This window comes from Gracilinanus agilis, chromosome 3 (assembly GCF_016433145.1).
Source record: "Gracilinanus agilis isolate LMUSP501 chromosome 3, AgileGrace, whole genome shotgun sequence".
Classification (NCBI taxonomy): Eukaryota; Metazoa; Chordata; class Mammalia; order Didelphimorphia; family Didelphidae; genus Gracilinanus; species Gracilinanus agilis.
In genome coordinates this window covers 170,748,470-170,854,261 of record NC_058132.1, presented here as the reverse complement: position 1 = coordinate 170,854,261, position 105,792 = coordinate 170,748,470, and the positions used below count along the sequence as shown (strand labels likewise).

At 35.8% G+C, this 105,792-nt stretch overlaps 1 protein-coding gene and 1 non-coding gene across 2 annotated transcripts; both read right to left on the bottom strand.

The window, feature by feature from the left end:
- Window positions 1-1,639: 1,639 nt before the first annotated feature.
- On the bottom strand, window positions 1,640-86,026 carry CEP295 (centrosomal protein 295). The gene is given in 35 exon segments (XM_044668372.1): window positions 1,640-1,815; window positions 9,706-9,805; window positions 13,797-13,896; window positions 14,695-14,883; window positions 17,765-17,867; window positions 24,077-24,214; window positions 24,875-25,012; window positions 27,713-28,296; window positions 29,259-29,442; window positions 29,788-29,906; window positions 33,813-33,957; window positions 34,515-34,621; window positions 37,562-37,768; window positions 40,818-40,961; window positions 41,101-41,281; window positions 45,666-45,712; window positions 45,715-47,807; window positions 48,025-48,122; window positions 48,761-48,988; window positions 50,913-51,027; window positions 51,285-51,423; window positions 53,602-53,826; window positions 56,598-56,768; window positions 57,009-57,192; window positions 62,500-62,640; window positions 66,265-66,360; window positions 66,556-66,663; window positions 67,155-67,262; window positions 67,458-67,565; window positions 67,761-67,868; window positions 69,881-69,974; window positions 76,349-76,473; window positions 80,912-81,112; window positions 84,256-84,391; window positions 86,013-86,026. Coding segments are annotated over 35 exon segments (7,017 nt in total). The 3' UTR covers window positions 1,640-1,776.
- LOC123243489 lies at window positions 34,304-34,383 on the bottom strand. The gene has a single exon (XR_006506011.1). It is a non-coding gene; the product is annotated as a small nucleolar RNA U2-19 (small nucleolar RNA).
- Window positions 86,027-105,792: the final 19,766 nt, after the last annotated feature.

Genomic DNA, 105,792 nt, shown 5'->3' with positions numbered 1-105,792 from the left:
ATATATATATATATATATATATATATATATATAAACATTTAGGAGTTTATTTTCAATTACCATATTATTATCAATATATATATATATATATATATACACACATATATATACATGTACACACATAACTCCTAAATGTTTATTTTCATTTAAACCCAGTAAACTGAGCTATATCCTTATTTCCCTTTATGTTCTACTACTTCCTCAAACTAAACATATATCCCAAACCAAATATTGTCATCTCCCAAATCTGTCCCTTCAAAAACCCCTATTTATTAAAGATAGTATCACCTTCCTAGTTACCTGGAAATATAACTTCAGAATCATCTTTGGTTCTTCCTTTCCTCCTAAATATCACTTTTAATCAGTCATCATACCCTATTCATTTTACTTCCCAAAACTCCTATTCTCTCCTTTCCATTCTTTATATAAGAATGATAGTTTACTCCTTCATCTCTTCACACATGTTCCTGTTTTTAACCTCTTTAACCTCTAGTGCACAAGTGGATTCTTCCTAATGCACTCTTCCAGTCATATCATTCCTCAGCTCCAAATCCTTTGGTGGTTCTCCATTGCCTGTTAAACATAAACTCCTTATCTTGACAATCAAAGGCTTTAAACAATTTGATTTAAATTTAAAATGTAAACAATTTGACTTCTAATGTACCTTTCTATCTCTATCTCTTCCTATTTTTTTGGCAGTCTCTACATTCAAGTCTGACTGGAAAACTTTCTATCTCTCATTCTCATCTTGCTCTCTCTTCCTTTGCTATCCAGTGCATAATTTTGATACTACCCTCTGCCCCTGCATCTACTTTTTGAAGTCCTTATCTTTCAACAATGTTCTACTCTGGTGCCAACTAACCAGGCTTCTTTGCCCTTCTTTCCTCTCCCAGCCTAAAAAAGATCTAAAATTTCTTAACCCTTTTTAGCTAGATTTTTTTTTTTGCATTAGTTACATTATCTCTGATGTTGTCATTTATGTCTTTTCTCTTCTCATTCCCATACTATCTTATTTTTGGCTACATTATCACAAAATATTAGAGATCCTCAGAAACCATCCAATCCAAATGCAATTTACAGATAATTAAACTGAGGTCCAGACATTTTGAGCGACTTGCCTAAACTTTGTAGTATTTGGGACATGAAATCTCAGTACTATACTTTCTTCACACTCTATTGTTTTAATTTTTTTGAGAGCAAGGTCTACATTATATTTTATTTTACCTAGTGTTTTAGGCTTAGTAGGGGATTATTGTTTAAAACTATCAAGAACTTTCCTCTTATTTTTTAATTCTTTCTCTCTGGTCCAGCATGTCATTTTATGACTAATATTATTGAAAAGTTAAATTATATAATACATGGATATTTGTGGATTTTTAGATATTTGTGTGTGGTCCCTGCTGAACTGGAAGCTCTAACAGGAAATGTGTCCTATTTTATCTTTGTATTATTCTTGCCTACACTTGGTACAGTTCTTTATAAATACTAAATTTAATGACTGGTGAATGAATTTAAGAGGATTTAATAAGTATGCTCAAAAATGGAATCTACAATGACCAAAGAAGAAAAGGAGACTTATTAAGGCAAAGTCTTTGCAACCTACTTTTCTCTATGGCTCAATAAAAACATTACCAAAAAATTCACTTGTGATAAAAATTTATTGAATTATATTTTTTTAGGGAATATTTACAAGTTAGGGGAATTAATTAAAAGAATCAAGTATGCATTCTGTAGTATTGGATAAAATCCTGAAATAACATCCAAAGTCCTTTTGTCCTAGAAGAAGGTGTTTGCTCGTAGTTTCTCCAGTGTTTTCTGCAGGTAAAACAAAACTGGTCAAAGACGAATTTCTTTACCTCTATGCAAATAAATCACATCTCAGTCTGACCTAGCAGTCCCATAGCAACTTAACTTCTGTTTACACTCACCCCAGATAATTGAAATCTATTCTATTTGAAGGATTCATCTAATGTTCAAATGACAAAGGGAAAACAGGCACAAAGATATAAGGTTACTTACCCTAGGTCATACAGCCAGTTAATAGTAGAGCTTAGAAAAAAATTCTTCATCTACTGAATCAATCTAGCTCTTTCCATTATATCATATTTCATCTCTAAATAACCTGCAATAACAGGATAGCACTACCACAAGAGGCAGGTTGATTAAGTTGTCAAAATACTTAACATCTATTGCCATCTTGCTCTAAATCTAGGCAGCATTCCTAAAATTAGATCTCACTGAAAGAAAAAAAATTACATGCCAAAAAAAGTAATCACTCAAAATTCCATGCTACACTTAAAAATTACCCTATTAAAAAAAAATCTGTTGTCTTTTCTTAAAAGCAAAAACTTCATACTGATAGAGGTAGAGGTCATACACTTTGCTAGTTATTATTCTGAAAATCCTATCTTTCAGGCCAAAAAAATCCTATTTCCACCACAGGAACACTCCCAATCAAATTAAGTAAAAAAAAAAAAAAAATCCCAAGGGGTATCTAGGAACTTTGGGAAATCAATGTCTTGCTAGCTCTTTTCAATGCTTTCCCAAAATAATGATTAAAAAGCTGGTACTTCTCATTTTCCCTTTCTTCCATTTTTCTGGAAGCCATATTGTATTCCACTACTCTTGTCCCCATTCTCTCCAATACAGGCCAAGCAGCTATGTCAGATCTGAAAATAAGCATAAACTTCTCTCTTCTCTTTCAAATAGTTCTCATCATATAACTGTCTCTAATTTTCCTCCTGCATCATTTGGGCTATACATTTTCTGGCAAAGGTACACTAATGTTGTTTTCTCCTAAATCCAGAGTATTTAAAAGCCTCCCAATATGTGACAGTATGTTTAGGCCCTCAAATTTCAACTAGTAACCTAAATGCTCACAAATTACTTTGCATATAATTTATATTTGCTTATTTGTGTACTTGTTTTCCCCTGGGAGAATTCTCAAGGGCAGGAAATATTTAATTTTTGTCTTTATAGCCCTATGCAGTACGTGGCATATAGTAGATGTTTAATACAATGCTTACTGATTAGAAATGAATTGTCGGCTAAAAAGGCTAACACTGCATTGCAGATAGGGCAGTTAAGTTTGGAATCAGGAAGATCTGATTCAAATCCCACTTAAGACATTTACTAGCCCTGTAAAAACCCCTAAGCGTCATCTATTCCAACCCTCTCATTTTACAGTTGAGGAAACTAAAGTCTAGAGGTTTCAAATGATTTGCCCAATGTGACAGAAGTAAGAAATGTCAAAGCTGGGATTCAAAGTAGGGACCTGTGACTATAGATTAATCACTTTTGCTGTGGTGTCACAGTGAGATCCCTGTGCTTAAGAACCAGGGATGGGATACACAGTTATTTGTAAGTGGGAGGTATATATGTTATCTTGTAGCACCCAGAAACAGGGAGAACTACAAAAAGTTTTCTCCAAATGTGTGTGGATTGGTGGGAAAGTTCTTATTGCTGAAGCTTCTGTGATAACTAGTAAGGTTTATAAGTAGACTTTATCATACTAATTATGGAGCATTCAAGTTACACAAGGAAATTTGGATGTGGGAAAGGGAGCAGGAAAGAGTATAGTATATATATATGAACTAATGTACTAATTCAGTCTGGCCCTTGTAAATGATTTCCCAATCTAGTCCAATCCATACCTAAACATGAATATACGCTACAGAAAACCCAACTAGGCTTTGAAGAACTCAGTAAGAAGGAATTTAACTATCTCTAACTTTTCTTCTGGATACCTCTAATTGTTAAGAAACCTATATTCGGCTTTTTGCAATTTCTAATACTTCTAGTCCTGGTCTTAATAGCCAAGTAGAATAAATTGTCTTTTACATGACAGGCCTCCAACTCCTTGATGGCAGTTATAGTAACCTCAAGTCTTCTCTTTTCTAGACAAAACATCCCCAGTAATATCAAGTCCCTAACATCTTGGAAGCTGTTTTCTGTATTTTCATCAGCTCATCTATGTTCTTTGCAAACAAAAGGCAATACTACGAATGAAGTGTGACTAGGGCAAAGAAGAACAGCACTATCATTTCCTAATTTTGGACATTATGCTTCTAATGAACCTAAGATTTCATTAGAATTTCTGACTGTTATATCAAACTGTGGTTCATATTCAACTTGGAGTACACCGAAACTCCTGATGTTTTATGATGAATTGCCATTTGATGACTAGCTTGTACTCACTGATTTTTAAACTTGAGTGTAAGACTTTACATTTACCCCTAGAAATATCTTAAATTTGTTTCAATATTCTAGATTGTCCAGATGAATTTAGGTTCTGATTCTGTCATGCAATGTAGTAGACATCAATCCTATTAACTTTGTGTCCTCTGCATCTTTGTGATAAGCATGCCCTTTCTGACAATGTAGTAATTTTCTTGAGGGAAAAAAATTAAGATCTGCATGATTTGTGTGTATGTGTGTGAGAGTGAGAGAGAGAGAGAAGATTGGTACTTCCTTTTCTAGATACTAAATATTTTTTTACTGTTACATTACTGTGACCATAGTCAAAAGCAGGCTGGCTTTCTTGTAGTTCTCAAATACATCCAGGAGAGTAAGTGTGACTCCTCGATGGACAGAAGTACTGCTATAAATATTTTTATACATGACAGTTCTCTTTTTTATATTTACCTTTAACCCAATATGTAACATGTTTTCCCTATTTTTCATTAAGTCTAGTCACTTCCCCCCCCCCCCCCATAAAACACCTTAAGGAACATTGCATTCTATATTTCTTATACTACAATCTGCAGTGGAAAGGCTAGGATGCTTTCCTCTAATTTTTTCCTTTTTTCCATTAGAAATGGAAAAGTTTTTACAGAGAAAAGAATTGAAAAAAAAGCTGCTGTGATGGAGGACTTTCTGGTCTACTGGAATCCTTGTACGTTTCCTTCTTTCTTTCTTTCAGGTAAAACAAAGGTTGCCCTTTTTCTTTCCAAAGGAACCTCATTAGTTTTTGTCATGTTCGTTTTTGTAATTTCTTTTTCTTGAATGGATACAACCAATCTATTTTTTTGTGCATTTGGAGAAAAATTCCAAATTCAATGAAATATCAGTAAAATATTCTTGTGTGCCTCTCAAGAGGTTTCCATTAATAAGACAGTTTATCTTTTGTTTTTTAGGATTATATCTGCCCATTTTTTATTATTTTCTCTTAGCATGAAAGAAATGCCTGGCAACCATTGTCTCTCTATGAAGCTCAACATACTGAAATGGCTATAAAATTGGTAGTCAGAATAAGCCTCCTTACGCTCTCATTTGTCAGATTCTTGTAACTTTTCTTGCAAGATGGATCTCTAAATTAAACATGTTTGTAATTTCTATTAATAGAGAATCAGCCACGAACACTGAACATTTATAATTGTCCTTATTGCTTACTAGTCCAAGTCACTAGCTAAGTAGGTTTCTGAAGGTTTTAATTGTGATTGCGTTGAGACTTCTTTTATTGTTTTCTTGATCTTTTTTATTGCTAAAGAAATCAAATTATTTTGGTATATTAATTTTGTATCCTATGAGATCAGGATAAACTTATTTGTTATCTCCATTACTTTTTTCAATGCTCTTGAGATTTTCTAGATGCACAATCATGTTCTCTGCACATAATAATTTGGTATGTTCATTTTCAATATTAATATTAACTATTTACTGTTTTGCTTATCTTTTTATAATTGCTAGAAAGGAAATGTGACATGAATGAGGTTCACATTTCAACTCTCTGTGCATTGGCTAGGGCAGGTAGCTTACCCGCTCAAAGTCCCAGTTACAGAACAGTGGCCGATATGTATTATTAGAGAAAATTCCTCTCTCCTGAAGCTGATGAAATCACAAATCAGGATCCAAAAAAAGAAGAGAAAAAAGTATTTGCTACCATTTTCAATAATGTAAAAAAAAGTGAATACCTTGTTTTGTACCTGCTTTTAGTGGATATTATTTAAGGGAAATACTTCTAATGTTTCTCCATTGTTCTGGGCTTAAGTTAGATATTTCTTATTGTATAGGCATGGGTTTTATTTCTCTTCTCTTAGTTATGCCTTGAAATATGACTTCAGGCTTCAAAATCATGTCCCCTTTGTGTGGCTGGTTCATTCTTGAATCTCCCTCAGAGCTTAAGGACTCCTTCCCCAAAACAGCCTACTATGGCTCCACAGCAAGGCTCACTTTCTTTCTCCTATTGATCAGTTTCTTTGGTGGAGAATCTCATGCTAGCTTGCTTCATTCTGCTACTGGCTCTGCTCTTGACTTCTGATTTGCTTTTGACTATTAAGTTTTCTTTACCTTACTTTGTGTTGTTTACAGTTTGTTTACAAGAGAATATAAAGTCCTTGAGGGCAAGAACAGTCTTTCACATAGTAAGCACTTTATAAATGATTCCTTCCATGGTTCCTTCCTTTCCTTCTTTTGCTGGGCAGGTTGTTTAGCTGAATTTTCTGGGCCTGCTCCTCTCTCTCTGATTCATCTTCTAATCATTAGGGTGAATTCTTTAATTCATAGTTGGTTCTTTTCTCTGTTTCCAAGGGGTCAGTCCTCATGGCAGCGTCCTGTCTCAACTCTCACGTGCCCTGCTCCTTGCTACATGTGGCATGTATCAATGCAGTAGGAAGAGAAATTCCTTCCCCTGCTTAAGGTGAAGAATGATTTCTTCCCCAAACCTGGGTTCTTACATGTCTCTTAAAAACCCAAGTTTGTGTCCTTTATGTTCACATTATAATTCTTACAATTCCCAAGAAAACTTAATGGAGAAGTGTAAGTGTAATCGATTGCAACACATTATCAATATAGAACTAACAAGAAGAGTATTTAATTGAAGAAAAGTATCATCAACAAAAGAGATGGGATGATCCTGAGGTGAAAGCAAGAAATGACTGATGGACATTTCATCTCTTGTAATGTCAAGACAAAAAAAGAGAAAGGTGTCTAAAAATGAAAATCATCTCATGGGATGTGAAGACTTGTGAGATTTGCAATCTCTATCACTACAGGGATCAACCACATCAATGACATCACAGATCTAATTAAGTATCTGAGGCTTTCAGAATGTCATTTATGAGATCTTTCTATACTTCCTGGGTTGAATTGGTCTTATAGCTGAAAAGTTACTGTCTTTCCTCTGAATTCTCATGAATTTACTTTTCCCAAATCTAGAGTCTTAGTTCTTAGTATAAGAATAAATTTCTAATTCCTAACTACCACAGATTCTAAGATGAAAAGGTCATTTCCCTGCAATGTAATCATCTTAGCAACATTTTTCTTGTTCAGGACTTGTCTAGATCCTTGCTGAGATCCAGAACAGATATTTCCATCATTGGTTGCTCCATCTTTTGAAAGAGGAAGTAATGATTAATACAAGTGGAGAAATTATGCTATTTTGGTCTTATTTCCAGCAGATATCCCAATAATTGAAGTCTCCTGCTCCTAGTATGTCATTTTTCCATGTCAGGCTCTTAATGTTTCTTAAATTCATTTATTTTCTTTCTGCCCTAATTGTGATTTGTTATCCTCCTACGAAAATATAACTTTTTTTCTGCCTCTACTGATCTTCAAGTATTTTCACCCTCTAGTCCTTAAATTTTCCCACCTTGATCCATTCTTTTCCCCTATTTTATGCCTCCTGAATAAGCTGTATCCTTCTAGTCACATTCATCATGGATTTCATGCATGTCCAGTAAACATCTATATTCAATGGGTTTAAAAAACCAAATTCATTATTTTCCCCCCACTAACTGTACTCCCAACCCCCTAATTTCCCTATTGTGGTTGAGGGCAACACCACCCTCCCATTCCTCAAGCTCATAACCCAAGGGCATTCTGACTCTGTACTATCCCCCTAGGTGATGAATAAGACATTCCATTTCTCAGCTCTGGGCATTTCCGGCTGTCCCACATGCCTAGAATGCTTGCCTTCTTTATCACTACTTACTGACTTCCCTGGCTTCCTTTAATTCCCAACTAAAATCTCATCTTCTACTAGAAGCCTTTCTCAAGTCCTTTTAATTCTAGTACTTTCCTTCTCTGTTAATTATTTCCTATTTACCCTATGTGTACAAATGTGTTTGCTTGTTGTTTCCCCACCTCAGACTGTGAGCTTATTGAGGACTTTTCTTTTAAACTTCAGTCATGTTCAACTCTTCATAACCTCTTTTTGGGGTTTTCTTTGCAAAGATACTAGAGTAATTTTCCATTTCCTTCTCCAGCTCATTTTACAGATAAGAAACTGAGGCAAATAAAGTTAAGTAACTCACCCAAGGTCACACAGCTAATAAGTGTCTGAGGCCAGATTTGAACTCGGAAAGATGAGTTTTCTTGACTCTAGGCCCAGCACTTTAATTAATAGGCCACCCTAGATGCCCTTCTTGAGGACAGGGATTATCTTTTGCCTCTTTCTGTATCACTAGTAATTCACACAGTGCCTGACACTTAGTAGGCTTTTAATAAATGTTTATTAATTGGAGATCCCATGTATTGAGAATTCTAGTTTATTATACTTAGGATTTCTACTAGTTACAATAATGTACACTCTGAAGCAGGGATTTTCATTACTGCTTCTATGTTATAAAAGGGAATTCTTTGTTCTGAGTTTACTCTAGTGAAAGGGAATACTTTATTCTCTTTGCCTAGTTGGAGCTAATACTTTGATTAAGGATAACTTAAGTACCTCCCTAGATTATGAAGATAGGATTAATTCTCCTTTGTCTATCTTTTGACTGAATCAACACAAGCTTGAACTAGGTAAAGGAGATCTCTAACCACTTAGTGAATTCATACCTTACTTAGTGCTAGGTGAGAAGCCAACAAGATACTTGCAGAGCTCCACCCTTTTTTCTAACTCAAAGGGTCAGAAACTTGTGAATTCTTTTAAGAGTTCACTCTCTCAGAAACTGTAAACCCTTTCAATGAGTATTCACACCTCCAGATTTAAAACTAGGACCTCCTATCTCTAGACCTGGCACCTAATCCACTGCCTCACCATGCAGGCCCTCACAGTATACTCTTAAGAAGTAGGTAAAGAACTAGGGATATTAAACTAGAAGAAGAGAAGGTACAAGAAATGAAGGCAGACAGTACAGATATAATATTTGTTATCAAATATTTTGAAACGGTATTATGTAGAGAAGAGAAGATTTGAACTTGATGTGATTGTTCTAGATAGAAAATTATGTATGTGTAGATGCTAAAATGGAGGAAATTCCAACTTGATAAAAGGGAAAAGTTTTCTAATGATTAGATTCTAAAAAAGAGGAATGGCCTACCGTGTCAATTTCTTATCACTAGGTATTCAGACAGAGGCTAGATGACAATTTATTGGAGATTCTTGAGAGGCAATTCATCATGCTTAAGGTGAAGACTGTTTTAGATGACTTCTGAGGTACTTTCAAACTTACATTTGAGAAGAACTGACAAGGAACTGGAAAATACTTATTTGTCTACACCTAAGCTTAAGATGCTGGGAAGAGCTATGGCTCTTTTTCTTCCTGTTTCTTATACTTAGACAAATAAGAAAAAACACATACCATTATATAAATTTTCCTTAGTAAATTTAATTTGTCAGGAAATAGAGGAATGTGAGATTAATTTGTTTTAATGGGATGTTAAGAGAATAGAATTGGCTTTGCCTTATAGAATGCTATATAAAAGGATTTAACCAAACTATTCTTATTGAGGTACTGCAAAAAGGAGAAATTTTCATGAACATACCCTCTGAAACTCTTTTGCTCTTTCTCTATTTCTCACATAGGCTTCCTGTCTTGCTTTCTCTTCCCTTTGTTGTCTTGCTTCAGTTATTTGATTATATAATCTGGAAAAAAAAAGATGAGATTTAGATAGACTGTACCTTGTCATCAACTACGAATAAGTTAGTCAGTTATTTTAAAATTAGCAAAGGTAACAAATATAAACTCAGAAGAAATCTGACTATGAGTATCCTTATATTCTTATTTTAAGTTGTACAACTGATAATTGCTGATTTTATCTAAGGATTGGACATAATTAATCATAGTTGACATAAAATCATATATAAGATCTGTGAGATGCCTGTATCTTATCAACACATTAAAAAAATCTATCCACATGCCACTTCAAATCTTTGGGAGGCTTTAGCATCAACTTGGATATTGATACTACATATGTTAATTAGTAGACATGACCAGTTTTCAATCTCTCAGATAAAATAAGGGTGTTCAGATGTGATCTTAGTTTGGCCAAACTACCTGAAGACTTGGCCCAGGTCTTAATAGTGGAAAAGGGGTACATTTCATTTACACAACACATAAGAAAATCTGTTTTACTGTCAAGTTATTACAGCAAATTCAAATTCAAAAGTAGAAGAACTATCTCTTCAGTTTTTACATTAAGTTTTAGCTGGACAAACAGAAGAGTAGAGGATGATATTAATCAGAAAACACTATCTGTGGTCAAACTAAGAATTTCTTTGAAAGGATCATTTAACTACCCTTCCCCACAGCTGTGTGGGCTAAGAATACGAATAGAAGGAGTACACAAAGAGTAAAGAGGTCAGTCTCCTTATGACAAAAAGCAGTAGGATTCATATGAGAACAAAAAGCCATTGAATCTCTTTGGCATCTTCAAATAGCACTGTAAAATTTCTGAGTGTCTAGGGATGTGATGGGAGAATATATTAAAGAGATGTCTTTGCTGATATAAGAACCCATCATAATTTTGGTGGTTGGTGGGGAAATATTCAATACCTTTTTCTTTAATTCTGAATAACGGAGCAAAAAGTTCAAGCTCCAGAGTTCTGGCTAAAACCTCTAGGTATGTGACTGAACAATTTGGAAACCTCATCTTCCCAACTTTAATGCCTATCCCTCCCACAGTTTATTTCTAGGCTCCAGTAAAAGAATGCTCATGTAAAAGCATCTTGAAAACCATAAAACACTTTCATTTACTCTTATAAACACAAGTATTGTTTTAATTTATTTTGGTCCAAGAACATTTTTAGTTAGAAAACTTGGAGTAAAAGGCATTGTTCATGATCAATTAGAGAACAGGGAACGCTGCAAAAGATTTTGCCTTAAGAAGCAACTTCAAGAAGATATGGATGGAGGGGGCAGCTGGGTAGCTCAGTGGATTGAGAGCCAGGCCTAGAGATGGGAGGTCCTAGGTTCGAATCCGGCCTCAGACACTTCCCAGCTGTGTGACCCTGGGAAAGTCACTTGACCCCCATTGCCCACCCTTACCACTCTTCTGCCTTGGAACCAATACACAGTATTGACTCTAAGACGGAAGGTAAGGGTTTAAAAAAAAAAAAAAAAAGAAGATACAGATGGGGATTACTGGAAAGCCTTTCCTACCTAATGGGACCAGTAATAGTTGAACCAGAATTTAACCTCTTGAAAACAAAAAAGAATGTGTTGAAAATTGTAGGGAGGTGGGAGCACACTAGGTTGCTGTCTTTTGAGGGTGACTGTAGTCCCAGGATAGCTGGATGTGTGTTTTGCTGCCTCATCCCTGCGAAGAATAGTTTATCTAGTCAGCTGAAAGTGAAAGAATGGCAAAGGGAGTTATTTTCTCTATCTCCCATCTTTAAACATTCTATCAGCCATGAAAGAAAAGTCTAAACTACATAGTGTTGTGAGGAAGATTAGTTAGTAATTAAGTATTAAGGTTGACCTAGCAGGAAGGCTGGAGCATTACAAGATGGAGTGAAGGAGCAGAAGTGTGTGTGCCCTGAGAGGGACTCCATTAGTGGTTGGGACAAACTGTTGTTAGCCCTGGGAGATCTCAGAGTAAAGGACACCCTGCATCCTGATTTCCCTGGGATCCTGAGTGGTGGCTATTTCTAACAAGTGGACAAGACCTACAAAGCAGTAACAAGTGGAGGAGGAGTTTGGGACCTGGTGGACAGCATCTCAAGCACACTTGCTCTACTTGGATACGTTGGACCACATTGGCTTTTGGCATCCTGATCATCCTTGGATAACCGTGAGCCCCAAAGCCACCCTCAGCCCTTAGCTGTGCTAATCAAATCTGGCTGGAACCAGGTCTGATGCAGCACTGCTCCTCTGGCCTTGTCTGCTTAGATTACTAAGATTAGTGTAGTGAAGTCCTCCTCTTGCTCCTGTGGTTTTGCCCTTTCGGTTTTAAGTATAGAAATCCCTATCCTTCCTCTATTTAAGTTAAATATAATTAAAACTGTTAAAATCTTTTGCCTTGCCTGTTGGTTTCTAGATTCTGGCCTAGTGGTGAAATGGGTGACAGTTGAGGCCAACTGCCATTCCTGTGTTAAACCAGTGAACTCTGGTCTCATTATCCTGGTCCAATCTCTCCTTCAACCCAGTGTGTGTACCCATAACCATTTAGATTTTGTTGTAACATCCCTGGTACCCTCCATTATCTTTTCCACTATAGATAGACCCAATTTACATATCCCTAGAGCAGTGATTCCCAAAGTGGGTGCTACCACCCCCTGGTGGGTGCTGCAGCAATCCAGGGAGGAGGTGATGGCCACAGGTGCATTTATCTTTCCTATTAATTGCTATTAAAATTTAAAAAAAAAAATTAATTACCAGGGGGCTAAGTAACATTTTTTCTGGAAAGTGGGCGGTAGGCCAAAAACGTTTGGGAACCACTGCTCTAGGGCATCACTTTGTATGTGATGATCTGTCTTTGGAGGGTTATTTGTCTAAATCTAACATCTACTAATTAAGGTTTTTTTGGACAGGATTCAAGATTTCATAGTTGTCAGGAGTCCCAGGAAATCTTAAGTAGTCAACTAATTCAGATTGGCAGCTTCTCTGAAATTTAAAGTCTTAGAAATTTGTCTGAGAGACTGAGAAATTAAATAGATTACATAGTCAGAATTTGTTGGGAGGCAAGTTCAGGTCTTCTTGAATCCAAGGCCAGCTTTTTATTCCCAAGGCCACATGGCCTCTCAATGAAGACAGACGGACATTCATTCATTCATTCATTCATTCATTCATTCATTCATTCAAGCAAGCCCTTACCTTCCATCTTGGAGTCAATACTGTGTACTGGCTCCAAGGCAGAAGGGTGGTAAGGGTAGGCAATGGGAGGGTCAAGTGACTTGTCCAGGGTCACACAGCTGGGAAGTGTCTGAGGTCGGATTTGAACCTAGGAACTCCTGTCTCTAGGGCTGACTCTCAATCCACTGAGCTACCCAGCTGCCCCCTCAATGAAGACATTTAATGGTAAGTATTAAAATCTTTTAGGATATTAAAAACTCAAGTCACATATCCCTATTAAGGGATAGCTTATGAAGGATTTAATATATTCACAATAAATTACTAGTCACACTCTCTCTCAAACATTCATTCTTGTAGAATAGCCCTTTCTTTAGGAACAGTACACCACTCCTTTGACAGGAAGACCCATATTTTTGCTTGAGTTCTTCCTAAAAGGCATATTTGTGCTCTGATATGGATTTCCCCCCCCCCGAAAGAGAATTATTAGAATTTATTAAAAGAAAATCTTAAACCCTTACCTCCTGCCTTAGTATCAATTCTAAGACAGTAGAGTAGAGCAAGGGGCAGGCAAATGGGGTTAAGTGATTTGCTCAGGATCACACAGCTAGGAAGTGTCTGAGGCCAGATTTGAACCTACAATCCCCTCCTGACTTCAAGCCTGGTGCTCCAAACACTGTACTACCTAGTTGCCTCGGCTATATTTAATTTGAGAAAGAGACTTACAATGTAACTAAGTTAAATCTAAAATGAAGCATATAAAACTTAAGAAATCCCAACTCATTAACGTGGAATAAATTTTAGGAATTAAGTTATAATTATTTTCTTTTCTACTAAAAAGGATACCTCAAGGCCTGTTGATGCCTAAGTGTTTCTGCAGTCTTCCTGTCTTCAGGGGAACACACTTTAACTTCATTCACTTTCTTTAACTGATTCAAAGTTGGCTCTATGTGAAAATAAACAAAAAACATTGTAGGTAAGAAGAGCATGTAATATAAGTCTATATATATCAGTTATTGTTTTGAATGACAGAATTCCAAAAGAGGTATTGATGAACTGACACTATTATAGATAAAAGTTATTAGGAATATATTACACAAAATGTCAACTGTACAAATAAAAGGATGGAAGAGGTCTGGTTAAAGAGTAATTCATTTGAAAAACTTTTCTAAAGGATTTAAATAGCTCAAAATTTCATAAGGTAATAGAATGATATGGCAGATAAAGAGGTAATGTAATCTTAGGTTGCATTAATAAATGTTCACTACTGAGGATATGCTAGTCTTGCCACATTCTACTCAGATCAGAATACATTTGGATTGTAATGTTGAGTTGTGTGTGTGTTATATTTTTGTAAGGTATATTCCATGTGAGGCAACCAAATCAGTGAGCAGACTGATGACCATGCTATCTGAAGCCTGGATAAAGAAACTAGAAATGTTTAGTATGAGAAAAGAAGGCTCTGGGAGCATGGTACAGAATTAAATCAGAGTTTCTCCATAGGTTATCAATTAGAAGATGTATTATAGTTGTTCTGATTGGCTCCAGAGAAAAATTTAGGAGTTATGCATTGAGGTTTCAGATAGATAGATTTCAACTTGTAGATTCTGTCTTCCATGGGCATCCAGAGTTTCTCACAGCTGCAGAGAGGCAGGTAGAAATCAAATGTATTTTTCTACCTAACCTAAGAATAGTTCTAAAATAAAAAGATCCAAACCTGCCTGTAACAATCAAGGGTACATACCAGTAAGCTTTCTCTCTGATGGGTAGTTTTTTCCTTTAATTTCTGAGGCTGATTTAGACTGAGATTTTCCATTAGTTTGAGCTTTATTTTTAATTTCAGTCTGTTTTTGTGAAGATAGTTCATTGAAACTCTTCTTTACAAATGCTTCTTGTAAGCATCCTGGTGCAGAAGTAGATTTTTGGAATGTACCTGTCAACCAATCAATCAACATTTATTAAACATCTACTCTGTGCTAGGAACTGTGCTAGGAACTCATGATATAAGTACAAAGAATGGAATAATCTTTAACTTACTAGGTGAGTATGTTCTACTGAAGGAGACAAGTATCATTTTAATTTAATACAACATAAATGTAAGATGGCATGTTGTGTCCATAAGAAACAGAAAGAAAATCAATTTGGCAAGAATGTAGTTGCAGCAAAAAATAGAAGAAATTTCAGTACAGATATTTAAAATTCTCATTAGAGGAACATGCTCTTTACCTATTGCACCTCAGAACTTTCTAAAACTTTGAAGACAGGATAACTCCTGCTCACTTCTTATGATTCATGTGGGCACAAATGATCTTGCCAGAAGGAACCTAGACATCACTGCTAATTATGAAACTCCTCAAAATGCTGAAATTTCAGTGGTAAAACAATGTCCTCTTTGCTGCTGTCCACTATGGCAAGGGTTTCTGCTAATACAGGTAGATTTAGCAAGTGAAGAACTGGTAAGAAGACTACTTAAATATGGGGTTCAGATTTCTGAACTAGGGCTTAAAATACAAAAACGAAAGGCACTTGATCAAAGATAAGACTACATATAACTTATGAGAATATATTTGTACAGTCTTACAAATCTAAATGAAAAGAAATGGGAAGAAGATAGTAACCTGACTACATTTATCTTCAAGTAAGTTATGACAGAGAGCAGTTAAAATACGGGAAATAACAATTAGGGTAATTGACTCAGAGTAAGGAAGATGCGAGTTCAAATTCAGCCTCAATGACTTAGTAGCCGTGTAACCCTGGGCAAGTCACTTAACATTTGCCTCAGTTCCCTCATCTGTAAAATGACTGAGAAGGAAATGGTAAAGCACTCCTGTATCTTTGCCAGGAAAACACCCAAGAGTTAGATAAGGTGGAAAGCAAGAGTTTTAAAAAATAAAATAAAAGAGGAGATGCTATTTAAGTTGGGACTTAAAAGGAAGTCAATAGGTAAAGAGGGAGAAGATTCCAGACATGAGGATTGCCAGAGAAAGTGTTTGAAGTTGAGAGATAGAGGGTCTTATTTATGGAACAATCGGGAGGCCAGTGTTACTAGATTGAAGAATACATGGTGGGAAGTAAGACGTAAAAAGACTGGAAAGATTAGAGATAGGGGCTAGGTTATGAAGGGCTTTGAATGCCCAAAAGATTTTGTATTTAATTCTGGAGGTGACAGAGAACTACTGGAGTTTGGGGGAGGGGAGGTAGCTTGGCATGCTTGAACTTGTAATTTAGGAAAAATGTTCTGGTAGTCAAAAGGAGGATGGGTTGGAGTGGAGAGACTTGAAGTAGGAAGATCTACCAGAAAGTTACTGTAGTAGTACAAGAATGAGAGCTGGTCCTAAGGTGGTGAAAGTATCAAAGAAGAGAAGGGGAGTATTTAAGGGCTGTTGCAAAGCTGAAATCAGGAGGCCTTGGCAACAGATTGGATTGAGGGGGAAAGGGGAGGAATGAGAGATAGGGAGGAGCTGAGAATACGAGTTAGACTTTATGTGAGTAGCCCCAAAAGGCAGAATTAGGGGCAATGAGTGGAAATTACAAAGAAGTAAATTTAGGTACTATGTAAGGAAACATTTCTTAAAAGATTAAAACTGTCTAAAATTGTAACAATTGACTGCCTTAGGAAGTAATAATCTCTAAACAAAGTCAGATGACTTTCTGTCAACTTATGATGTAGAAATGTTTTTTCAGCGAGGGTTTAAATGAATCTCTTTCAACCCTGATATTTGGTGAAAACTTCTTTAGAAAAATCCAAGTAAAGCTATTAATTTTTTAATTTTAAAAAGTAGTTCCCATAATAACTAAAATTGTATTTAATGATTTTATTTTACTAAACTGAACTCTACATAGTATCCTTGGTGCAAATGCTCAATGAAAACCACTGAATAGAAAGATACATAGTTTTTAGTAAAGGGAAAATGAAGTGAGAGTGACAAAAAGGAAGAAAGCAACATGGTTGTTCCCTAATTACAGAAAATATAAAATTCATTAAAGTCTAGGTCTATCTACTTAAGAGTTCTTTTTCTGCAACTATTCAACATGATAAATTAAGCAGTAAGAACATGAAGTGTATAGTAAATTTAAAAAGTAGCTTTATTAATCCAATCTCACTCTCCTCTCCCCACCATCAATGCATTTATATCATCCAGGTAAATCTGGAAATCAGTAAGGCAAATTCTTGGATTTCCAAAAGGAAAGCCTTCAAAGCAGAGAGGCAATGTGGTGAAATAGAAAACATGAAATTTGAAGCCAGAAAAAAATATAATTGCTGTTTAATCTTGGCCAGATTTTTAAATTTCTCTAAGACTTACTTGCCTCATCTTTAGAATAGGAATAGTATCTATTCTACTTATTTCATGAGGTTGTCACAAGGATCAAATAAAGATAATTTATGTAAAACATTTTACAAACCTTAAAATTACATAAATGTTAGTTGCTGTCATGATTATTAAAGTACTTTCCCCAATACACCTTTTCAATAAGACAGCTTTAATAACCTAAAATTGCCATATAAACTACTACTTGATTCTAGATGCTCCTTCATTTCTATTTTATTCAGAAATTGGGAATTTTATATGATTCTTTTATTGGCCACATGGCTTTGTGATTGTCATCAGAAGAATGTTTGCAGTATATGAGATTAAATGGCATTATGAATAAAGTGCTGGATTTGACCTGGGTTCAAATCTTGTTTTTGCCACTTATTAGCTATGTGATCATGGGCAAAAATTGACCTGCTGTTTCACTTGTAAAATGAACGGGGTAGAATTAGAAGAACTATACAGTTCTTTCCTCCTCTAGATCTATGGTCCTCTAATTACCTGGAGGCTGAAAGGAGGAAGATGGTCTCTCCTCAGGAGGTTCTGTAACAGTTAAATCTGATTTCCAAAATAAGTCATCTTCCAACTCTGCATCTTGTTCCACCTAGTACAAGAATGAGTAATGTTTTTTAGACCTACAAAAAGGATACATCACTTTCTCTTGTCAAGAACAGGTGAGGATAGCTGTTATTAGCATACAAAATGAATATTTAAAACAAGCAACTAAAGGCAATACCAAATATTTGTGGTTGAAATATCAATAATAATAGCTAACACTTTACATTTATTATTTCAATGGATACTCACAACAACCCTGTGAGGTAGATTTTAATGTTATCTTTAGTTTACTAATGAAGAAACTGAGGTGGAGAAAGAGTAGGAGAGTGAATTATTTGGGGTCACATAGCTAGTAAGTCTCAGAGACAAAACCTGGAATTACATGTTGCAAGTTTATGCATTACACTGTTGGTGTCAAACTCAAATAGAAAAAGGTTCCTGTGGACCTTTTGACTATACTGGTGTAAAAATTAAAGCCATGTCCTCTGGCCCACGTTACGGGGGCTGCTTCTCTCCCCTTCTCCACATGTACCTGAAGACATTTCTCTCATCACCTCCCCCCTCTGCCCAGCAGCCTAATGGGAGTGCTTCCTCTCTCTTTTGTCTGGGGTAAGGCAGAAGGCTCATATGAGGTGTGAGAGTTGTAGTTTGGGAACCCAGTCTCTAAAAGTTTTGCCATCATTGGGCTAGAGCAGAGGGCACTTAGTCTGGGAGACCCGAGTTCAAATTCAGTCTCTGAAACTTAGTTGTATGCCCTGGGAAAATTACTTAATCTTTGTCTTCCATAGTTTTCTCATCTGTAAAATGGGGATAATAATAACACCTACTTTCCAGGACTGTTGTAGGGATCAAATAAGATACCTGTAAATTTCTTGGCACATAGTAAGCACTACATAAATTTTAGCAGCTATTATTATTATGAAAGCCACAAATATTATCTGTTTTATTTTATTTTTAATTATTCTGTTAAATTTTTTTCCAATTACTTTATAATCTGGTTCTGGCTACACTTTGCTGGCAGGCATTGAGTTTGACACATCTGCACTACACCACCTTGTTGACTAACAGAGGCCGTTTATATTACACGTATCTCCAGAAAAAATGATCACCAGATCTGTTCCCTATTCCCAGATATACATAGATCAAGATCTACCTATATCTATTTATCCATATCTATCCATATATATCTATGTATGTCTCACTCTTATCTACTTTGATATAAGAGGGCACGGCAGGGTAGATTGGCTATTTTATAATCACAAGTTCACAGCCAAAGAAAGTACTTTTTTCTGCCCTAGATTTGGAACCTATCAACTCTGATATCAGAGAGTGTATAAGATAGAAAATTTTTTCTTTTTATATTTCTTTATGATATCTTTTCTATTTCTTTATGATATTACTGAAACCTGAAGCAGGGATGACTGTGGAAGGGAAGGAAGTTAGTTCACCTATCTGTCTATACTTAAACACAATGCATTAAAAAAAGGAATTTTCCAAGGCAGCATTCCCATTTCATGGCAAAAAAATGTCAACCAAAGTATAAAAATCTGATATAAAGGGGAGGGCAAAAATTTCCAATATATCCTCACCAAGTGAAATACCAGAAACAGGGCAACATGGTACCACATAAAAAGATGAATACTCAATATTACTATTCCTTTTGGAAAGAACACATTTAATGATTGCCCATGGACTGACTTACTATGGTAATTGACTTCAAAGAATAAGTTGCCTTTATATGGCCCATTCTCCTTTGTATGCTATTATGAAATTGGAATCCACCTTCCTTTGTTTATTTTAACTTAATCAAGCACATGGGGTACCCCTCCTTTCACACTTAGATAACCTTTTACTAGAAAAGGAAGTTCACTCACATCCTCAAAGACCAGAACTGGATCCCATAAGCACTGCTCCCCCCGGGCAGTGTCAGGTAAATTAAGAAACTATAATTGGTTTCTGAGATGTGATAGACCAGCCCACAGTGAAAGGAAGTAGAAACCAGAGAGGCAGGAAGTGATGTGAGAAAAAGGCTTATAAAAGGTGAGACTGAAGAGCTGAGCATTCATCCAGCATTGGATTCTTTCTGGGTTGGAGTCTTGCATTGGAGGGATTCTGCGTTGGCGATTCTGTGTTGGACTCTGCTGCATTGGTGGTCTTGCTGAAGAGACTACCATGACTCCTGGTTGGAGATTGGGACCTGAGGGAGCCTTTGTTGGAGTTGAGCTGGATTTCTTCAGATCCAGACTTAGGTTATTTGGCTAGGCAATATTTTCTACCTCCTTCCTATATTTCCCCCTTTACTATCTCTACCTTGCTGTAATAAAGCTACTAAAGCTACTTACACTCTTGTGACTTGAGTTAATTTTTATAAACGAGGACCACAACAACTTTTTTTAAACTATTATAATTTGACCAACACCCATTTTAACTCTTACACTATTTTCACCTATTAAAAATAATTAACATTTATGGAAAGCTTAAGTGTGTGCTAGGTAATGTGCTAAATGCTTTGTAATTATTATCTCAATTGATCTTCACAACAACCATGAGTGTTAAGTACTTTCATCAACCCCATTTTATAGATAAGGAAACTGAGGTAAATAGAGGTTAAATGACTTGCACAGGGTTACAGTTAGCTGTCTGAGGCTAGATTTGAATTTAGGTATTCCTGATTCCAGGGCCAGTGTTCTATTCATTATATCATCTATCAGCCCCTAATTTAATAGAAAGAAAGCTCCTTTTGAGAATCTGTCATTTCCTAAACATACACACATACTCAGAATATATAGTCAGAAAATGACAATCTATTCTCAAAAAGGATATATATTTCATGCTTAGTTCACATATAAAGGCACATTCAATGCTTATTAACATAGCATCTGGTACACTAAGCTCTAAATAAATTTATTTATACAAGGCAATATGAACTTTACACTGTAGGTCACTAGGAGAGTTTTAAAATATCAGAATAATAAAAGATTGATGATCAATTTGAACTAAATTCATCCAACTGTGCTTTACTGTGGTATGAAAAGTACACAGAGTTCCTATATGTTATGCTGGTGCAACTCGGACTCTAACAGTTATGAACAATCCAGAAATTCTTCTCTTCCAGGCCTGATATTAGCTTATTTCTCAGTCATTGGTGAAGCTCTCTATCTGGAATTCTCTCAACCTTTATATCCTGACTTCCTTCAAGACTGAGAAAAACTCCCATTTCTGCAAGAAGTCTTTCTCAATTTCTCTTTATTCTAGTACCTCTCCTCTGCCAATTATCTCCCATTTATCCTTTCTAAAGCTTGTTTGTAGTTATTTTCATGACATCCTTCTTATTAGACTGTGAGGCTCCTTGAAGGCAAGGATTATCTATTGTTTGACTTTCGTTGTATATATGGCAAAGGGCACAGTGACTGGCACAAACTAAGTGCTTTTTAATAAATGCCTGGTGACTTAGTTGGCTATCTATTGTGTGGATAGAATTTGCTCCTCAGGACTCTCTTGCCCAGCATCCCATCTGTATGTTTATGCTACATGCTAATGTAGGGAGGATATAATTTTGGTGTCACCCTGCTTCTTTCTTTTTCTCTTTCCCTGAATGTGGCTACTGAAGCTGGCTTCAGTCAGGCAGGAGAATGTACACACATGGTCTTACTTTAGTTAGAAAATTAGGCTTTGAACTTCTATTTCTTCTACTTCAAGTGTTTAATAAACTTTATAAAATTAATACTTGGAGTTATTGATATTAATTTAAATCTTACACTATCCTACCCAATTGGGAAATAAGAGGGTAAGAGGATTAGATATGGGAGATCAAAGAGCATCTGGATTAAGGGGGACAGTGGCCAGAAACAAAACACTTTTAGGGGGGGAATAAGATCAAATGAGAGAATGATAAACAGAAGAAAATAAGATGGAAGAAAATACATGGTAATCATAACTATGAATGTGAATGAGATGAACTTGCCCACGAAACAGAAATGGATAGTAGGATGGATTAGAAACCAGAATACAATATGCTGTTTATAAGAGACATATTTCAAACAGAAAAACACAAACAGAACTAAAGCTATATGCAACTTTACTTTTAAAAAAAGCAGAGGTAACAATTATAATCATGGAAATTATATTTTGCTAAAAAGTGCCATAGAAAATGAATTAAAAAAAATTTTTTTACATTAAGTTTCTGTAATAAAGGCCTTACTTCTCAAAGATATAGGGAATGGAGTCAAATTATAAAAATACACGTCTTTCCTCAATTGATAAATGACCAAAGAATATGAACAGGCAATTTTCAAAGAAGAGATCAAAAGTATTTATAGTCATATGAAAAAATGCTTTAAATCACTACTGACTAAAGAAATGCAAATTAAAACAACTCTGTGGTACATCACACCTAATCAGAAATGATGAATACTAGAAAAATAAGGAAAAATAGGTATACTAACAAATTGAACTGGTTCAATCATTCTGAGATACAATTTGGAACCATGCCCAAAGGATTATACCCCTTTCACCTAGCAATACCATTGCTAGGTCTGTATCTCAAAGAGATTGAAGAAAAAAAGAAAAGACCCTATATGTACAAATTTTTTTATAGTAGCTCTTTTGGTAGTGTTGGAATTGAAATTTGAGGGATGCTCATTAACTGGAGAATGGTTGAACCAGTTTGTGGCATCATTGTGATGGAATTCTACTGTGTTTGTGGGAAAAGATGAGTAGTGTGGTTTCAGAAAATAAACATGTAAAACCTATATGATGCAAAGTGAAGTGAGAAGATCCTGAGAGATCATCGTGTATAGTAAAATAATGTTATAGTGATGATCAACTGTGGAAGCCTTGATCAAAACTGATCCAAGGCAATTTGAAAGGTCTTAGGATAAAAAAACAAACAAAAAGAAACTGCTAACCTCCTCCTAAGAAAATTGATCAACTCTGAGTGCAAACTGAAATATAGTTTTGCTTAATATTTTTGCCCCCTTTTTGGTGATATGATTAATATGGAAATGTTTTGCATGACTTCACATGTATAACTGATATAATTTTATTTGTTTTCTCAGTGGTTGGGGAGGAAAAGAGAGAATTTAGAACTCAGAATTTAAAAGGAGAGAATGCCAAAAGTAAATAATATATGCTAAAAAAAAACCCTTTGATAATCAAATAATCAATGAGTTTCTACAAATTGTACTTTCTGTTCTTACTGTTATATTTTAGAAACTAAAATTAAATGAACTACAACATTCTGATGGCTCAATAGTTTGGTTAATTACAACTTGATGTTTACATGTGCCTGCTGAGCATTATGTTGATGTGTAAGAGTTTGGGTACTTTAGAGGAAGGAGACTCCATCTGTGAGGAAGACTGCCTGTGGAGGGGTATTACACTGATAGTAAAGATAACCCATAATATTATACCTGTAGCATCCATCTGTTTTACTTTATGAGCCAAATGTGGTAACAAAGGTAGTATATACCTTCTCGTTAAAAAGTATTAATATTTTCCTTAAAAACAGCCTTAATTTTCAACATGTTAAATAGTCATAAAACATATTCCAAATAAATGTCTTAATTGGCTTAAATATAGAATACATTTTGGAAAAGTTTTCACTAAGATGACCAAAATCTAAGTTTTAGCCTTAACATTTTAATCATTTTAAATATAATCTTTCTTAAAATATTTCACAGGGGCAACTAGGTGGCTCAGTGGATTGAGAGACAGGCCCAGAGACAGGAGGCCCTGGATTCAAATCTGACCTCATATACTTCTATAGGTGTGTGATCCTGGGCAAGTCACTTAACCCTCATTGCTTAGCCCTTAATGCTTTTCTGCCTTGGAACCAATACATAGTACTGATTCTAAGGTGGAAGGTAAGGGTTTAAACTAATATATATTTCACATATTTTCCTTTTTTAAACACAATGAACACCGATGATCACATTATGCTTTATTAGCAAACCACTGGTATTTTCCTAGCAGAAAAGTACATCAAAGAATGTGTATAAAATAAGGGCAAATTAATTCTGACTTAGGGCTTTTCTTATGTGCAAAACACACTCCAGAAATTTATAAAACCTCAGAAATAACCTAGTTCAATTTCTTAACTAAAGGCTACATTCCTCCTTCAATGTCTGCCAATGTGACATCTATTTTAGTTGCTCACATTTATTTTTGGCTAATTTTCTGGTCCTCCAATGTATTTCAGATAGCTGTGCTTGTTATATAAATGAAATGTTTTTAAATTCACTTCATAAAACTTACCTGAAAAGAGCAGTTTGATTCACTCTCTTTGTTTTCTTCTTGGAACAAATTTTCCTCTGACTCTATAATACTATTACTACAGCAACTGATTAAAGTAAGTTCAGCCTCTTCCATGATGCCCTGTCCAGACTCAATCTCCTAAAAAGCAATCATAAAAAAGTAGCTTTTATAAATCATTATTTCTCAAAGTAAACCTGGACTCTAATTAGCAACTGAAGACCACTACTAGCCTTGAGTGGTTTCCCTATATAGCCATTTATAGAGAGGAATGTCAGTAAGAAAGCACTGTCCAACTCAAGTAAAGTTTCCAGTGTATCCTGGTCCTATATCTTGATCCCTCCCTCCAATGGTCTTGGCCAGTGCCAGTCATGCCACTGATTGTAACCTCTACTCTTAGCATGGAAGTACTGCAAGCTGTGATGATTGAGCAGAGGTCAACATAAAAATAGGCTATTGTGGATAGCTATGAGTCAGAAACCTATGGATTAAAACTAAGTTTCTGGCTCACAGAGTAGATGAGAAGGATGCATAGCTTAGCCAGGTAGCATGGGAAGGTGGTGAGGAGACAATAGCAGTATAAAATAGCTATAAAGTATTATAAAACTATAAAAAATATATAGTATTTCAGAATTATTGAATGAATATATATGTTAAAAAATACAATATCAAAATCATAAGGGGTATGGGATTTCATATTCAAATTTATTTTTGGCTAATTTCCTGGTCCCCCAATATATTTCAAATAGCTGTGCTTGTTATATAAATGAAATGTTTTTAAATTCACTTTATAAAACTTACCTGAAAACAGCTGTTCAATTCATTCTCTTTATTTTCTTCTTGGATCAAATTTTCCTCTGGCTCTATAATACTATTACCACAGGAACTGATTAAAGTAAGTTCAGGCTCTTCCATGATACCCTGTCCAGACTCAGTCTCCTAAAAAGCAATGGTAAGTAGATAGTTTTTATAAATCATTATTTCTCAAAGTAAAATAAAAGCAATTTTAGTACCTATTTATGTCCAAAGAGAAAATAAACAGAGAAGTTGCCAAGGAATAGATGTTTTAAAAAATATTTAAAGGGGAGTTAAAAAACAAAACAAAACCTTGTACCTACTAAAAAACAAAAAAAAATCCATAGAAACCATAACCCTTGGGATTCCATTAACACCACCAAAATAGTTAGTGCCAATGTTTTAAAAAAAAACCAAACCAGAGATTAAAAAGCAATTCAGGCAGCCAGGTGGCTCAGTGGATTGAAAACCAGGCCTAGAACTGAAGATATTGGGTTAAAATCTAGCCTCATATACTTCCTATCTGTGTGACCCTGGGCAGTCTCATTGCCTACCCTTTACCACTCTTCTCCCTTTGAACCAAGAGCTTTCAAAAAAAAAAAAAAAAAAGCAATTCAATGCCTGATTTGGTATGTCTGCCAGACAGGAAATGACTTTTTTGGCTAATGAAAAATAGTTGTTTAATAACCATATTATCACATCAAGGTATATATTCCAGTAGCAGCGAAAAGTTAAAGGAACAATAAAAGTGACATAATTCAGGAAAATAATTTAATTAAACAGGGTATTAGTGTCAGGAGTTTTCAGGATACAGTAGAACAACACAGCAGTTAAGATGATAGTAAATATTTGGACTGTGGGAACATATCTTCCCTGCAGATAGCACAAAGTGTTTGTCAGGCCAGAAGTAAAATCATGCAAGACAGACTTGTCAAACTTCCAAAAGACTGACTTGCTTCAATACTTAGAATTCACAGTTTCATCAGTGAGGATACTCCCTCTAATCAATGTAATTTGTCATCCTTTAGGCCTTAGGAAAATGATCATTGAGTGGCCAATCCTCAGATATAGATTCTCTTGGGAGAAATGTACGTACACTCACACTTTGGGCTACACCTCAAAACTTTCTACCTTAGCAAAACCTAGAGGACCTTGAACAAAAGCTTTTGTGAACAGTCACTTCCACCTCACCTAGAAGTTTTATCAAAATGAAACTTTGGTTATAGCCACTTGCTCTTACTCCTCAAGCCTAGTCCTATGATAAAGAGTTAAGAAAACATGAGTCAGAATCTCATCTTTGCTGCTTATCATCTATGTGATCCCAGCACCTTGACATTGACTATATAACCATAGCCTCAGCTTCCTTATTTGTAAGCTGGAGATAAAAATACATGAATTACATATAATAGTAATATTGTTGAGAGTATCAAATGAAGTAGTATATGGAAACTACTTTCTTTGCACAACCTTAAAGTACTATATAAATGTCAACTACAACTTGGCATAAATTTTCAAGTCAAAACCTATGATTTCATCCATATAGTGAACTGACATTAGTGATACAGGCTGGCAACTCATTTGTAAATGGTAGTTTTAGACAAGAGCCTGGGGCAACGAGAAGATGACTTACACATAATCCTAAAACTAATATGTGTTAAAGGCAGGACTTGAACAGAAGTCTTTTTGACATCAAGAACGGCCTTCTAAAAACACTGTATTGAACTGCTGTCATGTCTTCCACTATTGCTACTGTTCAGTTGTTTCATCTACGTATGACTCTTCATGACCCCTTTAGGGGTTTTCTTGGCACAGATACTAGCATGGATTTGCCATTTCCTTGTCCAGTTCGTTTTACTCAGGAAACTGAAGTAACCAAAATTTAATGACTTGCCCAGGGTCACACAGCTAATAAGTATCTAAGGGTGAATTTGAACTCGGGTCTTTCTGATTCTAAGCCCAAAACACTATACACTCTGCCTCTTAGGTGTCCTAGATTACCATTAATAAATAGTAAATAAGAAGGGTGCTTCTTATAAGGAGGGTTCATATCCTGATGTTCTACTGCTTTGACACTAAGGACAAAGCTCCACTTATTGAGAAGCATTGAATAAGACAATGTTAAAGTTCAGATGGATCCTAGAGAACATCTAGTTCATAAGTCAAACTCAACTGAGGGAAATGTTCAACAAAATAAAACTAGAAGATAGTTAATTTGTAGTTTTCTATCCAATTTGACACCACTGACCCAATCCTTGAAGAAAATAATAATGTATGCTTTAATTTCTAAGTATTTGGAAGTCTAAATCAGATGGCTCCCTCCCTTGGTTAACAATCTTCTGGCTCCAAAAGTGCTATTGATTGGGTGCCTAATTAAGTTCTAAATCAATGTGGGAAGCCCCTAGGAAATAATAACTATAAAATTACATTAATAATTCATAAGTCTAAAAAATTGACATTGTTACCTAAAAACTACAAAGAAAAATGACTAGTTCCGAGTCAGATGGCAAGTCAAGCAGAACATAAGTAATGAAACCTATAACAATGAGGTTAGAATTCACTACCATAGATTCTATTTAACAGCTTACAAATAATGAAAAATGTTAACATGTAATCTCTGCTAAATTACATCAATGTGGAGAATTATCTTAGCCAGAAGACAAGCCCACCATCTGAATAGGGCTGATGTCTTAGACATAAAATACTTTGGACATAAAATACCCTTGGAGCTGTTAAGTACATCTTTCATATCAAGACAGACTTATAATCAGGCTCATCTGAATAATTCCTTTCCAGAATCAGGAGATAAAATAATAACTACTTTGAGGATTCATTTACCTCACTTACCCAAATTGGTATAGAGCTCTGGAAAGAACATGATCTGAGATTTATTAAGAATGATGATGGTGGTGGTTGAGGTGTATTTCTAAAGATCTCCACATTTTCTTCAATGGATATGGTTCTACTTGAACTTTCTGAAACTGTCTTTGGATCTCTGACCAAACATCTACTATTTGTTTCACTCTGAGCACCTGCAATAATTTCGGTTTGACTCCTTTTCATTTCATCAGATAATTCTTCAAAACCCAAATTCTCCTTCTTGGATTCCATTGGGTCTTTTGTTGAACTCTTGCTTGAAGAAGAATCATAAGGTGTGCTATGTGGCATCTTCATTTTACCAAAAAGATCTGGATCATCAGATGAACTAAAAGTAGGACTTTGCAGATTTTCCCCTGATGGAGAGAAACAACCACTTCCCTTTTGTGTCAGTAATTCCTCATACTGCTTTCTAGGAGGAATATTTTCATTTCTAAAGTCTTGTGAAGGTCCTTCAGCTTCAATGCTGATAATGCTTGGTAAATCAACAGAGTGGCTTCTGTCACCTGGGGTAGATTCAGGCTGAAGTGGCTGGAATGATTCTTCAGACATTGCTTTAAAAATAGTTTTCAAAAACCAATTAATTACATATATGTGGAATTTGGAAATAGACCAAAACAATAGTATTTGTATAACTAAGTACTACATAGCAAGGAAATCACAGTGCTTTAATTTCCTTACAATTATCAATAATATCCATATATAAGCTGCATAAATAGAAAGACAAGTAAACTTTTCTGAGTACTAAACAAAAGGTGAAAAAATTTAGAGAGGAATATTTAGTTTTTAATACCCTAAACCAGTGATCTTCAACCTTTTAGAGACAGAATGCCCATCCCATTAGGTTCCTGGGCAGAGGAGTGGGTAATGTCCTAAGGCATGGTGGAGAGAGGGAAGGGAGCAGCTCCCTCCAACATGGGTGCCATAGGTTTGTCAACATGGCCCTAAACTAACTATTCTTATTCAAAGAGACTGAATCACAGTATTATAAAATTCTATTAGCTTTTCTCTACTAAAATTAATTTTTCAAGTACTACATCCAAAATATCATGTTTATTAACCTTGATATCTCTTTTGAAAAAAACAAAAATTTTGTTTTTGTCACATCAGCATAAACCAAATCATAAAATGTCCTAAAGAAACCTACACTTAGAAATATTCATTGTGAAACTATGGGAACAATTTCCAGATGGCAAAGATAGGAAAAGATCCTTATCAGCCTATGATATTTCTTTTTTCCCCCCTCAGTCAACAGGTAGTTATTAGTGGCTTATCTATTCCAGGCCATGTAGTAAACACTGGGGATGCAAATTAAAGGAAAAACAATCCTTCCTTTGAGAAGCTTGTATTAGGTAACCTGAGCCTAGAAGCCCACTAGTATGGTACTCTCTCCACATTGCTTGCATAATGGGCAGAACAAACATCCTGTGATATTTCATTTGATCTTTGGATAACCAAGAAATCTTATCAATTATGATTTCACTGAAGCCAATTTAATTACCTAAGAAATACATACCCAAAGTAGTTTTTTCCTTAGGAAAATCTTCAGTTTGGGAGAAACCAAGAGTCATTCTATTCAAAGCAGAATGCAAATCTATGTCAAGAAAGGAATGAAGGCTGGTCTTCATAGCTGTGGTGGAGGTTGTGCTTTCACGAGATCCAAATGCATCTTGGCTTTCAGGGGTTGAAGGATATGTGCTCTGACAGAAAGGCACACAAAAGTTTATAAGAAAAATATTAACATGACAGCCAATGTGTTTATTGCTATGATGCTTTCACACTAACACTACACTGACAAATATTATATTAACATGGGCTAATAAAGTACTCTAATAAGAGGAATAAGTTCCATGTTCAAACTCAATTCCAACCTAAAAAACACTACTGGAAAATGACATTTTTTCGATATTCTGCATTCTGTAGTCCTGAGTTTATATTTTTTAATTTTTCTTCCCGATTTTTATTTGCCTTTATTATTATGGGTCAAATTCCACTATAACAACAACTTATTTTTTTAAGTTCTATTAATATATAATATTAAATACCCTATTCAAATCTTGAGAAAGTCCAGATGGAGAAAGAGATGATGAAAAATCCAAGTCACACTTTGGTTCCAGATGATAAAAGATCTGATGATGTAAATGTGGAAAAGTTTGTTCAAATTCTGTAAAGTTGGGAACAACTATTAGAATTTTAGGAAAAAGAAAAACAATAATTCTGAACTATTCAATATAAGCCCTAAATAAATATTGTGAACAAGATTGTTATTGTACTTTGGAGCAATTCAAATAAAAAATGTTCTGGTCCCCTCTCACCCCAATATTATCAACAAAGTGATTTGATAAGCTCAGACCTTCATTATCTGAGGTATTTAAGCCTAGAAACACATTCAATGACTAAAGACATGAAGCTCCAATGCTACAAACCCCAAACCTGAGGATAATCAGAATATGGAGAAGCCTTTATATATACTTTGGTTTTAAAGAGCTCATGTTAGAATCAGTTACAAAACTAACAATAATGAAGAAACGAACAATAAGACTAAAAGAAGAGGGGAAGCAGGTTTGTTTTTCTTCCCTTAGTCACATCATCTAGCTCCAGATTGCTCTTTCTCACTAAATCCCTTAATTCACCACTCTTGTATACCTAAAGCTCCAAACTCTGAAGCTAAGAGCTCTATACAGTGATTCAAACAGCACTGAAGTACAAGATACATGTAATATAACCAGAGAAAACTTCCTTTTTTTATAGATGTTTTTCAGCTGCTCACAGTTGTACAACAGGAAGGCTGATGTCCACAAGATAAAGTCTGAGATTCTCTTTTCATGAAAAATGTATAGTAAGAATCTGTAGTGAATCAGGGAGCAAAAACTTGAGGAGAAAGAATGTATTTTAGCCACAAGAGAAGAAAATGGAAATGAAGAGAGCTGAGAAAAGCCTTATGTAAACAAACGCAAAAGAAAATGAGGCTATGAGAGCTACATGAGTGAAGTGGGAGAGTGAAACAAGAGCAGTGAGTAAGATTATAACACAGATGACTACAACCTCAACTCCATAAATGAAGTGATAATTGTTTGTCTTTTTCTTCCTTTCTCTGAAAATATTGGGTAAGACACTTTAAAAATGCAGATGATATCATACTCTAATGCATACTGATAGGCGTACAAGTTTCTGAAGTGACTGTGTCCTTCACCCACTCGGAATGTTTTGCTAATTGAATATTTTCCCTGATGTTTGCATTGTTTCATGTCTTTTTTTAAAACCTGTATCTTCTTAGAATCAATACTATGCATTGTTTCCAAAGCAGAAGAAGGGCTAGGCAACTGGGACTGGGAAGTGCTTGAGGTCATATTTGAGCCCAGCATCCTCTGACTCCAGGCCTTGCTCTCTAACTACTCAGCCAGCCCTAGCTGCCCTGCTTCATGTCTTAATGAATGCATTTGTTATTGGATTTTACATGTATTTTGTATGGGTAAGAACAAGAGTAAATATGCAAAGGATTGAGAGGTTTAGGAAAGGACCTTAATGGTTAGCTATCAAAAATTAGTAAGAAATTATGGGGAGAGTGAAGGGGCATGCACTTATATGTAAAATACAGATGAATAGTATCTGAAAAGACTGTCCTAAAATATTTCTATCTTGAAAGCTTATATTTCTCAAGTAACTTTTTTCTATCTCTTCCATTTTATATTTCTCTCAGGTAACTTTTTTCTATCTTTTTCATTTTTATCTATGATCTGCTGAAAAAGCATAATCTCTACTGTACTTAAAACACTTCTACATGCAACAGAGACTTATGTTTAGAAGATTCCTCCTGTCTTTAGTAGTGTGTGGGATGAGATTCTGTGTTTATTTCTCATAGTAGTATTTAGCTTGTAACTTCAATTTTCAAGACCACTTAGTATTACTATTCCTTAGACTACAGCTCCTGCTCCTCCACCCCCAACTCCCCACCAGTTTCCCTGACATACTTTCAAAAACCTAGAGAAGAGTTTATCTGTTGTCTGGAAAGAAAGTCAAAGGAGCCAAAGGAGTAAGGAACAGTGAGTTTCTATGGTCCTAGGCTGGGAATCCCATGATAGTCATGGATTTTTCTTGATCACAGGGGCCTTTTGGAGTATATAATGCTGAAAATCACGTGATCAAGACTTGAAATGTCACAGCCCTCCCATGCTGTGGGGTTGGACAGAGGGAAGGAGAAGAATCTTGTGTCAGGATTATTATAAGTCTGTGATTGTAACTAGAAGAGAGGACATTTTTACTTCAAGCAAGCTGCTTATGTGGACAGAATCGAATCCCTTTTCCTCCCTCCACTCGTCCTTGCTGCCTGCCATTTTATCCAAATAAAGCCACTTTTCTCTGCCAGCATCTTATAAAGTCTCCTGTCTGCTCATTAGAGTGATTTCTGGGGGTACTAGCTCCCCTCCAAATTCCACTCCACACAGTAGTATAAGCATATACCTCAAGAGTTTTTCCATCTCTCTTCAAACAAAAGTCTTATCTTGTTTTTACACTACTGGAAAAGGACTATGAAAAATTTTTATTTAATTAAAATACACAAGCATTTTATACTGTACCATATTCATACCTACACCACTTAACCTCTATGATAGGTTTTGTGAAGAGGCATAACAGTAATGTCCATTGTATACTGTTTTGATATTCCTCCCAATGGGAAAGGTACCATCAGAAAGAAAAGAAGATAATGCTATTCTGTATTTATTAAGAAACAGTGAAGGCTTATTTATTATAGTACTAATGGATATAATATGACTGAAACTCTACCTAGTATGCATCAGTAATTTACTTAAAAAAAATTCTTACCTTCTGTCTTAGAATCTCTAGTAAGTATCAGTTGCAAGGCAGAAGAGTGGTAAGGGCTAGGCCATTGGGGTTAAGTCCAGGGACAAAGCTAGGAAGTATCTGAATGAAGACTTGAACCTAGTTCCTTCCATCTCCAGATTTGGCTCTCTTATCTACTACTAAGCCACCTTGCAGTTCCCAGTAACTTAAGATTTAGTTTAAAAATAAATGTAACTTTATTGGTATCAGATTAATGATAATGTTTAAACACCTTCCTAATTTTGTTGCTAGGTGAACTAGTTGGGCATCTAGAAAAACTTTCTGGGGGAAGAGGCATAAACTCCCAAAATAATAATCTCTATTATTCAGTTGAATTAGGAATTTATTATTGAAAGCAAGTTTTATTGATCTCTTTTCACTGATACGGTATGGAAAGGTGACTGTGGTTATTTCCACAGAAAAAGCCCTTGTTACTATTCAATGATAGCTTTGCATATAGATAGTACTGGCCTTAGATACATGGAAGATATAAAAGTAGCCTGTAAGAAAACAATTTACCTGGGGTGGGATGGGGCAGATTTACATGAAATAAACACCAAACAAAAAATTAGTTATATACAATCAAGTATAAGATTGTGCTATAGCAATTTATTATTTCATTCATTCATTCATTTATTTAGTTTTAAAACCCTTACCTTCCATCTTGAAATCAATACCATGTATTGGTTCCAAGGCAGAAGAGTAGTAAGGGCTAGGCAATGAGGGTTAAGTGACTTGCCCAGGGTCACACAGCTGGGAAGTGTCTGAGGCCAGATTTGACCTAGGACCTCCCATCTCTAAGCTTAGCCTCAATCCAGCTGCCCCCTGCTATAGCAATTTGGAAAATGGAAAGATCATTGTAGTCTAGGTTTAAATGTGACTTGACCTGGGCCCTAATACAAATAAAGGAATATAGTGGCAAAGATGAGTAAGAACATCAAAGAGAAGGGAAGAACATAACAAATAAAAGAAAGGAATATGCATGTCTAATCAGAGTGAAAGTTTGTGTTAGGAAATACTGAAAGGTAAAGGTTCAAAAGAAAAGATAGGACAGTTAATAAAAGCTCTTGAAGGCCAGAATGAGAATGCTGTAGTTTAACTGATAGATTCTTAAGAAAAGAGTAAGCAATAACATATAAGATGGATTTGGGTAATGTGTATAACTTACAAAACAGACATCTATGCTAGCATTTTCATTTTATTTGGGTTTACATGAACGCATCATTACCTGAATTTGTAAGGTTTAAATGAAACTTTTCATTACTTAAGAAGCTCCCACTAGATACTGTTAATGAAGACTGGTCATGTTGTAGCTCCTGTGCATGAGACTGGGAACCAAAGTCATTAATTGACCATGGTACATATTGCATTATCTAAGAAACAAAACAAACAAAAAAACAAGAAATCACTTGTCAGCTCCCATATCATGAAGAAATCACTGACAGTATTGATATCAATTCTGGGCTCAGTTCAAGTGTAGAAAACTTCATAATTAAAGTCAGCAAAAAAGGCATCTTTCATCACTGCACAGAATTGAGGAACCTTATTTACAACCCCCCACACACACACACGCACACACACACACTCTTTCTCTCTCTATATATCCCACTTACTCCTCACTCAATAAAACTCACATTCTCTCTTATCCTCCTTTATCTACATTCTTACTTGCATTTCCCACCCCCATACACTTTTCACGAATCATTCTAATGTATTGCTTCTCAGAAACACATACAAATCATGCACCACAAAGACCAGGTCTCCTGATGCTCATATTTGGCTATTTTTCATCATTGATCTACGTCAAAAGAGTAGACCTCAGATGACACCATATTGATGGTTTACATTTATTTAAACTTAACAAGATTATTTAGGGGGGAAAAAAGGATATATCTTCAAAAGTTACATTGTAATCTTCCTTATTACCAACCTTTTTTGGCTTAAAACCTGAACCAGAATACATAGGCAATTCCTGCCCCAAATCAGCAGCGTAACTGAATAATCCATGATTCTCAGCAACCACATTCTTGGCCTGACCTAAATATGGAAATTAAAAATGGAATTTTAAGTTGAAATTTAAGCTAATTCATTTCAATTTAAATAACAAAACATTAAGTCCCCACTATATTTTAAGACACTATATAAAATGTGTCCTATATATTACGTAGGAAGTGAAACCAGGCCTCCTCCCTTCAAGGTTAGATCTCTATCTATTAATGTCATGCAGCCTTTCAGAGAACATAAAATAAAAAATAACACAGTTCTTACCCTCAATGAACTTACAAGCTAAAAAGGGAAAGAATATACATGAAAATAAATTATTCTAACATGAAACATGACATAGGTTAAAGAAATCTCAATAAGGTATTCTGAAAAAAAATCTAAGAAGAAAGCTGTTACTTCCAATAAGAAGACTTCTTGGAGAAGGTAGCAGCCAAATTGGGTTTGAAGGAAGAGAAATAAAGCAAATATTGCAATAAAGCAAGTCGCAAGAATTTGTTTCCCAATGCATATAAAAGTTATGTATATATCATACAGCAGTCAATTAAGTGTGCAACAGTACTATGTCCAAAAACCCCCACCAAGTACATACCTGAATAAATAATACTTTATTGCTAAAAAAAAGGTAACCATCATCTGAGTCTTCATTTAATTATAATCTTTTTTGCTGGTGGAAGGTCTTACCTCAGTGCTGATGGCTGCTGACTGATCAGGATTGTAGTCTAGCTTTCCACCTACCATGGCTTTTGACATGCCTTCCTCACTAAGCTTAATCATTTCTACCTTTTGCTATAAAATGAGAGACATGCACTTGAACACTCTGAGGCCACTATACAACTTTGTGAGAATCCATTTTTTATATACAGTTATTCAAAGAATTCCTATATATTAAGAGAGAATTCCTGAGTCAGGGTTCTGGATCAGAGGCTCCAACCATTCTCCTCATTTTTATATTTCCTTTATTCTTAACAATTCCAAGGAATGTTTTCCTTTTAACAAACCTGGTTAATAGGTAAACAACAATGATTCTTTTCCTGACTATTTAATCCCCATCACCTATGGGTGTGAGAAGCGGTTGAGAGTTTGATGGAACACCTCCTAAATAGCTATTTACCCACTAAAGGAGTCTTGGAATATTGAAGGGAGAGGCAGAATAAAAAACTCCTAAAACTGTATTTATATAGATCTGCCTAGGGGATCTTTGGAGTTTTTGGTTAATAAAATGATATTCTTACCCCAAAACCAGTCTTTCAAACTGAACTAATCTGATTTTGATATTGTTGGGTGTCAAAAAATAGGGAGGCCCAAAGAGACAAGTAAATGGCAGGTTGGTGGAGAAATTGGAACACTCAAGATTTATCAATTAAGTTTGCTGTTTTATCTGGCCATGGTTCACATGGCCTACCTCCTACCTATTATAATAGTAACATCAAAGATCACTGATCACAGATAACATAACAGACATAATAATTAAAAATTTTAAACATTGCTAGAATTACTAATTATGACACAAGAGACATGACATGAACACATGCTGTTGGAAAAATGGCACCAGGTAGTCTTGCTTGATGTAGGGTTGCCACAAACCTTCAATATGTAAAAAAAAAATCAATGTTTCCCAAGTACAATAAAATAAGATATGCCTGTAATATCTTATAGTGCCTCAGTGTTCTCACAAACATCAATAATCATAAAGTACTGAAGAATTCATTTTTGTTGATTGTTTGCAATCTGAATAAACATATATTTAGTTTTTGAAGAAGATTTATAGATGGGACTCTATGCAATGGATCAAATGGATAGCAAATAATTTTCTGTGTTCTATTTACAAACATATGCCTAAAGTATAATGAGTAGTAATTGTTATTTAAAAGCAGTTTTGTGATTACAGATTTAAAACTGGAGTAAGAAAAAATGAATTCGCAGAGCTAATAATGTACAAAAGATAGCATATAAAAGAAAGAACACCTATTTAGGAGTCAAGAAAAATGAGTAAATGTTTCAGCCCAACCACATACAAGCTATGTGACTTTAAGCAAGGTTCTTTAAACTAAAACTCATTTTAAAATTTGTTTTTATAGGCATGAACAAAGGCAATATTATAACTTTCATGTGTAAAACATTCTAATATTTATCAATTTATAGTATTTTAAAATGGCATTTTTAGTTAATATTTTATTTAACCAAACTATTCTTGTTATCAAACAGACAGTAAATTGAAATTAGTATGGTTTAAGGCCCTCTTTTTAGGCAAATCAGTCACTTCACAAATACTCCATGTCTAGGTCATATAAATCTTTAGAGGACTGAGAGAACCAGGTTGTATCATACAACTATACACCTGTCTACCCTTCTAAGTTGGGTATTCTTTAAATTATGTATAGCTCTACTCCTTACTATGATAAAACTATTCATCTAGTTCAAGCTTACCTAAATCATGAGATTTGGAACCAAAATGGAGTTGAGAACATCAAATCCAAAGCATTCATTTTATACAGAAGAGAACTGAAGTCCATAGAATGATATGCCCAGGTTCACACAGGTAGTATTTACAGAGATTTTAATCCAGGTCTTCTCATTCCAAATACAAAGTTTGATCCAATATACCCTGCATTTATATTGCCACTTACTGATACTATATCATCTTCCTAAGCTGTTAATCATCAAGAAATATGTATACATCAAACACTCAACATGTGGTCAGAACATTAGGCGATATAATGAAGATAAAACAATGATCCCTACCCTCTAAACTGTGAATCTGGCTGGTGAGTAAGACCGGCAAACACAAAGCAATGCAACAATATTACAGTTTGGTGCTAAGTGATATGATTAAAAAACAAAAACAAACCAAAAACTACTTTGAGAAGGGAAGACTATGACTGTGTTTGCTGTGAAGGTGAGACTTCAACTGAACCTTGAAGGATAACAAATCTATTAATCAACTTATTTATCTCTTACCTGATTGATACATACCATCATTTCTACCACTATGAACTGGCTTTGCAGTCTGCAGGGTACTGGACTGATTACTATCTTGTGATATATTCTCCAAACTTGGGATTCGGTTTATTGAAATCCTGATAGGATCTCTACCTTGATCAACAGTTTCTTCAAAATTGCTAGAATCTGAGTCACTTAAAGCTGATTTGGAAGCCACCTCTCCATAACATTCTCTCTTCTCTGAAATAAAAAATGAATAAATCAGTATACATATAGACATATATCAACTGATCTATTCAGGACAAGATGAAGGTAGGAAGGCTAGATAAAAATTTCTGGGAAAAAGTTCTGGGAATTTTGGCATAGTGTATATTTAATATGAATCATCTGTGAGATATGAAGACTATTTCCACATTAAGTTGATCTCAGGTTTAGAGAAGCATAATGTTCAAAATGAGGAAATGAAGAAAGTCCCATGATATTTTGCCCTGTTCAGATCACATCTCTTTAGTTCAGGGAACTGCATTTTGTAAAGGCATGGATCAAATCTATGTCCAGAGAAGGAACTATAGCAAAGTGAAAAGATTCAAGATTATGCTATACAAGGATTAGCTGAAGAAATTGTGGATTTCTTAAGAAGAAACTCTTAAGTTACTTTGATCTTAAAGCAAAAGATATTCTCATATACTTGTAGATGTTGCTAAGACTAATATATCTTATTAGTTTATAGGAATAAATGAAGCTCTCAAAGACTTTTTTAACCTAAGCACCCTCAAATGCTTAATTTAAACAAGTCTCTTTAAATGACCATAATCCGATTATGATTCTAACTTGTTTTATTGCATTTCAATCCAAAGCAAGATTTATTGAGCACCTATTATATAGAAGTCACTGTGTTATATGCAAAGACAAAAACAACTGTCCTTGACCTCAAGGAGCTTATATTTTATTGGGGGAAACATACAGTATACATGGTATACAAAATAAGTGAAAACTGAATTTGGGGGCAAGGGCACCAGGAGTTGAGAGCATCAGGAAAGTTTTCATGCAGTTGTATGAACTCAATTTTGAAGAATTATAAGCTGCAGTCAGTCTAAGGAGGTAGTCCAGTTCAGCTACGGGAGACAGCCTGGAGCAATGGCATAGGAGACATAATGTTTTATGTGAGTAACAGCAAGAAGGTTTGACTGGCTAGGCTGTAGAGTGTGGAAAGGAGGATAACATAAAACAAGACTGGAAAGACAGGTTGGGGTTAGGTTATGAAGGGTTTTAAATTTCAAATAGGGACACTGGTCCTCTAAGCAAGAGGGAGCTTACTGAGTAAGATGAGTAAAAATTTACTGAATAGGGGAATAATATAGTCAGAGAACAGAAAAAAAAATCAATAAAATATAGTTTCAAAAGGGTGAGAAAACTAACAACTGGGAGAAATAGGGGAACATTTCTTTACAAAGTAGTTCTGGAGTTTAGTCTTAAAGGAAACTATGGATTCTAAGTGGTAAAGACAAGGAAACTGTTGTATAGTTAGAAATATCTTGAACCCCTAAAACTACGTTATCCAAAATTCCTTTCTGTATTACCTAGAATGCTTTTCCCTTTGTGTACATTTGCATCTTCATGTATTGGTTTATACGTTCTGAAACTCCTTCTTCCTCTCTTCTTCATGAGCATGGTTGAAGTTAGTTTAGCACCTTTTCGCTCTAGTTTTTTTATGTTAGTTTATTATTAATAAAACTTTATAAAATATAATATTTAGTTATAGTAAATAAATTTTAATCTCTACACTATACATTCTAAGAATGAGGGACAGCTTGTACAAAAGAACAGAAATGGGAGTGGAATACTGAGTTATGGTAAAAGCTAGTTTGGGTGGCAACTAGGTGTCTCAGTGGATTTAGAGCCAGGCCTTGAGATAGGAGGTCCTAGGTTCAAATTTTGTCTCAAGACACTTCCAACTGTGTGACCCTGGGCAAGACATTTAAACCCAACTGCCTAGTCTTTATTGCTCTTCTGCTTAGATACCCACATCAATTATAAGACATCAAAAAAGGAAAAGCTAGTTTGGCTTAAACAGAGTACATAAAAGGAAGGAATATGGGAGCCAGATAGTATGGATGGATTGTGAATGCTAGATTGGATGGATGCTAGACTAGAAGTTTGTATTATATCTTATATAAATAGATAAATGAGAAACAAAGATTTCTGAGTAGAATATGGTCAGGTCTATCTTGTCTAAATATTAAATTGGAAGGTATATGGAAGAAGGTCTAGAGAGGGAAAAAAATGGAAATTTAGAAGGCTTTTGATAATTAAAGGAAGGTGGTATAGTGTTTAGAGTACCTGGCCTTGAGCCAGGAAGACTTGAGTCAGGAAGTTCACACCTGGCCTCAGACACTTACTCTAGCTTTGTGACCTTGGACAAGATATTTAACTCTGCTTGTTTCAATTTTCTCATCTGTAAAATGAGATGAAGAAAGAAATGGAAAACTACTCCAGTATCTTTGCCAAGAAAACCCCAAACGGAGTCACAAAGATATGGACAGAACTGAAACAACTGAACAATTATAATAATCCAGATGAGAGGTAAGGAAATGAACTATGGGGGTGGCTATATGACCGGAGAGAAAGGAATAAATGAGATGGACAGAGGCAGAGTCAACTGACTAGGCATCTGAATAAATATAGGAGAGAGAAGAAAATTCAGTTATCAAATTTGCTCTCATCTGCATGATTTTGTTCTTTTTGATTAATTCTTACATCTTGTGGACAGAGATGATAACTGTGTGAATTGCTGTCCTTTGTATTTTCTTTCCACGTTTTGGGGTATGGATTTAGTTGCCTTTAAAAAAACAGGAGAGGGAGTAGAAGAAATCATTTGAATGAACCTGTAAGTGGCAAACTTTGAAGACTGAAAGAATGGTGTACCCTCAAGAGAAATAGATAAATTGAATGAAAGATGACTAAACAGCAAGAAGAATGGTAATATCAATTTTAACCTGTCCTATGCAAAATAAACTACATATTTAAATAGCAAGGTTACTGTGGCCCAAATTCCTAACTGTTGTCAGAGGAACTGATTTAACTTTTTTCATTATAAAGAAGTTGACTTTCTTTAAACTAATCCAATGTTTGTTTGGAGAAGGAAGAGAAAATGGGATGGGATGGGACATGACACCTTCACTTCAACAACCATGGTAAGTAAATATTGCGTGGAAATATTTTAAACCTGTATATGGTATTCTAAACTTAGCAAATTATAAAAATGTAGTATTAGTAGATGCTTCCTTACCTTTAATATAAACTCTGCCACTTTTTGGTGATTCTACTTCTTGAATAGTACTAAGTTCATGTTGATTTAAATCTAGCCGTGATCTGATTTTTGCTACAGGTGGTTTTGAAAGTCTCTGCCTCTGCTCTCTGTTTTGCAGTTCATCTGTTAAATAAAAATACACATCTACACTTTAAACAGCAAATAATATCAATGTTATACATCTTCCAATTAATATGAGACAGGAAAATACTAAAATTGAGTCAAAGTCTGTAAGATAAAAATAACAAATCATTTTTCTTACCAGTGTGCTCATCTGGATTGATATTTTCTGAGAGCAATTCACTGGCATCAAATTTGCTCTTATCTGCATTATTTAGTTCTTCCTGATAATTACTTCTTACATCTTGTGACAGAGATGATAACTCTGTGAATTGCTCTGTACTTTGTGTTTCTTTCACATTTTGGGGTGTGGACTTATTTGCCTTTAAAAAAACAGGAGGGGCAGTAGAAGAAATCATTTGAATTAACCTGTAAGTTTTTTCCCTACTTCAGAAGGAAACAATCTACTTTCCAGTCCTTTCCTTCCCTCCCCTAAAAAAAACCTCCACAGCCATTATCAGAGAGGACTTAAGATCCCGGGGACCAGATGACTCAAAGAGGATTGTACTCCAGTTCCTTTCTCTTTTGCCAATGGGAAACCCAAAGGCTATTACTATCATAGAAGAACCAGAAGCTCCTGGGAGCAGATGATCTGTGAGGGTCCAGACCCTTTTTTGCCTCTCCCAATGGGAAACTCTAATGCCTCCATCAGAGAAAGAACACCCAGGAGTGGTCTGTGGAGACACATCCCAAGATGCCAACATTCTAACTCACAAACATTGTGATTGGAACTTTGGAATCTGTTAATTCTTTAAGTTATTCTGACTAAATTCTACCAGTTTAACATTTCTACTCCCATACCACTTAAAGGTCACTGTCACCTACCTCTTAATTTATCATTTCCCTAATCCTTACCAATTACTTTTAATTATTTTAATGATTAAAAATAACTGCCACAATTTTAAAAACTAGATCTGATAATACTACAGCCTATGTCATTTCTAGATGTTATATCAACAAATTGTGAAGTTTTGTTAAACATTTGGTCTCTCTTATTTTCCTGGACTGTTTAATCCATTCACAATTAAGGTTATGATTATACGAATTTATTTGTTTTATTTTTATTTTAATCTTCTTCAAAGCCAGCAAAGTTAATCCTATGATGAGTTTTGATTATACTGCTCTTGTCTTATCCCAAGTGCCTTAGCAACTTAAAATTTGTATCTACAGCACCTAGCACAGTGCCTGACACAGAGTAAGCATTTTATGAATGTTTGTTGACTTGCTTTTTGCCACTGTAATTTCAAAATGTAGCACTATACCACATATATAGGAGCCATTTAAAAATATTTTATTTCTTGAAAATCAGTTCAGAAATCATTACAATAAGGAGATCAGGCCCTGAATAAGGATGAGGATAATACAAGCATAATGACAACTGAGACAGAGGGGCTTCAATGGACAGAAGTGTCAAAGTTCCCTATTCAACAAACATGGGAGATTATCTTCCAGAGATAGGAACTGTCATAACAAAGGGGAAGGAATTATTCAAATAAGAAAAGGGACTCTGAGGAGCAGGGAAGAGAACAGTGAATGATGAAAAGGCAGTGAAGTTAGAGAGGTCCATTTCCTTAAAAGAGCAAGAGGAAATATTCTGTATACAGTGACATATCCCTATGATGACAAGAAGCCACAGGGTACAGGCACATCAATATATTAGCTGGCCAACAACAGTTAGTTCTAATTTCCAGCTCAATTCATAAAAAGTAGGGTAACATAGAACAGTATCAGAGTACTGGTTTGATACTTGTGATCTTGTGAGCAACCCAATAGACTCTATGTAAGTTAGAATGGATACATATAAGTGACCCTAGTATTTGATACATTAGGAAATGAAGTCAAGAAGCCAGGGATGCTTCCACATTGACAATGATGTTGGGGTCCTATTCTTATTCTTTTTCATGTCAGTCAGTGTACTTAAGACTTCCTGTTGTAGAGTTGAGAGTCTAGGAACTTAAATCCAAATGTCTCTTTTGGAGGAAATAAAGATCCAGGGTGGAATATGGTTTTGTCTTGTCTTTTTATGGGTTGTAGGAAGACAACAGTCTGAAGCCAATCTATACTTGATATCAAAGAAAAACTTCCTAATAATAATAGCTGTTTAAAAGTGGAATAATCTACTTCAAAAGATAGATCTCCCTTCTTTAGAGATCTTCAAGGAAAGACTAAATGATCCCATGTTGCATACTGTAAAAACTAAATTAAATTTAAACATTCTCTGGTCCTTAATTTCCATAGAGTTTATTAATATTTACTTGAATAGAGAAAGCAGATAGACTGAAGACTATTTCTAATCTTACCATGTGTCTCTCCACACGGCTCTTGCTCAACCTTAGTCCTCCACCACTGCTATCCAAGGGAACAGAGAGAGCCAACTTCTTTGAATCCCCTCTTTTAATTTCTCCTTTACCCCTGGACCCATAACCTTTATTTTCCAGGTCCTGTCCTTAGGTCTCTGTTCCTCATGACCTATGTGTAAGGCATTCTCACATGACATCCAGTCATGTGATATAATGCTAACAGTCCAGGGACACAGGTAAGACCTCAGGAGATTCCCTTCACATGATATATTACAATGGGGGTTCCTTTTGCATACGAGTTAAGACTAGATAGTTGCAGAGGTGACTCTGAGACTCCAAGTTCAAGTGATAACTGAAGCAATGAAGCTGCCAAAGGAAAGAGTGTAAAGAAAAGAGCCAAGAAAGAACTCTGGAGAATACCCACACATCACTCAATGAAGGAACTGTCAAGAGAGATGGGGAATCATAAAAGAATAGTGTCAAGAAGGTGGTCATCAGTGTCAGAAGTTTCATAGATTGAGGAAAAGGAAAAGTGAAAAAAAAATTCTGACAAAACTACTTCTATTAGAAAGGTGAGGGGGAAAAGACAGATTACATGACTTGAGAACAAGTTGAGGCAGTGAGTGAAGCCTGATTTTTTTACAAGTTAAATAGTGAAGTAGAAGGAAAAAAAGAAAACATCTTGAGAGAGAAACCTTTTTTTGGCTAGAGAAGACCTCAATGTGTTTGTTTTATAAAAAGGAAGAGTCAGTAAAGAGGGTAAATCTAAATATAAGAGAGCAATGGGATAGACAAGAACTATAAAGCACTATGAGATGCAAAATGAATAATTTTGAACGTACTAAATTTAACAGGTTTTGTAAAAATAAAACTAATATAGCCAGGATATGAAGGAAAGCAATACAATGGGGGGAAATTTTTGCAGACAGTTTCTCAAATAGTAGTCTTATACCTAAAATATATAGAGAACTTTGTCAAATTTATAATATGAGCCATTTTCCAACTGATAAATTGGTCAAAAGATATGTACAAAAAGTATTTGAAAAATACTCTAAAATCATTAAATTCAAATCAAAACAACTGAGATATCATCTAATACCTATGAGATTGTTTAAAATGATAAAAGGACCAAATGACAAATGTTGGACAAAATGTGGAAAAATGAGGACACTAATACACTATTGGTGGAACTGTGAACTGATCTAACCATTTGGGAGAGTGATCTGGAATTATGCCCAAAGAGTTATAAAATTAAGTATAGGGGGCAGCTGGGTGACTCAGTGGATTGAGTCAGGTCCAGAGACAGGAGGTCCTAAGTTCAAATCTGGTCTCAGACACTTCCTAGGTATGTGACCCTGGGCAAATCCCTTAACCCCTATTGCCTAGCCTTTACAACTCTTCTGCCTTGGAACCAATATACAGTATTGATTCTAAGATGGAAGGTAAGGGTTATTTAAAAAACAAAACAAAAACTGAGTATATCTTTTGACTCAGAAATACCACCATTAGATTTATTTCCCAAAGTGATCAAGGGAAAAGGAAAAGAAACAATCTAAAATATTTATAGCAGTTCTTTTTGTGTGGCAAAGAACTAGAAACTGAGGGGATGCCCATCAATTAGGGAATGGCTAGATAAACTGTGAGAGACTGATGGAATACTACTGTGTCATAAGAAATGATAAGCAAGCTAATTTTTTAAAAACCTGGAAAAACCTACATGAAATTATGAAGAGTAAAATGAGAAGAATCAAGAGAATAATCTAGACAGCAAAAAAAAAAAATGTTTGAGGCATGACTTGTGAATGAGGACTCCCAGAGAAAGAACTATAAATAGAAATTAGTAAGACAGAGTTTTATATCTATCTATCAATCTTTTTGTTAAATGATGTTGTCTTTAATGGGAGAGAAGAGAAAGATGGAGGGAGTTACCTGGGAATTTTAATATAACAAATAAATATAAAAAATAAAGGAGGAGGGGGCAGCTGGGTAGCTCAGTGGATTGAGAGCCAGGAGGTTGTAGGTTCAAATCTAGCCTCAGACACTTCCCAGTTGTGTGACCCTGGGCAAGTCACTTGACCCCCATTGCCTACCCTTACTACTCTCTTCTGCTTTGGAGCCAATACACAGTAATGACTCCAAGACAGAAGGTAAGGGTTTAAAAAAAAAATAAAGGAAGAAACAAAGATTGCCAAAAAAAAAAAAAAGTATCGTTGTTCTTCATATACAAACAAGAAGCCTAGAGTACATTCAAGGTTATATTATTTGGTCAAGATTATTAATTCAGAAGGAACTTGCTCAAGAGCCAGGATTTAAATCTTTTAACTATGTTCACAATGTCAAATTGACATCTACTAAAATAAATTAGATTTCAAATAATTTAACTTAAAAATAAAATATATATTAATACCTGATTCTCATGAAGAGAATTCTTTATTGAGTCTTCATACTTCTTACCTGTTCTTGCAGCCTATTCTTTCTTCGAAAAAGCCATTCTTCATGGGCTTTTTGTTTCCTCTCCAAAATTTCCTTTTGTATACTGAATGGTTTCTGAAACTCCTTTGAATTCTCTTGAGCAGCTGAAAAATGCTTCGAAGAAGCCGAAAGTTTATCTTGAAATGTGTGGATTGAAGACTGGTGTGAGGGAAGTATGTTCTGATTAGTTAAAAAAGGTTCTTGTATTCCTCCAGTATCAGATTTAGACTCAGTTTCAGGTGAAGGCAATGAACTACTAATTGAGTACGGAGAAAACTGTGGTATTAAAGGAGAGAAATCAGTCTGACTAGAAGATGTACTTTCCTCCAATGCACCATGTTTGTAATTAAGGTACCTTAATAGGGATCTCTGGTCAAAGTGAAAGGTTTCCTTCTGTCTATTCAACTGTTCCTGTATTGCTTTCAAATTATCTTGCGGACATTGGCTGTCATCTAAACCAGAAACTCTATCTTGAAATACCAGGATTGTGGAATACCCTGAAGGAAGTGTGCTATCACTCTTGGCTATAAAAGAGTTTTGGATTTCTTCAGATTTAGAAGATGGTGGAGTAGATGAATGCTGAGGTAAGGATGGCACAGAAATTTCATTGGTCTGACCAGAAAATAATCTTTCATTCAATATTGTCTGTTGCTGGGCACTTTCACTAAACTGAAGAGCTTTCTTCTTTCCAGCCAACTGTTCTTGGTGAAGGTTCAAATCACCCTCTTGAGAAAGAATGTGCTCTGAAGAATCCAAAAGCTTTTCCTGACACTTTTGCATTATGTTAGGGATTGAAGGACATGAACTGGCTATCTGGATGCCTCCAGACTCAGTAGAAGGTAGTGAAGTAAATGAATGCTGTTGTAGGAAAGAAGAGTCAGTCTGATCAGGAAATAATTTTTCTTGTAAAGCTCTCTTAGGTTGTACCAATGTCTCTTCCTGGTCCCTTTGCCTATCTTCAATTACCTTCCAATTATCTTGCTGAGCTAGCATGGATTTTGAAGAAGTCCAATATCTATCCTGAGTTGTGGAATGTCTTGAAGGAGATGTAGTCTCACTCCCTGTTATAAGGGATTCAGATGCAGCAGAAACTGATGAACTAAGTGAATGCTGAGGAAGCAGTGGCACTAAAGGAGTACTAATGGACACATTAGAACTAGAAGGTACTTTTTCCTTTCCTGAAGCTGATCTATGTAAACCCAGGCTTGCCTGGGCTTTTAGGCACAAGTACAGAGCTTTCTTTTGTTTATTCAACTGTTCTTGGACTGTGTTCAGATTATATTGCTGATGCAGGGTATCCTCAGAAGAAAATAAAAGCTTATCTGGAAATATTTGCGATAGGGAATGGCTTGAGGGAACTATGCTCTCATTCTTGATTGCAAAGGGTTCTTGGATTCTTCCAGATTCAGCTTCAGCAGAAGGTGATGAAGTGAGTGAGTGATGAGGGGATAATGCTACTAAAGAAGAGGACCCAGTTTGATCAGAAAGGATTCTTTCTTCCAGTTCAGGCTGCTGTCTATATATAAGCAATTCTTCTGGGATTTTCTCACTAATATGAAGAGTTTCCTTTTGTACATCTAACTGCTTTTGCATTGTCTTCAAACGATCCTTTTGAGCCAGGCTATGATCTGAAGAAACGAAATGGCTATCCTCTGAACTTATGAAATGACTTGAGGGTTGTAGGCTTTGATTCTTAGCTGAAAAAAGATCTTGGATACTTCCAAATTTAGACTCAGGTTCAGCAGAAAGTACTGAAGGTTGAATTAATAGAGACCCTGAATAAGAAAGAGTACCCTGTTCAGAGAATAGCTGTTTACTGCTCTCTAATGAAAACAAGTGGGAGTCACCCATTATTGCAGGATAATTTGGTAGTGAATGTAGACTTGGCAATTCTGGTACTCTTGGATGGTAAGAGAGAGATTGGAATGTTATTGGTTTTCTATCAAGTGGTTCACTCTTCAGCTTAACAAAATCAGATGAAAAGGACTTGGTTGATATGGATGGGTATTTTTGTTTTAACATATTCTGAAACTCATGCAAACGTTTTCTGGCTGCATCAATGGATTGTCTGTGAAACCTGCAAAGAAATAAAATTTCTTTTGATGAGAAAAATGACCAGTATTCTAATGGACTAACCTTAACTTAAATTTTCTGGAAAATAAGAAATCTGCTATCAGTTACTATAGCTAGAAGAAAGGACAATCATAATCCTTTGGGAAATTTCCATGAAAGAGTGATAAACAAATCCAAATATCTAAACAAAAAAATTTAGATTGTGAATTGATTAATAATACCTCTTTTGCTGTATAAGTTGTTGTTGGTAGTTGTGAATCATTTGTTTATTCCAATCCTCTCTGGAAATTTTTAAGCCTAATGTTGGAGCATCAACAATCTAATAAAAGGAAATATTTAAGAGACAAATTTAAAATAGTTATATCTTCTCTAAATGTAGGTACTCTGTAAATTTACTTTTTAAAAAAAGCATTCTCCTAATTAGAAATAACATTAATAAATATAATATCTACTCCTAACCTAATATTGCTTTATAAGTAATCCATGTAACCTAACCAGTATTCATTAAAGCAAGGCATTTCATCAGGTGTTTCATTAGTGCTATAACCCAGAATTATACAAATGTCTCATATCACTAATTCTGATTATTGCATGTCTACAAGTTAGAGAAATAATCGGATTCTGTCAATTAAAAAATTCAAGTCATAACATTAGTGCAAATGTCTTTTCTTTTTTAAACCCTTACCTTCTGTCTTAGAATGTATAGTAAGTATTCATTCTAAAGGCAGAAGAGCGATAAAGGCTAGGCAAAGGGGGTTAAGTGATTTGCCTAGGGTCACACAGGAAATATCCGAGGGCAGATTTTAACCCAGGTCCTCCCAACTGTAGGTTTGGTTCTCTATCCATTGTGTTACTCAGCTGCCCTACAAATGTGTTCTAAAAATTTACAAAGTATTCATTGCTTTAAAAATCTTTTTCAAATATACTTGGCAATCTGAAAGAATTTTTTTTTTTTACTAAATGCTGAGATGCTACATAAGTTTCTTTCTTCCACTGGTCCATAAAAGGGTAAGATTTCATATATCTTGAATAAAACTGTTGAGTTCTTTCTTTCATTTTTTTTCTCTCATATTCTAGCTGAGTCTTTCTAGCCTTTAGGCAATCATTCTCCAATCTTATTTTCTGTTGTTCAATCTGTCTAATTAATTCCAGCTGCTTCTGCTTTTGTTGTTCAAGTTTCATCATCTAGGAAACAAGAAGAATCAAGTTATTAGTCATAAGCTTATACCTCAAGACAGAAAGTAATGCTCACAATATCATTAAAAGATTATAAAGAGGAGCCTATTTATAAACAGTAACTAAGCACTGATGTGGCTGGCTGCTGCCACTGACAAACAAAGCTCAGAAAGAAAAATGAACAAAAAGTGCCACATATATATACCAGGACCATTATTACTGAAATAAAGGCTCATGGTGGTCCATTCAATACTATATGACTACAAGCATAAGGTCTCTAGCTAAAGTACTCTAGATGAGCAGTAACTGATACTAGGAACTCAGCCAAATCAACATTTGCCATGGACAACTGCTGGGCAAAAATGGACATCCATTACAACTTCTTTGGCACCATACTCAGTTCATCTATGAATTAGGCAGAATCAATACCAGGACATCCCCTGCTGCTTTCTATGGTTCCTCAAGGGGAAGAAGGAACTCAAATCTTTTTCCCCCAAAGAGAGCCATTGTTATCTAAAGACTAAGCAATGAAGAAAACATTGTAGGGATAAAGTAAGCTAGATAGAAAAATCAAGTAAATCTCTATCTCTCTAGCTATAATAATTTTAATTTTAGACACATTTTTAAGAATACTTCAATTATATCTAATTGTATCTGTACATATATAACGTATATATATTTATAAAGGCCAGCTAAATAGATTACTGGATAGAGTGAGAGTCTTGGAGTCAGAAGACCTGAGTTCAAATCCAACCTCAGACACTTACTTTACTAGTTTTGTGAACCTAGGCCAATCGCTCAACTTCTATTTGTGTAAATCCACTGTAGAAGGAAATGGCAAACCACTCCAGTATCTTTGCCAAGAAAACCCCTACAGGGTCATGAAAAGTCAGACACAACTAAACAAGAAATATATTTATACATGTACATACTGCCCTTTCACAATTAATGTATATCAATCTGAGACAAAAAAAACCCTTTATTAATATAGGCGAAAGATATATTCACTAGCTTGAAATGACTGGAATCCTTGAAATAGTCTAAATATTTATTAAGATTTTTTAAAAAAAATCTAAAGTTAGTTCTCTATTTGGTCTGAAACATTTTAACTAATAATAAATACATATTTTAAATGTTTTCTAAGATTAAAAAAGACAAAATTAATTCTCAATTTGGTTTGAAATATCTTGACTAATTTTCTCTTTAAAGTCATACATTAAAAAACCCCACCATATATCATCTTATCCTCAGCAAAAGAAAATACTGAAGCTAAATGAAATAATTTCTAAATCTGAGCATCATGGGGACTTTTTACTACAAAGTTCTCCAAATTCATGCTTTCTAGAAGGTTAGTTTGTATAAATATTATTTTTTTAATTAAAAAAATAGAAAAAAAACCTTACATAAACTGTATAAAACAAAATTTACCTATTTCTCTCAGGCTTAATGCAAAAACAAAATGGCTATCAAAGGTAAATAATAATAGGGGACTGAAATTTTAAGTAAGATTAATTTTCCCACCTTTTGTAATTCAGTTATTTTCTAAAGTTAAAGTTAACTGAGATTGGGATATAGCATACTATATATTATAATAGCAAATCATTCACTCATTTAACAAGTGTTGATTCAGCACCTACTATCTATGAATTTAAGATAAATGGCCTGTGTCCTTAAGGAATTTTACGCTTAGTGGAAAACGTACAAATAGTAATAATATAAAGTAATTGAGAGGAATGTTATGTGAGTTATACAAACTAAAGTGTGAATGAAGTTCAAAGGAAGGGGAGATCATTTGGGGTAGGGGAGGGAAGTGGTGTGTGATTAGGGTATCACCTAGAAGGAATCTTTTAAAAAAGACCAAAAATGAAGGCAAATTTATGGATAAATAATATTAGACCCAAAGATGAAAAAAATTAAAAGCTCAGAAAAATACCTGTTTTTGCCTCTTCATTACCGTTCTAATTCGAGTTGCCTCTTCATGAGGATGAAGCGAAACTGACCCTTCATCTAGCGGGGAAATTTCATTTTCAGATGATTCTAAGCATTCCCAAGACAAGAAGTGGATTTGAGTTTTAAAATTCTTATACTAGCAATAATACTCATCCACCAAATCTGTCATTTAGCATAGGGTCTGACAAATTCTAGACACTTAATGAATGCATGCTCCCTTTCCCTTCCTTTTCCCCATTATTCACCAATGACTTATTTCATAGGTCAATATGTATGTGTTAATTAAAAAGTGTTAAGATCAATCTAAAGTTTAAAGAGAGGATTCGGATAAAAAAAAATACATATATATATACCTTTTTCCTTTCCAGATTCTGTAAAATTTACAAATGGGTCTTCTTTTGAAATTGTTCCCGACTCAGTTGTGAATGTTTCACCTTGAATGCCAGTAGGTTGTTTTGTTTCGTCTTCAATGCCAGTAAACTGTTTTGTTTCACCTTCAATAGCAAATAATATTGGCTATAATAACTAATCCAATATTATCTGAGGAATAATTTGATCAAACACTATTTTAGTAGGCTCCTGCCCATCTTAAATCAATAATTTTATCCTTATGATTAGTTCTAATCAGTATTATCTAGTTTGACGTGATTCTATACGGATAGCGATTAGTTACTTATTATTGATGGGCAATAATCAAAAGCAATTATAGGTTGTAGTTAAATAGGTTCCTCTCATGTTAAACTTTAACTTGTCAGCAGAGTTTGAAGGGGGCTTCCCCCTAGATATCACAAACTTCAGAGAAAAGTCCCAAGCTATATTAAGAGCCCCTCTACCCTATATAACTTCCTCCTCATGACCTATGTCAAGCAAGCCTGGAAAAGAGGTTTGATCTAATACCAAATCGCAACAGTTTAGAGTGTCCAGAGCCTGTTGCTAAGAGTAGGGGTCTTGAGAATGAGATGGGTTGGTTGTCATGAGGATAGGTTATAAATGGGCTGGTTGCTATAAGTCCTCCCTATTGTTTGGTAGCAACATGACCAAGTAGGGTACCAAAATTTAGAATCCAACAATGAGTTAACATGGCTTAGACCAGTAATTCCCAAAGTGGACACCACCGCCCCTTGGTGGGTGCTGCAGCAATCCAGGGGGAACGGTGATGGCCACAAGTGCATTTATCTTTCCTATTAATTGCTATTAAATTTTTTTTAAAAATTAATTTCCAGGGGGCTAAGTAATATTTTTTCTCGAAAGGGGGCAGTAGGCCAAAAAAGTTTGGGAACCACTGGCTTAGACTGATCACACATAAGGGCAAGGCTGGGCAATGAAAGCTATATTCTGGAGGTGTGTGTGTGTGGGTATCCTCAGACTGTGAGGAAAGTGTGAGATCCAATTTGTTGGATGGAAGCAGGTCCCTTTAATAAATAGTTATTGGCTTTGCCTCAGTTGGACAAATTTTATATTTATGAAAAAGTTTGTAAAAAGGATGGAATACTCACTGTTTTGGGTTCTGTCTTCTATAGCAACATAGCAAGAAAGACATGATGTGGTACAAAGAACATCAGCTATCAGGCAGAAAATCCACCTCTGCAACTTAATAACTGGTGTAGCCACAGAGCCTCAGTTTGTTCATACATTAAGATGGAGAATCTTAATACATGTTCAATTTATCTTATAGAGGTGTTATAAGGGTCAAATGAAGTGATTTATGCAAAAACATTTTAAAGTGTAAAGAACTATGTAAATGAGTAACATAATTATTATAGAATAGCAATTTCCTTTTCTATTTAACTTAGCCCCTCCTCCAAATCTATTCCCATTTATAGTCCACCACACTAGTATATGTCTCTCTGAATAGTGGTCTCTATGTGTTAACAGGGACTGAGAATCCTTGAAGGAGAGTAGTTTTATATGAATGATGATCTGTATTACATAGATTCACAATGTAGAGCAGGGAACCAATTAACTATGACAAAAACACCAACAAATAATAAAGTTAAAAATCAACAAATAATGTTAAAAATGAATGGGAATGGGGGGGAGTCGAGTAATTTCTCTAGCAGAAATGGAGGAGAGACAAATACCAAATAATTCTTGAACACTAGAAGCATCATTTCAAAAAGAATCCAAGTATTTATGCCCTAATCTTCAATACAGGATTTAACTGGGGGATGGGGAGGGGGAGGGTGCAGGCAACAGAAAAACATCAAAAATGAAGTAAAAAAATGATTATGGGAAGTAGTTCAGTGGATTGAGAGCAAGGCCTAGAGAAGGGAGGTCCTGGTTCACATCTGGCCTCAGATATTTCCTAGTTGTGTGACCCTTGGCAAGTAACTTAACCCCTATTGCCTAGCCCTTATCGCTCTTCTGCCTTGAACCAATACCTGGTACTGATTCTAAGACAGAAGGTAAGGATTTTTAAAAAGTGTGAATATGTCTCAGAAAGTCATTATCTACTGAAATGAACAAAAAGGAGTTAATAGGTTCATATTCCAGTGCTAAATCTATAATTCTGTATGATTTTGAGAGCAATTTTCCGAGTCCCAGATTTTTCATTTATAACTTGGAATATACCTTCTTATTAGTTAGTGTGGATTCTGAAATATGATGAAAATATATAGGAAAGAACCTAAAAAAAAGTTCAAGATACTAGGTGAGATACTAAAGAATATTACCTTGTTCCTGTTTATGTTCTGATTTATGCAATGGCTTTTCTTCACTGGCAATTGTTCCTGTCTCAACTGATAATGTCTCACTTTCCCCATCAGCAAAAATTTTAGTCACTTCACTTTCATCTTCAGGAATGTATTTATTTGCCCACTGGGATCTCTGGCTTTGGATTTTGTCTAGTAATTTTTTAAATACGAATGTTGAAGGTACGTGGTAGGTCCCTTGCACCACTGTAAAAAAAGAAAAAACCTTTTAACACAAAGTTAAAACTACATTGCATTTATGATCATTTACCAGCTACTGCTGCTACAAAATACTAGCAGAAAAAAATATATTAACCCTATACCAAGATAAATTCAAAATGGGTAAATGACCTAAATATAGGGAAATGAAATCATGATTAAATTAGGTGAACATAGAATAGTATATCTGTCAAATCTGTGGGAAAGGAAGGAATTTAAGACCAAGCAAAATTAGAAGGAAAGCAACAAACTGGGGAAAAAACTTTCTCAAACATATAAGGAACTAAGTCAAATTTACAAAAAATCAAGCCATTTCCCAATCAACAAATGATCATGGGATATGATGAAAAAGTGTTCTAAATCTCTCCTGATTACAGACATGCAAATTAAAACAACTCTGAGGTACCACCTCACACCTAGCAGACTGGCCAATATGGCAGCAAAGTTAAGTGATAAATGTTGGGAGGGGATGTGGGAAAACTGGGACACTAATACATTGCTGGTGGAGTTGTGAATTGGTCCAATCATTCTGAAGGACAATTTGGAACTATGAGCAAAGGGCTTTAAAAGAATGCCTGCCCTGTGATCTAGCCATACCACTGCTGGGCTGGTACCACAAAGAGATAAGAAGGAAAAATATTTGTACAAAAATATTTATAGCCACACACTTTGTGATGGCAAAAAATTGAAAAATGAGGGGGTGTCCATTGATTGGGTAATGGCTGAACAAATCGTGGTATATGTCAGTGACAGAATATTATTATATTGTAAGGAATGATGAACTGGAAAGACCTCCAGGAACTGATGCAGAGCGAAAGAAATAAAACCACGAGAACTTTGTACACAGAGTGATATATTATGGCACAATTGAATTTAATAAGACTTTTCTACTAACAGCAATGCATGACCCAGGACAATCCAGAGGAACTTATGAGAAAGAACTATGGGAACAGAAACACAGAAGAAAAACATATGATCGATCACGTGGTTCAATAGGGATATGATTGGGGTTTTTGATGTTAAAAGATCACTTTCCTGCAAAAATGAATAACATGGAAATAGGTTTTAGACAATGATACATGTAAAACCCAGTGGAATTGCTTGTCATCTCTGGGAGGAGGGAAGGAAGAGGGGCAGGAAAAATTATGAACCATGTAACCCATGGAAAAATATTCTAAATAAATAAATTATAATATATATAATACATATATATTACTGCTGTTGTTATAATCAATTGGAAAAATGTTTTTGTTCTTATCAAATTCCTTTTTTTTTTACTACTAGTTTACATTGCAAAGTAACATATTAAAGGTGACTTTTGACCAGTGATCGTGAATTGTTCAACTTCAATGTACCAGATTACTTTGGCTAGGATCAATGTGAAAATTTAATCTCTGAACACTATCCATTCAAACAGTTCTACAAAATATATCTATAGCACATATAATTAGGAAGCTAGGTAGCTCAAACATTATAATCAGGAAGATATAAGTTCAAATTCAGCCTGACCCTTCCCTGTGTGATCCTGGGCAAGTCATGTAACTTCTGTCTACCTTGGTTTCCCTTAACTGTAAAATGGGGGTAATAATAGCAACCACCTCCAAAAGCAGTTGTGAGGATGAGGTATCTGTAAAGCACTTTGCACACTTTGAGATATTATACAAGTGCTAGGTTTTGTTATCATTATTATTATATTCTACAACATCTAGTAGTGGTTCCTGGAGGATTACAAGATATATTTCATTCCATTTTTCCTTAAGTTAAAAGAGAATTCAATCATGCTTGAAAAATTTATTGAAATCTAAATTAATCCTTTCACCTGAAACCTATATAACTTGAGAATTTTTTGGATAAATTAGACAAGCAACTATAGACACTGTGCTGGCTGAACGAGATAAAAATAAAAGTCCTTTTTATCAAGAACTTGGATAGTTTTACAGACAACATGTATGTATGTATGTATATCTCTATAGTTCTCTTTGTGGCATACGCAGACACTGATATATATATATATATATATATATATGTATATATATATATATACACACACACACACACACATACATACACACACACACACACATACACACATATACTGAAAAGTATATACAGGAAAAAAAGCCAACAACAGAGCAGTAATAGTTGTATAGGCTCCCGAGCAGAGCAATCAGGAAGCTTTCATGAAGAAGGCAGTAGTTGAGCACAGAGGGCAGAAAGTACAAAGGAATAGAAATGGGATGTGGAAAACACTGTGTGTGAAAAAGAGCAAGGCTAGTTTGGCAAAAACACAGAGAAAGGGAAGGAGAGTAATGCATAATGAGACTAGTTGTGAAGGATTTTAAAAGCCAAGCAGAAGGGATTATACATTGTCTTACAGTAGGAGTAGGTGAGTGGTATGATCAAATCTGAATTTTAGAAAAATCACTTTGGCAACTGTGAGGATTATGGACTTAAGTGGGCAGAGACCTAAAGCAGGGAATATCTGATTAGCACGGCTTTCTAAAAGTCCAGATGAGAAGTGATGAGGGCCAGGATAGTGGAGGGTAAAGAGCATGGATTTGAGAGCTATTATTGAAGCAAAAACAGCAAGAGTAAGCAAATGATTAGCTAAGATATGCCTTAAATATGGGAATGTCTTACTTAATCAATGGACAGGTTTAAAAACTAAATGCCAAAAATTATGATCTGTCCATCTTAATGCATTTTTAAAAAATGATATTATGCATATATAAAATGAACCCAGTTTCAGAGATTCTTACTCTCTGTTTCTGTGAGAAGTGGAGTTTTTTCTTCCATTCTCTCTTGGTTCTGAATCTCAGACATGTAGTCGTCTTGTTCCATTGAAAGATCCAGTTCTCCATCCTGGATGTGTTCAGTGGCAACTGGCAAAGGCTCTGGCTCTAGTTTCAAAATTAGGTCTCCTTTCACCTCTTTAAAAAAAAAAAAAAAGAAATGTTGTCAGAAGTTTCTATTCCAATATTATGAAAACCCACAAGATTAAAGGCCTACAAAGAACAACTTAACCTTCCCCTCCCAGCATCTTATGAGCTGATAGTGTATTTTAAAAAAATGATAAAACCCCTTTGATGCAAGAAATCCACCTTATTAATGTTAGGCTATGCCATTTCTTGGCTTTTAGCATGTTTATTAATACATTAAAAAATGTTTACTCTTATCCTCGTTGTACATATCTTCAAAGGCAAACTCCAGTTCCCTCTGCCAGTCCTCTTTAATTGCCATGCGTTTATATGGCAACTCAACCACCTGTGGTGGCATCTGGGCCACATTCTGCCTTCTACGAACCAAGTCTTCTTGTTGCAGCTGTTCTAGTTCTTTCATTATTTTCTCTTGGCACTACAAATAAAAAGCAAATTAATAGGATTAATTTACTTAAAATAGTAACAGTAAGACCTTGCACTTTGTTAGTCTTTAGGGTTAACTACTTATACCTTGGTCTCACTGTAGTATAACCTTTGTCTATAATACTTCTGGTTTTTTATAATTGATTTATTACTTTTATTATTATTATTTATTTTATTTAATTATTATTAATATTACTACTTTTGGTATTGTAAAAAGGAATTCTTTATTCCTTTTTTAATTTAATGGGGGACCTGGAGGTCTTCTTACCACATAGAGATGTGTAGGGATTAACCAGCCCACAGTGACAGGAAGGAGAAACCACAGAGTCAGGACGTAGAAACCATAGAGACAGGAAAGAGGAACCACAGAGACGGGAAGTGAGGTAGGAAATAGGTTTAAAAGGAGCAGCATCAGTTGGTCAGTCTGTCATTTGCTGACAGTTAGGGTTGGCAGTTGCAAGAAGTTGGCTGCTAGGAGTGAGTTGGTCATTGGGGGTTGGTTGCTAGTGGTGTGGGTTGGTGATTAGTTAGTTGTTATTAGCGGTATAGGCAGTTTTAGGTAGTAATTATAGGTAGTTATATGGTAACTAGTATAGATATTAGGAAATTTTCTTTCTCTACCCCTTTCCTATATTTCTCTCCTTTACTGTTATTCATTTTACTAAATTCTTTTACTATCTCTATTTTAATTAAACTAAGTTGTTAATTGTTACAAGCTGCTAGAAGTTTTCTTTTCTCTGGCTTAAAGGATATTAATTTAAAACTCTACTATATTCTCATTAATACTTAAGTTATTAAAAGCTGCTCTCTTAGATGGCTAAATTTTCCAAATACCAAACACTTACATTTTAACTATCTAAAATTTAAAGAAAATTTTATATGGAAATCTTTGCAAATTTTATTACTCCTCTGCTTTCTTTTATCACTTCAGTGGAATAAAGAGCTCCTGATGAGGAACTTCTTTTACCAGTATCAATCAATACCATCTCTGCAACTTAGAGCTACCTGGGACACTGAGAAATGAAGTAGCATATGTTAAATGGCAAACATTTATTAAGCATTTATTATTTTCCACTTCTTAAATGGAGCATGTTAAACACAATGCAACCTTTAAACTTTCCCTAATGACATATTCATAATGTGGAAAATCAAATGCTTTTATTCTACTGATGACTTCAGGGTCTTAAGAGCTGTTTGCCCCCATATGAATGGGGTCCCAAATGCTATCCTATTTGAGTATTATTTGTTTAGTAAGGGTAAAAGGAAATATATGAGAAAACACTTTGTAAACTATTAAAGAAGTATATAAATGTAATTACTTTCTATAACGCTCATGTTCCTCTCTATTACAATAAGTGGTTACTTTTTAGTGTTAGTGTGGCTGTCTAGAACATCTTCAATTTTTCTATTTTAATTTACTATGTCTTCATTTACTGTGGCCCAGGAAACAAGATAATGAAGCTAATTACAATATTGTGATAAATATTTTTTTCTGAATGATGGCAAAAAATTTAGTGTCTGAACTATATATAGTTTGTTTTGGGGTTTTTTTGGACTACAAATATAGAGTATTTTTGCTTACTTCCTGATTCTTGATTAGGCTTTAGGCAATAAAGTCATAAATTAGCCAAGTCCCAAATATGCAAGGTATTATTGTTGTTGTTTTGCCATTGAACCATCAAAACAGTAATATTCTTGAATATATTTGCCAGGGTTTGCCTAAACACAAAGGATGAAAATATTCTTCTACTACTTCTACTACCATAGACTAGTGTGGGAAGAAATGACATTGGGGCAAAACCACAGATTTTAAAGAATTCAGCTCCAGGTTAACTGTCTAATCTTTCCCTTTTCATCATTTAATTTTTTTTTCAGAGCTACTAGGACCCCAGTGACTATCTAGTATAATCTGATTTCAAAAAAGAACCCCCACTACCTATCAACCAAACAGGCATCTAGCCTCTCCCTACAGACCTCCAATGAGGGAGAATCCACCATCTCCACATTTAGATAGTTCTAAATATTAGGAAGTTCTCTCTGACATGAACACTAAATTTGCATCTTTGCAACTTTTATGAACTTCCCAGAGAGGAAAGAATAGAGGAGAACTTAGACTGTCTTTCCCATGGAAATAATATTATATATAGTAGTTAGTTCACAAAAATGGAACTAACCCACAACATATGAAATAGTCTACTAACTGTAGAAATTACCACCATTAATAACAACATTCCATGAAAAAATATACAAAGTTCCAACTTGTCATGCCAGAAATAAATTTTGTCCTAATCATAGCCCTGAGGGGCAGGTAGGTGGCATAGTGGATAGAGTGCCATGCCTGGAGTCAAAAAGACTCATCTCCCTGAGTTCAAATACAGCCATCCTGAGCAATGATGTTTGTTGATTAACACTGTCTCAGTTTTCCTCATTTATAAAATGAGTTGGAGAAAAAAACAGCAAACTATTCCAGTACCTTTGCTAAGAAAGCCCAAACGGGGCCAAGAAGAATCAAATATGACTGAAAATCACTAAACAACAGCAATAGTCCTGATATCATTGACTTTTCTTATTCTAAGCCACTGGAGATGGAATCAAGCGAAATAGGTTCTGAATAAGATAATTTGAGTTTCTGAGATGAAAAGTAGCTGGTACAGAGGCTGAGCAATAAAGGGAGGGACAGAAACTTATGGGATAGTAAGGAACACTAGGTTGGGAAGGGAAAGAATTCCCAGAGGAAGGCAAAATTCCCATAATGCACTGGAAATTCATATATAAGGGACATATAAAAATTAGGAGGTACAAGAATAATAAAATGTTTTTCTAAAACATTTTTTATGTGTTTTTTTTTTAAACTCTTACCCTCTGCAGAAGGTAAGCACTAGGCAATAGGGGTTAAGCAATTTGCCTTGTCACACAGCTAGGAAGTGTCTAAGGCCAGATTTGAACCTAGGCTGTCCCGTCTCTAGGCCTGGCTCTCAATCCACTGAGCTTCCCAGCTACCCCCTTTTTATGGGTTTTTTTAAAAAAAGATTATTTTACAAGTAGTCTTTCTTATTTTTTGTATCATGCCTTAAAAAGAGATCAGATGATTCGACTTTTTTTAATTAGCTAAAAACTAATCTTCTCTAGTAAAATGATATTTATTTCAAGGCAAATAACTGAAGTTCATTCAATTACTTGTTCATGAATGTTTTTAAAATTTATGATTTATTAATTTGATGTGGTATATAATTCTTAAATTATTGAATGTATAAAGGAGGCAGAGAAAAATCCTATTTTAAATGGTATTTCATTAACTCATAAAAAGATTTAGAAGAGATGTGGAAGTTAATCACATTCAGAGATAACTACTAAGCTCCAGAAATAACATAAATCACCTAGTTATAGTTCACTACCAGGCTATAGTATAACAAAACTAAATATTTAAAAGAGAAGGTAAGAATCAAGAAGAATAAAAAGTAAAGGGGTGCCGGAAGCCATCGAGGCTATGATGTTTAGCAAGGCTACTCACAAGCTCTGACAATCCAGCACAGCAGTTTGTCAGGAGGATGGAAATTCCACACTCAGTTTCCCCTATGTGATTCTTTTTACAGTGACATTCACTTGCATTGAAATTATTACAATTAATATCCTTATTCGGCTCCAAGGAGACACAGAAAAACAATACAGGTTCATGGCAAGGACAATCACACTCACAGACTACTCAATATCCCAAAATAAACCCCTGTACAACCCCCTAGAATATAGAAATTCCTCCTAGAATCAGCCCAGCAAAAAACCAGCAGTTAGTGAGTTAATCAAGTTTCTAAAGTTCCCAGCAAGAAAATACCTGGCCTGAGTTTGTTCCCAAACTCCTACAGACCAAAGAAACAGTGAAACACAAGGAAAATAAGGGAATGACAAATTAGCACAGAATCAGCCTACCAGAACTGCATTCTTATTAACCCTATAGCAGAAAGAATAGTATGGGAACAAAATTTGGACCAGACTGATATTATTGTATCTTATTGGATGTTATTAATTACCATAACTATCTCCTTGATTTATGATGGGAATGAATAGTATAATGTAACAATATACATGATATAATTAGTTAAAATATAATTAACTATTATGCTTAGCTAGGAACTGATGTTCTAGTACCTTATGGATGGCTGAAAAGAATAAGTTCCAACCAAGTCAGGCCATAATGAATAATTCTTGACAAGCTTGCCCCTTTGTTTAACCACAGTAAGATAATTAGTAAATGCCAATCTTGTGATGTTTCAAAAGTTAATATTTGATTTTGAATGTATGGGAAAATCAAAACCTGTATGAGATCATAAAGAAAAAAAGGGTATAAAAATAAAAATCAGGTTTGTGGGTTCAAGTCTGACCTCAGATACTTCCTAGCTGTATGACCCTGGGCAAGTCACTTAACCCCAATTGTTTAGTCTTTACTGCTCTTATGTCTTGGAACCAATACACAGTATTGATTCTAAGACAAAAGGCAAGGTTTAAAAAAAGAATAAAAAGTGAATTTCCAAAAACTAGGCATTCCATATTTCCATCAAAAGGGAGTGGGAACCCCTCCTCAATGGAGGCCTTCAAGAAAAGGATAGATAATCCTACCTATTAGAAAGGGAATTCTTTTTAGCTATGAGTTAAGAATAAGATGGTCACTGCCTTCCAACTCTGCCACTGTGTGATGTACATAGAGCTTTAATAAAAATTTAAATATACCAAAAATAATACAATTTTAAAGAAATCACCTAAAACACTCAAATAAATTATTAAAAACGAAAATCCATAAAACAAACTCAGACTACCAACAATATTCATTATTTCTAAGCCTGTAATGTTTAATGACCAGCACTCACATAATAACATATTAGCAAGGAAATTATTCTAAATCCTCTAAAATCCTAAAACTAATTTTTGTACTTCTGGCATTATTTATAAAAGTATTGTCAGATACTGTCAGATAAATCAGAGAAGAAAACAACAGTAGTACAAAGAATTAGCTCTTCCATTAACCTTTTTTTAAAGTGTTCCCAATTAACTTGTCTCTTATAACCTGAGTTTTTTTGGGTATATATGACAAAATTTAACTTTATGATACAGTCACCATTACTGAATATATATGGAGTGCCAGAGTCAAAAAAAAAAAAATGTTCAAATTGCAATCAGAGGAAGTAAGAAACTACACTTCTATAACATCCTCCATCCTTAATTTCAACCCACTTATCTATTTTACTATGCTATTTCTATTAATGGAATTCACATTTACCACTAGGAAAAAAAAAGTTGTTTTGCTTACTTTAGCCATATGAACTTTTCTCATGGCATGAACTCCCCGTATGTGAGCCTTTTCAAGCTGTTCTCGCCTTTCTTGTATTGCTTCTTTCTGTAGTTCCTCCAATCTCTTTGTTTCTTCTTCAGCAGCCAAATGTGGATCTGGCTAGCAGTCAACCAATCATTTAATACAAAACACACACACAAAATTAATGTTTTTTCTTTAAATTATTATAAAATTAGAGCAAAAATGATCAGATATATGTATTAAGAGCACATAATTGCAATAAAAAGTCATATTAACAGAAACTTTTTCCCACCAATAAATTTAACCCTTAATAACTTTTTTCCACAAGTAAATTTAACCCTTAATAGCTTAATGAGCCACAAGGATTTTGAATAACCTACAATCTTCTGATTTCTGATAAATAATAGGGAAAAGCAGAAACAGTAACAATGGTGCTCAATATTATGGTTCAAATAATTCAAGAAGAAGTACCATCATACCTCCAACAGCTCCCATTACCAAAAACCTTCAATGAGATATATAGCATCTCACAATTTTAGATATCCTGCAATTACTATCGTTCTTTGGTTTTTTTCTTTTGATAACAGGATTAATCTAGGGGTACCAACTATACCTGATAGCCAAATTTTAACAAGAAAGAAGAAACAACTAAACAATTATCAAACTGAAACTAGACTAGCATATCTGGAGGATTTTATCACATAACTGACTGAAATTATTTCCAAACAAAATAAGATTATAGCTGAGTTTGTCACACCTACCTCCACTACTGCTTCTACCACCGTTACAGACTGCCACTACTTCCACTAATTCTAATAAGACCACTAAACCTAAAAGCCAGAAAAAGAAATGATAATACCATATTCCCTCTAAGAGAAGTGCCAATGTTCAATCCAAGAAAAGAATTAGTTACTATTAGGCACCATAGACCATTTACCCTACAAGATATGGAGGGATTTAAGCAAGGCATCCCTTTCTTTGAGAAGCCCATAGCAGTAACCAAAAAGATGGAAAATATTTGTAGGCAGTTCTATCCAACCTGGATTGATTTAAGTATCTATTGGAAGAACTATTAATGAAGAGAGAAAAAGATAAAGTTATTAATACCACTAATGAGGCTTGTGGCACAATTCACTGGCCTCAGAATGACCCTCACTGGAACTAGAATAATGCTGACAACTATGAAAGATTATGCAAGGCTAGGGAGGCATTTTTTATGGCAATGAGGGTCTATTCAGATAGATTAGGAACTTGAAATAAATTTGAAAAATTGAAGCAGGAAATAGGAGAAAATTTGTCAAAATTTATGGACAAACTGATAGAATTAGGAGATAGATACATAGATTTAGACCTAACGAGAGAGAGACAGAGAGAGACAGAGAGAGACAGAGATCAGACAATTTGTAAGGAATTGTTGCCAGGTAGTAAAGAACTATTTCAAAACAAATTGTTCAAATTGAATGAACATGGATTTGGATGAACTGAGAAGAGTGCCAATGTATGTTTATAACTGATGATAGTGAAATTGTAGAGGCATTAAGAAAAGAGATAAAAACATTAAAAGGAAAAATTCATTGCATGATTTACATCCTGGAGATACAATTTATATAAAGAACTTTCAGTGCACTGGAGGAACTCAGCCGGCCTGGAAAAGTCTATTCCAAGTACTTTTAAACAATCCCTACAGCAATCAAGATAGGAGAAAAAGCATCATGGATCCATTGTTCGCATGTGAAGAAAGTACCTTCCTTCGAAACTGATAATCAAGAATGAGACTACACTGGACTACTACAATTGAACAACAGGACACTATTTTCAAGGACACTGAATTACAACTGGTGTAATGCAGGGTTGCAGTAAAAGATCTTGCTTTTGCAAACCAACTGTAGCAGCTCTGTCAGTTGAAAAGGTTTAGAATGTTGAACCAACCGGGGGGGCTGGGCTCACGGGAAAACCGTTAGAGCAGGTCTATAAATATCCCTGAAGTTAAGTTCCAACTGAAGGGCCTTTTGCCTTTGGGGCACTTTGGACCTTGTCTGATTTCTCTGGACCTCTCCCTGACCTCTCCATTTGTATCCTGCTATTTCCCTGGATTTCCCCATTGGGCCCTGGGAGGAAGGGTAGTTTGGTCATTAGATATCGTGGGTTTCAGCTTCTGTAGGCAGGAAGGACAATTTAAATCAAGCCATCCCCTTATCTAGTGATCTAATAAATCCTCATTTTCCTCAGGGCAGTGAAACTAGCCTTGACTGAGGGAGCCAGCTCTCTCTGTCTGACCCTCTCCTCTGTAACCCTTCCCCCAGAACCAGCTTTCTCCCTAGCAAGTTACAAAACCCTCAAACCCTCTTTCCCTCAGCTTATCCCTGGCATCAATAAATCCCCTTTGATATATACGCAAAAGCTTTTGGTGAATCATTGTACTGAATACTAAGGCAAAGGCTTCAGCCTTTCTATTTCAGAAAGAAATAACTTTCTCTTTATTTCTTGAGGGAAACCTAGGCATCCATCTTGGGCAGGAAGTACCCAGCCAAGACTTCCTAAAGACATTGGTTTCACTGGCAGGGAGGAGCCTTTTGACTCCTCCCTCAAGGGACCTTAGAAATTAAAAACAGAAACCCTTCAGCCAGATCAAAACATTTCTGGCTGACCCAATTCTTGTATCATAGAGATACCTTCCCTGCCTGAAGGACCCAGCCTATTTCTTCCTGGTACCCTTTGTCTCTAGCCTCAGGGATTAGCCTGTTTGAGCAGCCCTTCTTCTATTACCCATCCATCTCTTACCTTCCTATATATTCCCCCATTTATCCCATCATCCTATCCCCATACCTTTTCATAACATATCTAGCTACTTCTCTATAACTCTGGGCAAGGGGACATTAGTTTTAATGACACTAGACTACTAGAACTGGACATATGGACACTATTTTAAGGACACTGAACTTATAATTTGGAAATAGAATAAGTAATCAATAGGTAAGTGTATACGTATGATATAGGATTTTGGATTATGGAATGGTGCAAAGGGTTATAAGTATTGATCGACACCCACCTCAGGGGGGATATTCTATGTACTTCAGGAGGGACCTCAAGAAGGAATATTCTATCCACCTCAGGGGAGATGATATATGTATATAATGTTCTTATATATAAGGTTCTTGTAAGATTTTTGTACATAGTAACTGTAAGATGAATTTGAATTTAATATCTTTAGGTTTTTTTCTGTAAAGTTAGAATTGTTATCCTATAACTGTAAATATTTGGAATTTTATGTAATGTGTGACTTGCATATTGCCCCCCCCACCCTCCATCCATTGAGTCACCCAACTTCCCCCTTCCTCCCTGTTTCTTTTTTTTTTTTTTAAAGTCTTAACTTCTGTGTATTGGCTCATAGGTGGAAGAGTGGTAAGGGTGGGTAAAAAAAGTGATTTGCCCAGGGTCACACAGCTGGGAAGTGTCTGAGGTCAGATTTGAAAGTTTAAGATCTAAGTTGAATTCTGGGACGGTGGCAAATAGCCAGATTGCTCTAAGTTCATAAAATTACCCTAAAATAGTCTGTGCTGCCTTCTATATATCCACATTTTGTCTAATTCAATTAGAACCATTATATGCCTACTATATAATTATAAGGTATATTTTAAAATATTTTTACAATGACTACAATACATGAATATTTGCCAATACTACTTAAATTTCATCATCTGATAATATTCAAAGCCAAGGTAATTATTATTAGAGACTATACATAAGCAATAATTTAATCACCTGTTTTAAATCCTCCTCTCTTATGACAGTTGGGTAAGTAAGAAAGCTATTAGCAGAAGTGGTCTTTAATGCAGAGATTTCCTTTACGTGAATATTCTGAAAAAGTAAACGAAAATAATTTGTCAAGGCAAATCATTTTCTATTAAAAAATGTAGAAAAAGTGTTTTTATATTTTGACAAGTTACTATGTGACCCAAGAACACTGAAAATCTGGTTAATTTTACCATCTGATAATATTCAAAGCCAAAGTAATTATTATTAGAGACTATATGTAAGCAATAATTTAATCACCTGTTTCAAATCCGCCTCTCTTATGACAGCTGAGTCAAGATGATGGTAAGTAGGAAAGCTTTTAGCAGAAGTGGTCTTTAATGCAGAGATTTCCTTTACGTGAATATTCTGAAAAAGTAAACAAAAATAATTTGTCAAGGCAAATCATTTTCTATTAAAAAAATGTAGAAAAAGAATTTTTATATTTTGACAAGTTACTATGTGGCCCAAGAACACTGAAAATCTCGTTAATTTCACCATCTGATAATATTCAAAGCCAAGGTAATTATTATTAGAGGCTATATGTAACCAATAATTTAATCACCTGTTTTAAATCCTCCTCTCTTATGACAGCTGGGTTAAGATAATGGTAGCTTTTAGCAGAAGTGGTCTTTAATGCAGAGATTTCCTTTACGTGAATATTCTGAAAAAGTAAATGAAAATAATTTGTCAAGACAAATCACTTTCTATTAAAAAAATGTAGAAAAAGAGTTTTTATATTTTGACAAGTTACTATGTGGCCCAAGAACACTGAAAATCTGGTTAATTTCACCATCTGATAATATTCAAAGCCAAAGTAATTATTATTAGAGACTATATGTAAGCAATAATTTAATCACCTGTTTTAAATCCTCCTCTCTTATGACAGCTGGGTCAAGATGATGGTAAGTAGGAAAGCTTTCAGCAGAAGTGGTCTTTAATGCAGAGATTTCCTTCACGTGAATATTCTGAAAAAGTAAACAAAAATAATTTGTCAAGACAAATCACTTTCTATTAAAAAATGTAGAAAAAGAATTTTTATATTTTGACAAGTTACTATGTGGCCCAAGAACACTGAAAATCTGGTTAATTTCACCATCTGATAATATTCAAAGCCAAAGTAATTATTACTAGAGACTATATGTAAGCAATAATTTAATCACCTGTTTTAAATCCTCCTCTCTTATGACAGCTGGGTTAAGATAATGGTAAGTAGGAAAGCTTTTAGCAGAAGTGGTCTTTAATGCAGAGATTTCCTTTACGTGAATATTCTGAAAAAGTAAACGAAAATAATTTGTCAAGACAAATCACTTTCCATTAAAAAATGTAGAAAAAGAATTTTTATATTTTGACAAGTTACTCTGTGGTCCAAGAACACTGAAAATCTGGTTAATTTCACCATCTGATAATATTCAAAGCCAAAGTAATTATTATTAGAGACTATATGTAAGCAATAATTTAATCACCTGTTTTAAATCCTCCTCTCTTATGACAGCTGGGTCAAGATGATGGTAAGTAGGAAAGCTTTTAGCAGAAGTGGTCTTTAATGCAGAGATTTCCTTTATGTCAATATTCTGAAAAATTAAATGAAAATAATTTGCTAAGGCAAATGCATTATTTTCCATTAAAACATGTACAAAAAGTTTTCCATTTTGACAGGTTACTATGTGGCCCAAGAACACTGAAAATCTGGCTGTCCCCTTAAAAATGTGTTCCTGAGGAAAACAATTTAGAACTTTATGAATTATAATACCATTTTAATTTTCAAAAAGTCATTACCCATTATATTTTCCAGGAGGTTTAAAAGAAAATAATCATATTGTATGAACACAGGAAAGAGTAGTAAATTTGCTATAAGGGACCTTGAACTCAAATCTTGGTTCTACCACTTACCTCTGGTTTGACCCAGGTAAGTCCCTTACCACATAACTTATCATCTCTGGGCTTCATTTTCTATATCTGTAAAATGAAGCTCTACAACTATGCATACATGATAAATTCTCTTCCATTCATTTCTAAGTTTCTCTTAAGGGAAAGTTTAACATAGCAAAAAGAGACAAGCTTGGAATAGGCAGACTCAAGAGTCTAAAACTCAGTCCTTCTTTTTTAAAACCCTTACCTTCTGTCTTAGAATTAATTCTGTGTTATTGGTTCTAAGACAGAAGAGTGGTAAGGGTTAGGCAATGGGGGTTAAGTGACTTGCTCAGGGTCACACAGCTAGGAAGTGTCTGATTTGATTTGAACCTAGAACCTCCTGTCTCTAGGCCTAGCTCTCAATACACTTAGCCACCTAGCTGTCTCCTAAAACTCTTTTCTTCTGCTTAAAACTACATTAACCAGGTTAAATGACTTCCTTTTCTCTAGCTCAACTATAAAACAAAGCAGTTGGACTAGATAATCTAAGTGTTCTTTTAAATTTAAATAAACAGAACATTCATTTAAATTAATTGTTCATAAAAGTGCTTACATTGCCTGTCATGGTATATATGTATACATACACATACCATTTAGATTATGAATTCACATATATAAATACATGTTTAGTATGCCTTTTTGTGAAACCAAGTTCATAATTATATAACAAAAATATCACTTTACCTATATATCTATATCTATAAATTTATACTTCTTGAATCACTTTCCCAGGCCATACTAAATTTATCTTCTTATTAACTAATTTAATCACTTAATTCTAATGTGTTTTTTATATTTTTCCTTTTTTTGCTGTCATTCAAAGGCAGATAAGAAGAAGAATAAAAGCTTGTTAAGTGAAAAACTAACAATATTAAAATTTTTTTAAATTCTTCAGTTAAAAGGTTATTTCTCTTTGTGTCCATTAGGACCAACCTTCTAATGTAAACCATTCAATTCAATAATTATTTCTTAAACAGCTATTATGGAATTATAAAGCATGGTGTTAAGGTCTGGCAATTCAAAGACAAAGATGAACCAGTCCTTCTCAAGGAACTTACATTCCAGATAGAGAACCAATGGACTCAAGAGTGCAGATTGAAACATATTTTTTCCATTCTTTATTTTCCTTCTTTTTCAGAACATGGCTGACCTGTGGAAATTTGTTTTAAATGACCTCATATGTATAATGGGCATTACATTTTTTGCCTTTTCAATGGGAAGGGCTGAGGGAAAAGAGCAGCAAAATATTCAAAATCTAAGAGAGAAAACTGCCACTAATCTAATTTCTTCTCTATTATCAAACCTTTAGATTATGAGTTACTTGAGGGCAGGAAATATCTTTTGCTGTGGCTCCATCACAGTTCCTGGCATACAGTAGTTGAGTAGTAAATGCTTATTGATTGACCAAAACCAAAATTACTAAGAAGTTGTATCTAAAGGTACATATAGCAAAAAATAGGCAACTCTAATTAAAAAAAAAAACAAACAAAAAAACATGAAAGTGAATCATTAACATTTTTTAAAAAATCAACAATTCCTCCTAAAAACTTTTGTCGTTTTTTCTTTTAATTCTTGGTTGTTTTCATCTTCATAGTATTATAAGAAAAAAAATACAATCGTGAGTTTAGTTTTTTGTTTCTTTTTATCATATCTCAAAATCACATAAACTCACCTCAAAAGGATTTGGAGGAGGAGGTGGTAGACTTGCGATTTTTGCAGCTCTCTCTTTTTCTTCAAGAAGTACTTTCTTACGAGTTTCTATATACCTTGAGTGAAAATGACAAGTCATAAATGAATGACTCAAACAATTTTCCAACCTGCACCTCTCCACTGGCCTTTTTGGGTCTAGCCCTGAGATTTTTTAGCAGTGTAAGGCACTTCCAATGGGGAAATTCTCTCTACTGAAGCTAGCTGCCTGGGACAGATGAGAAGTTAAGTGACTTTCCCAGATTAATATAGCAAGTATACCTCAGAGGCAGGACTTGAACCCTGGCCTCCATGATTCAAGACCTCCTTCCCTCCATGTACAGTATCATTTTGCATTGTCAATTCAAATAATGCAATAGTATAATCTTTTGCATCAGATAAACACGTTTAACAGAAGCAGTCCTTGAGAGGCCCTCTAATCTAATTCCTTATGTCACAGTCCTGAAACTTGACACAGTGGACACAATATGTTTTTAACTTTTTCTATAAAACATTTTGAACAATGAATTCAGACATAAATGCATGCTTATCAAAATTTTAATAACATAGCTGGAGAGATAGTTAATATGCTAAATGACAGGTTCAAGATCCAAAAAAGTTTTCAAGCTAAAATAATGGGACAAATCCAAAACAAACAAAAAAAAATGTTAGCTATAATACCACTAAAAAAACCAACAATACCTCATAATAACTCATAGAGACCAGACAAGGTTCAAAGAAGTAAGGATATGAATGAAATTATGACTCCCTGTCACCTCATCACTTTCCATCTGGATTGCAAACTAGGTAGCTAACAATCAGTATTCACACATATTGTATCATTTGATCTTTATAACCCTTAGTCCCTGAAGTAGTCTTGGTAGATAGTTTTATGTTCACAGAATAAGGAACTTGGCTGAAGAGAGTTTAGGCCTATCCCAAAGTCAAATGAGTGGTAGTTAGCTGTGCCAGAACTAGAAAGAACTGTAAGGGTTAAAATAGGAGTTTTGACAAATTAAGAGAGCAGCTTTAAATAATTTAAGTTTTAATGAAAATAGTTTTAAATTAATATCTGTTTAAGCCAGAGAAAAGAAAATTTCTAGCAGCTGTTAACAATTAACAATTTAGTTTAATTAAAATAGAGATAATAAAAGAATATAGTAAAATGGATATAGTAAAGGAGGGAACTCTAGTAAAGAGGTAGAGAAAGAAATTTCCTTATGTTTATACTAGTTATCCTATAATTATCTATAACTGCCTATAATTACTATTTAAAACTGCCAAAATATTTACCTATAACTGCCTATAACTACCACTAATAACAACCACCCCATAAAGTACCAACCCAATCAGTGTTTAATCCAACCTTGATTAGGTCTGTCAAAGAAGATCAGCCACCTTCCAAAAAATTCAAAGAAGGGGAAAAACCCTAATAGTAAACCAAAAGCCCAAAACCCAAAAGCCCTCTAAAGGCTAAAGCCAAAAGTCCTGCCTTTTTATTCCCAGCAACTAAATGCCAACCATCAACTAATCACCAACCCACACCACCAGCATCTAAAACCCAATGACCAACTCACCTCCAGTAGTCAACTTCCTGCAACTGCTAGCCCTGTCAGCAACTGACCCCCCTGTCAGCAATTAACAGACCAACCAACCGCCACTCCACCCCTTTTATATCCTTCTTTCTACCTCACTTCCTCACTAGTTTCTCCTTCCTCTCACTGTGGGCTGGTTAATCCCTACATATCTCTATGCTAAGAGGACCTCCAGGTCCACCATTAAGTTAAAAAAGGAATAAAGAATTCCTTTTTAAAGAACCAGGTTTTAAGAACTCAGACTAGAAAGAACCAAGGGTTATCTAGGATCCTTTCCACAATAGTATATTCAAAATGTCAAATACTGGATAAGAGAAAAACAAAGCTAAAACCAGCAAATGTGGAAAAAAAGAACCTAAAATATTTAGACACATGTACACACATATACATTTATATTAAAATATATATTAGTTATACTGCGACTTGCTTAATACACAGTATAATGTAGTTACCAAAAAAAATCTATTATCTTAAGGAACAAGTACACTATCCAAATTTTGAGAAGTTAATAATAGTTCTCTTGAGCAATTCAATATCAGATCACACTCAGATTATTAGCTTCTGTTTCAGGTAATTTATCTGAAGAGAGACATTCATAAACTAGGCTGTCTAGAGGGCTGTGGGCCAACAAGATGCCAGAATTAAAAACTGTTAGAAACTAGGAAAATTTAGCCTCAAAAGAAAAAAAATTGGGGAAAACATAAGTTTCCTATTGAAGAACATGCAGAAACGAGATTATATTCGATATTACAAATGTATATGTATGTATATGTGTGTGTGTGTATATATATATATAGACATTATACTTGTTCTATGTCATTCCAAAGGCTGAGTGAGAAGTTATAGGGAAATATATAGGAATATGATTCTTAGCGCAACATAAGAGATTTTAAAATTTTCATTATTTCCCTTTTTATTTTGTGAATGTATGAGAATTTCTTTATTTCAGCAGATGTATGATCTCATCCATGCAAGTTTTTGCCAAAGATATACAAAAATCACAACCTATCTAGTCCAAACAAGCCAAGAACTTGATCTATGTGTAACAAATTCTTAATTCTCAAGCTGAAAGATTCCTCTAAGTATTTTTACAAGGGTGACCAATAAACACTGGAACTATTCATTCTTCACTTTTGATAGGTGACCAGCCCAGCTCCTTTTCCAGTCATACAGCTCCCAAATGACTATAATTTTATTACTTCTTATGTCTAGATTGTAAGACGGAGATTTTAGGTATTTTATAGGTATATATTTAAAGTGTGGCCGCCAGGAATCAATAATTCAGATTGATTCCATAAGTAAAATAGACCCAAGTTAGGATTGGGTTTAAGGTAGTTTATTTACAATTAGGAAGGTAAAAGGTAGGGAAATAGAGAGAGGGTTAAAAGGCTGATTAAACTAAACTACATGCCACTAGGCCTTAGCAATCAGAGAGGCAAGAGCCTACTTAAGGTAGAGTCTGGAAAATGCCAAGGTAGGCCAAGGAAGTCAGCCTAACTTACCCACGTGACAATTCAGAGTTGAAGCAGCCTGAGGTCTTAGCTGAGATCCTTCAGCACCAAGTTCAAAGCGGGAACTCCCCAACAGGAAGTAACCCATGTACTTGAAGAGATAGTGTCTCTCATCACTTCCTGTGGATCCACCTCTAATTCAAGTGGACAAATGGCAGCCTCTACATTGATTTGGACTGCCCAAGAACCCTTGTTCTTGATTTGTTACTTATTGTCATGTGTGGGTAACTCATCACCCCTCCCCACTAAGGGAGGTGGTGATGACATCATCTCGGGTAAGTAGGTAAGTAGAGTTTTGACTATGAATGGGTTTTAAGCTAATTCTATTCACACAAGATCATTACTGCTAGAATACTAAAACTTATTAACTCACCCTACATCTCTCCATATACCTTTATGCTACCTGTAATTCTGATTCTTTGGAGAGTGTGGTAAGCTCAATTATTCAGTAAAATAACCTCAACCAGAAGATTATAATTAAAAGTATTAGTCTGTGCTTGTTAGAAGAGCCTGAAATTGTAAAGTGCAATGCAATTTTCCAAATTCAATTCAATCCAACCCAATGTCCTATCTCCTTCTTACTCAAAAACTCAGCTTCATGTCCATTTGTAGCATTGGTCCTATGTGTAAAGACAGAGCAGCCAAGTCAGTGGGTTCTCCATCCAATTATGTATTGTAACTTAGACAATAGGCCGTCTTTTCATCCATTTGTTCTTTCCTATTTTATCACATTACTCTTCTGAGTGGTTTGGGATCTTGTCTAGAAGATCCTTAACATTCTATGGATTAATGCAGTAACAGTGATCATCACCTAAAAAGGAATTCCTCTTTCATCATCTCTGACAGTGGCAAAAATCCTACATAGTCTCTGCTTTAAATCTCAATTAGGAATGGTGACCAGAGGACCCAAATTATCTGTTATTATCTAACACAAAAGAATCTTACGAGGCCCTAATATATACATGAGTGATTCCTTGGGAGCCTGCCTTTAAGACTCTATTTTGTGCCACCAGATTAGATATTTTGTTTTTATGTGTATGTTTTAAACAACAAAAAAATAAGCTGAGTAGTATCCTATATTCTCTGTACCCTTCAGACAATTCTATGATTATGAAAAGTTTCCTGTAAAAAAAATCATCTAAAAAAGCTTTATTATTACTCTCGCCTATTTTCATCAAGAATATCCTCGCTATCTATCTATTCATCTATTTAAAAAAGAACAATTTTATAGGGGTTTATAGTTATTGATATTCTTTTGACCACCTTTTTCAATAGTTATAAGAACTATGGTTTTTTTCCTAGTCATTTAGTAGTTAGAGAAAAAGTCCTAATAAAATAATCACCTAAAAAGTAGAATGAGCTGTGTCTTATGAACTCTTAAGTGATAGAAACAAACACCATCAATAAAAAATTTTATTTAGTCACTCACTGTATGTGTTGATATAATCAAGATGACAATTTAACTCACTAGGATGTTGTAAAGGGGATTCATAGACAATATGCCCCTTTTAAAAAGTTTTTCCTAATTCTGATATTCTAGGAATAAAGATGCTGATTGACAAAGATAAACAGGTATGAACTTGTGTTGTGAGAACATAGAGATAAAGCACTCTGGAATAATGTCTCCAAAGTAAAGTCATTAATCTGTTCATAGACTTGGACTCTAAAGAAGTCAAAAAAAAGAAGAAAACTGAGAGCCAGGTCCAGAGATGGGAGGTCTTGGGTTCAAATCTAGTCTCAGACACTTTCTAGCTGTGTGGCCTTGGGCAAGTCTTAACCCCCATTGCCTAGCCCTTACCACTCTTCTTCCTTAGAACCAATACATAGTATTGATTTTAAGATATAAGGTAAGTGTTTTATTTAAAAAAAAAAAAAAAAAAAAAAAAAAAAGGAAAAGGATCCATGAGCACAAAAATATTTATTGAAGCTTTTTGTAGTGGCAAAGAAGTCGAAAATAAAGGGGTACCCAACCACTAGGGAATGACTGAACAAATTATGATATACAAATGTACTAGAATATTGCTGCACTGTAAGGAGAAAACTTTATAAAAACTGATAGAGAAGTGAGCATAACTTGAGAAAACATGCTACTCCATGTAAGGATGGGATTTGTGCAAGGGAGAATGGGACAAAAGGAGCCAGACATGGCAATTGCTGACAGTTGAGATCGAGATGATTCTGGGAGATTCTCCAGAGAAGAGAGGGAAAGGAGAGATCTTTGGGCGGAGGACTGGGAAGAGGGAGGACGACAATCCAGCTCAGATCCAGTCCTGGGGGCTTCCTGAGGATCTTTCTTTGGAAACTGAAACCCTGATTCCCTGGTCAAAGCCATTCCATCACATCTCACCCATCAAGACTTCACCCACTGAGTCAACTAAACTCCATTTTGGGAGCGATCTCTTAGTCTCCTTCTCCCATTACCCATTACCCAACATTGCTGAGACTCCCTTTCAGTCAAAACTTATAATTATAGAAAAGGATAGAAACAGAAAACTAGAAATAGAAACAGAAGGAGAAGGGGTGGGGGAAGCTTAGGAGTGGGAACCCCAAAGGTTCCCTCCTAAGTGACCAACCCCATAGAAATAGAGAAGAGGGAACCCCCAAACCCCTCTGCCCTTCACCCCTTTCCCTGAATTGGAAATAATAAAAGTCATTCAACAATCAGATAGCGTTCCAGAGTACCTAAGAGACAACAAAGGAGAGGGGAACCACAGCTTGGTCTGGCTGCCTCCATCTTGAAGCTAGACCACCTACTGTGAATTTAACTGATTGGGGGAGGTTTATGTGAACCCCGTCCTTATTCAGGATCACCTACCTCATCTTATAGGGAAGCCTCGTCCCCTGACTCCTGAGGGATGGCAGGACCATCCAGGTCACCCAGTTTCGGGGTGACATTCCCTTAAAGTCTCCCAGTGTATACTCGGCCCCAGGGGAGAGCTAGAAGAGAGACTCACCACATAGACTCTCTATCTCCTTTCTATAAATATCCTCTACTGACTGGCCTTTTTAATTGTTAAACCCACCTGGACAGAGGTAATGTCCTATGCAAAATAAAGAACAAAGCATACATTTTTGCATATGGCCAATGCAGGAAAATTTGTTTTGCTTGACTATGCTTATTTGTCTCCTCCCCCCATCAAGGAGAAGCAGAGGAGAGAATATAGATGCTTTTTAACCAAAAAAAGTTGAAATAATAAATGCTACTCGATAGTCTCCTTTACCTATAGTCATCAACTAATATTTACACATACAATACTTAATTTTATGTTAATTTGAGTCACAGTTAAAAGCATTCTTATCACTTTTTCCTTCTACAAAAAATATAAAACATTAAATCTGCTACTTTACCATGTCTTTTGTTTCAGGAGCTTTTCTTTTTGATTTTTCACTTTTTTCAGAGCTTTCTGACCTCTTTCCTCTGCTCTTTGTTGCCTTTCCTCTGTTTGCTTTACCAAATACTCTAAATCAGGTTCCTAAAATTCAATCAATTTAAAATATCACAAAAGTAAAGATAAAACACAACCAGTGGAAACATGTCTTACTTGAAACAAAATTTTTAAAAAAAGTTTCCTTTCTTAAAACATTAAAAAGTGAAATTAATGGTGGTGATATTCTGAGCAATGAAAATCACTACTATACTTAGCTTTAAAAATTTCTTATTTTTAACAGTTATTGTCTTTAAAAATAGTTCCTTCTTCTCAATAATAATTAACAGAGAACTATCTTCTTTATAACTGATTAGCTTGTTTTTTTTTTAATGATTTCTGATGAGGCCCACAAAACATTAATTTCTCATCATAATTCACAAAAAAAGATGAGTTCTGATTTGAAATCAAATGAAGACTCAAGTAAATGAGCCACAAATTAACAGGTAAGGAAGGCATTTCTCTTCATGTTTTCAAGATATTTTGTTTGAGTTAAAGTAAGAGCATATATAACTAAAGTCAAACCTACTTAGTGAAATAATAAATAGTAATGAGATTATGAGCCATTGTAGACATATAGGGGGCCAGTAAAAGGTTTTTAAAAAACAAGTCAGATCAAAAGCATTTATTTTTAAGGACAGGCAAATAAAAAACAACCAAATGTTAATAGCTAACTAGTTAGTGTTCACAAAATTAAAAGCAGTAGTGTATTCTTAAAAAAAAATTCAATTAAGTGAACTTCAATGTCTTCAGTTATCTAGGCTGAATTAAGAGATTGCTTTCATGTTTTTTAATGTTCTTCAAGCAAGAAACACTTAATAAATATTTATTTAGTAGCTACTATGTACCAGGCATTGTGGTAGGTACTAGGGATACAAACAAAAATGACACAAGAGACAAGTACACAAAAATATTAAAAACATGTAAGATAATTAGTACTTGAGTATTAAAGGAAACAAGGAACATACATAATCAGTAGGTACAGAAATCTTACCTTACTGGATAGTAGGAGGGAAAGGGAAGGGAGGGGTTAAGTGAATGGGGAGTGGGGCTGATAGAAAAGAGGGCAAATTGGGGGATGAGGTGGTTAGAAACAAAATGGGGAAATAGGGCAGAGAGTAATACACAGAAATCATGATGGTGCAAAATTTTTTACAAGTCTCTCATTTCTCAAATATAAAGAGAAATGAGTTGAATAAATTAGAATACAAGTCATTCTCCAACTGATAGATGGTCAAAGGATATGAAAACGCAGGTCTCAGATAAAGCAATTAAAGCTCTCTATAGTAATGGGGGAAAAATGTTCTAAGTCACTATTAATCAGAGAAATGCAAATTAAAATAACACTGAGATACCACCCCATACCTATCAGATTGGCTATTATGATAGAAAAGAAAAATGACAAAATTTGGAGGGGTCTGTGAAAATTGAGGCACTAATGCACTGTTGGGGGAGTTGTGAAATGATCCAATCATTCTGGAAAGCATTTTGGACCTATTTTGACTTAACTACTATTAGGTTTGTATCTCAAAGAGATTAAAAAAAAAAAAAAGCTAAAAGGGGAAGGACCTATATGTTTTTTTTGTTTTGCTTTTTTAATTTTTTAAATTGATTAATTAAGAAAATTTCTCCATGGTTACATGATTCATGTTCTTTCTCTTCCCTCCTACCACCACCCCCCCCCATAGCCAAGGAGCAATTCCACTGGGTTTTACATGTGTCACTGATCAAGACCTATTTCCATATTATTGATATCTGTACTAGGGTGACCATTTAGAGTCCCCATCAATCCATGTGATCAAGAAGTTGTTTTTTTTCTGTGTTTCTGCTCTCACAGTTCTTTCTCTGGATGTGGATAGTGTACTTTCTCAAAGGGAAGGACCTATATGTACAAAAATATTTAAAACAGTTCTTTTTGTGGGGACAAAGAATTGGAAAGTGAAAGGATAACCATCGATTGCGGGAATGACTAAATAAGTTATAGTACATGATTATAATGGAATATTATTGTGCTATTACAAGAAATGACAAGCAGGAGCTCAGAAAAACCTGGAAAAACTTACAAGAACTGAAGCAGAGTGAAATAAACAGATCCAGGAGAACATCATATAGTGGCAGGAATACTATATAATGAATAATTGTGAATAACTTAGCTATTCTCAGCAATATAATGATCTAAAAATATCCCAAAGGACTCATGATAAAAAATGCCATCTGCTTCCAGAGAAAAAATATGAGTTCGAATCCAGACCAAAGAAAACTTTTTTCACTTTCATTATTAATTTTTTTCATTCAAAGTTCCTTCTACAAAAGGACTAATATAGAAAAATGTTTTATGTGATTACACATAAAATCTATGAGATTGTTAACATTTCAATGGGAGAGGGTTGATGGGGTGGGTTGGGACAGGGGTAAGGAAAGGAGGGAGAGAATTTGAGACTCAATATTCTTTGAAAAATGTTTTAAACTGTTTTTACATGTAATAGGGAAAGAATTAAAGAAAAAATAAAGGAAAGAAGAGATTCTAGGAAGGAAAGGTGAAAAGAGATTTGATTCCAGACATGATAGACAGCCAGTTCAAAGGGAAAGGGAGGGGAAATGAAGTACACTGGAAAGACAGTTTGGCTAGGTTACAGAATATGGGACAGAAAGTAACATGACCAGTTTGGTGACAGATTACGAAAGTCTAAAAAAGCCAGAGAAGTTTTTATTTGATTCTAAAGTCAAAAGAGATATACTCAAGTTTACCAAATAACAAAATGACATGTTAAGTCTTACACTATAGTAAAATAATTTCAGCAGGTGTGAGGAAGAATGCAATGGAATAGGGAGAGATATGAGATATGAATATCCATTGGGAAGCCATTGCATATTCCAGGTAAGAGATAGTAAAGGTTTGAATTAAGGTGTTGCCAGTGAGAAAAGAGAAAAGGAAACTGATATGGAGGCACAAAAAAAGACAAAAAAAAAAAATTGTCATTTGAGTGGCTATGTGGAGGTAGCTAGTATAAGAATTATGGAACTGGAAGGGTAGTGGTACCCTCAACAGTAATAGAAGAAACTTAGAAAAGAGATAGGTGTAGAGGTAAGGATAATGAATTTTGTTTTGAATATAATGAATATGAAATGCTGACAGGGCAGTGTGAAATATCAAACTGATAGATGGAGAAATTAAAATGGATCTCAGGAGAAAAAGCAGTTCTAGTTATGTAGATCTGGGTATCATCTTCTAGAAACGTTATTCTTAAATATATAGGAGGTGAGGAGAAAACCAAGTAAGGCTGCATAGAGAAAGTAGTGTCTACGATAAAGCCTTCGAACATATCCATAAATGAGTTTGGAATGTCTGATGAATCAGCAAAGAAAACAGAAGGAACAGTCAGGCAGATAGGTAGAAATGCAGAAATCAAGAAAACCCAGAGAGATTATAAAGAAGAGAATGATCATATACACAATAGAAGGTTTGTGAAGGTTAAGAATTAAGAATAGGCCTTCAGACTTGGTAATTTCTCACTCTGGAAAAAAGTTTTAGTCAACAGTCAAGGCAGAATGCAATAGGAGAGGGTTGAGAAACAAATAAGGGAGTGACTTAGTAGCACAATGGATAAAGCACCAGAAGGTCCAGGGTTCAATTCTGGCCGCAGATACTTTTCTAGCTGTGTGACCAGATGACTTGCTTAAAAAACCCCAGTTGCCTAGCCCCCTCATCCCTCTTCTGCTCTGGAACTAATTTTGATTTAGTATTGATTTACAGAACATAAAAGTTTAAAAAAAAGAGAGAATTTTCCCCCCTTGGATTTGGGCTGTGAAAGAGACAAAAGGCAAAGGACAACAGCTTGAGGGGATGGTAGGATGTAGTGAGGACAATGGAGACTTGGAGACAGTAGGCAGTAAGGAAAGAACCAGTAAGATAGGGAGAGGTTGATGATTTGAGAGAGACAATAATAGAAGGGGATGGGCTCAAGGGTACATACAGAGGTGCTGGTTTTGGTGAAAACAATCATCAATACAAGCACAATTCCAGGAAGACAGGTGGTATTCTGTCTCAATAAGTGTTTCTCCACATAATAGTTTTATACTTAATTAGTGAAGAGAGTTTTAGCTTGTCACACTGAATATGTCTAAGGCATTTGTGATTAATCAAAGCATGATTATTTAGGCTATCCAACTTAAAACTAAATTCACTATACTATTTAAAAAAATATAAGTGTAGGGGGCAGCTGGGTAGCTCAGTGGATTGAGAGCCAGGCCTAGAGACAGGAGGTCCTAGGTTCAAATCCGGCCTCAGACACTTCCCAGCTGTGTGACCCTGGGCAAGTCACTTGACCCCCATTGCCTACCCTTACCACTCTTCCACCTATAAGTCAATACACAGAAGTTAAGGGTTTAAAAAAAATATAAAAAAAATATAAGTGTAGCATTAATAAGCTTAAGCACCCAACTTTGTCCCTTTTATGATAATCTGAAACGTTTAATGTTTACTCACATTTTCTTTGGCATCGCGATGTGCCTCTCCCACAGATCTTAAGCTTGCTATATACAGTTTTTCCAGTTCTTTGATTTTCTCTTTTTGTTTCGTCTGCCATTCTGCCTTCAACTCTTCTGCCAAATGATGAAGGTGCTTATCTCTCCTCTGTTTTACTTCTTGTCTTATCTGCAAAGCAATACATCTTTCCTGTTCTCTAACCTAAAGAAAGAATTAACAATTCATTAGTTTGGGCAAAAGACAATTGAATATTTTTGAAAAATTATTTTGGAAACATGACCCCAAACATCATTAATGAATTCTCTTTAAGAAAACCTATTGTCCTTCCTATTCAGCACAATACCCAAATGTCCAAAGAAAATTCATAGCAATGAAAAAAAATATTCAAGATAGGAAAAATTAGGATAGAAAAAGAAGTTGGAATCCCTACCAGAAAACAGCCATTTTCACTCTTCTACTCTGATAACAAAAATAGTGTGGCAGATATGGGGTCTGCTCAAGAGATTCCACTAAAAGGCTTGTTCTCTTAGCTTCTTATATACCAAAATACAGCAGAACATTTTTCTAATAACAAAGAATTGGAAACAAAGTAGATGCTCATCAATTAGAAAAGCTAAACAAATTGTGCTATGCTAATGAATGGAATATCACTGTGCTATGAGAAATTATGAATATGATGAATACAGAGAAGCATGGCAAGATCTATATGAACTTGATATAGAGGAATGCAATAAGAGCCAAGAAATCAATATACACAATGACTACAACAATAAATGGAAATCACCACTACTTCCCAAAAAAAGGTAAATGTTGCAAAATTACTAAGAATAAGCATGGCTCCAAAGAAAACATTTGAGAAGATGTTGCCACTATTGTCTGCTGCAGAGGTGTAAGGTCAAATAATGTAGCACATTGCATATATTTTCAGAAATTTTTTTAAACATTTATTAATATTCATTTTTTAGAAAAGTTAAATGGTTACATGATTCATGCTCCCACTTTCCCCTTCAACCCCCGCACTCCCCCCACCCATGGCTGATGCACATTTCCACTGGTTTTAACATGTGTCATTGATCAAGACCTATTTCCAAATTGTTGATAGTTGCATTGGTGTGGTAGTTTCGAGTCTACATCCCCAATCATGTCCACCTCAACCCATGTGTTCAAGCAATTGTTTTTCTTCTATGTTTCCACTCCTGTAGTCCTTCCTCTGAATGTGGGTAGCGTTCTTTTCCATAAGTCCCTCAGAATTGTCCTGGGTCATTGCATTGCTGCTAGTACAGAAGTCCATTACATTCGATTTTACCACCGTGTATTGGTCTCCGTGTACAGTGTTCTTCTGGCTCTGCTCCTTTCTCTCTGCATCAATTCCTGGAGGTCTTTCCAGTTCACATGGAATTCCTCTAGTTTATTATTCCTTTGAGCACAATAGTATTCCATCACCAGCATATACCACAGTTTGTTCAGCCATTCCCCAACTGAAGGACATACCCTCCTTTTCCAGTTTTTTGCCACCACAAAAAGCGCAGCTATAAATATTTTCGTACAAGTCTGTCTATCTATGATTGATCTCTTTGGGGTACAAACCCAACAATGGTATGACTGGATCAAAGGGCAGGCATTCTTTTATAGCCCTTTGAGCATAGTTCCAAATTGCCAGCCAGAATGGTTGGATCAGTTCACAACTCCACCAGCAATGCATTAATGTCCCAGTTTTGCCACATCCCCTCAAGCATTCATTACTCTCTCCTTCTTTCATTTTAGCCAATCTGCTAGGTGTGAGGTGATACCTCAGAGTTGTTTTGATTTGCATTTCTCTAATTATTAGAGATTTAGAACACTTTCTCACGTGTTTATTGACACTTTTGATTTCTTTACCTGAAAATTGCCTATTCATGTCTCTTGCCCATTTATCAATTGGGGAATGGCTTGATTTTTTATACAATTGATTTAACTCCTTATTTTCAGAAATTTTTGATGTATTAAATCAGTTATGCTTATTTTTTTTCTTCTTTTTGTCTTTAGCTCTCTGGATGGGGAAAAGGAAGTGATACTGGTAGAAATTATGATATATTTTTTAAAAGATCAATAAAAAAACACTTCAAAATTTTCAAAGTCACTAATGGAGAAATGAATTATTAAAGCAACTTTGTGGCTCCAACTCACACCTATCAGGCAGGAAAGATGACAAAAGAAAATGACAAATGTTGGAGGGGCAGGCAAAGAGAAATAAGTATACCACTGCACTCTTGGTGGAATTACAAACTAGTCCAGCTAATCTGGGAAGCAATTTAACCATGCCTCAAAAGCTATTGGACTGTATATACAATATAATATCAAGTGATAATACAATCAGGCTCATACTAAAAGATATTAAAACAAGTGGAAAAGGATCTCTACCTATAAAAATATTCATAGCAGCTTTTTTTGCAACAGGCAAAAATTAGAAACTAAGGACCTGTCCTATTGGAAAATGGCTAAAGAAATTGTAGTACATATTAATATGATGGATTTTTATTGTACCAAAAGGAAATGAAATTGACAGCTTTAAAGGAAACTGGGAAGATTTCTATGAAACAATGCAGAATGAAGTTAGCAGAACTAGGAGGAAAGATAACAACATTATAGAGAAAAACAACTTTGAAAGATTTTAGAATACTGCTCTATAAGTAAAGAAATAAAAAATGATAAACCATAAATCTAAAAGAATAAAATAGTTTAGATGAAAACATACCACCACTTTCCTCCTGCCAGTGTTGATGAATTTAAAATACAGACAAGCATTTTAAGACACAATCAATGTCAAAAATTTGTAGGGCATTTGCTTTGCCAAACTATGTGCATCTATGTTTTGAGGTTTTTAAAAAAAAATTGTTCATTAATAGTGGCAGTGGGAGGGTGAAGGTAGTGGGAATTAGTAAAAGAAAAAAGTATGTAGTCAAAAATGAACTATAAATACCAGAATCAAAGCTACCAAATTTTGAGCAACTCTGAACCAAAAAAACCCAAACCCAACCAACATATTAATATTATTATTATTGTTTTTCTGAGAGCGGGTCTCCCAAACTCACCCAGTCTGAAAGAGGAAAGAATACTTACAAGTATGATCCCACTACTGATCAGTATGGGAACTTATCCCTTCCTCCTTAGCTAGGTAGTGAAGTGGATAAAACCCTAGAATTAAAGTTTGGAAGACTTCAGTTCAAACCTGGCCTCCGTTACTTGCCAGTAGTATGTCCCTGGTATATTTATTTTTATATTACATTATTTTTATTTTGTGCTTAAGATTCACTTGAATGTTAATAAGATTGCAATAAATTTTTAAAGTATAGAATGAGTTGTACCTGTAGTAATCTTTGTTTTCGCCTTCTTTCATATTCTTCCTTCAAAAGAAAGGCTTCCTCATTGGGACTAAGCCTAAAGTTTCCAACTTTTGTTACCTTTCTTTTCATTGTCTTCTGTTTTGCATATATATAAATCCTGTATTGAATAACAACAACAAAAAAACCCTCTTTTAAGAGAAAGAAACACAAAAAGGGGTAGCTGTGGAATATTTTAAATTTAGAGCACAATATATTAAAAAAAAAATCTCACTACCTTTACACAAAAACTCTTCTGCCACTTAAAAGTAAATGATCATAACACATTTGAAATAAAATGAGGCATCCTAACCCTTCAAGTGGCAAATATAATTAAAATGAGGAAATTTCACTTTGGTGGGGTTGTAAGAAAATTGATACTCATTATATTCTAGTTGGAACCTTTAATTAGTACAATCTTTTTGTAGCACAATGGCAATATATAAGAATTTAAAAATTAATCCTACAATTTTCCCAGTGACAATATCAGCAGTAATTGAGAGTTTAAAAAGGGCTTCTTACAACAACCTGTTAATGAGGTCATGCAAGCATTATTATCTCCATTTCACATGTGAGGAAATGAAGGGTCAAAGAGATTATATTTTTTCTTTTCATTTAATTAATTTAGAATATTTTCCCATGGTTACATGATTCATGTTCTTTCCCTCCTCTCCTCCCTCTCCCCTTCAGGGGCTGAAGAGCAATCCTACTGGGTTTTACATGTATCATTGTTCAAAGAGATTATTAAATAGCTTGTATGAGAGGTGGGATGGGAACCAAAGACTTCCAAATCCATTGCGTTTCCCACTATTACTAGAGTTATATCTAAAGTTTATTACTGAAAGAGAGGCTGGGGTGAAAGGGAATGAAGTATGAAAAATATAATCATAGATACTTTAAGCCAACCAAAAGTTTAAGTGCCTTTTATGTGCCAGGCATTATTCAGAGAACACAAATATGACAGATAGTCCTTGCCCTTAACATGTTTACATTCTACGAGAAATAACCTTTAGGCACAAAGATTGGGAAATGATGGAATAAACTGCAAATATAATCATCCATATTTATACTATTTGTACAGGAAATTCATATTGCTATTTTCCTGGAAGGATAAAACTTGTTTTACATTGATTTGTGATGGTGCTTCCTTTCCTCTGTGACATTATCACATCTTTGCTATAATTATCATCATTCAGGGATAGTTTTATTCCTAATCTACCTCCAGTCTAACAAAGGTATTTGAGTCTTACTTTTTGCTTAGAATCCCTTTCCCACTATTCTAGCTACATTACATACCCATGCTTCAAAAGATCCAACTCAATACCTACCTACTTCCTGAAATTTTTCTTCAAAAAAACTTTTAATAAGGTAATATTGAAAAAAAAAAAGTAGGGAACCAGACTGCGAAAGGTCTTAAATGCCAAGCTAAAGAATTTGCATTTTATCTTGAGAGGCAATAGCAATTCCTCAGCGGCACGCATGGTAAGGCCTGTGCCTTCGCAATATTGTTATTCTGGCAACGAAGGGTTAAACAATAAGAGGCACTAGGTAAAGAGAAGAACAAGAGTAATTCTTGATGCAGGCTGCAACAGGTAGGGTGGAGTTGGAGTGGGGAAGATGATTAAAACTTCCCTTTTACTACTAGGAAGGGGGAAAAAAAGAACCTAGCACATTCATAGTTTCGAGTCTTGGCTTAGCTCCCCCGGTTGAAAATTTGGCTAAGTCACGACCTTGATGCAGGCCTCAGTTTCTTCATCTGTAAAATAACGAGGCTGGACGAGTTGTGCTCAAACGCACCTTTCAGTTCTGCGAGGGTCCCCGCGATTCCCAAGCAAGGGTGTGGGCGTGCGATGCAGCGTGGCTCCCAGGCTTCCCGTCCACGACCTGCCTGAGCCTGCGCACAAGGCCGCGAACGGAACGCTCCATCTGCCTGCCTGGGGTCGCAGCCAGGTCTCGCGTCTCGAAGACCCGATTGCGTCCCATGCCCACCTCAGCGCCCGCGCCGCCCTACTCGGTCGGCGGGCGGTTCCGGCGTTAGTTCAGTCACTCACCTGGCGGAACCGGCTCTACGCCAGGGCCGGCGACTACGGCTGCGGCGGCCCAGGCAGGGCCCAAGCCCGACCAAATCGAGGCTCGGAGCACCGTCACAGGCACTGACGCCTCAGCCCCGCCTCCAAACAGCCTTTTACGTCATCCAGGGGCGCCAACGTTAACTCAAGGGATTCAAAACGCCAGCCATAGGCGGGACAGAAGCGCGGGAACGCACCCAGCCCGGGGCGATTCCACGCTCAGTCTAAGGGGAAGAGGGTTGGAGGGCGGTCCCAGGAATTTCGGCGCAGGCGCAGGCAATAGCTTCATACACGAATGAGATGTTACAGTGGAGTAGAACTACCCTCTCACTCTTTCTTAAACACCTGCAGGCGTGCAGAGGAAAGTGCTAGTGCCGACTATTGACTTACAAGACAATAGATTCATAGAATTCCTCTCGTCCTTTATGACTCAGCTTAAGTACATCCGTCTCCGTGAAGCCTTTTCTCAATCCCCTACTGCTAGTGCCCTTCCAAACTATTCTGTATGTACTTATACAGAATTTGAATGTAAGTAGTACACCTTGTCTCCCATAGAATGTATGTTCCTAGATGGTAGGGATCATTATGTCTTTGCATCCCCAGCGCTTCAACGAAGGGATACCTATTAAGTGCACAGGGTCAGGATAACTAGGGGTTTGGGTTTCTCTTCTGACACAAACTATGTTGCTCAGGGTGAATCCCTGACCTGTAGCTTGACGCTATTACTCGCCCCTTCTTCCTCCTCCAGTGGAGACTTTAATTTCTGCCAATTGGGACAGGAGATTGGGGCCAGAAGTTTGGCCACTGCTCTCTTCAGAGAGAGGGAATGCCAGTTTAGAATGTTATCTATCTGCTCCCCTAAATATTGTTTGTTTTAGGGATATTGTAAGGATCAAGCTGAATTTCTGTTTGCTATTTATTAAGGGAGAAAGCAGAACCCCGAACCCCCAGCTTTATATCCAAGGCTCTACGCTTTTCCCACCAATAACCAGGTTCACAACGAACACAGCAAAGAAATCTATCCAAGTTTTTAGTAAAACAGGAATTGGAGAAAATATACATAGGAGATTATATACCCAACAATACAGAGTGGAAGAGTTCTCCCATTGGGAACTAGGTAACAGCTCAACCTAGAGGGAGAGATCCAGATCTCACACAAGAAGTCCTTGAAATCCCTAGTGTAGCAAGCTGAGAGTGGGAACATGATAGACTGCCAGTTCCTGTCTAATTGACTTCTTTCCGTTTTGAAGTAAGCATCTTCCATCTTCTCTGAAGCTGATAGTGGACTGAAATATCCCACAAACCCTGCCAAGTAGCTGTAAACAATCAAAAGAACATAGAAATAATAACTAGTTTATTAGTATAGGGCTACTTTTCAGATATAATATATGGGTTGTTTAGATTTACAATTATAAGAAAACTCATCACACCAATCTTTAAACATAACCTAGGTCCTTAGTTGGGGTCTCTGAACAGCAAGCAGAGGGGATTCAGTTTTCTAGTCACACATGTCACTGCTTAGTTTCTACAATCACTACCTTCCTTAGAGTATGCTCAGAAAAGGGCAAAATTTGAATGAAAGTCATCTTCAGTGTTTAACATATCATTAGCACCCCATTTACATTGTGATTTACTACTCCCCACCCCACCCCCACCCCCAACAAACAAAGTAAATCATGGATAAAGCCATTCAGACCAAAGTAGACCAAGGGTAAAATGACATCAGTTCCTTAGAAACAACAGGGCAACAACTGCCCCCCAAAAATTACCCCTTCCTTAGTAACTAATCAAAGTAAAAAGCATTCCTGAAAACCTTTACCCAGCTTTATCTTTTTTTACCTTTGCTTACCTTACCTACTTTACCTTACTATATAAACTAGCTAGCTAACTATATATAGTCATTCTATTACTATGTTCTGTTATAATAAAACTTATTTTCTAGCCATGGAGCAAAAAAGGATATAAGGGAGATAGAGTCAGATGAGATAGTGGTAGATCCACTTAGGGATCCCCCCAAATATCCAGCCAGGATCTCAGGTATTCTAACCTCTGGTTAGTGAGAGAGAGGAAGAATCACTTTCTGTCACTGGGCCAATTGTGCAAATGCCTTGGAGACAATTGACATATAAAATCAGCATCTCTTTTATTATAAGCTGGGATACAAACTGAGGATCAGAATAAGAGGCCCCTAATTCTAAGGGATCTAGCTATTCATCAAAAAACAAAACAAAACAAAACAAAAAACACCCTCTATGTCCCTCACAAGAGGGAGCCTTCAAGTCTTCTGGCTAACTTACCAGCTCCCTAGTTCTATCCAGGTAGGTGATGGCAAACCTATGTGACACATGTGTCACATAGCCATTTTCAATGACATGCAGCTGCATGGGCCACATATAGAGAAGTACAGGGCTGCATGCTGAGGATGAAACATCTGCTGTAGTGTAGTATAGACATTCTATGCACTATAGATGACAATTCTACCTATATTAATTTACCTATTTTGGTTTATTAAATACAGTTATATATTACAATTATACATTTTTGTTATTTAAACTATAAATATCACAAAATTATGTTTTTTTTTCTTGAAGTGACATACCACCTGAGTTATGCTCAGTTTTTTGGCGAATTTTGACACACCAAGCTCAAAAGGTTGCCCATCATTGGTCTAGGTGTTGCCCCAAAGCTGACTAAGCTATCTATCTATGACCCTCAGTAGTTAGTTTGATATAGTCCAAAGCTGTCTCCAAAATGCTTTAGGATTGCTCTCAAAATATCTAAGTCCATCCCAGAGGTAAAACCTCAGAGCCTATCTGACAGGAAGAAACCCTACCTCCTCCGGGAAGTCACTGACTCACCCAGTTGTCTCTTCCAAACAGTTCTTCCTCTGCCTTCTGCCTGCTAAAATCCTTTCCCTTGAGTTCCTAGTATGTACCGTAAAGACAGCCTTCCACTTCTCTTAAATCTTATCCTATCTCTATCCTTTTGCTACTACAGGAGTCAGTCTGAGCTGTTAATTAATTCTTTGGACAAGCTTCAGTTAGCATTTCCCACATTAAAGCTGGAAACCAGAAGAGCTTGAAGCAACTGCAGAGCCAGAAGACTCCAAGAGACAGAAAACACTGATCTCTCTCACTCTTGCCAGTTCCACCTGCCCTTCACACAGGGCTTTGATCCCCACTAGGAAGAAAATGTAAATACTTTGAAAGCAGAAACTTTTATTGGTGCCTTTGTATTCCTAGCAACTTGAAAAGTGCCTTGGCATAGAGTAGGTGCTTAATAAATGTTTGTGGATTGAACTCAAAATCTTTTCAATGGCATATCTGCAATTATGATGGGGCAGGTAGAAAAGACAAAAAGTCCTGACCTCTTCCTCTTCCTATTGTGTCTTTCCCACCACCCACCGCCCATGAATTTATTAACAGAGTAGAAATAAAAAGGGAACCCTAAAACACATAGCTACTGAGTGAATAGCTTTTATATGTATAATGACCAGAGATATAGTGGGAAATGCTTACCATAAGTTTGGGTGAGTTTCATAAGAGAAACTCAAGCCATTAGACCTAGCAAATTGAATTAAAGAAAGGACTTCAATTAAAGGTAACAGTTGGAAGTGAAAGGGGCTTCAAAACTGTGTCCCCAGTGCTGTGCCTTGACAGTGTCTGACAAAGACTGGGTGTCCAAAGGAGAATCTGGCAAAGACCATATGATCAGTCAAACAAGGGGCAGCAAAGCAGCATCTAAAAGAGACCAGCAGCAGCTAGGAGGTACAGTATGATGAATTCATTAGAAGACACCAAAAACCTTGCATTGTAGTGACATAAGTACATTGGTCATGTGTTCCAAATGTACCTACCTATTTATGAGTATGGCCACACCTGTGCCTCTCTACCAGTTTTCTCTATATGTGTCTACCTTTCCTACTAGAATATGTAAATTGGCACTAAGACTTTTAGGACACCCTATATTTGGGGGGGAGGGGAAATGTATGTTTTTATTCTACTTCTCTCATTATTCCATTTCATTAAATGTTTTTCATTGAAATATGTGTCCCCTGACTAACTATTAAAGGTAAACACCCTAGTGAAGGTTCATGATTTTAAGAGGATATAGTCTCACAAATTTTCTTGAACTTGAGGTAGCCGTCTCTGGGGAACCATCTTCATGAGCTGAAGGTGTCTCCAAGTATTATGTATGTAAATATAGATGATAATTATTATTCCTCTGTTCTGTGTACTCAATAAATATTTAATAACAACCAAAATGGAATTCCTAGAAAGGAATAAGTGTATTTTGAATGGGTATTTCCCAAGTAATTGTAATTGTTGCTTTGAGGATAATGAACGAAACTAAATAACCATTTCCATAGAAAACATTTTAAGATGCTAGATACATTTTATTTATTTATTTATTTTAAACCCTTAACTTCTGTGTATTGGCTCACAGGTGGAAGAGTGGTAAGGGTGGGCAATGGGGGTCAAGTGACTTGCCCAGGGTCATACAGCTAGGAAGTGTCTGAGGCCAGATTTGAATCTAAGACTGCTAGCTAGATTTTAAATCTCTGCACCATCCCAGATTATAAACTACATCATAGTAAGGACTATATCTTAATTATTTTTATATTTTCCTGCAGGGTCTAGCACCTCTTTTAGCAATAATTATAATAGTTTTTATTAATAGCTAGCATTTATGTAGTACTTTAAAGTTTGTAATGTGCTTTACAGATATTATCTTGCTTTAACCTCCCAACAGTTCTGGGAGATAGGTACTATTGTTATCTTTTTTTTTTTTTTACAAAGAAATGAGCAGACAGTTGAGAGACTTCCCAGGATTATACTCGTGATAAATGTCTAAGGCTGGATTTGAGCTTAAGTTTTTCTGACTTCAAGTTTAGCCTTCTATTATTATAAGGGAAATATGATGCTGCTAAGGAAAAGGCTTGTATTCGAGGGCACTGGGTGGTCTCCACTGGGTCTTCAGGGCAGAGAGGCTATCACTTTAGTACAGGATGTTTTGGGTCAGCCAGAGGTTGTGTGAGTCTGACTTTGAAAGGTTTTATCCAGCCTCTCTCCTATCTTTAAACTCCCTTGAGGGGAGGAGTAAAGAGCCCCTCCCTTCTGGGGAGAAATTCATAGCCTACAGGAAGTGAAAGCTGGATCACTTCCTGACCAAGATGGATGCCTGGTTTAGCCCTCAGGAATTAAAGGAAAGTTATTTTCCTTCATCAACCTTCGCCTTAGTTGTTGGTAGACTAAATCACCAGAAGCCATTTGAATAAAGGCCAAAGGGGGTTATTAAAGCCAAGGATAAGATGAGGGAGGAGGGTTAGGGTCTGGAACTATTGCTATGGTTGAAGCCAGTGCTGGGGGTGGGGTGGGGAGGATGTCATGGAAGGTAAAAGTCAGCCTGAGGGAGCCAGCCCTCAGCCAAGGGATAAATTTCACTGCCCTGATGTAATAAGGTCTAGCAGATTCATAAATGAGGTGATGGCTTGGTTTAAGGTTGTCCCTACTGTAGTGCAGAGGTGCAATCAACCCTGCAAAAGGCTAACTGCAGAATTTCTGGCAGTTGAGAGGGTTTAGAACCCTGACTAGGGGCAGTTGATCCTGGAGGCTCAATCAGAGCAGAAGGGTCAACTGAGCTTGGTCTTTGGGCTGAAACCTGGCCTTGAATCTGTGCCTTTTCTCTTGAGATTTTGTAGCTTAGCTAATGCCTCTGCATCTCCCTGACCTTCCCTTTTCCAATCACCATTTCCCTTCCTAATTTCCTGTGGGTTTTGGGAGTAGGGTGGATTTGGGTGGTAGCAATCAAACTTTGAAGACTTAGTTTTTCCCCATAGTCAAGTAGGGCTTACCCTTGATACAAATTATCTCCTGATTCATTGTATATAACTTCCTTAACCTTAAAGGCAACAAAACCTCCCAGGACTGAGTGAGGGCAGGCCCTTTCTCAGTCTCCCATTCCTGTGTCCCTCCCCTACCTGGAGCTTCTCCCTAGGCGGTTGTTAGAGAAACCTTATATCCCTCTGTCCTTTATAACCAACCCTGAAACTTAATAAACCCTGTTGTTATTTAATTAAACCTTTTGCTAAATCATTGGTTGAACGATAAAAGAGGGTTAAGGAGAGAAAGGAATAGTTTCTCTGTGGTTCCTGAGGGGAACTGGAGGCGTCCATCTTGGAGGAAGTGGTGATCTCTATACTTCCTCTGAGAAGCCCTTCTATTTTACAGACAGGGAAGAGCCTTGGGACTCTGTCTTTGTGAACTTGAGAAACTGACTAGAAAGCCCTCTAGTTAGTTTCAAACCATTTCTGGCTGGCCCTAACCTTTGTCTGTAGAAGTGCCCTTCCTACCTGAAAGGGTTCAGCCTGTTTCCCTTCAGTGTCCTCTGTCTCAAGCCTGTATGCCCAGTCTGTGTCTCCCTGTTGCAGCTGCCTGCCCAACTACCTCATCCTCTCCCCTTGCCGTTCATTCTACTTCATCATCTTATATTTCCCTAAACTCAGTTGTTCCCTTACCCTCCTCAATTTCCCTACCACCTCAATTTACTACCTCCATCATTGTACCCTCCTTTCCCACCTTTTGACTTAGGGACCCATAAACCCCATCCACTTGCTTTATTCCCATATTACACTGCCTGCCTATAGAAACTAGTTCCCAGGATCTCCACCCACAAAAATTCCCTCTTCCCAGGGCCCAATGGAGAGATCCAAGGGATAGCAGGATATCAAGGGAGAGGTCAAGGGAAATCAGCCAAAAGCCCCAAAGCCAAAAGCCCTTCAGTTGGTACTCCAGGGATATTTATAGTCCCAGGCACCAACGGTTTTGCCGTGAGACCAGAACTCTGGCTGGGTCAACATTCTATTCCCTACAACTGCCAGTATTGGCTCAGTTGGATTTGCAAGTGCCAGAGATTCTTGCAGCAATCCTGCATTACACTATTCACAGACATCCAGTTATAGTAGAAGTCATCTAATAAAGTTGCTAAATGAATGCATCAGAGAATCTAATTCTTTCTCTCAAACTGAACTGAAACTATACCATAAATGACTAAAGTTTCTGGTACAAAACAAAAGCAACTAGGTTATTTTCATCACCTTAGCTTACACTTCCCAGATTTTCATTTGTCAACATTTCTACAAAAGTTCTAAAGAATTCCAATACTTCATGATACCATGAAATGTGTAAGTTCAGGGATATTCTACCAGGCTGGAAAGGCTCTAAGTATAGTCCTGGCAACAGACTACATCTTAAATTTGAAAATCAGCTAAACTAATTATAGAGAAAGTCAAAATTAATAAATTAAACAAAAGTTATAAAGTCTTTGGTCATGGCAACACCTGAGATGTTGATGTGATAAAAGTTTAAAGCCAGATTACCAAGGATTGAGAAGTAAGAGGAAAAATAAAGGCAATGAATGTAGACAACTTTTTCTAGTTTGGCTGAGAAAAATATAAACATTTAGAGCAGTGATTCCCAAAGTGGGCGCTACCGCCCCCTGGTGGGTGCTGCAGTGATCCAGGGAAGTGGTAATGGCCACACTTTTAAAAATTACATTCTATTCAGAGTTCAATAAATAGTTTCATCATTTCCAGGAGGTGCTAAGTAATATTTTTTCTGGAAAGGGGGCAGTAGGCCAAAAAAGTTTGGGAACCACTGTTTTCGAGTGATAGTAAGTTCTAGTGAAGTTTTGTTTTATTTTTAGGATGAGGAAAGTCAAGCTTATTTGAAGATAGTAGGAAAGCAACCAAAAAAATAGAGAGAAGTTGAAAATTGTGGGGAATATGACTGAGAGGGCAATTTTCTGGAGAAAATGTGATGGTTTTCCAGCCAGAGAAGAGTTTTAGAGTTCTCAGACTGATGATTTGAAGATAGGAACTTCTAGAAAGAAAAAGAGATTCCCTAAAGAATCATGTGCTTCTTCCAAGAAGAGTATTCTCTTTACTGACCAGTAACCTACTTGAAGATCAAAGCCAGTGAAGTATTTGAACAGTTTCAAGTTTTATGAAAGGGTATTAATCGTTCAGCAGTTCCCAAAGTATGTTTACCTTTGGGGGAGGGGAGTATAAATCACTGAGTGGTTCTATGAGGTTTGTGGGGACCAGCTAGAACTCTAAGAAAAAGAAACTCACTGGGATGCCAAAAGTTGTCCTGATAGTAACTCTTAAGTTCAATTCTTCTTCAAGGGGGAACATTCCAAGGAGAAGTCATTTGAGTGTTTTATATGTTTCATTATCTGTTCAGAGTTCTTATGATTCCTTTGCATCAGTGATTCCCAAAGTGGGCACTACCTCCCCCTAGTAGGTGCTGTAGTGATCCAGGAGGGTGGTGATGGCCACACTTTTTTTGTATTACATTCTATTCTGAGTTCAATAAATAGTTTCATAATTTCCAGGATGGCGCTAAGTAATATTTTTTTCTGGAAAGGGGGCAGTAGGCCAAAAAAGTTTGGGAACCACTGCTTTGCATCTTTTGTGAGGTGAAATAAAGCCTATCCTGTATTTGATATGCATTTAGTATCTCTGCATATGGGAGCCAGGAATTCTTTTTATGTACTTTTGGGGAAACTTTTTTGGATAAGCAGTAGGGTCCAGACTTAATTTCACTAGTATAAGGAACTCCTAGGTAAGGAAATTGCCTCTTTTAATATAAGTTGGCACTTTCAAGTTGCAGAGATTTACCCATCTAAGAGGGCATGGAGAGGTTAATTGGCCCATTTACGTCACACAACTAGTATGTGTCAGAGGCAGGACTTGAACTCAGTTTTTCTTGGCTCCAAGCTTGGTTCCTTATTCAATATACCAAATTGCTTCTCAAACACAATGCTATGAATATATTTGGAGAGTTCCCTATAGCAATTCTAGGTGAGGGCATTAAGGAACAGAGAGTAACCCAATAGGATGAGACCTGAGGAATAAAATCTGATTTATGAGCCCTTGCCTTTGGGGAGGAAGAAACCTATGCCTTGAGTCACATCAGTATTTAATAGTTCTTACAACCAAATCCTCTTATATTACATAGATTTCTTCTTCTGCTTTTATTTGAGGAGATTCTTATTTTATGATCAGGGAATATATGATAATAATAATAATAATAATAATAATAACAACTAACATTTATATAGAATATACCATGTGTCAGGCCCTGAGTCAGAGACCTGAGTTTGAATAGGACCTGAGACGCTTACTAGCTATGTGACCCTGGACAAGTCAGTTAACCTTCTTTGCTTCAGTTTCCCCATCTATAAAATGAGCTGGAGAAGGAAGTGACAAATTCCTTCAGCATCTTTGAGAAGAAAACCCCAAATGGGGTCATGAAGAGTTTGACACAACTAAAAAAGTGACTGATAATTTTACAGTTCAAGAAACAAAATTCTCTCTCTCTCTCTCTCTCTCTCTCTTTCTCTCTCTCTCTCTCTCTCTCTCTTTCTCTCTCTCTCTCTGCTTCTATCTCTATCTCTTTGTTGCTCTCTCCCCCTCTCTCTTTTCCCCCTACTGTAATAAGTAAATTGATTAAGTTTGATAGGATAAGGAATTTTGGAAAGATGTCTCTGAATCTGCAGAGTAGATGAGGCAAGAGAGTACTGTGCGTGAGATTATAACTTTGAAGGAGAGGAGCAGGCAAAGTTCTGACAGTTGGTCTCTGGCTTCTGGAGGAGACTGACTCAATTCTGGATCTAGCTCTGCTGGTGATAGGAAAGAGAGAACTCTGAATCATCTTGAGGGATTTTCACTTTCCTAGCTGTGGAAATACATCAAGGAGAAGAACTTGTCAGATCTGCTGATTTGAGAACTGTTTTTGAGAGGAGAAAGATGGAAAGCCTGCTTACCTGAGTTCTGAGAGCCGTCTTAGAGCTACCCTCTGGTCAGTTAGCCTCGGAGACATTTGGATAACTGATTTGTCTACTTGGAGACACTTTTTCCATAAATAAGTTATTCATATATAAGGATTATAGATTAGTTTTAGTCAGATAGTGTTTTTATGGGTTTTAGTAAGTGATAAGGAGTTCAGAGTAGCTTCAAGAAACAGAAGACTTTGCAGTGAAGCAAACATAGAAAAGTGGGTGGATATTTAGTTTCCCTTTAGTGTTAAGGTTTCCTTGTTTCTAATCCTTATATTCCTATCTTTTAAAATACAAAGAAATAGATTTTTATAGATATATTTAGTCTCCAAGCAGTTATGTACTGGCCCAGCGAAGGGAAGTCACTCCTGGCTTTCCTTTTAGGAGGAGAACTGAAAGAATACTTTGTGATCATCTGGTAAAGTATTCTAACACAGTTTCCTCCTTGATGACATCCCTTTTTACCCCAATATTACACTATATATATATTGTGTAGTATACAGAATTGGGGTGATATAGTTTTTTCTAGCTTTGGCTGAGTTCCAAAAGCTGTTAGGGGTTTGGAATCTTGAGGAAAGACAGTTGGCTGGATCTTCCATGGAGGGAGGTTGTCAGTCAGCCGAGCTACCTTGATTACCTAACTTTAATATTGAAATTTAGCCTAACTTTGATATATTTACTTAAGAAATTATTATTTTAGATAAACCCTTTATATCTTTCTTTCCTAATACCATCCCTGCCTTTCCTCTCTTACCTTATATGTCTGTGGAGTTAATATGGAGAGTAATTAGAGAGGAGTTAAATCTGTGAAGGGTTACCTAATTGACATCATTAGTTATAGTTAGTCAATCATCATTTATTCCCTTTAGATAGCAATAGCACTTAGTAAAGCTGAGTTTAAAGACAGGTCCTTACTCAGACTCCATCTTTGCTTCCCTTCCCCACCTGAGGTTCCTGAGACAACTGATAGGGCTTTCCTTTGATCCACCTTCCTAACAAACATCCTTCAAACAAAATAAACCCTTTTGTGTTTCAACAGCCCTATTAGTGTAATTTGTCTGTTAGTTAACAAGAGGGGAGAAGAGGGAAAGAGACAACATACTCTGGGCTTAGAGGGAAGCTGGGGCATCCATCTTGAAGGAAGGTATTACTTCAAAACAGGTCCCTTCCTGTGAAATTAACTAAAGCCTGTTTGTTAATTTCAGTCTAGTCTATTTCCCTCAGCTTGTGTTTGAGTCTAAGTCCCAGTCTGTAAGCCTGCTGTGTTTGTCTGTTTAGTTTAATTTCTCTTCTCCCTGAAGATCTGTTTTCCTTCTGTGTTATACTCCTGACTTCAGTCTTATTATACCCTGAATTTCCTTTAATCCCAGACTACCTGTAACCGAGATTACCCACTTAGCAAATCTCCAACATCCTCCTTTCATTTCCCTTGTCCCAAACACCTTTCCTCAAATTACCTACACTACATTCATATAGACACACCTGCGTTTGTGTATACATATGGGTATATACATATATCTGTAAATATAGTCATCATTTTCACTGGTGATGTTTCACATCATCTGTGTCTTATCTCCCCATATGCATTATAAATACACCAAGACATCTGTTTAATTCTCTGCTGTGAGTCAAAGTTTTTTCCCCCATCTTAATACAGAGCATTTTGATAGCACTCATGTTTTTTCATAATAAGAATAAATAATGTTATATAACATGAGTGTATATGATCTCTTCTCCTTCTATAAAAATCTGTCCATCCTTATCACTGCATGGAAGTGGCTGAGGCTTTTTATTTCATGATGACAGCTCCATATATGTATATCTAGAAAACAGTATCACTAACAGTAAAAGTGAGAAAAGCTTTCCATCCTCCTCCTTTATAAAGCCTAGGAGAAAGGGGCTCATGGTCAGAACAGTATTAATAGCTTTTAAGAGCTCCCATCTGTCCATCTGCTGCCAGCTGCTATCCATCTTCCTCCTCTCTCTGGGGAATAAACACTCCATGAGAGCTGAACAAGAGCCACTGTGTCTCTATGTGATAATTTAATGCTGTTACCGAAATGGAGATCAAGAGTGGTCAGCTGGAGAGGAAAGATGGACTGGGAAAAGCTTTTAAAAGCTATAAATACTGTTTTTAACAAAAAGTCAGGGAGGGGTGGGATGAAGAGGAGGTGAGGAAAGAAAGACTGAGCAATTTAAAAAGAAAAGAGATTGAGAAATATGGAAGAAAATAATAGGTGGAAATAATTGGTCTTGTTCTATCCCTTAAATATTGTTTTTAATACAGTCCTGATGCACTTTATTATTACTTTTATTAAGCAACAAATGAACAGAACATGAGCTTGAAATAGATTGCTGTTTTCAAAGAACATGCCACCCAAACTGAATTAACAAAGGACAAAAAGTTAAGGAAATCTAGGTGCTTGGAATGTGCTTTTCACTCGGCCTCAAAGAATCTCTTATTTTCTTCAAAGCTCAATTCAAGTACTACCTACTATAGGAAGTCCATTCCCACCCACTCCCTTCCTCCAAAGGGATAGCTGGTAGTCTGGAGTCCAGAACATCTGAGTTCAAATGTGGCTCTTGAGACTTAGTGCCTGTGTGATTCTGGGCAAGTCACTCAATTTCTGTTTATCTCAGTTTCCTCAACTGTAGTTGTTTTAGGATCAGATGAGATATTTATAAAGCACTTTCTATTGTGTTTAATAAACATGCATTCTCTAACCCCTTTGTTAATTCTTTTCTCTGGAAGTTACTATGTATATATTTTTGTGCATTTTATTCCCTTCTCCATATAGAGCATAAATTCTTTGAGGGAAGAGCTGCTCTTATTTATTTCTTATTTGTATCCTCAGCACCTAGGACAATGGCTGGCACATAATAAATAGGTGCTTAATAAGGCTTGTTGAATTGAATAATTGGCTAATCCCCTTTCATTTTGTGACCAGGGAAGCAGATTCTGAGAGAGCCAATAGTGCACCAGGACCTCATTGCCATTATTGACCTATTCTGATGGATTCAGTTCTTACAGAACAAGGCTTGACACAATTTGGCTACAGTTCTAACCAGAAAGTATTTTAATTTATAGCTGGGAGACTGAAAAGCTTTACAAATGGCATCTCATTAATCTACATAAAATCCAATATGAGGTAAATCTAGGGCAATAATTGACATCAAGAGAAAGTAAGGAACAGAACAGTTAAGTACTCTGTTTGAGGTCATGATATGAGTAAGTGGCAGTCAGGGGTCTAACTTAAGGAACTGCCAGCTCCATATTCAAAGACCATGATGCCTTGATCAAAAAATTGTGGAGAGTAATGCTTTTGACTAATGTATGTAAGCCTGGAGCACTCAATAAATATTCATATGAAGGACCAAGGTTACCTTTCATAACTATTATAAAAATAAAATGTTAGAATCTGAAGGAGACCTTAGAGACCATGGAAAACAGCAGTTCTCAAAATGTGGTCTAACAACTCCTGGAGATCTCCAAGATCTTTTCAGGGGTCTTGTAGGTCAATACTATTTTCAAAATAATACTAATAAAACATTTACATTTCAAATATGGTAAATGTCCCATGAGATGATTCACATAACAAGTTGGCTTATTTAGGGGGTGGGGTGGATTCTTCAGTGATTTTTTTTAAACCCTTACTTTCTGTCTTGGAGTCAATACTATATATTGGCTCCAAGGCAGAAGAGTGGTAAGGGCTAGGCAATGGGGGTCAAGTGACTTGCCCAGGGTCACACAGCTGGGAAGTGTCTGAGGTCATATTTGAACCTAGGACTTCCCGTCTCTAGGCCTGGCTCTCAATCCACTGAGCTACCCAGCTGCCCCTTCTTCAGTGATTTTTTTAAGAGTGTAAAAAGGTCCTAATGTTGTGGGAGAGCTTTGAGGTGAAACCCTAGGTTTGAAACCCTTTGCAAGAATTCAAGATTTCAAAACTTAGCTTAAAAATAAAAAGAGAAATTTATTAATTTGGAAGCCATGTTGAAAGGCTGGGAGGCAGAATGCAGGTGGAACGCTGCCTCTGTGAGGAGATGAGATTTAGGATTTTTTATACCCCTTTGACAACATGGCCTATGTGACTAGAGATAGGATGATGATAACACATTACTGGGTCTCTGGAACTTGAGATGGGTCATGTGGTTGTGTCCTTTGCCTCAAAGTCAAAAGGGAGTGAACTGTCCAATTTAGAGGATAATCAGATATCTGGGAGATAAAATAGATGCTTATCAGGAGCAAGCTGGGAGGTGCCTATCTGTGCTAATCAAGAATGAAAGAAGAGGCCAGAGGGGCTCAAAGTCACCTTCCCCAGCACTGCAGGAATGCAAGGAAAAATGAATCTTTTATGTACACTCTGACCTGGAAAGCCGTCTGGGGTTTTGGGGATGTCTAGGGGAAGCCTGTACCTCCATATCACTAAGATCAAAAAGTGAGAACTACTCTAGACCAAAAGCTTCGTTTTATAAATGATGAAGGTTTAAAAAGAAAATCTAAGCAGAGGCTAGAGAGGGCAGCAAGGATGTAGTGGGATAAGGAGGGGCTAGAGTGGTTAGAAAATCAAGACTCAGATCTTGGATTCACTACATAGTGTGCCACTGGGGAAGTCATAGAATCACAGAGAGGGAAAGGACATTAGGGACTGTCCGGGGGTACCCAGACAAGAATCTTTTTTTTAGCATACTAGGGAAATGGTTGTCCCATGTTTGTTTGATTGAAAGCATCCAGAAGAGAAAGAATATTCCATTTTTCTGCCTCTGTGTACCTTCTATCCTTTGCTCCTGTCAATGCAGCAAATGTTTAAAAAGAGCTATCATATTATCCTTGTTTTATCTTTTCAAGTTTTTGTCGCATTTTCAGTAATATCTGGCCCTTTGAGACCCCATTAGATGTTTTGTTGGCAAAAACACTGGAGTGGTTTGTCATTTCCTTCTCCAGCTCATTTTACAAATGAGGAAACTGAGGACAACAGGGTTAAGTGGTTTGCCCTGGGTCACACCCCTAGTAAGGGCTGGAGGTCATATCTGAACTCAGGAAGATGAGTTTTCCAGACTCCAAGGCCAACACTCTATCTACCACCCACTTAAGCTGTCCCTAATTCCTTCAACTTATTTGCAGAAACACAATGCTCAGTTTCTCCAATATCCTGGTTTCCCTCTCCTGGATACTTCTTGATTCATCAATGCCCTTCCTTTCATGTGTATCCAGAAATGAACTGGAATTGTTAATATCCCAAGTTCCCATGCCATAGGAGACCTTACCCTCCTAGATTTGTGTTCCCCTCTGGGATTTTGTTAGGCACATCTCTAAAAAAATGGAAAGAAGTCTAATAACTCTTACTAAGGTTAATTGCCTGCCAATGGATATGAATTTCAGCCTTGCCCCAAACCTGAAGGAATGGTGTACTTAACTGACTCAATTGCCATGTACAAATTGCAGTGATGGTGCCCAAGTTGCTTGAGGAAGGGAAGACACAAATATGCCCAAATGCTATCCTACCTGCCTTCTCAGTGGGTCAGCCCATCTGTGGAGTCCACACAAAACAAGTAAAGGAGAAAGCTTAGTAGGCTGCGTAGATGACACTGGAGTTTTGCTTGAGGTCTTCCTTTGTTCAAAATAGAAATATCCCTCAGTTACAGATTCTTGGTGCCAGTCTGTCATCTACCCTTCCCTCCTCCTTAAGCACCTTGGCCAGTGCTACCTCCATAAATATACAGCACACACTTACTTGCAGAGCAACCTCACCTGCTCCTATTTTCTGGGGGATTGACTGTGCTGGTTTGATCTCATTACCATGATGACACTTATAAACTAAGATACTGTTCCAGTTTTCACTTGTTTTAACACTACTTCCTCTCCCCCCCCATTATGAGTTCCCCAAAATGTTTTCCAATACATCCCCTTTTAAGGCACCCAAAAGGTGTTGTAGTATGCTGTTAAGAGGAGCTAAGGACAAAGGAGGAAACTTCACACCCTTCTGCCTTGGACAGTCTTGATGGCGGCAGATTCAGGATAGCTAGGGGAGGTGGGGGCAGGAGAAAGAATTGCTCATCTCAAAACAACACTGTAAGGTAGGTGCTGGGGGGGAGGGGGTATGCCACTACTGATGAGGATAATGAGATACAGAGAGGTTACATGACTTTCCCAAGATAACACAATTCATATCAGAGTAGAATTGGATCCCAAGTCTTCCCTAATCCAAACCCAACACATTGTCTACCAAATCTTGGTAGTTGTTTAGGTCATGGGCTTGCTTACATAAAAGTGACGAGGCATGATGAATAAGCCTCAGTTCTAAGAAGACTGCTAGTAAGTAGATCCCTCCTCACCAGCCTCAGGCTCCATGCCACTATTTTCCATTGTGACTGAAGAGTCCTTGGGGAAGACCCATTAACTTGGACCCCTCCTGTAACAGACGGTCTTGTCATTGTAAACCTTCAGAGTAATGGCATCATATTTCTGAGGTGATGGAAATGACACCAATGGCAGATGATAGTTCTTTTCATTCTTTGTCCAATTTAGGCCTGGGGAGCAGATACCTCATTAGTTGTGATTTAATGGGAATGTGGTCTGAAGACTCAAAGCTTGTAAGCTATCAGATATAATTGTTGAGCCACTGTTGGCAAGTACTCTTTCAAAAATGGTGAAGGATAGGAGAAGAGCTACAGAATGGGAAAAAGGCAAATAGCCCATCTTCCAAAAGAAAGAATAGAACAGGGTCTACAAATTATAGGCCATTAAGTTCGACTTTGATTTATGGCAAATTTCTAGAACACATTATTAAAAGAATAATTAGTAAATGTCTAGAAAAAATAGTAATCCCAAAGAGTCAGCAAGGCTTCATCAAGAACAATTCTTGTTCAGACATACTCTATTTTAAGCAGGGTTATGAAAGTGTGAACTAAGAGAAATACTATAGACAGAGTTTGCCTAGATTTTAGGAAAACATTTGAGGAAATCACTCATACTATTTTTTGGTGTTTTTTTCAGTTTATTTTTTCTCATTGAGTTGTTAAATTCTTTATTTCATATTCTATTAATTTGATGTGTTACATTTTTGCAAGCATTCATCTATTTCACTTAAGCAGTCTTTCATCACTTAATTGGATGTCATGATTCATAACAATTTTCTTTATTTTCTCTCCCTTTGTTGTACAATTTCAACATTCATTTTTCATTTGGATTATTTGGTTTCCCTTCTTTTAAAAATAAAATTGGCTAGTGGTTTGTTTATTTTATGAAATAATAGTAAATATTTATAACATATGAAATGTTTAAACATTAAATATTATGTAATAGATAAATAGACAACTGTGTTTAGCCATGTACTATTAAAATATTTTATTTTTTACCAATGATATTGATGTATGTTAATCAAATAGTGCTAAGTTAGAAAGACTTATTAGGTCATAGATCTAGAGCTGAAAGGGATGTCAGAGACCATCTAATTCAACTTCTCATTTTACAGTTGAGAAAGTTAAGCCCTAGGCAGGTTAAGAGTCTTGTGCAAGGATGGCTAATACATTGGATGGCAATGTGAAGATCTAAAAAGACCCCGACCAAACTAGAACACTGGATAAAATTTATATAATAAATTTAATTGCTAAAATTTAATTGAGTTAAATATAAAGTTATATCTTTGGGTTAAAAAAATTGACTTCACAAGTACAAGATCTAAGAGATATTGCTCAATTCAATAAACATTTTCCTGAAAAAGTTCTGGGTTGTTTGTTTGTTTTTTTGGTGATCTGTCAACTTTGTGGGCAAACTATGAATTCAACAGATAGAGCACTGGCTTTGGAGTCAAGAAGACCCAAGTTCAAATCTTACCACAGGGGCATACAAGCTCTGTGACCTCAATTAAACCTTCTCTGTTTTAGTCTCTTCAGCTATAAAATTGAGATAATAATAGCACCTACCTCCCAGAGTTATTACGAGATTCAAATGAGATAATAATTGTAAAGAGCCTCGCACATGGTAGATACTATATAAATGCTAACTATTATTATTATTAAGATAATTGTTATTTTCAGAGATTGTTTTTTAAAAATCTAGTGTGTTTTTAGGCCACATTAAGATCCAGATAAAGAACTGTGGTGGCACCATTATACCAAACCCTGATGAAACAACTAGAAGATTGCTTAATTCTAGCTGCCAAATTTTAGGAAGGATATTGATACATTTGTGATTTTCTAGAAAAGGCAAGAAGATTTCTCAGGCTCCTGAAATCATGCCACATGAGGATCAGTTTGAAGAAATGGGTGTTTAGAAGAAAACTTGGGGAAAAGGAGATAAGAGGGCTCTTATCAAATATTTGAAGTGTGATTATATGGAATAAGTATTAGACTTATTCTGCTTGGCTACAGAGAAAGATGTAGTAGTCATTGGCAAATCTCAGATAGGCAAATTGAGTTTGATATCAATAAAAACTTTGAGTGGATTCCAGTTTTCCTGCCATCTTGGAAGGAAGGAGCTTCCTCTTCTTTGGACAACTTCCATCAGAGTCTTGGATTGACCAACTGCCTGTCAGGTATGGTGTACAGGGGATTCTTATTTATGGACAGAATTATATGACCTCTAAGATTCCTTCAGACTCTAGAATAAGACTTCTACAGAATCATAGAACTTGATTGCTGGAAAGGATCTCAGTCACTATCAACTCCAACCTCAGGACTTAGCCCTTAAAGAAGGGGATCATGAAGCTAAGGCCAGAAATGTTTAGTGATCTAGACACAAGTCAAATTTCAGTGTTCTCAAGTGAAACCTTGGATATAGGCAAAATAAGCCAATTTCTGATGTTTCAGGGGAAGTCCAAGGTGGGGTCACAGGTAAAAAAAAATGCTTTTTATATGATGAATTGTGCTGATTTTTTTTCTTGATGTTGAACTACCCTTCCATGCTGGCATAAATCTAAATTGATTATAGTAAATCTTGTTTGGGTTATGTTGCTGATGGTGCTTTTGTTAGAATTTTACAGAAAATTTTTGCATCAATATTCATTAGACATCCATAGTTTTGATCCTCTGTTTTACCTTTCCCCATGGTTAGGTATTAGGATCATATTTATGTCTTAAGAGAAGCTTGTTAGAATTCTTTCTTTCTCAATTGTTAATTTTTTTGGAGATGCATAAATTATTCTTTACACATTTGATATAATTTATTTGTTAGGTCCATCTGGACCAGGAAATTTTTTTCCTTTTATAGTTTATGTCTTATTCAACTTATCTTTATAAGACAGTTAAAATACTATATTCTTTGTGTTAATTGGAACATTTCCTGCTTCTGTTAAATAATTTTCTGATTCCTTGAACCTTTAGTTTTTAGACATATAATTTTTAAAACAGAATTACTTTTATTTCTTCTCTTTAGTTTGAATTCACTTTGTTAATTTTATGTCTTGGAAATTGAATTTTCTTCTTTAAATTTTGCTAGAGTTTTGTCAAATTTGATAATCTTTAAAAAACAGCTTTGGGTGTTATCACTTTTACCATTTAAATTTTTTATTTTCCACTTTATTTCTCTTCTAATTGTTTATATGCATACATACATACACACATATATAAATATATATGTATATGTATATATATATATATATATATATATATATAT